This window comes from Armigeres subalbatus, chromosome 2 (genome assembly GCF_024139115.2).
Source record: "Armigeres subalbatus isolate Guangzhou_Male chromosome 2, GZ_Asu_2, whole genome shotgun sequence".
Lineage (NCBI taxonomy): Eukaryota > Metazoa > Arthropoda > Insecta > Diptera > Culicidae > Armigeres > Armigeres subalbatus.
In genome coordinates this window covers 356,319,264-356,463,442 of record NC_085140.1, presented here as the reverse complement: position 1 = coordinate 356,463,442, position 144,179 = coordinate 356,319,264, and positions in this window count along the sequence as shown.

Sequence of the window (144,179 nt, the reverse complement as noted above, 5' to 3'; positions counted from 1 at the left end):
ACTCATGTATGAAGGGGGAGGGAAGAATATCAGTGTGGAAGCTTATATATCTCCACTGGCTGGCTGGAAGTAATAGATTGCAAGCTTTTGAGAACTTCGAAATCACATATACTGCCCATGATCGCATATTTGTAACACTCGCGTTTTCCTTAATTCTGTAAAAAGCCTGTGAATCGTTCAGAAAGCTCAATTTGCTGCATCTAATCCCACAACAGTGAAATAGGCTTTATTATCTTGCTTTTCTGTGGTAAGCTGGAAATGATTGAATTTGTGATGAGGGTTAACAAACGATTTACAAAATCAACCAGAATGCAAATGTTTCAAATATGCGATCATGGGCAGTATAGCTAACTGCTCGACTTTATTACACGATGACAACTATACAGCCGTTCGGAGCTCAAGAATATTTGTAACGGACAAAATCACGTGCCATACCTTCATATCGTATACCTAATGCTGTGGGCTGAATGAAATGGAAAAATCAGATCACGATCCATCAAAAACTGGTACGTATGGTCTACATAAGCTCTCAACAGTTGCTTTTCGGGGCTCTTTTTTTTCTGGAAAACACAGTTGGAAACAATTAAAAGTTCGGTCCCCGGCCCGTGAAGAGTGAAGCGCTCCATAGTTATCTGGATCAAGATCGCCGTTGGCATCCAGAGGCAACGCGTGACGACGAAGACATCACCTGCAGATAGTCGAGCCGTGTAAATATTTTTTTTAAAGTAAATTGTGAAAAGTCTCAACAAAAATCAATTTTCTTAATATATATTTTTCTGTTTTAACTATAAATTTTGCTATCAGTTCTTTGCGTGCACCGAAAGAAAGTTTTTCAGGTTGTGAAAAGAGCTGGCTCGGGACGTAAGGACGTCCATGCCACAGACGCATGGGCGTCATTGGCATCTACACTGGAAGCTCCTCCGATACCGACGACCCGCATCCGTGGAAGGCTGTTTTACCTGATCGTCTTTACCACTTTCTTACTTCATCAGATGGCTCAAAGACACAGGACATCGGTACCGAAATACCGCTGCCGGGGAACTTTTCATGTGACAGATCCACCGCCGGAGACTAGGCTGCGTAGATCGCGACGCGTCAAGTGCCAAAGTGGGTCCAGAGATTCCGGGTGGAGTTTAGCGTCCGGTTCAATGGCGCCTCGACAACTTGAAACCGGTACATTAACGCGTCACGATTTTCTCGGGCTTGTTCCCGGCGGTGGATTTATCAGATGAATAGTTCCCCAGCAGCGATATTCCGGAACCGACCTCCTGTGCCATTCAGCTCTCTACATTTTACTGGCTTAGTCAGAGCCTTTTAACCCCATTATCATGCTTTTACGTTGGGTCATTTAACTTGCAGTTCGGTCGCGAGCTACTCAGATAATCCCCGGCGACGGATCTATCCTACTCCGATAGGGAGTTCCCCGGCGAAGGAAAAACGCAAATCCTCAACCCCATACGAGTGATCGGTCGAGTGCCGGAGTCGGCCCAGAGATTCCGGGTGGAGCATCATGTCCGGTTCAATGGCCCTCCGTCGACTCGAAGCCGATACTCTTAGGGCCGATGCTAACCTAGTACCGAGGGGCATCAAAATCCGTACAATTAAGCACTTCGGTATATGTGGAAGACTCTATAAAATATTAATAAAATACACATGAAACGTTCTTCATGGATACAGGTACAGGAAGGCCTCTACTTTGAAGTGTTTCAATTTTTATGCATTTTAAGCTACATAAAACATGATGAAATAATAAATAAAATTAATACCTCCTGAATCGAAATCCGTCCACCGTGGACGGATTTTGAATCAAAGAATCAAAATCTGAATTGAACAAAATATTTGAATTAATTGAGATCGATTGACTAATCTACCACTGTGAATAATTCAATTAGGAATGAATCGATACAAGTAAATACGAGTAAATACTCGATACTTTTGATTCGATACCAAGTACTTTTGGAATCGATACTTTGATACCGATACCAAGTAAGTATCGAATTGAAGTAGTTGAATCAATTGAGTACTCAATTCAAAATCTATTAAATTAAATATTAACCTAAATAGAAACACTCGTATTTTTTTCGTAAGAATCTTTTAACTTTTAGTATTTAAATCGAATAAATACGTTCAAGTATTTATTTTTTGCTACGAACATTATTTTGAGCTGTATGTATTTACTTCTCCTAAGACGAGTTTGTACTATTCCATTTGATTCTACTACTTTATTGTACCTTTGACAGATACGTATTTCGATCTCAACAGTAAGACAGTCGTCAGTATCTCGTACTAAGTCGAGTCAAGTATGAGACACTGAAGACTGCCTTACTGTTGAGATCGAAATCTGTCAAAGGTACAATAATAAATAATAAATTACGCAAATATCTAGAGTAATATTGGATTTGCACAAATATTTGCAGCTGTTTTCTAATAATTCAGAAATTTACGTTGTCTATCTTCTTCTTATTGGCATTACATCCCCATACTGGAACAGAGCCGCCTCGCAGCTTAGTGTTCATCAAGCACTTCCACATTTATTAACTGCGAGGTATCTAAGCCAAGTTATCATTTTTGCATTCGTATATCATGAAGCTAACACGATGATACTTTTATGCCCAGGGAAGTCGAGACAATTTCCAATCCGAAAATTGCCTAGACCGACACCGAGAATCGAACCCAGCCACCCTCAGCATGGTCTTGCTTTGTAGCCGCGCGTCTTACCGCACGGCTAAGGAGGGCCCCGTACGTTGTCTATAAATATAATGATTTAAAGTAACAGTTGGTTTACATTTAAAATGTATTCGCTTTTCAAACACTATCGAGATAAGTTATAAATTATAAAATTATAAAATAGATAGACAAATAAAAATTTAAAGTGCTTAAACTTTCCACTATTCAGTGTTTCGTCCAACATGAATTATGAATGACTAAATAAATTCACTTCGAATTGATGAGTACTTATATGATACAAGTAGGTATCGATACTTTTAACTCGATACTTTAGTGGTATCGATACTTTTAACTCGATACTTTAGTGGTATCGATACTTTTATTCGATACTACTTGAAAGTAAAAGTATCGATACCTTAGTAGTATCGTTTCATCCCTAAATTCAATACGCACCTTGCGAAGTGATCCCTTTGATTTATATCTCGTTGATCATATTTATTCCACTGCTATTTGTAATTTAAATATAGTCATGTTTCGAACAGTTATGTTGACGCGAATGAAAGACACCTGAAAATCCGCACTTGCTGTTTTATTTTTATTATTTCTTATTTTGATTTTAAAGCCTACTTTCCCTTTCAATTATCGAAAGGCTTAGAGTCGAGTATATGAACAGAATGAGATAAATTATTCATGCGTCTGTGGCATGGACGTCCTTACGTCCCGAGCCAGCTCTTTTCACAACCTGAAAAACTTTCTTTCGGTGCACGCAAAGAACTGACAGCAAAATTTATAGTTCCAACACCCAATCAGGAAAATATATATTGAGAAAATTGATTTTTGTTGAGATTTTTCACAATTTATTTAAAAAAAATTACTGACACGGCTCGACTATCTGCTGGTGATGTCTTCATCGTCACGTGTTGCCTCTGGGTGCCAACGGCGATCTTGATCCGGATAACTGGAGCGCTTCACTCTTCACGGGCTAACGTATAGCTAACGACGCTTTATTGGGTCGTATGGTTACGGACGACCAAATGGGAGTGGAAACCCGAGCAAAGGCAGATAACTGAAATGATTTCAAACTGATAACACGCTAAGTTATCCCTATTATCGTTTTGATATTTAGTTATCAATCATGTGAATAATTGATAACTGAATAATCATAAATTTTATTAACAATACAAATTTGCCATTTTCTATAAAATTTCGCGTCGTTCAGATATCGTGCTAAGCATACTATTCTTTCAAACAAACTAACTTATTGGAACAACTTCCCGAAGGACATATTTTATGGTGGTCAACTCAATATGTTCAACACAAGGTATAACTCTACCAAATAAAAACTGCGAATCTTTCTTTAATCAGATTCATAATACAGATTAGTATAAAGGTTAATCCAGCTTTTCATTCTCACCATAATGGCGGATGCTTTAAAGAGTGTGACAAGAACTGGTTCCAAACACTGAACTGAAATTTTCATCTAAGCAGACGATGATTTTCCCCGTTTGCCACCGATCTGTTGATTTGTTTATTTCTCTGTTAACAAAGAATTTGCGCAATAGTTCATGTTTTCTTATTTGTTTTATACTATGCTTATTACCTTTACTTTCATTTCAGGTGTCGTTGAATAATAAAATATGAAAACCGTACGTTGTAGTTGAATTAGACACCCTGTAAATTATCCGTACAACAAAACAGGTTTTTAAATATTTTTTGGAATAAATTAAAGAACCAGCATGCATTGCATGTTATTATAATAGGACCACATAAAACAAGCTGAATTTGTTCACATTAAAATGACCCCTGTATCCTGAGTTGTACGCCTTCGATCGTGTTGGGAAAAAAATCACGATGGCCGCACGTTTCTATACAGATACTTTTCACACATTTTTGACGATTGTGACATGATTTCAAATGTCCCGATAATATGTTCGGTGTTTTGATGGCTGTTTATTTCACGATGTACCATACCGAATGATAAATTCAATCCAAATCGGGTGAGTAGGAAGGCAATTCCTTTTTATTCGGAAAACCGGAAAAAAACATTCACAAAGACTCAATTTTTTTTATACATGAAATGACGCTCAGTGTTCTCAGAATATACATCTGTTACAGCCTGCTGAGTTGTTATGTCTATATAGCTACCGATTCAGACCATTATTTTCTGTTTTTCCTTTGTTGAAGCAAACTATCAACATAGACTCCTGAAGGTTCGACTATTTATACAGAATGAGTTGAGGTTTCTGTTGTCTCGATTTAACTAGCGAAGAAATCTCCAAACAGCAAAATTTTTTCATGGAATTATTCTTTCTGGGATCAGCAGTGTTGCACTGCGAAATACAAGGTTGTGGTTTTGTTTGAATAAATCCTAGCACCGAAATCGATCTACAGTGTGACGCTGCTAGCAACCTAATGATTGACAATTAGTGAGAAAAACTAACCTGAGCAAGGTCGGGAACGATTGCCTAGTATTTATATATTTATTCAATTGGTCACAATTAAAAAAAACGATGAAATGTATTTATCCTAATTGATTGTCGATTTGCTATTTTGAATTAAATTCGGTTATTATTTTTTTATGTTGACTGGTAATTTAACCAAAATGATTACAATTCTAGTATAAATATAACTGGATAATAAAGTTTGTTATCAATAAGTTATTCTGCATTGCACTCTGTCCAGCCTGGATGATGCGAATAGAGTAGCTTTCCTGCTCTCAAGCGAGTGAAGGGATATTTTGAAATCTATCCCATAAGCAACATTATTTTGTAGTTACTTGGCTGTCAAACATTTCCGGTTCTACGAATTTCTCTTTCCATGCTGCATGAGGGCGCACAAATGCACGAGATTCTACATGACTTTCGATGGTTTACATGCATTCCTATGAGTGTTTTTCACAGCAACGAGCGTTTTTCGATCTAGCACCCATTTCAATTTTCGTTTGATTCCTCGATCTTTCCTCATCTCGATGGTCCCTTCAATATCAACTATATTATACTTTACCGCTCATAAAAAGTTCTACTCCTCCGCCTATTTTAAATCGCATCAAAAAATGAGCGCCAGATAGTCCCCTAAGAAAAACATACCGCCAGAAAAAAGTTGCTATTTTTGAAAAATTCAGCCGCCACGTGGAGGATTGTGACAATGAATACTTTGATAACACATTTCTAAACCAACATTTGAAAAGGGCGTAACAGCCAAAATTTATTCCTTTTGATTCTTTGTCTACAAATATAGCTCTATATGGTCGGGGTTCAGCTAAACCGCACCAAGCGGCTTTTCGACTGACTTGTGATATTTTATTCGTACAAGGACAACGGAAATAGTTTCATATCAATTTAAGCATACATTTGCAGTAGGACATCCTCAGTTATGGGGTTGATGGATATTCGATGCGATTTGAGATCAATTAAATCTGCTAAACGAAAGTTTGAGCAGAAAAATTCTTAATTTTTCGATGGCGCTTGGTGTGATTTGGCTGAACCCCGACCATATGTGGATGAAGAATCAGAAGGAATAAATTTTGGTTGTTACGCCCTTTTCAAATTTTGGTCTAGATTTGCGCTGAGGATAAATGAGTGCGTGTTGGCTCTTGTTTCGGACAGCAGAACGATCACGCGATTTGCCGAAAGTTTGTGTTTTGCATTGCGCGGCCTGTAAATAATAAAGTTAATTAGTTCAGTGCGTGTTGGCTCTTGTTTCGGATGGCAATACGATCGCGCGATGTGCCGAAATTTTGTATTTTGCATTGCGCGACCGGTACCTAATGTAGGTAATAAACTCATCGACGCAGAATAACCGGGCGGACAAAAGACGTTCGGATCGTATACATCTGACTTCGACCGATATACATTATCAACTAACTGAAGAGGGTTTTATTACTGGTATATATACAAAGTCATTTGAGTAGCAATATGTGATAAATAGCGTATTAGTATGAGCATCGCTCTGTTCTTGCCTGGTAGCACCAGCTATTTTCTCCGGATTTACATTCGGACACCCTATCTAACCTGATTTCGTATTAGGTTTCCAACAATTTCTAACACATTAAATTTAATCCCAATTCAATTCTCTTTACTTCGTGTTACAAAAAATATTTGTACAATTAGTTCAACTGTTCAATCTTCTTCACTAGTTTCCCCAGACTCCTCCAAATCTTGCAGCTGGCACCAACGCTTCATTCTGTCCACGGAATAGACAGTTGTTGTCATCCGATTCGCTCTAGTAGTCCCCGGAATGGTTTCCAATTCATACCGATCACTCTCGAGCACTTTCTTCACTAGAAACGGTCCTTTATATTTGCATTCCAACTTACGGCTGTGGCCCATTGCCGTAAGATCGCGCTCCACCAACACCATGTCACCCACTTTATATTTTGTCGGTTCTCTTCGTTTCTCGTCGAAATACATCTTTTGCCATCGTTGCTTGAGTGTAATCCTCTCCATCGCCTTTTGCTTCAGCTCTTCCGTGTTTCCAATAGCGTTGTCCGCCTCATCGTGTAGCGCCATCACTATCGCATTCTGATGTATGTCTCGTGGCTGGAACGTGAATACCAACGAAGCTGGTGATAGCTGAGTCGTCGAATTTGGCATAGTATTGATCGACCACTGTATGCCAGCGAGCTGTTCATCCCAATGATTGCTGTTTTCCCCCACCGCACACCGCAAAGCACTGAGCACTGTTCGATTCGAACGTTCTACCTGCCCATTAGCTCGCGGACTTCCTACTGCTGTTTTGATGTGTTGTACGTAGTTCAAACGACAATATTCTTCAAATTGCTTCGACGTAAACGCCGTGCCTCTGTCCGTTAAGATTCGATTTGGCATTCCGAACACTCCGGTAACGTCAGTGAGAAAGGCAATCACTGGACTCGTCTTTGTAGAACGAACCGCACGAGCTACGACAAACTTTGAAAATCCACACGTCATCAGTAGTATGTATGAATTCCCTCGCACAGACCTAATGAAAGGCCCCATGTGGTCAACATGCACTGTGTCAAACGGCACTGGGTTCTTTGGCACTGGATGTAGAAATCCTTCCGGCTTACTTCCCTTACTTTTATTATAGGCACATTGTGGACAGGCTTGTACATATTTTCTCATTTTCGGGAACCAAAACTTACTTCGTAGTAACTGCAGCACTTTTTCCTCACCAAAATGTCCCCTTTCGTCGTGGTAGGCATGCACCATTCTCCAACGCACACGATTTGGTACCACCCACACTTTTTCTCCTTGGACGATTCTCATTAAACGATTTTGCACCAACTGGTAATTTTGTTGCACTTGCCTATCTTCATCAGTATATGGACTCCGCTCCAGGACATTGATGATTTGCACTAATCTCGGATCTTGCCTCTGAAGCGTTACCAGAAAATCGCCATTGCTTACCTCGATTGTCAGCATTTCACTCCAATACTGGGTTAGCTTCACTTGCAGTTTCCACAGGATTCCTGCTTAAAGCGTCGACATGCCCCATAGCCGTACCCGGTCGATGCTCCATTTTGAAATCATATTCCTGAAGTTTGAGGAACCATCTAGCTATTCGAGCATTCATTTCCCGTTTATCATACGTATCGCGCACCGCACTACAGTCCGTACGAATCGTGAAAAACTTTCCAATAAGGTAGTGTCTAAACCTTTCCACACTCGACACTACGGCCAACACTTCTAACTCGTAACTGTGAAACTGACGTTCCCTGTCCGTAGTTTTTTTACTGAAGTAACTTACGGGCTGCAAGCCTTCGGCCATTTGCATTAGAAGAATTCCTGCTAAACCATCTTTCGATGCATCGGTGTGTAGCTCCAAATCTTTATTTTGATCGAAAAGCACTAGCAGGGGTCGTGTGCTCAACACCCCTTTCAACTCCACGAACGCTTCTTCTTGTTGTCGATCCCACACAAATTTGGCATCTTTTTTCAGGAGAGAAAAGAGTGGTGATGCAATGAGGCTGAATTTTGGAACAAATCGTCTGAAAAAACCTGCTAGTCCCAGAAACTGTTGCACTTGCTGGACCGTTTCGGGCACTGGAAATTCTTCAACCGCTCTTGTTTTCGATGCTCCTGGACGCACACCATTCTTCGAAACTTCAAATCCGAGAAACTCGACGGTTGATTTGAAAAAATGGGATTTCTTCAAGTTAATTGTGAAGCCACTTTCCTTCAATTCTTCTAACAACCGTTTGAACTTCCGCAGTAGATCAGCATCACTTATTCCCCCGATCACTAGATCATCTATATAGGCCACTATTCCTTCTTTCCTCAGCTTCATCGTTAATCGGTTCATTGCCCGTTGAAACACCGAACAACCATTTACCAATCCAAAAGGCATTCGGAGAAAATGATAATGACCGTCTCTCGTCGAGAAGGCCGTGCAAGCTTGACTTTCTTCCGCCACTGGAATTTGGTAGTAACCCGAATACAGATCAACTGTAATAAACTTCTCCGCACCGCTTAACTTATTCAGGCACCATTCTATATCCGGCATTGGCTACCGATCCTTTATCGTCTTCTTATTCAGCAACCGATAATCAATCCCCATCCGAAAGGATCCATCTTTTTTCGGCACCATCACTGCTCTGCTGCTATACGGCGATACTGATTCTGCTATTATATTCGCGTCTTTCAACTCCTCTATTGTTTCCTGCAAGGCCGTTTCTCGCGCATATTCCGTCCGATAAGGCTTCACATACACCGGATCCTGGTCGCACAATTCGATTTTATTATCTGCCCCTTTAGCTGTGCCCAACTCCTTCATATTTTTAGCAAAACATGGGCGAAAACTATTCACAAGTGCTAAAATCTCTTCTTTTGGTCCCTCTGCATTTAGGTCACTTTCCGTTATGTTTTCAAACCCGGTACCCTCGTCGATAGTGAACATTTCCTCATATCTTCGTTTATGCACTTCGACCACCATGTGATTGGCGGATTCTCTACTTGCAGCGCGCCTTCTGCTTTCGTACTGGAATTTCACTTCACCATTTTGGTTCACCATCATCAATCCCTCCTGATTCATCATATCACGCCCCAATATAATCGCCGTGCCTTGGGCCCAATTGGGAACCACGTTCAAAACTACCGGTACTTCAATTTCGTCCAATTTCACTGTTACTTCAATCTTTTTGTCCACTTTCACCTTCCGTCCACCAAACCCCACCAATGTAGTGTTGGCTTCTACTAGTTTTCCCACAGTACTTGCGAAGCGCCCTTGTATCGTCGAAACTTTACATCCTGAATCAATCAGCGCATTGAGCTTCATTCCACCTACGCCAACCATCTTGATGAAATTATTTTCTTCATCGACCACCTGCACCCGCGAGGCACTTATCTTCGACGGTTTAGGACAACTCTTCGCCATATGGCCACTTTCACCACAATTGAAGCAGCTTCGGTCGACCGCCATCTTGCACGATACCGCCTTATGGCCGGGTTGATGACATCGAAAACACGTATTTGCTTTGTCCTTTCTTCTTTCCGTTTTCGCAGTAGTATAGTTCTCTGCAGCTTCGCTGATGAATCCCTCCATCCACTTCAATTGGTCCATTAGTTCTTCAATCGTATTAATCTTTCCACTAATGTTCACCTTAGACCTTGACATGAAATCACCTAACCCGTTGATTACGTATTTAACAATCACTCTTTCTTCAAAGCCAGCTCGTTTGCCCATCGCTACCTGGGTGTAGACATATTCTTCCAACGTCCCATCCTTTCGTTTGCCACGTTGAGCCATCTGGTTATGGCAGAAGATCGGGTCACGGGCTGATGGATATGCATTCAGCAGTCTTGTGAAAATATCGTCCACGTAGTCGCTATATCCTGTACTCCAGCCCACCACAGTTTAGCAGACCCTTCCAAATTCAGCCGAGCACAATGGAGTTTGGTGTCGTCGGCCCATCCATAATGCACCACCGTTGTATTTATCTCATTGATCCACTCATGTGCCGATAAACACGTGGGGTCTTTTGGGTTAAATTTGCTCACTAATTCCTTCAATTCCCGAAAATCCGGCCGGCGTTGGCCAATAGCACTATATCCGGCCTCTGGAACTGGCTGCACTTTCAATAACCGCAACTTCAACTTTTCAATTTCTTCGTTTTTTGCTGCTAATTCAGCCTTCAATTGCGTTTCCGTCTCCATTCGGAGCAAAACCTTCTTTTTCGTTTTCCGAACAGTCACAAATTCACCTAGAGTTCCAAATTCACTTTTCCGCGTTTCTGCCGTCTGCTCTTCGTTACTGTCTTCGTTATCCGTCTTCATCCACGGCTTTTCTTACGAAGGAACAATTCTACTCCAGCTTGCACTAAAAGCACCAAAATCGCGAAATAGATTCAACATACAACAGGTGCACCTCGTACAATCGTCTATTGTATCCCACAAAGTTGAATCCTGTCTACAGCTTGTAGGTAATAAACTCATCGACGCAGAATAACCGGGCGGACAAAAGACGTTCGGATCGTATACATCTGACTTCGACCGATATACATTATCAACTAACTGAAGAGGGTTTTATTACTGGTATATATACAAAGTCATTTGAGTAGCAATATGTGATAAATAGCGTATTAGTATGAGCATCGCTCTGTTCTTGCCTGGTAGCACCAGCTATTTTCTCCGGATTTACACTAAATAATAAAGTTAATTAGTTCAGTGCGTGTTGGCTCTTGTTTCAGACGGCAGAACGATCGCGCGAAGCATTTGTAAAATCCAGGTTATTTTGTCCTCCTTTGGACGGTTCGTAAGTAAATTGATGAATATATTTTATTATTTTTTCAGCATATACTGTTATTGACAAACGCTCTATATTGTCGAATAGAGCTCCCAATTATTCACCTTACCCACTAACACAAATTTTCCTTCCCAAGACATCTATGAAGGTAGTATGGGTTCCCTGCATCTTCACTAGTAGATGTTGAACTAACATTCCTTCCCTTCCTTCCGTGATTGTAAGGACGTGGCCAGGTATACAACTGCTACTGTATAGGAAAAGGTACTAATCCCAAGTACCAATTTGCGACAATATACAGTAGATTGCACAATTGAGCATTGTATAGCCACCCACGATTTGTACAATCACATATGCTATGCTATGCTAGATTTAAGCTGAGGATAAATTTTCCACATCTACGAGAGCCTTGGAAAATGATCACGAAGGTTGTCATTTTGTCACAAAGCACAATACAACTTTATAATGTATGAGAAAGGCAAAATAGTGGTTATAGTTTTTTTTAAACAAACATCACATTTTCGTTATTCCCTTGCTAAAGATAAGCCATTTATGTGACATAATTAAAATTGGCAAAAATGGTTTATGAAGCAATATATCTGGCAACGTTTCAAATAGAAATTTGAAATCAATTTCCAAAATAAACAGATCGTGCATTCTCACTGCTCTAGAACTACGTTGTCGCTGCGATACATTTGGGTTCGTCCTACAAGACCCTAAACAAAAAGTACGCAGGAAAGAGGGCGACAAACTACGGCAAGACTTTTGTGTGGTTTTAATCGCTCTAGTCGCTTTACGATGTAATCTCGGTTCTTACCTAGATAGATGCTTGTTTGCATGCTTTGCCATGTGCAGTGTGGATATGTAGATCCATGTCTTGTAAGATGCCACAAGATCGTAGCTGCGTTTCCCTGGAAAACACAAAGTGCACAAAACAGCCAGTAAGCGGTCGACCCTAACTGAGAGCTTTTATCTCCTGGAAAACTTTGCCGTGTGTTGGCACAATTCAGGCATAACCATCGCTCAGACTAAACTCACAAAGACATTAAATCCGAACCCGAACCTCTCGACCTGGCAGGGAAATACATGCGAAAAGTTGCCTCTCGTTTCCGGTGCACCGATGGTATGGTAGTTTGAGAAGTGGGAAGCCCTTTGGGAATTTACCTGGTACTGTCATTAGGAAAACTTGTGTCATTATTTCGCATTCGACAGCCGGAGAAAACATATAATACCTTCGGAGTGCTTGAAAAAATATGAATACTGGAGTAGAGAAGATGGGGTACAACATTGTCAGGTGCTTTTATAAAACGCCAGAAAAAAATCAACAATTGAACATACTCAACTATTTTATTGTAAAGGGTAACCTTTTGGTTCTTCACCTCTTAGCTCCCATGTTTATCCTAACAAACACAAAGTGTTTTGTTTCTATATTTCGAGATGGGATGAATTTGTTACAGTTAGATGAAAATATGAACAGTAGTCCTATTTTAAATCATGTTTCACCATCGTCGAAGTGAGAATGGAGCAAGTTCTCGTGGATAATTTGACAAGCGATATAAAAATCGTAAAAATTGATATCTTTTTTTAAAAAATGATGTAACTTGAGCTGGGGTTTCCTCTTGTCCGTATTGTCCTCATCCCCCTAATATTCATGGAATTGTGAATTATATGTGTTCCACGTTGCTTAATGCACAAGATTTGGGACGGCATGGTGGAGCTACAGGATTCCAAGAGGGAAGTTTTGTTCAGGCATATCAGGTTGTACGTAGAATACTTTTGAGATAATGTACATCTGTCTCTGACTTGTATGCCTTCGATAATTCAAATATTTCCTAATTGCTTTGCTAATTACAGTTAGGGCAAAGAGGGGCAATATATTCTAGCTGAGTAAAAACAGATTTAATGTCGATTTTCAGAATGCTCGGAACGGTGGGAGTAGAGTCCTATGGGAAGAGTAACGTCATGTGCCACGTTTGACTGGTCTCCTGCTCGTTTGGAATGCGCATTTGTATGAAACTGACAGACGATTCTGTTCCAATTCTGACACTTGACGACACTGTTATTATAGTCACTGTAGGTGAGAGCAGTTGGCCTCCACAAACGTAAAATCAGAGATTAACCCACAGGCAAGCTGGCAGTCATTACCGCTCCCGGATACGGATTTTGCAAGGTTTTATACAGTACTGTATTAAACCTACCATCCGTTGATTGGGCGTACTCAAAAACCAAACTTAAACTACCAAATCCCTATCACCTATCAGTTTAATTGAAAAATAAAATAAAATATTATAAAATATAATGTTAAAATATACAAATTCGGAAGATTTTAATACAATCTATGTACTAAAATCTCACAGTTTTGTATTTGTTTAATACAGTATCTGCATAACAATCTTACATCTACTGCATTAAAACCTTGCGGAATTGTATATGACAAAAGATATTACAAAAAAAATGTGGGATTTGTTTTTTGGGTGTAGGCATTCACGTAAGTACTTATTCATCTATTCGTCAACGGCTGTTTGGCGTTTCAAATCAGGGTCTCAATACATCGTTTTTCTGTAATATTAATATCATGCACTAAATCATCATGTTATCACAGTTGATGGGAAACATTCGTGACTCCTTCACAGAATTCACTCTCCTGTTTCGCATTGATGATGACTGTCACGCTGTTGTCACTTCCATGCGGTGTGATTCAGCGGAATCGATCACCGGGAGATAATTAAATTTAGCGAGAACAAAGCATCATTGCCGGTGGGTGTATCGTGAAGTGGGGTGAAAATCCTCTACTCTATGGCTCAGGTGAAATTTCCTCCTATTCCGTTCCCCATGAAACGCAGTACGTATGAAGCCGTACAGGGTAAATAGGGTAATGCTGCTTTTACTGGTTGGATGAATGTTTTTGATTTTTGTTGTGGAAATTCTGATAAATCCAGGATTAGAGAAACTTATTACTCATTCTTATTGTTCAAGGAGAACTTTTCATCAAAATTCATGGAAAATAACTATAAAAGGTTATGACCTGGGTTATGACGATGTTAATCTGCGCATGTCGAAAATGAACTGGAGAGACAAACAATAGAAACTATACCCCATGTACTGCAATGAATTGAAGCAGATAGAATTTTCATACACCGATGCTTTCGAGAGGGTAAAAATTCATTAAAAGGTAATTTTCCACCTCAACACTCTTGATGGCTCGTGGGTGGTATGTTTGAGTAGAGTTGTCTTCCTTTTCATTTAATAATGCTTCTCCGCTTCGTATTCGCCCTGTATGGGAATATGAGAATTTTCGTCTTGTTTCTTCGTATATGTGATTATGCAAAGATATGATTTATATTAATAATCGCTCCTCGGATACATTATCTGTAAGGGTGGAATGATTATTTCATTGAAAATCAAAACATAACATGAATTAATAATTCTATAACAGAAACATGTTTACGTTTTATTTAGCGAAAGTTGTTCGATAAGTGCAATAAATATGCATCTGGTGGTGCAGCGCAATGCAGCTTTCATTGTCATCTTTGACATCTTTTTGAATTTTGGCGCTGCTAGTGTTACCAAACGTACTCTTTTTAGAGTACATGTACTCTTTTTGAGTACATGTACTCTTTTTGTACACTGACGAAAATCCTTTTTTTTTGTGTGGCAGGCATAAATTTTAACTATAGCATTTCCCACATAATGGCTATGTGAATTCGTATAGCATATATCGGGACCGCTTTGCGATTTGGGCGTAACTTATTTTGTAATCAAACATTGGAAGGCGAATTCCTGCTAAAACAAGCATTTCATGAGGAAACCACCTCCTCTACCAGATAAGGGAATTAGTTTAGGATGAAAACGCTTGCATTCTCCGGAATTCATGAAGCAATGTTTGTTTACAAAATAAGTTACGCCCAAATCGCAAATCAGTCATATTATGTGGGAACACACATAACCCTTATAAACTAATAGCCTCTATGTGAATTTTCCTATAGCGTGTGGTTATTAACGCACACATAAAATTTATTTGTAAATTTCTTTAGATTTTTGTGTGGATTTTTATTAGTGTACTCTTTTAGCACTTCATCATCAAAAAATATTATTGGAAAAATGTTGTCACTGTTTTTTTCAATCCGATTACAAAATTATGAGTTGTTCCTTTCATGCCCAAATATTTCTAAACGGTATAATTAATATTAATTTTGATAGATATCATTTGTTTTCGTGATTAATAATGCATTTCTCCATGCACAAAACAAGCTAGATCATCCAAACTATCCTTGAGTCCACAACTTGCAATCTACAGTTACCATGCTAGTTTTTTTTTTTCTTCACTCTGAGTTTGGATATGTATTCAACCATATCCATAACATATTCTTGAAGATCAAGAGACATGGTCAGATGGTTGTGGGTTATCCTGGGTCATCAAAACCGTCCTTGAGTTTAGAACTTGCGATCTACAGCTACGACACTAGCTTTTTTTTCGCTCCAAGCTTGGATATGTATTCAACCATGTCCATAACATATTTCTGAAGATCAAGAGACATGGTCAGATGATTTTGGGATATATTGGGTCATCCGAACCGTCCTTGAGTTCAGAGCTTAAGATGTATAGCTAGAACATTAGCTGTTTTCGACGCCCCAAGCTTGTATATGTATTAAACTATATCCATAACATATTCCTGAAGATCAAGAAACATGGTCAGATGGCTTTGGGATAATCTGAGTCATCCAAATTCTCGTTGAGTCCAGAATTTGCGATCTACAACCACAGCAGTAGATTTCCCAGGCAACCTCCGGATACGCGGGCCGCTATACCCGATCACCTGCACTTCAGTTGCACCGGAAAACTCGAGGCTAGTTTAGCCACAATAGTTCCAAAACATTCCGGTTGGAAATTTGGGAAAAATAAAACTCACTACAGCCCAACTCAATCGTTCGGTGACGATTGCTTTTCTATTTTGATGCTTCTCGATTGGCAGGTTCACATCAACTGCCTTAAAAACTTTCACTAACACCTTCCCGCCCAACAATTGCATCCTTGAATTGGATCAACAGATCTCGTCATTCACTAGGCAACCAAATAATGTAATCGAACAGGGTGCGCCTCGTGCATATATTAACTGAACCATGCGCATCAACATAAAATGACTGTTCATGAATCAACTTCACAATATGATACCTGTTGGGAATAGTCACGGACCTTTCCGACATATTCTTTACTTCACCCTTTCAAAGCTGCCAGTTCTTAACAATACTCTATTTTTCCGTAATTATAAATTATTTGTTACTCGCCGGTAACAGGCTAGTATTGCCAAGTTGTCCAAGGATCAAGGTAGATAAGCCTGGGAAATACTGGGAAATACAAGAGGTGTCTGTCATGCAGAACAGTGATCATAATGCTCGAAAGTTCCCTTGAAGTATTGCTTGATTTAGTAAGTAGAGCGTAGTAAATCCATTCTGATACTTCCTGACCATCGCCTCACCGAGGTGTCTGGTTGCAGATTTCCTTTCTCTTAAAAAGCACTGATATTATCATTAAGCCCTCTGTACACCTCCCGTGAACATGAACATGAACAAGAGGTGAGAAAGAGCGATAATTTCACAGTGAACATCGTCGTGGACAATCGAGTCTAGTTGGAAGTGTTGAATTATTGCCCATGAATGCAGGCAGCAAGTAAGTGTGCAGTAGTAAACGAAGAAAATAAAAATGAAACATATTGTCGCATATATGTATATGAATTATTTGAGTGGGTAATCTAAGGAACGATGTTGATCAAGTTATTTAATTTTAATCGTAATTTTCGTTGAAATATTCGGGAATTTTGTTATGAAAAGTCAGTAGTTACATATACTTAATGATTTTTGAATGGCAAATTTTCAACTGTGCTATCAAATGTATACATTTTGCACCATTTAAAGTTGAATTAACAAGTTCCGGTGGTCAATTAACCTGAATCCAAATATTATCTTTCGACTGGTATGCATCAAAAGAGAGAACAACACATTTTGTTAAATTATCTATATAATTCTTTACAGGATCATTACAAAATGTATAAACAAATTGGGCCATACAGAATTGCTAGATTTTTCTATGTACAAGAATGTTGGCCTATATTTTTAATGATTTTCTTCGAAATGTATAAATATTAATTTATCAAATATTCGTTGAATGAAATAAGGCCGTTACAAATATTTAATTTAAATTATGTCCTACTGGTCTTCGAAAGGTTAAGGGGGAGATAATAAAAAATAACATTAAAATGAAGAAAAAAATCAATAAAACTCCTCGGATTTGTTAAAGAATCTTTTGAAAATCCTCAAAATTGCCCGAATATTTTTTGTTGCCCCCTCAAAATATTATTTTTGGGCAAAAAAAAATCCGAGGGGGGGAGACATAATTGGTTTTAAATATTTGTATCGGCCTAATATTAGATAAATAAATTAATAATGCAATTGAAATATGAAGCAATTTGTAATGTTGCAAGAAGCAAATCTACTGAACAGAGAGATACGAAAATAAAAATAAATGAGATGGAAAGTAATCACTCACGAACTCGTAAGGATGCGAACGCAGCGTTTTGTCGATGATGGTTTTATTTAACTCTAGCGAGTTTGAGTAGTTCTGGTAAACCTACCCACGAAGCATGTAATTCACATGATCACAAGAAAATACGAATGTACGAAAAGAGAAGTAATTTCTTCAAATTCTAGTGACTCATTCTAGTGCTCAATATCTAGTGACTTCTATCCCATTTGAACGATTGATTTTGACATGTAGTAAGTAGTTTAATTTGATGAGGATTTTTTTTTTTTACTTTTGCTAGATATAATTGTTGGCTTTCTCCTTTGGCTTACATTTGTTAAATACTTTTCTTTATCACATTTTTTTTTAAATTTATTATTCATTTGTTCGAATAGTGTTAATTAATGTTTGAATATTTGACCAGAGTTCGCCAATAAAAAATCCTAATTTTTGCTCAAGTTTTGGTGTATAAAATTCAATTGATCACATATCGTATCGTATATAATTGTTGTGCTTACTATTGAAAGTCTTAATATGCATTTAATAACTTTTGCTGTGCTAAGATTTTGTTGATAGTCATTATCTAAGTATGTAAATAAGTCACTTTCTTGAGTTTTCATGGAACTCATGTTTTCTGATTTTCAAATAAACACCTTTATTGAATAAATTCATATAGGGCAACTGCTCCTTGAATTCATACCATGTACCCAAATCAATACCATTCGAAAACAGAGAATCCGTGCGCAAATTGTTTAATTTTTCATTTTTGTGATTTTTTCAGCAGCAGGATTACAACAAAACACGACACTAATTGAGCCTAAATTGCCTGTTTCGCGAATGTTATTGATATAGGAGCATGTTATTATTAATGGAACAGATACCCTATACCTAATCACAAACATTTTGAATAATAATAATTATTAATATTTGTACCTCGTGGACGGTCATAACGCAAAGAGCATACGAGCATACGAGCATGTGTGTACAAAAAAAAACAAGGGCGGACTGACAGGCAGGATGAAAACGTCAGAGAGGCAATCTTGTTAGATTCTTCATTCTCCCTGTATCGCTGTGGTGTATATGGCGTATATGGTGTAAATATCAGAGAGAAGAGAAGCTTTCTCTGGTGAATTCAGGTAAAAAAATTCCACGGAGCTCGTTCACGTTCGAATGGCAAAAGCATTCTGAAAATCTGTTCACCGTGAACGACAGAGACGATGCGCAAGCATTTCAGAAGCATATCAAATGATTCAGCAGTAGCCTAATAGGCAAAGTAGAAAAAGTATGCCCAAGCATTTATAACTAATATAGCTAAGACTTTGAATAAACAAATGAATCAATAAATAAATAAATAACTTGAAATTAATGGGTTGATAAATTAAAAAATGAACAATGGATTAAATTACAAAACTATTTATTTGAAAAACTAATAAATGGATAAATTTTTAGATTAATAAATTCAGAAATAAATAAATTAATAAATTATTGAATCAATAAAAAATAATAAATAATAAATATAATAGAATAATAAAAAATTAAATAGTAGAATTATAAATATATATTTTATAATAAATAAGTTTATAAACTTATATTAATAAATTATTAAATTAGCAAATTGATAAATAAACAAATTGATAAATTCATAAATCAATGAAATAATAAATTAATAAATGGATGAATAAAAAAAAAGATAAATTAATCAATTAATAATTAAAAAATTACTAAACTTCCGCTGCAAGCATAACTGTGCAATATTTACAAGATTTGCTATCTATATGGGAAAGTTATGCTTTTATGAGCAGTGAATTAATAAATTTAAAAAAAACTAATAAATCAAAAATCTAATATATCAACAACAAAAAATAATAAATCAATAAATTAATTTTAAAAACCTAGTAAATCAGCGACTCAATAAATAAGCAAATGTACAAATAATAATTAATGAACAATAATAATGGTGTTGTAAAAACACACGAAAAAAAATGATATTTTTCCTTCATTGCACACAAGGTTTCAAAAGAGGGAAATATAATAACTTTTTTACGGACAACTTACAGAAGAGATGAAGATGAAGCTTATTCAAAAGGGAATTTTCCAAAGAATTTAAGAATCAAGGACGTGGAATACTTCTGTATGTAGTTATGAGGCTCGCTTTGCCCCAATATCCCATACATCACGAGTTTACATATTTTTGTCATTTTGTCTTTAGGACATTGCTCTTAATTGTGTTTATCGCTTCACTGTGGATCGACAGAAGGGTACTAGGGTAAAACGTCCTATCGTTGTGGTATATCCTAATGTTGCGGTAGTGTTAAAATAGTCCATTCTGGATATAATAGCATTAAAAACAATTGTGGATACTCATCGAATTAACGACTAGAACAGCTTTTATTCGACAAAATTCCGTTCAAAATTATGAAAAGTCAACATTTTTCATTAAAAAATCGAATCATTTGAGCCTATTATTGCGATAGTGCTAAGGTCCTATTGTTGTGGTATCGATTTCCATAAGAATTACATGCAATACCGCAACAATAGGAATGACCTTGGAAAAATGTCGCAACGAAAGGCAACTGCGTCCTATTATTGCGGTAGTTTGTTTTTCTTGTGATAAAAACAAAACAACATATGTTAAGCACAATTGACGTAATATTTACGAAACTATAGTTAATGAGCAACCTATTCGACTACTGCAATGTGGAAAAAGACCAACAGGTAATTTTTAAAGAATTTTTGAAATCAGTTTTGTTTTGATACGGTGCTTGACCCCTCGCAAAGAAAATTGTCGCCGAAATCGTCGCCAGCAAACATGGCCATAAGATCTGTTAGATCAACTGTGAACAAAATTGTTTGATTTCAATAATCAGATTATTTCCAGAAATTTAGTACTTTTTTTTGCATGTTTTAATGATTTGGCTTTGCATTAACACACATTTAAATTAAAGATATTGGCGACGATTTTAAAGGTGCAAAAAAGTGATCGATGCGTTTTGTTACCAGCGAATCTGACAATACTATTAATTCAAATGATATTTGCCAATGATATAATGAAAATAACGAATAAACATATATTTCATTGAATGTATTGAATTATAGGGGACTTTGGGGTCATACAAGTCTCAAAGATCATTAAATATATTTTTTTACAAAATAGAATAACTTTTTTCACGGACGACTCACAGAGGAGAATAAGGGCTTATTCAAAAGGAAATTTTCAAAGAAATTCGCTAAGTGATTTTTCATAGACGCGGGATACTACTGTATGTAGTTATTGAGCTCGTTTTACTTCAATGTCCCATAAATCAAAATTTTTCATTTTTTCGTCCTTTTATCTATAAAATATTGTACTAAAATTGTATTTTCCTCTTCATCGTGGATCCTCAAAAAGTATTATGCATATTTTATTGGTGAAAGTTGGAAATTAAAGTGATTTTGGGGTAAAATAATCATCAAAGCGCATTTTTGAGAATTTATTTTTAATATAAAATAAGCTTTTGAGCTTGTTTGACCTCAAAAACCCCCTGGAATCAATTTTTTCAATGAATATACGAACATTTGTTATTTTCATAGCATAATTGACAAATTATCATTGAATTAATATTACTCCATATTTTTTTAACTCACAATTACTGAGCTTTATAATTTCATAGAGGAATTTGGGCGAAAAGGCATAAGAAAAGAATATTTCCGATCTCATCCTATCTATTGTCACATCGACCCTCAAATAATATGATAACTCTTGTCTAGTTGTGCAATCGGGTATGGTTTGGAAATGTTCGGCATCGGCTCTATTCAAAAGTATTTAAAAATCGTGTTTTATCCAATAAATCACAAAACAAAACATTTGCGAAATGGACAATTATATCAACAATTATTTGTGAATATGATTCATTTTTACAGAATACATGAATGTTCGCATAAAATGCACTTTGATGCCTATTTGACCCCTAAATTCCATAAATTTCTAACTTTTACCATATTTAGTGCCCCTCTATGGATCCATAGTGAAGAGATGAACACAATTTTAGAGCAATTTCCTAAAAATAAAATGACAAAAAAATATGAAAACTCGTGATATATGGAACATTGGGGCAAAACATGCACAATATATACATACAGAAGTGTTCCACGTTCAATGAAACAGCACTCATTGAATTTTCTTGGAAAATTCCCTTTCGAATAAGCCCTTGATTTCTTCTATAAATTGCTCGTAAAGAAAGTTAAAAAAAAGTTCGAAATCGGGTTTTCGCAGTGTGCATTGGCTCTACATTCCACTGAAACTTGGCTTACCTTTAACTTAGTGTTCTATTGGCATTTCTGTCAATCGCATAAGTATGTATCTTGTGTGGCAAGTAAAATGGATACACTATACACTGGAAGGGAGCCGATAATGTTTCCAACCCGCAAACATTCTAGGTCGGACCGAGAATCGAACTCGCCATTTGGGTTGGGAATCCTACGCCTTTGCTCGCAAGGCTAACTGGAGACCCGTATAAATTAATATAATTTTATAAAATATGAATTAACTATTACATTTAATATAAATCATGAAATAAAAAAAATAATAAATACAATGGTTTCAAGTTAGCCTTGTCAGCAAAGGCGGAGTATTCTCGATTTTCGTTGCGGTCTTAAGGATTTTTTTTTGATCTTCGGGCATTCTTAACTCATTGTACATAGCGTATCTTTGTACTTGCCACATAAGACACATATCCATGCAATTGACGGGCACAGAAATAGAAACATCAAATAATAACTGTGGAAATGTTTATGGAACATTGAGTAAAGGAACTAGAAAAAGAAAAATAATGAATTTATGTTTTTTATGAATGATGTAAACTATCTATGAAAATATAAATTCTTCGATTGAATATACGAATGATTGAAGTATTAAAATAAAAAATATTTAAAAAGAAAAAATAATATTACCAAATAATAAAAAAGAAACACAATCCATTTATGAGAAACTACTGAGTTAGTTTCCTTCCGACCAAACCGATACGAGGGCGACAGCGACACACAAAGCAGGAACCCACCCGAAACCGATTCAACGAGAACAGTAAACACTCTCGGTCGATGTGAACTCCCAATCAAAATCAATCTCTTCTCCTTGTATTTTTGAATTCACCACAGCTCCACGTTCATGTTCACCGTCGCGTTTACACTTGCGGTGAGTTCACCGCAGATACGATTTCACGATGATTTCACAGGCATGACCGTGGAATGCTCATAAATCTGATATTATTGATACTTTTAATGTTTTTATGCATCTCACTACTAAATGTAGCATCTGTCTTTCATTTAAACATGATTCCCTCACGATTTGAGTATGTATCAAGAAGTTATTATCGAAAAACAGTTTGTTCACGTTCACGTTCACGGGAGGTGTAAAATGCGCTTTATACATTATATGTCGATATTCTGTGGCTTCTATTATTCCTAGAAAATACAATAAAATCATTACAAAAAAGCATCTTTCATCATACCAAACCCATGAATAACGTAGAGGAAATATTTGACATTTTGTTTGTTTGTTGATACAGAGTGAGTGCCAATGTTTTTCAATGAGTCAAAGCCTGCATTGATTGAAATATGTGAATATTTTCTACCTCATGAATGTCAAAAAGGCACTCACGCGGCCGCCATTAACGAGCGCAAAATACTGGATAGTTGAGTACGTATCAAAAGTTTGAGTAGTGAAAAACCACTGCTACAACTGTTGATTGCACCTCAAGGATAGTTTGGATGACCCAGAACATCTAAACTATCTGGCGATGTATGTTATACTTCCAGGAGATGTAATGGGTGTGGAAGATCACGTATCAAAATGATGTGTAACGCAAAACAGCTACTGTCAACTGTTGATCGCAATCGCATCGTCTGATGACCTTCCAGAAGATGTAATACTCATGGTTATATTAAATGAAATTGAAGCATCTGTTGGATGCCATTGAAGAAAGCTATAAAATGGAATGAAGTTGAGGTATTTCTCCAAGGGAAAGGAATTGAGATCGATGAATCAGCTCTTTTCGATCAAGGATCAGATGAGAAGTTCATCGAGCAACATTCGGTACACAAATGGAAGGATTATTTCGAAACAGTTTTAGCGTATGTCAGGTGTGAACTGCAAAATTTTTTTCAGAAATTTTACGCTATACCGTGTCATAATGTTAGTGTAGAGCAGCTTTTTAGTTTTGTGAATTTATTTTGGTCAGACACTTGGAACCGTTTGCTACCACAATCGGTACAAGCGTTAATAATGGTTAATTTTGATTACAAATTAAACTGCCAGGAATTTCTTGACTCAGTCCAGTTTGATAAAGCGCTACTGCTGGAAGCCAAGAGCAACAATAAATATATTTAATTTGTTCAAATTATTTGTGCGCCAATAATTGACATTAACAATAGCACAACAGTTGTGCTACAGGAATCCAATGTTCTTACAACTCGTGTTTTCGAGGGCACCACTTTAAATATTGAAGCAACGAGCAAGCAAGCAAGCAAGCAAAACAAAGCTTAAATAAAAAGATGACAGTAATCGTTGCTTTTTCGTTGAGATTGGTGCCTCTGAAAACGCGAGGTGAAAATTATTAGGGTCTGTTCACAAATTACGAAACGCGTTTGGGAGGAGTGGGGAAGAGGCTTTCAAGAGGCTCGGAAGCCTCCTTTCAAGAGGCTCGGAAGCCTCCTTTCAAGAGGCTCGGAAGCCTCCTTTCAAGAGGCTCGGAAGCCTCCTTTCAAGAGGCTCGGAAGCCTCCTTTCAAGAGGCTCGGAAGCCTCCTTTCAAGAGGCTCAGAGCCTCCTTTCAAGAGGCTCAGAAGCCTCCTTTCAAGAGGCCTCGGAAGCCTCCTTTCAAGAGGCCTCAGAAGCCTCCTTTCAAGAGGCTCAAGCCTCCTTTCAAGAGGCTCAGAAGCCTCCTTTCAAGAGGCCTCAGCCTCCTTTCAAGAGGCTCAGGAAGCCTCCTTTCAAGAGGCTCAGAGCCTCCTTTCAAGAGACTCAGGAAGCCTCCTTTCAAGAGGCTCAGAAGCCTCCCTTTCAAGAGGCTCAGGCCTCCTTTCAAGAGGCTCAGGCCTCCCTTTCAAGAGGCTCAGGCCTCCTTTCAAAGGCTCAGGAAGCCTCCTTTCAAGAGGCTCAGGAAGCCTCCTTTCAAGAGGCTCAGAAGCCTCCTTTCAAGAGGCTCAGGCCTCCTTTCAAGAGGCTCAGGAAGCCTCCTTTCAAGAGGCTCAGAAGCCTCCTTTCAGGAGGCTCAGAGCCTCCTTTCAGGAGGCTCAGAGCCTCCTTTCAAGAGGCTCAAGCCTCCTTTCAAGAGGCTCAGGAAGCCTCCTTTCAGAGGCTCAGAAGCCTCCTTTCAAGAGGGCTCAGAAGCCTCCTTTCAAGAGGCTCGGAAGCCTCCTTTCCAGAGGCTCGGAAGCCTCCTTTCAAGAGGCTTGGAAGCCTCCTTTCAAGAGGCTCGGAAGCCTTCTTTCAAGAGGCTCGGAAGCCTCTTTTCAAGAGGCTCGGAAGCCTACTATCTCGAAGAGGTTTAGAATACTTCTTTCAAGAGGCTTGGAACCCTCTCTTCAAGGCTTGGAAGCATACTTTCAAGCAGCTCAAAGGCGTCCTTTCAAGAGGCTCGAAAGCTTCTTTTCAAGTGGCTCGAAAACCACCTTTTAAGAGACTCGGAAGCCTTTCTTCAAGAGGCTTGGAAGGTTCTCTCTACAATTAATTGCATATTATTCGGCAACTCGGCCGTACGAAAACCATTTTTTTGTTAAATATCTTGGCTGTGCATATGCACAGCATATGTTTCGAAATGGACAAATTGATATGAAATTTGCGAAAAAGAATCCACGTGTCTTGGAGGACTCAGACCCTCAACCTCTACTCTCTGAATGGGCGTGATAACCCTACACAACAAGCCCACCTAAGGTCACGTGTGCGGAAAAGCCATCAGAATCCGGTACCAGCCTCCACCGCAGTTAGCTCTCTTTTTTGCAAATTGAATATCTTTTCGGATGCTTGGTTGTCAATCTCCACATGTGCTTTACTGGCCATTGTATACCCACAGCCAAGCAGTGCATTGTTTTTATTAAACGAGAGGATCGCACTCCATGCCCCAGGAACTGTCTGGGCAGGACGGTATAGAATGCAAATTCAATCGCACTCTGCTGTGCCAAAAGCTTGCTTGGCTAAAGCATTTGATAGAGTTGATTGCCTTAACGTAAGCGGTCGCGTGTACTCAGACGACTAATGACGGTGAAGACCGACACTTGATTACAATTAATTGCATATTATTCAGCAACTCAGCCGTACGAAAACCATTTTTTGTTAAATATCTTGGCTGTGCATATGCACAGCATATGTTCCAGAAATGGACAAATTGATATGAAATTTGCGAAAAAGAATCCACGTGTCTTGGAGGACTCAGACCCTCAACTCCTACTCTCTAGATGAGGCGTGATAACCCCTACAACAAGCCCATAAAGGTCACGTTTGCGGAAAAATATCAGAATCAGTAGTACCAACCTCCACCGCGGTTAGCTCTCTTTTTACCAATTGAATATCTTTCAGATCTTGATTTGTCCAATCTCCACATGTGCTTTACTATTGTATACCCACAATAAGCTTAGTGCACATTGTTTATTAAACAGGAGGATCGCACTCCATACCCCCCAAGGAACTGTCTGGGCAGGACGGTATAGAATGCAATTCAATCGCACTCTGCTGTGCCAAAACTTGGCTAAAGCATTTGATGAGTTTTGATTGCCTTAACGTAAAGCGGTCGCGTGTACTCAGACGACTAATGACGGTGAAAGACCGACACTTGATTACAATTAATTGCATATTATTCGGCAACTCGGCCATTACGAAACCATTTTTTGTTAAATATCTTGGCTGTGCATGCACAGCATATATGTTCGAAATGGACAATTGATATGAAATTTGCGAAAAAAGTCACGTGTCTTGGAGGACTCGAACCTCAACCTCCTACTCTCTAGATAGGCGTAGTAACCCCTACACAACAAGCCCACTTAAAAGGTCATTTAACAAAAATGAGTTGCCGAATAATATTACATTGTTCAAGGCATACGGTCTTTCAGTCTTGGAATAATCTGGTGTGGTACGCACCGCTCACGTGCATGAATAATAATTAGTACCTAAAGGCATTAAACTCATCAAACTTTAGCCAAGCAAGTAGTGCGATTAACAGCACGTAGGCATGGAGAATGTGCCTCGTCATGTTAAATTGGACAAATCAAATCGAAATTCAATTTGCAAAAAGAAATAACCGCGGCCAGAGTGTTGCCAGAATCACGCCTATGCAGTGGTCACGTGGATTCTTTTTCGCAAATTTCATATCAATTTGTCCATTTCGAAACATATGCTGTGCATATGCACAGCCAAGATATTTAACAGGTTCTCTCTAGTTTCAAAAGGCTCGGAAGCCTGCAATAGTTAAAAAAAGCTCTGCAAGATGCTCGATGTATGAACTTAAATTGAAATGGGAAGTTTCAAACAAAATTAAAATTTCAGAAAAGTTTATGGAGAGCCATAATTCCGTTAGTTTTCAGGTCTATTTTTCATATATCTTATCGATTATTTTTATTTACAGCAAAAAAAACATAGGACGTACCTCAAATAATGCAAAAGTTCAAAGGGGTACCTCTCAAGAAAAAGGTTGAGAACCGCTGTTATAAAGGAAGATTCAATGATTAAGTCACACAAATTTTGGCCATTTTTACCTTGGACGTCTATTTATTAACCTTACTTTTTGTGTGAAGCATTTTACGTCATGGTTCTCAAAAGTCATTTTCCCTTCATACACAATATATGTATATGACGTTCAATTTGCATGAGCAATATATCAATGCCGTCTTATTCTCGGTCTTATTGCGGATGATAAATTTAATAGTTTGGTTTTCGGAAACAAAAATACAACAGAACTGTATTTGAAATCCATGGCCTAACTTCAATAAATGTCAAATACTGAGATGCAATGTCACGGAATGTTCTATTATTTGACAGATGACGAATGTCAGCATGTTGCTGTGCCCATGACGACAAGAGAGCATGGCAATCTAGAAGTAAGGGAGTGGTTTTAATGGAATGCAAATGTCGAAAACATGAAAAGGGATGTTCTGTAGTGATGGAATGCAAACCGATGCTTAGAATACAGACAAATAAGCTTTGGTCGTTGTACGCTTGCAGGGAATATTTTTTCTTACAAAAGTAATACACATCGTTCGCCAAAATATTTTGTTTGTTTAATATTCAATATTCAATTGAGCCTTGTCTATCTCGTAAAACAAAGTTTGTTGAAACCCTATGCGCTTACTCCAGAAAAGTTCTTTTGATAAAAGGCATGATATCATGACAATTCGAATACCACTGTGGTCTAAATACGAGGAAGGTTGGAACATATTTGATTTGATCAATATTAGTTTAAATATTTTTGTCTTTTTGTCTGACGAAATATGCAATATACCTAAATGCATTCGAACTTCATTTTCAATTTTATACACAGACAGGAAAAACGATTGACTTATGTGCTTCTTACATTTCGCCAACATGAAGCTTTAGTTTTCGCTGGTTCCCGTAAGTGAGTGTGAAAATTTGCTCCCATTCAATCCGGCGCTGATAACGAACATTAGAGATGGCGGGGACTACGAAGACGATGACGACGTTGCACAGCCTGTGAAGTGATGATGCTTATCGAAAATTAAATTTCCATATTGTTACCATAAATTATGTTTTCGGAGAAGAATTTGCTCCGTGTGTTTCACGGCGACATGGCAAGGCGTCTTATGCTGTCTTTCTATCTTGAAGCGAAACACACAGCGTGTTGGTATTCCATGTGCAAACTTGCATATAGTAGCAAAAAATAAAGTGAAATGAAAAGAACGAACGCTTTTTGTACGATTTACATCTAAAGCTAAAAGCAGGGATCAAGATTCATTCACTCATCAGTACATGCTTAATGCTTCCTGTCTTCTTGACTTCTTGTCTTCTTGCCTTCTTGTCGTCTTGTATTCTTGTCTTCTTGTCTTCTTGTCTTTTTGTCTTCTGGTCTTGGTGAGCTAGACCAGAAGACAAAAAGACAAGAAGACAAGAATACAAGAAGACAAGAAGGCAAGAAGACAAGAAGACAGGAAGACAAGAAGACAAGAAGACAAGAAGACAAGAAGACAAGAAGACAAGAAGACAAGAAGACAAGAAGACAAGAAGACAAGAAGACAAGAAGACAAGAAGACAAGAAGACAAGAAGACAAAATGACAAGAAGAAAACAAACCAGATTTTTACAGTTTTAGACTTTTCCAAGGTTTATAGTCTTTCCTGTACCTCTGATAAAAACGTAATAAAGTAGCCCTCAAAAAGTAAAAAAGCAAAGCGCTGGCACATCATAAAATAAGCTATTTAACAACATAAAGTGGATTTTATGCACGTTTTGGGGGCACTTTGCTAGGAGACTGTGAATGTACGGACACATCCACACATCCACACCTATCGCGCTCGAAGCAGACGTGGAGCCCAGGTCAGAACCGTATTGCCTGGAAAAATTTATGCACGTTTCACACATATACTGGGGCAAGAGGTAACTTTTTTTTGCTCACGATGGGACCTTTTTTTAACTCACAATTTTCCCCATTTTTTGTTTTGTTTCAGTGACATGAACGATGCGCTGTACGCTGTCGCGCTCCAAATGGGCGATAATGCAATTAGAGCAGCTCCTGCACACGGTGAAATCAGACTGAGATAAACCGAAATTGGCTCGGTAGATGGGATTTTGACGTAGATCAACATCGTGCTAGACAGACTGTATGAAAAATGGCTTGTCTGCTCGGGGATGAGCTTTTGCACAAGCTGATCGGAAAACGTTGGTAAACATTTCGTCTACATATGACGAAAAGATGGTTTAAACTTACAAGCAAGAAGCAACAGAACCAACTAACTTGTAAAGTGGGGTTTTATGAATTAGTTAAAATTGAAGTGCATATTATTTGACAACTCGGCCGTACGAAAATCCATGTCTAAGATATTTAAAAAAAGAATTTGGTAAGACAGGTAAGGTAAGCAACGATGATTGCATTTATAAAATACATTTTCTATAGCTCATACAATGGAGGGCATAGAAAAGCTATCAATAAATAACTGAGGAAATGCCAATAGAATACTAAGTTGAAAAGCAGGCCAGATTCCAAATGAAATGTAGAGCCTTAGAAGAAAAAGATAACTCGTGATTCATGTGGGATATTTGACAAGTGTTTAGTTTCTCAAACGATTTATACCAGGCAGATACCAGGCTGATGCTGTTTGAGCGACACCTTCTAGTAAACAGACGAACGAGTCGCATATTCTCACTGTAGTTCATATTAGAAGAAATACAATTTCCAGGCTGCACTACTTGCTGAGTACGCAACCCTTAGTGAAAAAAAATAGTGCCTCACGAATCGTGCAGTTATAGAACGCACAGATTCTTTACAAGCCACTAGAGTGTTTTTTTTACGAGGAGTAATGCCTATGTACTGACCCAGCACACGCGTAGTAGTTGCCAAGCTAACACATGGCTGTTTACTGGGGTGTCGGACCTCACCCACTAAACCCTCCTTGGGCTCCAACCCTAATTCCCCCCCGGGACAGCTTTCCAGCATTACTTCTGGAGGATAGGCTGTACTTAATGTACTCATTCACGCAGGCACTCACACCATTTGAGACTTACTTGAATGCTCATCCTAACACTCCACTACCATGCCTCAAGGAGTCAATAGCGATAACTGACTGGGCCAACAGATACTACGCTAAGACACTCCTACCTCAGCATGTGTAGTCAATACACAAACTTCAGCCATGCCACGGGGTGACCATAGCGGTTACCCGCTACGACATTCCTTCCTCAGCACAGGACGATCGCTCACTCTTCTGCTGAAGCAGACCACGCGCTACCCTACCGAAGTAGGGGCACTCCCCGTGCACCATATGTGCCTCACTTTGGGTGTGTGGATTCAACCCACTACCACCCTGCCGCCGAAGCAGCTTCTCCAAATGTCACTCGCCCCATGTGAGTCTTATTTGGGTGCTCACCCTAACATTCCACTCACATGCCTCGAGGTGTCAATAGCGGTATATAGGGACCAATCAACGATACTACGCTACGACACTCCTGGCTCAGTATGCACAGTCCACACTTCTGCCTTGCTTCTAGGTGACAATAGTGGTGACGCACTATGACACTCCTGCCTCAACACAAGCAGATCACTCACTCTCTGCTGAAGCAGCACACGCACTACCCTGCCGAAGTAGGGACACTCCCCATGCCAATTGGCACTCACTGGGCTCCTGTGCGCTTTGACCGGCACACGGTTGCTTTGATGGGGCCTGCTTGCGGACACATGTAGCTTTTTGTAGAGGTTTAACAGAGCCCACTGCCAAACCTTACCACGTCCTAGGCAGACCCCCTAGCTCGCAGAGGCCCTGAGGAGGAGTCGTTAAGCCCTTGGACATGGTCCCTGCTGCCCGCGGAGCCTCTGGAGTGTGTGGAGTACTTGATGGAATGTGCTATAGCTTATCAAGTAAAACACATTGAGTGAGTTATTGTTTTTAATGCAATTTAATCTTTTGAGGACGACTTTTTCTGCATAGATTTAAGGTCACTCCTGACAGAATCCAAGTTTCAAAGTGCTCGTGTTTTCGGGGGCACACCACTCGATTTGGAAGCAACGCACAACTGTCATTTTTATTTTTTCACGCATGCTGCGACGCAGCAAAGCTGAATCAACAAAAATGACAGTTGTCCGCCGCCTCCGTATCGAGTGGTGTGCCCCCGAAAACGCGAGCACTTTGAAACTTGGATTCTGTCAGGAGTGACCTTAACGTACAGACTTGGGGTTTTCCTCTAGATTTTGCTAAAACTAGTACAGAAAGAATTTAAAATTTCTTGAAATATTTTTTCGGATGTCCTAGGCCGTCCAAATTGTTCTGGAGTACATAATCCTCGAATGCATCAGAAAATATCTCTAGAAACAAAATATCCAAAGCTGAGAATATGTCCAAAAATATCTATGTAATCATATTTATTTATTTATTTATTTATGGTGTACATCAACAGATTGTTCGTAATCCTAATGATGATTTCAAACTAGTATGGTCACTACAATAACAACTAATTAATAAAACAGTAAATTCACAACGAAAAATAAAATTTTCATTGGACTTAAATACACTTATCTAGCATATGCGCGTCAGCTACTTACACGAAAAACATTTACAAAACTACGGCGAAGCGCATCTCTTGCCAAGTGGTAGTCAAATACTGATTCCACCCTATTAAAAACTCTCTGTAGTCCGTTCAGTGCGTTGCCCAAACCATAATTGGTGCGGCGAAGGGGAAGTTTCAACATTATGCTATTCCGCAATGGCCGATGTTGCACGTTAATGTTATTTTGTTGCAGAATGTCTGGACAATCGATCCTTCCTTGTATGATATCAGTGACGGTCAGTGCTCTGCTTAAGTCCCTACGGATACGCAACGGAAGAAGATCGATCAGCTGGCAGCGGTCCTCGTAACTTGGGAGGCGAAATGGATCTCTCCATGGTAGTTTGCGCAATGCAAAACGAACGAAGCGGCATTGTATTGATTCGATGCGCTCCGATCCGTTGTTGTAGTAAAGACACCAGATCGCCGAGCAGTATTCCAACGTCGACCGGACGAGAGAGCAGTAAAGTACCTTCAAGCAATGTACGTCGGTGAAATTTTTCGCCACCCTGAACACAAAGCCAAGCGTTCTGGCCGCTTTATCGACGACAAAGGATATGTGCGGGGTAAATGTAAGTTGCGAATCCAGAAGAACTCCCAAATCTTTCACGCAATGCACTCGGTTGATGGTCGTGTCGAGAAGAGAGTAACTAAACCGGATCGGCTCCTTCTTTCGTGAATAAGTAATGACCGAACATTTCGCCGGATTGACCACACGTCGGTTCAGAATACACCAGTTGGCAAACACAGTGATCTGGTTTTGGAGGGATTGGCAATCGGCTATTGAGCAGATGCGAAGAAATATCTTTAGATCGTCCGCAAATAATAGCCGTGGTCCATCGATTACATGGTGAACATCGTTGAAGTAAAGCAGGAAAATGTATGGTCCCAAGTGGCTGCCCTGGGGTATACCAGACGAAGCGCGGAAGCTATCTGAGCGACAATCGCCTAAAGCAACCACAAGCTGGCGTCCAGTCAGATATGATCGAAACCAATCGAGAAGATTTGCACCGATTTCAAGTCTGTCAAGCTTGGCGATTGCAATTTTATGGTTCAGCTTATCGAATGCTGCAGAAAGATCCATGTAAATCACGTCCGTTTGAGCGCGTGCAATCATGCTATCCGTGACCTAGGATAGGATGTGACAACTCAATTGAGACTGCCTTGTTGAAAAACGCGTCGCCACCAATCGAAGTAATCGATTGTCATTTTCAACCAATCAGCAACTGGTACGATTGTGACAGCAAATCGGTACGCTTTTTACTGAATACTTGGCACATCCTATCCTAGTCCGTGACGTACGACGTTAGGCATAACAAGTTAGTACAAGTAATATTCTTTTTGAGAATCCTCGATGGAACACCGTCAGGACCAGGCTTAGATAATGTCTCAAGCTTAGACATTGCTCTTGAGATGGCTTCGACATTCACCTCGATATCACCGAGCGATTGATTCGCTAATGGGACGTTGCTGGCAGCGGTGATCACGACATCAACAGGTAGTTGTTCGTCTTCAAACACATGTGTTCCCAATCCATATTTGATAGCACTTCAGTAATACTGCGATGGTCCGCCTTATAAAAATCGTACGACACCACGGCTGGGGGGTTGAAGAAATCACGCATAACATTATCTTCGACAGCAATCACTAGAGGGCGGTGATGAGCAACATCCTTAACTAGCAGATGGAAGGTGCCGTGGTACGACCACTCCCGAAGCAGAGGTCCAGAGAGCGATTATTCTCGTTAGCCTCGCCATTGATTTTAGATATCGTTGCGATACTGTAGTTATCCAGAAGTTTACCGGCACCTGCGTGGAACGTAGAGCTTTCAAGATCCGGACGGAAGAAGCCGCTGTGAATAGGAGTCCATGTAATGCTCGTAAAGTTGAAGTCGCCCAAAATCACAACCTCATCACAAGGCGCGGCCATATCTGAAGCACAAGATACAGATCGGCAGTGTGTATCAATGAGATCAAAGTCGCGAGTCCGATCTGGAGGGATAAGATAAGACATGGAATTTTCGAGTTTTGAATTAACGTAACCGATTTTAGGGTCTCCAAAACGACATGGAGTTGAGAACATACAATATACCAGATCAACCAAGCCCAAGACCATGTTTTCGTGCAGTGCTAAATATCCCAGCAGGTCGATAGAGCCGATAAGATTTCACTTATTACTTTAACAAACTTCTACAGGCCTTTTTGTTTCTCCAAAAACGTAATGGAGTTCAAAACATGCGATCTACCAGATCATCCTATTCCTGAACGATGTATCCGTGCGTCGCTAAACATCCCAGAAGGCCCATTGAGCCGATAGGTTTTCATTATTACTTTTACAAAACATTACGGGCCTTTCTGGTTCTTCAAACGATCTATCCGATCAACCAAGTCCTGAACGATACATCTGTGCATTGCTAATAATCCCAGCAGGCCCATTGAGCCGATAGAATTTCAGTCATTATATTTTACTAGCTACTACAAACCATTAAAGTTCTCCAAAACGATCCACCCGATCAACCTAAACTCAACGATCCTTAACGATGTATTCGTTTAGCGCTAAACACTACAGCAGTTTCATTGAGCCAATACGATTTCATTCATTATTTTCACAAGCTACACTATGGCCTCCATGATTCGATGTTCTACGACTCGATATTGACTCATAGAAGCAAATGATGCCATACTAAACATATTTTCTCGGTTACTCTGATGATTCTTTCGAACAATTTTGTAAGGAACTTCTATTCCATGTCTCGATGTATCCTTGAGTCAATGGTCCTTTCTTTTCATAGAGAATAAGTTGTATAGACCCTTTTTGCAGCTCGGATCATGTGATCGATCCAATGAACCAACTTATGAATGGTGTATGATATGATATCCCAGTAAGTCCATTGAGTTGATATGACTGCAATCATTATTCATACAAGCTACTACAGACCTTTTAGGTTCACCAAAACGTATACACACCATCTGGTTCAATGGCAAATACGCATCATGCAAACCCCATTTTTCTTCCGTATCAAGAAAATAAGATTGGGTGTATACCGACGATGAGGACATTGCCAAAGCCTCGATTGATCTGGTAGATACCGTGGGCTGAGCTCCAGAATATTTTGGACTACTTTGAGCATCCCGTATTCAAGAAAATTGGATTTGCATGATGCGGATAAGCTTTTTGAACCGGATTGGCGATGAGGACATTGCCAAAGCTTCGATTTATCTGGTAGATACCGTGGACTGAACTCCAGAACGTTTTGGAGCATCTCGTATTCCTGAAAATTGATCGAAGGCATAACGTTCAGGATGGCTCAACTTGTCTGAGTATTCAGAACTGTCAAACAATGTGATTTATCCAAACATGTCAGATTCATTTGCATGCTCTCATAAGCTAAATCTTCACAAGGTTTCGGATATCTGGGTCTTCAGGGTATAGTCAAACTTGACCCCCGATACTTTTCATGCTCAGTCAACATACAGGTGAACAGTTTTGCTAAAGAAAGCGGGGCCCTATCTCTCTTCTGTGATTTTACACAGCCAATCTAAAACGCTGGGCATATATGACCCATCCATCCTGAAAGGGTTAAGAGCACGTTTGAGTGAAACACGGTTTTCGTATTTATGTTTTGAAGCAGCGTCGAAAAATGAAATATTTAGTCACTTGGTAAAGCGGCTTCCTATACACTATCAAACGTTACAACCATTGTAGCAATAATTCTCGGGTGCTTATTCAAAAGCACATTTGTAATTTTGTAAACAAAGATTCAAACGTCAATTTGTCGAATCTGATAGTACTCCCACGCAAACCATCACCACAGACAGGTAGAGGAAGCCTTCGGCTACCTGTTGGTGTTGTTAATTTGCGTGGGATTGCCATCAGATTGGACAAATCGACGTTTGATGCTTTGTTTACATAATCACAAACGTCCTTTCCCGAGAATTGTCGAAATGATTTTCCTCTCCTTATCCTATATTGCCTATGATCACCATCATTTTAACTAAAAGAGCAGCAAGCAAATGCACAATCTTGTAAACAATTAAAGAAAAAAAAACTAAAATAATTAAAAATTATTTTCAAATTGGGTGAGGTTTCTGTCCGGAAGTCCAGATTTTTGATTCTTATAATTGATTATATATAAAGGTGAATCGATTACTCAACACCAGAACTGTTTCCCAAATTGGCATTTTCCCTATTTGCCCTACCCACAACTTGGAACGTGGATGCGCCTCTGTCCTCAGTTATGAAGTTGAGGGATATTCGATACAATTTATGATCAATTAAGGTCACTCCTGACGGAATCCAAGTTTAAAAGTGCTCGCGTTTTCGGGGGCACACCACTCGGTACGGAAACATCGCACAACTGTCATTTTTATTATTTCACGCATGCTGCGACGTAGCAAAGCTAAATCAACAAAAATGACAGTTGTGCGCCGCCTCTGAATCGAGTGGTGCAAGGTAGAAATACTAGAAAAGGTTATAGGGTTGCTAGTGCAAGGAGCTAGTGGTGTGCCCCCGAAAACGCGAGCCTTTTTAAACTTGGATTCCGTCAGGAGTGACCTTAAATCTGTTAAATGAAATCTTGGTTAGAAAAATTTAAACTTACTTTCATCGTTGCGATTTGGCAGAACCCCGGTCAGATTTAAAATAAACAAATGAAAGCTATCACGGTTTTTTGTCCTTTGTTGGGAAAACTCGTTTAAAACGTAAACGATTTTGTATAATTCAGTGTCATTCAAGTATAATGTAACTATCCGAAAGACTTGCAAACGTTTTATTGTTTTGTACGTTAACATTAATCTGTTCATCATCATAACATAACATTAAACATTCTTTTCAGCAACATGCCTTGCACTGAGTTCAACTATAATACGATGCCATCAACGAACCACAAACACATGTATTGGTTTTCTTGTAACCTATTGCATAAATAATTGGTACATATCCATACTCGGTTAGTTTATCGATCAGTTACATATACAAATTGTTTTGATGGTTTTCTCTTCGACAATGTCCTACCCACCTACCCTTTACTTGGCTACACCGTGGTATGGTCGGTAATTGAAGTCTCATCAAATCTATAGATTTTCATCCCCGCACCCTAATCCGTGTTCAACTCTATGCTGGGCATTCGGGATACATTAACACGTTAAACGACCATAAAATGCACGCGTTGTCCCACCGCAATCTGGATAGAGCAGTGAATTTTTTTTCTTCTAACTATGCATCTCGTTTTGCCATTTGGTTTCATGGAGAAAAATCTCTATTTTCGACATGTGTGCAACAAATGTAAGTTATTTGACCGCACCCATTTGTTGTTAGATGGCCAACACCATAAATAAATACTGAATACATGCACTCAAACCTATTCGACTAACCCGACCAACCCATGCAGAGTGAACGTAGCCATTTGACAGAGTTGGCGGCATGGATAAAGAATCAAATTTGAAGCAGTTATGTTGGGAAAACGGTTGATAAGTTTGGCTCGTCAAAGTCATTCGAACGTATGTACCCTACTTGGAAGTAAGAGCGGGCAACCGTTAAGAGTGAAATCAGAAAAAAAAAACTATCTGGAACCCTGCTATAAAAACCTTCATGGAGAACGGGTGCAAAAATAGTCGTTACGGCTCGATGGAACCAAAGAGTCAATCTTGACGTTAAATTATGCATAACCGACCTAGTGTGCGTAAGATTCTTCGGAAGGACACAGAGCGGACCTAACGTTCGGATGGTTCAGCGGTGTGTTGGCCGACATTTTGGGGTATTCGGTGCTTTATGGAGCGAACATGCGATGGCCCGTTCAACCGACAGCCAGCGCTATCAAATAACGTGAGCAAAATGGGAAATTACCAACTATCAAATGTTGACGGTCGGTGCCAGCCATCAACCGTCGAACGTTTTGTGGTGTGACGGAAACGTGTCGGATATTAAATATAATGACCACATCAGGGCGCATCGGTTAGCTCTCCGTGGCGATGGAACTTTGCCAAAGAAGGGAGATCTTTGTTATCTTTCATGTACTATCGGTGGCGCGTTTCCATGCTTTTAAAAATACTCCTCATAGGTATAAGATGAACGGGAATTAGTGGAATGATTAGTATGGCATAATCGTTAACTCTGCTATCTAGTTCTGCGCATTTTATTTTCGGGTTTCTGTTTTATATTGTGTAAAGTCAATTAAGTTGTAAGCCAGACTAGTGCACTGGTAGAGCGAATATCAGTTTTCATTTTTATTTTGTCTTTAAGTAATTTAGATTTTCAGAAGAAATAATTGTGACATAAATGTATATTTGCATAGCCAAGCGCTATATAGTTTCTTCAATAAAAATAGTGCACCACTTCCACACATATGCGTTTTAACCGTTTAGTTAACCGTAAACCGAGAAATGTTGCGAAATATCATTTGAAGGGACCATGGAATTCACTTATATTACACAGTTATAAGCGGTGTATAGTAAATGTCCACAGTCCATATAAATTATTGAAAATTTCTATTAGCGAATGTCCACGCTGGGGAAGGGGGATATAAAAAACTGGCCAAAACCTGTCTGCTGGGTACTATACTGTAAAACCAACATTAGAATAGTAGTTTGTTCAACTAGTTGCAAAAATATGATTTTTTTTGCACGAGTTGTACGTTTATCCAACGATGCTTGCTATTAGACGTGCTTTTTTCAATTATTTGGAATGAATTGATCCATACCTACTTTTCCTGATGTTTACTTCAAAAACCTGTAGTCCTCTATTTTCCACAAAGCAAACCAACAGCGCCAAGCCTCTGTTTCCTTCATTTAATTTTCATTAACTGTTCGTCCCACTTCCCAGCAGATTCCAGCTCACAGAATCGTCTTCCCCGTCATCGTTTCATCAGTGCCACTACTTATTCCGCTACATTTATATCCATCTTCCACGCTCTGTGACCATTGCTAAAAGTACGCCGCATATAGAGATGGAACAAGTGGAACGGGCTTCAGCGGATCCCGGAATGCCCTATCGTGTCCCTTTTGTGACACTAAGGCCCCGGTGCAAGAGGTAATTTGTAGAAGAAACGTGATTTTAATGACATTTTTCCATTCACGCTTCCACTTCATCATCATCACGGTCGTCGTCCTCACCACCGGTCCCACGTTAGTTCGCTGACGCATTCAGAAGCGTTCACAGTCTGCTGGTTCGAGCCCTCCACAGAATCGGAAACACAGAAACAAGAGGTCGGTCGCTTCAAGTTGGTCCATTGTTGCTGGAGTGGTGCGTGTCATTCTTTTCCAGCTGATGAGGAATGGCTTTTTCCCAGGCGGTAAATTTCGAGAATACTCGCAGAAGGACCAAACTTACTGGCTCGAAACGGAGAACTACTCCGTTGCTTGCCTGAAGGACTTCTAGGCTTGACTTGCCTGGGAAATGGATGGGAGGCGGGATAGCGAAGGCACTTTTTGTAAAGCGACGATGAAATAGTATGCAAATCGAATATCGATCTTCAAAGGTATAATAATAAATTTCATCGAAGGCACGTTCCGAACATTTTGTGAAATTAATACTATGTAAATATATTTTCAGAGAACGATACCAAATGCTATTTATATTTTATAAGTCAACTGGGTTCCTTTCCAAAAATAAGTAAAAGAAAAACTAAATGATTCCCTTACGCTATTCCTTTTAAAAAAAATTAAAAGGCCGACATTAAAGAATTAAATTTAATAGTAATTAACCAGGCTTTACTTGTTACAAGGTTAAATATTATTATGAGTAAAGTTTAGTCAATGTTTTTTCAAGGTGTTCTTAAGCCTAGCAGTAAGATACCTGGCTATAAAGCAAGACCATGCTGATGGTGGCTGGGTTCGATTCCCGCAGGCAGTTTGGGAAATTTTCAGGTGGGAAATTTCCTCGACTTCTGTGAACATAAAAGAATCATCGTGTTAGACTTAATACGAATGGAGAAATGGTAACGTGACTTAGAGACCTTGTAGTTAATGACTGTGGTTGTGCGTAATACCAGCCTAGAAAAGTAGAAAAAACTGTTGTTTATCATTCACACAGATCTTTATGCATTCCATATAATTAAGCCGCAAGAGTGGACTAAACACCCGAAAACACAAATCGTTCCGGGTAATTTCAAATTAACCGAATAGATCAATACCGCAAATCCCAAGAAATGCTAGATGTAGTGAGAAAAGTTGGCCAATTGATTATTCCGTTCGTGATATATATGTATGACTACAACGGAAACTCATTTTTACGCTTAAGAAGAATAAAAAGAGAAGAAAATTTATTCTAAATCCGTATTTGTCTGGAGCCAGGCTCTATAGCAGTGATCTACAGCTTTTCGAGCGATTTTGTCCCTAATTTGGACTGTATTTTGGTTACTTGACAGAGATCCTTGAGGCTGAAGTGAACACAAATCGGGTGGACTTGGCTTTTATTCCAGATGGGTTTTGGGTTTTGCTCACAACTCAGCACATCTTTACGCATTTATTTAATAGTTGCGCATTACACATGCTTTGAATTTGCCAGCCTCTCCCATGTTTCGGCACCCATGTTCACACTACAATTTTGCCAAAGACACAATATTTGAAAATCGCTTATTAAAGAAGTTACATTTTGCAGCGCTACCTATGACAAAAACTGTAACTACAACTGTTCGTCATTTGATGCGCCATATTTTTGTAAAAAATATTCCCGAAGACACCGATGCAAAAAAAACAACACCCTAAAGTGGTAAAAAAAAGTTCATGATTTTCGCCAAACTGTGCGCGCTCTCTGCCAAATCGCGATTGAAATCGCTCGTGGGCGCCAGAAAGCAGTTTTTTTGTATGCTGTATTTAATGAAGTAAACCATCTCCGCTCTTTCGTTTTTTTTAAACAATTTATTTATTTTATTTCATTTTTATTTTTTAACAATTAGGGAACAAAACTCTAAATTAAACGCTGGAATCGATGATTTCCTGCAAACTTCCGTCGAATGAAGTGGCTTCATATATCAGGACAGCGGTTCTATACAATTGTTATGGACTGGGAAACAGGAATTTTGTTATATTAACTAATTTGTAACTGTAAATATGCCAAAGTGTCCATTAATAGCACACGAGAAGGGGGTCCATAATAGGCACAAGGAGCATGTGAGAATGGAACATGTAATTCAAATGAGGGACAATAATACGTATATAAACAAACTCGACGTTGCGTATTATGAAGTATGAACCCGGGGGTGGCCATAATAAGCGCACTAGCTAATTTTGAAATGATTATTTTAGTAGTAAAAATGAATGTTTAAGCGTGTTTTATGTACGAAACATGTTGCTGATACCCGTTACTTGTCATCTGACGCTACACCCAACCGGCGGATGTTAGATTCTGTATAAGAACCTACCAAAACCTATATAAGATCTGGGCATATGCGAAATTGTTAGATTCTTATACAAGAATCTAACAGTTTTGTAAGCTTTTCTAACAATATTTGTTTGAGAGCTTACATTTGTTTGAGAGCTTAGATTTTTTGTATAAGAATCTAACACTTTCGCATATGCACAGTTCTTATACAGGTTTTGGTAGATTCTTATACATAATTGTTAGAAAATCTAACAACCGCCGGTTGGGTGTACAGAACCACAATTTGTCACGAGACTCACTCTTGAAGTAATTTTAGTCGTGAAGAGGTCCATTACTAGTATTCACCCTATTTTTTTCATAAAAGAATATAGCGAAAGAAACCCAGTTTTGCCCGGGTGTTGCAAATGTCACAATAAACTATTTGCAGCACCACACTCTAGATCAATTTCCGTGCGTTTGTTTTCCTCAACAGCTGACCCAAAATTGTATTCTAATGATTTTTTACATTTCCCCGTTAAATTCGCCACGAAATGGCTACGAAATGGTGAGTTGACATCCGGGAAGGAGCACCTAACATAGCTCTGGTCCTCATAAGTTCCAATACTCACGCTTCCACGGGTCTTCCGATATTGACAATTGACCGCCAGCTGACATCAGCTAGAGTGAGAGGGTGCGTCATGTGGGGTCTGCCTAGGATGTGGTGGGGTTCGACAGTGGGCTCTGTTGAACTTCTATAAAAAGCTGCATGTGTCCGCAAGCGACCGTGCGCCGCTCAAAGCGCACTAGCCTAGTCCTGATGTTGGGTGGGACTTTAAACAAATTTTACCCAACTGATCGAGCGCCTATTCACCAAGGAGATGCAGCTCAAACAGCGTCTGTTCTGAAATGTTATACCTAAGATGGCCGCCCCATCCCGGGAACCTTAGGCGAATATCCTACTGTTCCCGACACATCAATTTGTTCGAGAATACGATAATAAAAGAATACGGGCTGATTTTACGGCGACGACTCTTATGTGCCAAACACAATTGATACTTTTGCGTGCGTTTTGACAGTTTTCCCATGGAAAAACTGTCAAAACACACGCAAACGTACCAATTGTGTTTGGCCAATTGGCGCCAAACAACGGACACGAATAGGAACATGGAACGTTTTAACCCTAGCCCAGCAGGGTAAATTGGCACAACTTGCCAATGAGGCACGCCACGGAGAAATGAGCGAAAACGGAGAGCTGTTCGCAGAATTTTGTGTTAATAACGACATGATGATCGGGGATCGCTCTTCCCTTATCGACCGGTTCACAAGGTCACGTGGGTCTCCCGTGATGGCTTTACAGAAAATCAAATCATCCACATCTGCATCTGCCGAAAATGGAAACGTAGCCTTCTTGATGTACGGAATAAACGAAGTGTCGACCTGCGCATTGCGCTGATTCGTCGACAGGAGGAGAGAGTTGGACGACGGTTCAACACACGCCGACTGGAAGATGCCACGGTGAAACGGTCCTGCGTTGAAGAACTGGAGACGCGTGCTGCAGATATTCCGGAAGGTGGAAGACCAATGGACCGCCATCAAGATTGCCTTCATCGTCACCAGCGAGAATAATCTGGGCGAATAATTTGGCTTCCTCTACGATATCTCCTGACGCCTAAGCGGGGCGAAAATGAATGCAACGATGTCTGTGAAAGACGCGAATGGTCAGGTTTTGACCGACCCAACTGATCAGCTGAAACGCTGGTTCGAGCACTTTGAACAACTTTTTCAAGTGCCAGCCAGGCTACCACAACCTCGGCATGATCTGCCTAGGATCCGACGTATAACACGCATCAATACCGAAGCTCCATCACTGCTAGAGATTCAAACAGTTATACAAAGCATGAAATCGAAAAAAGCCCCAGCTCAAAGCTGGCCCATGACATCCGCTCAACTACTGCATCGTTTATTTCGTAATATCTGGGATGTATTCTATCACCGTTTCTGTTCCTCATCGTAATCGACGAGATTCTGGTAGGTGCGATTCACCGTGAACCAAACTGTGGCAGCCTATAACCATGGAGCACCTAAACGATTTTGAATTGACTGTTGACGTTGCACTCCTCGCTCAACGGGGCTCTGATATGCAGAGTAAGCTCAACGATCTTGCCGAGCGCTCCTAATCGGCAGGTTTAGTCAACAATAGCCGGGCAATCAGTGGAGAAAATTGAAAGCTTTGAATATCTTGGTAGCCAAATGGCGTCAGACGGCGGTACCAAGATCGACATAGGCGCAGGGATCAAGGAGGCAAGGGCTGCCTTTGCGAGTTTAAGGAATACCTGAAAAAAAAAACAGACAGATAAGTGAACACACCAAAATACGAATTTTCAAATCTAACGTGAAATCTGTGCTGTTATGCGATAGCGAAACATTGTGTGTATCAGTGGAGACTACTCAACGGCTGCAGGTGTTCATCAATAGATGCCTGCGGTATATAATTTGGGCCTGGTGGCCTTTCAACTGGATCTCAAACAACGAGCTCCATCGTGGTTGTCACAAGAAGCCGATATCAACAGAAATTCGAGATCAGAAGTGGTGTTGGGACGGCCACACTCTACGTAAAGGCGGAAACGAAGTCTGTAAACAAGCATTAGACTGGAACCTAGTGGGATTCAACCGAATATTGACAGTCCAGAGCCGACTATGAATGTGTCTGGAAGTGAGCTGAAAAGTGAAGAAAGGTGCACTTCACCAAAAACGTTCAATTATTTTACACTCTGTAGGAAGGAAATCTCAACTCATTTTCATTATATAGATTTTAAGTTTTTAGCCTTTTGGATCTCTAGCATTTTTTTTTATAATTGGTATACAGAAATTTCTGACAGAATTTTAAATTTTTGCCTTTCAGAGGCAACGATTAATAAGCAACTTTTATAACCTAACTACTAGAGTTTCCATCCCGGGACAAAAATTCCCGGGATTTCAGAAAATTCGGGTTTTCCCGATTCCCGGGATATTATTTTTGAAATCCCGAAAATCCCGGGATACCCGGGACATAAAATACTGTTTCATTTCCGGTTCGCAAACAGTGTAATTTTTCTTCTTACAAAAGTTATTTGTTTTGAACGCGAAACCCAACTTAGGTGATAAACTCAAATCATAAAAACCTCCCATCAGACATGATTTTTTTCCCAAGTTCGTTTATTTGGTAGGAGCCAAGGTTCTTTGTGATGCACAGTCGATATCATCTTATTATTAAATTAGTAAGAGAGGAACAGACATGGAAATATCGGAGAGAGTTAATAGAACACCTTCACAAAAAATATTAGATTCCCTATACTACTCAATGGAGGGCTACTGACTGATACTTTTCCAGCAGCTACAGCTCTCTATTAATTAAACGACAAGTATCTACAGTACAAGATCAGCTACCACGATTTGGCGCCTGCTTCCTACCCATCTCCCGTCTACAAAAAAGTTGTGTAATTGTGTACACTAGCTGATATTCGCCTTGCTAATCTCCTCGCGCCGCCCAACATTGAGTCAGTCTTCCTCTAAAACAATTCTTGATCCAATTTATGTCCTTCCAATCAACGTTCGTACAACAAACTTTCCATCACATGCGCAAGTACAAGTGGTCCGATCCCGATGCTCTGCCTATTTTTTTGGTGTATTGCTTCGATCAAAATCAACTCTGGTCAACAGGCTGCAATCAATTTGTCCAATTCTCGGCTTCTGTCAAAATTATATACCAACTTTAATCGCGTAATCTATTAACTCCATTATCGTTAAATTATCGAGTTAACTTACGTTCAATTATCGAACTCCGATAATAATTTCACACAAAATTTCTTTGTGAGGGGGTTCCCATATCTCCAATAAGTTATGGGCCCAGTACGATTCTACTGCACATCTTCCATCTTTCGTCACAAGCGTATTGAATGCAATCCCAGAAACTGTCTAAACCCAATGCATATTCAAAACAATGCAAACAGTCAAGCCGACTTCAACCGCCTGCGAACCCTTCTTCTCGGACTCGGCGATCATATATTCCAAAAGGGTACTCTACCTTCCTAGAAAAACGTGAATATTATTTGCTTTTTGAAGTCGTTTTGTTGAAAGAATCGACAGAATTGAATTGAGTTCCAATTTGAAATCTGTATTATCTAGCCTTTCTAAAATATGAACTTTACCCCTGAACATTGCATAAAATCGTTTTTAAACCAAAAAATAAGTTTTTTAAGGAAATATCAAAAAATCCCGGGATTTCTCGGGATATACGAACAAGTTCATCCCGAATCCCGGGACAATGAAAATGGCCGGGAAATGGAAACTCTACTAACTACTATGCACACTAAATATTAACAATAAGAATTTAATTGCATATTATTCGGCAACTCGGCCGTACGAACACCATTTTTTTGTTAAATATCTTGGCTGTGCATATGCACAGCATATGTTTCGAAATGGACAAATTGATATGAATAATATGCAATTAATTGCAATCAAGTGTCGGTCTTTCACCGTCATTAGTCGTCTGAGTACACGCGACCGCTCACGTAAAGGCAATCAAACTCATCAAATGCTTTAGCCAAGCAAGCCTTTGGCACAGCAGAGTGTGATTGAATTCGCATTCTATACCGTCCCGCCCAGTCCGTTACTGGGGGGCATGGAGTGCGATCCTCTCGTTTAATAAACAATGTGCACTCGCTTGGCTGTGGATATACAACAGTAAAGCACATGTGGAGATTGGGCAAATCAAGCATCCGAAAGATATTCAATTTGCAAAAAAGAGAACTAACCGCGGTGGAGGTTGGTACTCGGATTCTGATGGCTTTTCCGCAAACGTGACCTTTAAGTGGTCTTGTTGTGTAGGGGTTATCACGCCTATCTAGAGAGTAGGAGGTTGAGGGTTCGAGTCCCTCCAAGACACGTGGATTCTTTTTCGCAAATTTCATATCAATTTATCCATTTCGGAACATATGCTGTGCATATGCACAGCCAAGATATTTAACAAAAAAAAAAATAAGAATTTGATGACCTAATTGCGTACAAGCGCCCTAATAACCTCCTGGTCAGAAAGCAAGCAACGGACCCTAAACTTCTCTTTACAATCACCAAAGCGTTCATGTAATGTTTATATCCCGGCCAGACGATGGACCTCAGATGTTCATTTCCTAGTAGGGATGTTAAGGATCATCCTCAGGAATTTGTTTTGGACCAGTTGAAGTTTGAGGTGGTGGGTTTTAGCGCAACTCTCTGGGGTTTAGCGCAAGCCTATTTTTCAGCGACAATGACGTCCGACGGTTGATGGAAAGGTAGAGTAGTTTCAACAAAACGTTACACTTCGTCACCGTCTTGTCAACTTGTTGCCGGAAAATAAGCTCGCTGTCGAGGGTCAAGCCAAGGTAGCTGGCCTCATTGGTTCATTCCACAGTCGTGCTATTCAGAATGATTTTACAGTCCCCAGGCGGAACATGTTTAGGGGATTTGGAGTGGGGGAAAATGATGACCTGGGTCTTCTTCGCGTTGATACAGATCTTTCAGCTGGTGAGGTGGGTGAGGTCTGTCAGGGTATCAAGGCTTTGTTGGAGGTTTGCTTCTAGCGCTCTGATCACTCTACCATTGTATCATCTGTGAACAGTGATAGAATACCGCTTTCGGAAGGTTCCGGCGTGTAGGATGGGAACAGGTTAAACAAACCTGGGGAACGCCTGCGATGATGTCATGCGCACCGGAACTCGGTCCGCCTCGGTCCGCCGTCCGACCCGGAATTATCTTGCCGACAGGTAATTGTTGATGATTTTCTCCAGGTATCTGGCCATACATTGTCGAATGCATTCTCAACATCGAGTAAGGCTATGGCGGATGTTTTCGAGACAAACTTGTTTCGCCTGAGGACGTTGGTAACTCAGGTTCGTTGGTGTGCGGTTGATCGACCGCGTCGAAAACCAAACTGTTTCTCGAGCAAGATGTTGTGAGGTGCGGCAGACTCGGATAATCGCCTTTTAAACAGCTTGGATAACCCTGAGAGAAGGCTAATGGGGCGATAACTTTTCGGAGAGGAAGAATCCTTCACAGGCTTCCGGATGAAGGTGACTTTGGCTGACTCCTTAGAGTCATTGCTGTCTAATGGGAATGGTTCAAGGCTTCGATTTTAGAAATTATTCTCCAGAACGGCTTAGCACAGTCTGGAAGAACGCGAATCTTATTGGAGAAATCACTATTCCTGAGGTCCACTATTCTGGCCTGGATAGTTTTTGTTAAGCGATTGCAACGTGTTTTAATGACAGGCAGTCTGGTACGCTGGTACTGCCTTCGCGTGACATTTCGTAAACGTATCAAATCTTTAGTGAGTGTATCAATGGTTAGGTTGTTGCTTACCAGTCGAGCAGTTGGCACATGTTGTTCACGGACCTGGGACAACACCTATTGGATGGTGTGCAGCTGGTCATGTAGTCACAGCTTCGTGGATATTTTCCCACAATTGTCGCAATCTGGTGGCATCTCCTATTCGTCCAGCTTCTGGTGGTACTGTTCAGCAACTCCTTCAACTGACAAACGTTGGATATTGAAACGCATCGTTCTGTTGTTTCATGAATTCGTGACGCTGGAAAGTCGCGCCCGAATTTTTGCAACTACAAAGTAGTGATCCGAGTTAATGTTCGGACCTCTGAAGGACCGTACATCTATAACATCCGAGAAATGTCGTTCGTCGATCAGCACGTGGTCTATCTGTGAGCAAGTGTCTCTACTCGGATGTTACATGGTGTGTTTGAGGATATTCTTACGTGCGAAGTAGGTACTGCTAATTGCCATCCCTCTAGCAGCAGCAAAGGTCACAAGTCGTAGCCCATTATCGTTGGTAGCGGAATGAAGGCTTTCCGTACCAATGACAGGGCGGAAGAAACTTTCTTTTCCGATCTGCGCATTTGCATTCCCGATGACATTGTGTGTTGGGCACTCTTCGTAGGCCTTATCAAGGCTCTCAAAGAACTCATCTTTCTCGTTATCAGGCTTATCGTTTGTTGGGGCATAGACGCTGATTATGCTATAGTTGAAGAATTTGCCCTTCATTCTCAACACGCAAATGTGGTCGCTTATCGGCTTCCGCCGGATAACACGCCTCATCTGCTTCCCGATCAGCGTTCTGCTCTGTCACCGCCGCTATAGTAGATGTGGTACTTGAATGAAGTGTTCGCTATGGGATCCACCGCCCGGAATTCACGTTCTCCAGTTCTGGGCCACCGTATTTCCTGGATTGCTGCCACACTCACGCCGAGCTTCTGCAGCTCACGAGCCAGGAGCCCAACACGTGCGGGTTCATTCAAAGTTCTCACGTTCCAAGATCCGACTTTCCAATCGTTGTCCTTTATTCGTTGTCGAGTCTGTTGCCGTTGAATCCGTTCGCTCTACTTCCCCCTTCCTTGGTAACTGTAGAATCTTCGGTGGGCTGGCTTAACAGGGTTGCGCTACTTACATCGCGTTGAAGGGACTGCCTTCTCGATGCTGACACGATGCAACACGATGCACCTCCGGAGAGGAGAAAATCCCCCCTTCCCTGTCAGCATACGACCATAGTTCCCACCGGGGTTGGTGACCCGATCTTCCCTAAAGTTGCTCGTATCCCGGCCAGCGTCACGAGGAGGTAGGGATAGGAGTTGCTGGGTAAGAGGCTAAGGACCGCCGCAAAATGGGGTCTATTTATTCCTTCAGGTACGCGAAGTACCAACGGTACGCTTTACCCAGCATTTGCCGGAGGGTGGGAAGAATATGAATGTGTGGAATGAATGAAATGAATGAAATGAAATTGCAAATAGTGTTAAAATCTGTTACGGAATCAAAATTAAAATGTGCATACCTCCAGATTAAGTTGTAAACAATCATTTTTTATATATTCTTTATTATAGTGATTTTTTCAAAAATAAGAAATTCATCACTTACATGTCAAAAATCTCTTTTTCTTGTTTCCCTTACTAGATCTATGTAAATAGAAGCCTTTGACAACGGTTTTGTTCTTTCATATGCGTGCTTAAAGCTGAAAAAATACAAAAATAAGAACTATTTGATTCTCATTTATATATTTTATTGAGCTGCTTTTAATTTCTCTGTTTTGAATAGCATAAATATACGAGCTAAGAGATAAATAACCGGAGTAGTAACGACTGCGATTTTTCCAGTGAACTCTCATTTACTCGATGTTCTCTAGAATTAGCTACATCAGTCAAATTGTTCATACTTATTGCAAAATTTCACCCTTTTCACACGATTGCAAGATGGTCCTTTCAATATCGAATGAAAGAGAGTTCACTGTAAAATGTATTTCAACGTTGTGACTCGTCCTTTTGTGTCACAAAAGCTAACGGCTGCAGAAATTGTGAAATGTATTTAGCACTGTAAAAGGAAAATCTCTCAAGACAAAAAATTAAACTTTCTTAAGTTATTCGATTGCACTAAAGGCACTAGATGCTGACATCAACAGCACCATCAGCACTCGGACTATTAATGGTGGGTGTCAAACACATGCCTCGATTTGGACGTGAACAAAATTAACAACCATCGAAACCCCGGTGACGGCGGTATGGCTTAGTGCGTTTCCTATTAATCAATGTCATCTAGCGAAAGCGATGGCTCAACAATAATAGCAGAGATTTCCCCCAAGCAGCTGTACTGCATTGATACAGGGGTTCCAGAATTTTACTGGTTAATATCTGTTTTAGGATATATTAGCTTTATTAGAACCAAATTCAAATTTAAATTCGATTTTGGAAAGCTCACTATGAACAAACTATGAAACATTTTAATGGAACGATCTTACAACTTTAGAACACAATTTTATATAAATGATATTCGCAAACAAAAATATTGAAAACCGTAGTGCGGGATTTCATTCTACCATTTTAGAGCTACTTTGAATATTTTAGAATATAAACTATGACGTAAATAACTGTAAAATTTCCATTTTCACCATTTAGGTGTCTTGTTGAGTTGATAGTTGGATGCAAACTTTCCGATCTGAAATCTGATCTGAATCTGAAAGTCAGCCAATAAACGAAACAATAGGAGATCGTCAGTTGCATTCTAGCAAAAAATCCGCTTGAGGCCCTTCCTAAATATTTCAACAACAGCCACTAAACCTGATGGTACAATTGCAATATTTCCATTATCAGGCGACAGGTGGTGTTGCTGTGTGTTTGTATCAATGTGAAATTGCATATACACTAGTGACATCTGCTGTTCGATATCGTAAGCTTTCAATGTTCCTTCCACACACACGAGGTGGAGAACAGTCTTGAAGAAATTGAAAGTATACAGCTAGAATTTAGTATGGAGATACAATGAAATCTCTTTTATTGTTTAGAACTGTGAAACAAGTCGTGGGAACAAAAAATCTAAAAATTATTTGTTGCTTTTTGACCTAGGTTTCATATTGATGCGATGGGTAGTTAATGAGAACGGATGATTTGCCCATACAAGGAAATTCATTTTACTTCAAATGTTGTGGCGCCATCTCGTTCAAACAGCACCTTTGTCTTTGCCTTATTGATCAATGAATTTAAAATCTATACTGAAATATATGCGCAATAACAATAATAAAACAACAACCGCAAAGTTTTAGTTTACTGTGCCCTAGTGCTGTGGTTGATAACCAACAGTTTGGGAAACGGTGCTCTGAAGAAAATACTCAATCCCAAGGGAGGTGACCATGTTCCTTCTTACGCTTGGGAAATACTTAATGGTTAAGCCTGGGTATTTCCGCTTTTCCTGTAGCGGAAATAAATTATGAATTCGACTCATTTCAATCTTTGGTGAATCTCATGGAAAAAAGCTTCAAAATTGCAAAACAAAAATAAAAATACCCCATCCTCATTTTCTTGGTTGAATCTGATGATTATTATCTTGTCTTTCATCAGAGAAGGATTGACATTTCTCCGGTAATTGCCTCGTCAAATTTGGTCTCTGCTCATTTTGGGACGGCGTGGCTTAAACCGAGCGACACTGATGGCCACGTGATGGCCCCCTGATTCATGAGGCAGAATAACACGAAAACAGCCTTCATCATCGTCCTGTCAACACCGACCGAAGCCGTGATCGTGATGGTGGTCGTTACGCTGAGGTATCATGAAGGAAAACATCTCCGTCTGCGTTTCCCCGGTGGAACACGACACAACATCAACTGATTTAATTAAGATTCCGACATCAAAGGCTTCATGTTTCCGCTTCGGCATAGAATTTATGTTTGACGTATTCGGATTGATAGTGGCGCTTGAAACTTGCAGGTGAGCCGAGCGACTTCCGCGAACGTTGCAATATAGAAATTTTCTATAGCTACTCCTTTAGAATGGGAATCGGTAATTGCTGAAGCAAGAGGGATAGGAATGTTACCATGACCACTGAAGTTTAATTACAAGTCTTGAAACAATATGGGAGATTCGATTGGAAACTGTGAGCTTGTAATACATACCATGAACAAATTAATTATTCATACAAGGATCGTTTATTACAGTCATATTCATGATGAAATACTGTCGCATAGTATTGCGTTTCAAATTTAACTAGCTGACCCTGTGAACTTTGTCTCTCATAAAAAAGATCATTTTTCTGATACAATTTGTTGCGTACATAATTTATCTAAAAAACAAATTGGTTCTTCAGAATGATTTTTATTTTTTTACTGTTTTATAATAACACGTTTCCTATTAGTTAAGTACACAAACAAAAATTTACACATATCGATCATTCCATTATTGATTAATGATTCCAACTTCGTGTTATATATACAAATGATCAAGAATTGAAATTTCCATATAAAATGTACGAAAAACTATTTCATTAAGAGATTGGATTGAAAATTTGAAATTGAAATTTGAATTTTTCCAGTTTCATAGTAATTGGGGCCCTCCTTAGCCGTGCGGGAAGATGCGCGGCTACAAAGCAAGACCATGCTGAGGGTGGCTGGGTTCGATTCCCGGTGCCCGTCTAGGCAATTTTCGGATTGGAAATTGTCTCGACTTCCCTGGGCATAAAAGTATCATCGTGCTAGCCTCATGATATACGAATGCAAAAATGGTAACCTGGCTTCGAAACCTTGCAGTTAATAACTGTGGAAGTAGACTGGCCCAAAATGCATGAAATCCTGAATTTCAAACCTCCCACCCTTAAATGACAGTTTGGGGGTCCCAGAAGCTCCCCTGAAAATTTCAGCTCATTCGGTCCAGTGGTTGGCGTGCGCAAATGGCTCAAAGTTTGTATGGGAAAAGTGATCCAAATGTATGAGGAAACGCAACCGTTTCAGTTTTTTGCTTCTAGGTGGCGCTGTAGTCGACGGATTCCTGTTGTGGACAAAATGTAGAACCTTTTTGCCTTTCTCGTATACTAAGTATACGGTAAAGGCTATATGATCGCTCCAAAAACAAACTTTTTATAGAAGGCCCGGAGACCCATAGTGTTATATACCAATCGACTCAGTTCGACGAATTGAGGTGATGTCTGAGTGTATGTGTATGTGACCAATTAGGTTGCAGCAACTCAAATATGACTAAATTCAGTGTCAAATGAGTCACAGAAAGCCATATATGACAAGTGTGTTACTCGGGACTATGGGATCGAAAATTATACCATTTTTTTATGGAAAAATCGGAAAAAAAAACTCACTCATTTTTCAGGCACTTTTCCTCAACCGATTTGCTCGCAACAAATTGCATTCGACGCAGAATGTCTCATATTTTCTTATTGAAAATTGGCCAGAACGGACTATGGGCTTAGATATTATCCCAAGTAACACCGAAAACATGATTATTAACGAAGATCTAATAATGATGTTGAATAAAGGTTGGGAAAATGAAATACAAAACATGTTATGTTCAATGAAAGCTATGATAAGGTTTTTGCAAAACATACAGCAATTTGATCAGAGAAGAAGTTTCATACTACATTCTCACAACGTGCTGATAACATGTCAGTTTTTGACATTTGTTTGGTTTTTTAGATGTTTCGTTCTACATTCTCACAACATAAAACATGTCTACAGGAAGATTTTACGAACAATGTCATAACATGTTCATTTTTTGACATTTGTTTCGTCAGAATATATACCACAATGATAGAAGTTTAACGTAATTTCAACATCTTTTAAGATCAATGTTATGAACGTTCTTCATCGAACCTGTTGTTTATCGACAACTTGCCATATTGTTTTTCTTTTGCAGATTCGAGAATTTGTTTACATTTCAATTTCAAAATTATGCTTTGGCATAGTTATATTTCTCTTGAATCAATGGCGCATGAATTTAGGAGAAGTAAAATGAAAAGTTAGCCAATGAAACATGAGCCGCATAAATAATGTTTCGACCGAGACTTCGAGACAAATTTGATTTATTAATTCAGTTTGTATATGTTAATTAATATTATTAAAATGGTGTTCATCATTTCATGCATGCTTGTTTTCATTCGTTTTTTGTATAAAATTTATTTCTTTGAACGTGTTGGTCAGCATTTTTGTTTTGGTATTCAATTGGACAGAATCATGTTGAAAGTCGGTTACTGAAAACATCCTTAGTACTTAAGTTTAGTCTTGTGAATGTGCAATCAAAAACAAGGTTGCAACTGAAAGATGTTGAAAATATCGATAATTTTTGCGCTGTTTGGGTCGTGTGAAAGTAATCACAGCAGTTTTCCATACCAAAACGTAACATACTACATGTTCGAAAGATGTATTTTTTATACTCATACAACAAACCTTGTTACTTGGGATGGTTAAATTACTATTTATTGTGAAAAAGAGTTCAAAAAAGTTTAGCTAGTGAGCTAGCACTAGCTAGTGAGTCTAGCACTTAGACTTCATCTATTCCCCAAGCAACACAAGTTCAACAAATCTGGTTGCAGTAACCATATTGTGACTGAATCCGGTCATATATAAGTTACTGTGATTGATGTGCAATATGTGTGCTTCTCAGGTCGCTCGCAACAGATTGCATTCGACGCAGAATCTTGTCCCATTGTTTCCTATGGAAAGTTGGCCGGATCGTACAATTGGGTCAAAAGTAATGGCGAAAATACTAATTTTAAAACTACAAAATAAAATGCCATTTTTTGCTCTTATGCTCATCCGATTTGTTTGCAACAAATTTCGTTTGGCGAGAATTTTTTTATGCAACAAATATGAAAAATAAGACCAATCCACATATTGGTGTTATTTGAGATTTTTCCAAACCTTTTGAACGAACGAGAAAGGCACCATCACCGCTAGGTGGATTAATCTGGGTTTTATATAAGGAAGCGACTGGTGAAGACCGGATGTAAATCCCTTTGAAATTGGCCAAGTTATAAGCATCCAAAGTCGAGGGTGTCGAGCGTGTCCCCCAGGGGTGTTTAAAATGAGAGCAACGTACCACCGACCATTGCGGCGGCGATGCAGGCGTATTCGGTGCCGTGCGAAATTAAATGCATGATTATCACGCAATCTCGCGAATTTTTATCCGATTGGTAAATACTTTTCGTGCTCTGTACAGTAGTGTAGCTAGAGAGGGATGGGGTGAATAAGGGGGGGGGGCAAGAGGAGGGATTTTTTTTTTGTAGAAAAACACATCCGGGATATTGTTCGATGTTTAATCTCGCAATTTTCTGGCATCGTTTTATCTTCGGGCTAACACGCTAAGAAATTTTACTCAAAATTGACATAAATTCTCGGGTACTTATTCAAAAGGACGTATGTGATTTTGTAAACAAAGATTCAAACGTCGATTTGTCCGATCTGATGGCACTCCCACGCAAACCAACACCACCAACAGGCGGCCGAAAGCTTCCCCTACCTGTTTGTGGTAATGGTTTGCGTGGGAGTGCTATCATATTGGACTAATCGGCGTTTGAATCTTTGTTTACAAAATCACATACGTCCTTTTGAATAAGTACCCGAGAATTGATGAACTCAAAATTTGGTCAAGTTTGGTTTATGCTATAGTTTAGAGTTCAATTTTCGAAGCGTGAATGTAAATACACGAGATAAATTAAATACTTCTTCCATTTATATATTCAAATAAAAATATACAGCCATCCAGTTCCAACATTATTGATATGATCCCTCAAAATTACCTTATATGTGGTAGGATCGTTCCTTATAGAATAATATTGGACCCATTTTATTATTTCCCCTTTATGGTGACCAATTTCAATATAGGGTATTCAGAAAAATCGATCATTTCAGGAATTTTAATTTTCCCAAATCATTAGGCCTATTTGTTGTATTAACAAATCAAATAAAAGCTCTTTATTTCTACAGGTATACCTCGATATAACGTAACTAATTTTTCACTCTTCAAATCGTTGTATCTCCAAAACCCCTGGTCCTGCAAGAAAAATGTGCTTCTTGCTTTTGTAAAGTGATATTTGATCGTGCAAGTGGAATACATAAAATGGATTCAAAATCTAAGGAAGAATTAAGTATGGAACTTGTTGTCCCAATTGAAAGTTTTAAAGGTGTAAAGTTGCCTTCAAACGGTGATGTGCTTGGTCGGATGCGTTTTATAATGAAAAATCAACACTTGAGTATAAAACCAGCTGCTGAAACTGTAGTAACTGAACTTCATTTTTTTTGGGAGAAATATAGAATTCCTCTAATGCAACACTACAATGCTGTTGTTAAGCTCCTAAAATTATTTAACAAAATGCGAGCAATTATCAAAAAATCTTCTCACGCGTGAGATAAACAGAAAGAGCAAGAGTCTATTTTCATTAATAATTTGGATCGATTGTTTGACATTGCTCGACGAAATGCATTAAATTTGATTAAAAACGATAAGGGTTAACAGTTCCTTATTCTGCAAAGGGTAGTTGGAAGACCTGGATCTGCCTTTGCGAGAGTTAAAAAAGGCAAAATCGAAGAAGAATCAACAACGGAACCAGAGCCTACCTTGGAATCTCAATCAGCTACCAGCGTTTTTACTATTGATGGAGGAGGTTAGAATATAATCAAATGAGATGGTAACTTCTACTATATGTCAATATTTTCATGTCTTGCTTCCAGATGAGAAACCCTCCACTAGTAGAGCGTTTTCCGAGCGAAGTAAATCAAAAATAATTACGCTTTCGGATTTTGTTACTCAAAATACGATGATTTTTTTTGAAATTTCTGGAATATCTGCAAATTTTCTCAAAGAAGATCCTAGTATATGGGATGAATTGGAAGAATTTGTTGAAAGTAGAAATAAAATTAATTCATTTTTGGTAGTGAATGGCTGTGCTGAAAGAGGAGTTAAACTAGTTCAAGATTTTTGTGGAAAACTGACAAAAAATGAAGAAAAGCTTCAATATCTTCTCAAAGTTGTTCAACAGCATAGGCAAAATTTTCCAAATTGCACTCGCTCTGTTATAAAGGAAGGCCTAGCAGTTGAAATAAATAATTAACATAGGTATAAGTGTTGTTTGTTGATAACTTTGTAGTTTCATACAGTTAATAAATTATGCTAAAAACTTCAGCTCGCTTCAGTGGTAAGTCACCCCTTCCCTCTGATGCGCGGTCGTACAAATGCCTACTTTGTTTTATATAAATAAAAGAAAGATTAAAGGCATGTAAACCTAATTTTGGGTTCCCAATTAGCCTTGCGAGCAAAGAAGATGGCGAGCTTGTTTCTCAGTCCTGGCCTAGGATGCTTTCGAGTGGAAAACATTCTCGGCTTCGTAGGCATATGGAAGTCGAAGTCGTAACGTATGGCTCCGAAAAATGTAGGCACGTTCATATTCTAGGGCTGTTTCCGAGGCTTCCCAAATCCGGAATAGCATGAATAGCATGAACGTGATGATCGGAGACCGTTTTAAGGCCAGGCTGTTGTTGAGGAGAAAATGATATGCGATTTACCGACACTTTTTCCATAGCAGTCATTCGGTTTTGGTTTCAGGAGAGACGTCTAGAATCATTGCAACAGGATCGATATAGTCAGTGCGGTGAAATCTCAATGCCAATTGAACTTTTTAACCCGAATGTGAACTTAGCCCGTAGATCTCAATTGATTACATATGTGTCAATTGAGTGGCACCGATTCATTTCAAGATGAATACATCACTAGGTGTTGCAATATGCCAAATTTATGTAAGAGAAGTAGGTGGGGGAGGGAAATTCATGTTCAATGCAAAACGTAAACAAACTCGCTAACTCTCCCATACTAAAATCCAAGATGGCTGAATCGTGAATTTGGCAGATTGGAACACCTAGTGATGTACAATTGTACAGTCGTGATTCGCTGGTTGGGCCACGACCTCAACCCATCTAACGAATTCGGTTTTTTAGTTGGGCCAACTGACAGCCATTTGAACACGTGTATTTCGACTCGAATATCACAAATGTCTAGTGACACCCAGTCCCGTTTTCCGTGTTTACATTGAATTTTGACGTACGATTGCTTTTTAGTTGGGCCATGACCCAGCGGAGGCCCAACTAAAAAGTTCTCCCCTTGAAAAAAAAAAATCAAAATCGAAAAAAAAAGTTTTCTGTCTAACGGGACATATGGCTCTCCATAAAGTGGGCTGAAATTTTAATTATTTCGTGCAACTGTGTAAGTGCAATTCACATTAAATTTAACCATCACGCTTCCTACAGGACTTTTATCACTATTGGAGACTTCTCAGTCCCGAATCACTTTAAAGGAGGCTTCTGCGCCTCTTGATGTGAGGTTTCTGAGCTTCTTGAATGGAGTCTTTCGAGTCTCTTTGAAGAACGCTTCTGAGTCTTTTTGAAGTACGCTACCAAGCCTCTTGAAATGAGGCTTCCCAACCACTTGGAAGGAACTTTCCGAGCTTCTGGAAAGGAGGCTTTCGGGCCTCTTGAAAGGAGGCTTTCGGGCCTCTTGAAAGGAGGCTTCCGGGCCTCTTGAAAGGAGGCTTCCGGGCCTCTTGAAAGGCGGCTTCCGGGCCTCTTGAAAGGAGGCTTCCGGGCCTCTTGAAAGGCGGCTTCCGGGCCTCTTGAAAGGAGGCTTCCGGGCCTCTTGAAAGGAGGCTTCCGGGCCTCTTGAAAGGAGGCTTCCGGGCCTCTTGAAAGGAGGCTTCCGGGCCTCTTGAAAGGAGGCTTCCGGGCCTCTTGAAAGGAGGCTTCCGGGCCTCTTGAAAGGAGGCTTCCGGGCCTCTTGAAAGGAGGCTTCCGGGCCTCTTGAAAGGAGGCTTCCGGGCCTGTTGAAACTGAAAGGAGGCTTCCGGGCCTCTTGAAAGGAGGCTTCCGGGCCTCTTGAAAGGAGGCTTCCGGGCCTCTGGAAAGGAGGCTTCCGGGCCTCTGGAAAGGAGGCTTCCGGGCCTCTGGAAAGGAGGCTTCCGGGCCTCTGGAAAGGAGGCTTCCGGGCCTCTGGAAAGGAGGCTTCCGGGCCTCTGGAAAGGAGGCTTCCGGGCCTCTGGAAAGGAGGCTTCCGGGCCTCTTGAAAGGAGGCTTCCGGGCCTCTTGAAAGGAGGCTTCCGGGCCTCTTGAAAGGAGGCTTCCGGGCCTCTTGAAAGGAGGCTTCCAGGCCTCTTGAATAGAGGCTTCCAGGCCTCTTGAAAGGAGGCTTCCAGGCCTCTTGAAAGGAGGCTTCCAGGCCTCTTGAAAGGAGGCTTCCGGGCCTCTTGAAAGTAAGCTTCCGGGTCTCTTGAAAGGAGGCTTCCGGGCCTCTTGAAAAGAGGCTTCCAGGCCTCTTGAAAGGAGGCTTCCGGGCCTCTTGAAAGGAGGCTTCCGGGCCTCTTGAAAGGAGACTTCCGGGCCTGTTCCGGTTACTGTTTTCGCAGATCGAGATCCGTTGGTTTAAGCACCCTTCGGCTGCACGTCTTAGTCGATGCCAACAATGTTGTCTGCGTATAGCTTTCGGGACCGGCTAGCTTCTGAGTCTTACCAAAACAGCGAATGGCATTGAATGTCCACGACAAGCAACATCACGGACAATTTGAAGTACCGGAAGTAGGAAAGCAGTCTCAAATTGACCAGTTCGTGATTGCATGCTTTAGAGATGGCTTTTTGGCTTTTCAGACTTGACAAAATCAACGAAGTTTTGGTTCGTTTGCGACCTTCCACAGGGACTCTAAAAGTATTTATTCAATCTTTGTTAAAATATTTTCATTTAAGCCTTTTTGTATTACCAATTATTACCAATTCTTACAGGTTTATGCTCAACTGTGGTTCTGCTGAACCATTGATTGTCACTAGGTCAGGATTTCTGTTTTATAACAACATTTTACAATTAAAATTAATTTTACCCAGACAACTTACTCCCACATAAACGAGAATGGTTCGAGCACCGCGTTTATGATAAAACCCTTTCCGCTTATCCTTGCTTTATTATGTGGCACAAGATCGACCGTGGTTCCAAGGACTGATTATCGACTGTCACGACACTCGTTCCAGCTGCATCTGGAGAACATAGTGGTACAAAGTAACTTATACTTCGCATTAGTTTTGCATCATCCCGGCATCGTACATCTAGCAACTCACTTGTTAGCTTGGCTTAGCAATGGTTGCTACTTCGTGATTGATCTAAACTGGTTCAAATTGAACTTCGATCCATGTGAATAGTGGTTGGGAATAACCAAAAATTCTCGAAGTACATGTTTCAACAGCTGGATATTCTAGATAGTAAGATTAATGAAACTAAAACCATATGTCTGTTATTTTGGTCTTGCGACGCGTATCCTCCTCCTCTCAACACATTATCAGTCAAGATTATTTAAATTTTCCTGAAAATCTTTATGACACACATGACCGGCGGAAAGTCACCCGAATATTAGAACAAATAAATCACCGAGCAAACCAACGTCACCCGACAAAATGCGACCAGAGCTTAAAATATTCATCTTCATGAAGCAACTTCGGTCCGAATTTTGACAAACATCGCATGAATATTCAAAACATAGAATGACATAGTCAGACGACTACTCCACGAACTCATTCATTCGACTGTCACTGAATGTGTTTACTATGTGCAGAAAAAAACATAATTTGCATTGTTTAAGTTGATGTTTACCGCTGAAAGTGCCTCGCGGATGAAAATCGGATTTAGTCCTGTGTGATAAATCACTTTAGTCATTTGAAACGTGTTCAGATTTCAGATAATTTATCAATTTGTAAAATGTGCATAAATATTCAATGACTAATATTCAACTAAATATTGACTGTCCAGAGCCGACTATGAATGTGTCGGAAGTGAACTGACAAATGAAGAAAAATGGACTTTACCAAAAAAATTCGATTATTTTACACTCTGAATGCGACCCGACGCGACGCATCTCTTACTGCGATTTAGTTTTCAATTTCCACGTTTTGCCGTATCCGTACATCTAGGCAATGCTGAGGGTGGCTTGGTTCGATTCCCGGTGCCGGTCTAGACAATTTTCGGATTGGAAATTGTCTCAACTTCCCTGGGCATAAAAGTAGCATCGTGTTAGCCTCATGATATACGAATGCAAAAATGGTAACTTGGCTTAGAAACCTCGCGATTAATAACTGTGGAAGTGCTTAATGAATACTAAGCTGTGAGGCGGCTCTGTCCCAGTGTGGGGATGTAATGCCATTAGGAAGAAGAAGAAGAAGAACGTAGTGATCTTCAGTGGGCTGTAGAGATGGGCAAAACGGGTCACTTCGTTGAACGGATCAGATCAGATCAGTTTAATGATCCGGATCTTTCATACGGATCGGATCTTTGGATCAAAATGTAGGGGGAATGCAAAATGGTGAAACGGTTGTCATTCTGAACCACACTTTTGACCCGTACATGCAATAATTTCACCCCTCTCTCGCTCACAAACATATATAATATCTATATAGAACAAGCAATAAACTTTTTATATTGTTATTTCCTTACAAATGGTTAGATAATTTGCAGATCTGGTGATCCGGATCTTTCAAAAAGTGAGCTTCGAATCATTCACTCACTTCAAAGATCCGGATCATTTTAACGGTTCCGGATCTGAATGCCCATCTCTAGTGGGCTGGTCATTTGGTGCGAATGTCAGAAGAAAGAATAGCGAAAACAATATTCAACGGATAACCAGATAGAGGCCGGCGACTTCGTGGAAGGCGACGAACACGCTAGATCCCTAAACGTTCGGGTCAACTAAACGTTCGAGGAAACTGGAAGAACATCGTCCACGACCGACGGAGCACTACACTACGTCAGGCATAGATGTATCGACGTTGTAGCCAACCAGGTATTTAGGTAGGTAATAACGTAGTGAAACAACGATTCTCTTAGTAAACCATATCAACAGCATTCAACAGCGAACAAGACAGCGAATGTCCTTTGCTGAGGAATGTGGCGACACCGAAAATGCAGCTCACTATATGGTACGACGTGGCTTGGTGATTAGCGTTCATGCCGTGTTAAGCCTAGTACGCAGTTCTCAAGGAAATCGCTCAAGGAAAATATGATCTAATTACCAAAGTAATTTTCACATATGGTGAATGCAACCGAAAAAGTAGGCGAAGAACATATCTCGCTTAACTTTTCAAAAGGTCCTAAGTAACATTTTTTTCATGAATTAATTTGAGTACTGCAATCAAAAGCTTTCATGTTGTTCTGTTGATTGCGCTATTCAAATTAATTCACGAAAAAAATGTTACTTAGGTCCTTTTGAAAAGTTAAGCGAGATATGTTGTGCTCATTCGTAATTCATTTTGCAAAATGTCAGAGCGCAGGTAAGTTATTGACCTGGAACTTTTTTTTATAAATCCTCTGTTGTTGCTTTAATTCTAGATGGAGTTTTACCGGCAATGTTGCAGATGGTTTCTGGGAAGTCGAACGTGAATGTTCGTTCGGGATGCGCTATACTTGCATTTATGCCGTACTAGTACCACAAGGAGCCAAAATAGGCGCAACTGACCATCCTCGGGGGCCTAGTACTACGAGTACTTTTTATTCAGATCCGAATCTTTTTGACATCTGGAGCAGAGTGTGTCGGATGTAATCTAAAAGAAACTTATACATGCTTTGCTGTATAAACAAATCGAGCTGAGCTATGCGCCGATTGAAATATAATTAGCGGCGGTGTGTCAGACAATTTTCAGTTGGCGGCGGCGTCACACCATTCAAAATTGGCAGCGGCGGTGCAGCGCCGTAGATCGGTGAAATCTAGTAGAACAAATTTTAAATATTGTCGACTGCTCTTCGCGAAGGGGCTGTTTCCAAATGAATGTTTTGTTAACAGAAGTCTCCAACCGTTTTGGGTGATTTTGAGTGAAGTTATTGATAAAACCATAAAAGACAATGATTGAAAAAGTCCCCATAAATTCTTTTACAAATTCCACCATGGATTCTCTTAGACTTTACTCATAAAAATTCTTCTAGAAAATTCCGAACAAATTTCTCCAGCAATTGACAGAATATTCTGCCAATGGCTCCCAGAAATTCTATTGAGAATTTTCCTCGAAGTTTGAAAATTGCTGCAGAAATTCCTCCAGAAAAACAATTGAAAAATCTTTTGGAAGTCATCAAGAAAATTTTAATATATTAAATCCCTCTTGTAGGAATTGTTTCGGAATTTTATCAAATAATTCCTCCGAAATAACTTAATGAAATTCCAGGAAACAATTCGAAAGTTCTCCCATGATCGCCCTGAGAGTTCCTTAGAGAGTTTCCTCAATAGCTCTCTAAATTTACCCAAAAAATTCCCTGACGAATCGCTTTGCAGCTTTAGTAGTTCCCAAGGAAATTTCTACAAAACTTCTTTCAAAAGTTCCACAAGAATCTCCTTTGGGAATTACTCCAGGAACACCTCCTGAAGTTCCACCAAGAGCTACCCTGGAAAACTCCAATGAATTCCTTTACATATTCTGCAAGGGGCTCCTCCGACAAATCACCCCAGGGAGGGCCTCCGAAAATTAAACTTTAACAAACTCCAAAACCATAATTCCTCAGGAGATACTTAGAATTGTACCAGAAATTTCCTATGGAATACCGCCGGATGTCCACCGGGTTGCTTCAGGAATTCCTCTGGAAGTTCCATCAGTAATTCCTGCAGAAGTTCCTTCAGGAATTCCAATGGAAGTTGCTTCAGGAATTCCCCCGGCTTTTCTTTCATGAATTCCTCAAGAAGTTCCTTCAGGAATTCCACCAATAGTTCCTCCTTGAGTTTCTCCATAAGTCCCTTCAGTCATTTCTCTGGAAGTTCCTTCAACAATAGGTACGGTAATTCTTACAGAAATTCCTCCGGAAATTCTTTCAGAAGCTTCTAGGATAATTTCTTCGGAAGTTCTTCAAGGAATTCCTCCGGAAGTGGCTTCAGGAATTCTTTCAGGAATACCATGGAAGTTGCTTCAGGAATTCCCCCGGCAGTTCCTTCATGAATTCCTCTAGAAGTTCCTTCAGGAATTCATTCGAAAATTCCTCCAGTAATTTTTCTAGAAGTTCATTCGAGAACTCCTCCAGAAGTTCATCCAAGGGTTTATCCATGAATTCCTCAATGAAGTTCCTTCTGGAATTGTTCCAGGAAAGTCTTGTAAAGCTCCTCCAGGAATTCCTCCGAAAAGTAGTTTGTTCGGGTGTTCCTTTAGGAATGCTTCCGTCAGTTCACTGAGAAATTCCCTAGAAGTTCCTGCAGGAGTTCCTCCCGTAGATAGACCAGACAGTTCTTACAGGAATTGCCGAGGAAGTTCCTTCAAGTGATCTTTTGGAAGTTTTTTCAGGAGTGTCTATGGAAGTTCTTTCCGGAATCCTCCCATGAGTTCCTTTAGGAATTCCTCCGAAGTTCCATCAGGAATTTCTTCGAGCGGTGTAAAGGAATTCTTCGGTAAGCTCTCTAGAGTACCTCGGGAAATAATTCCGTAAGAATCAGCAGGAATTCTACCAGAAGTTCTTCCTGGAATTCTCGAATTTTCTCCAAGAGTTCCTCGAGAAGTTCCTCCAGGAATTCCTCCAGATGTTACTATAAGGGTTCCTCCGGAAGAATTTACAGCAGTTCCGCCAGGAATTCTTTGTGGTTTTCCTCCAAAAATTAATCGGGATATACTTCAAGTACTTCCCAAGCAATTCCTGGAGTAGTTTTCCGAGGAGGAACTTCCCGAGCAATTCTTGGAGAAACATTTCGAAGAACTCCTAGAAGAATTTGTGTAGACTCTCCCGGGGGTTCGTGGAGCAACTTCCGGAGGAACTTCTGGAGGAACTACTCGAGGAATTTTTGAAGGAACTTCCCACACATCTCCTGGACGAGTTTCAAGAAAAAATCCTCGGAAAGTTGCACCAAGAAATGCTTGGGAAGTTCAATTTTCACAGGAATTCTTCTAAAATTTTTTTCAAAAATTGCTCTGAAAATTCCTCCAGGAACTCCTCGGAAAACTGTTCCAGAAAATGCTTGTGAAATTCTTGAAGGATATAATCGATCAATTATTGGAGGAATTGCTGCAGGTTATTCCGGAGACATTTTTGGAGCGATTTCTAGATGAATTCCTGAAGCATCTTCACCAGAAATTCTTGGAGAATTATAGTACAAAAGTATCATCATGTTAGCCTCATGACAGACGAATGCAAAAATGGTAACTAGGCTTAGAAATCTGGCAGTTAATAGCTGTGGAAGTGCTTAATGAACACTAAGCTGTGAGACGTCAATGTCCCAGAGGGGGATGTAATGCCAATAAAAAGAGGAAGGAGGCTAAACGGTTCACGATAGATTTGCTTAGTATTTTGTCGGATAGAACTGGCACACATGTTTTATTTTTCAGTAACCTTTCTTCAGTAGTTTTCCGACTGATTTAAATTCAATTTCTTGAAGGGATTCTTGAAGGAACTTCTGGAGGAATTTCGGAAGAGACTCCAGGAGGAATTTCTGAAGCTCTGAGGAATCCCTGATGAAACTTCCGGAGGAATTCCTGAATGAACATCCGGACCCAAATAATCAGAATTTCCTTTGAAAGGACGTTTTTCGCTCAGTCAAGCTGGTTAAGGCTACCTTACACCTCGGGAAAATTTTCGGCCGGATTTTGGTCCCCGTGCATTTTAAACGGGACCGGAATTTTGATTTTCCGTGGTAGCCTTTAAGCGAAAAATGTACTAGAAACTTTTAGTTACTTGGATAACAATTTCTGAATGGAGTTCCTCCAGGAATTCCTCAACTCCTGGAATTTCTATGAAAGTTCCCTTAAGAATTCCTCTAAAAGCTCCTCCAGGAACTCCTCCAGAAGTTTCTCCAGGAATTCCTTTTGGAAGTTCTTCCGGAAATTCCTCCGGAAGCTCCTCCAAGAATTCCTACAGAAGCTCCTCCAGGATTTCCTACGAAATATCCTTCAGGAATTTCTCCGAAAGTTCCTTCAGGAATTTCTCCGAAAGTTCCTTCAGGAATTCTTCCAGGAATTCCTCCAGAAGCTCCTCCAGGAATTCCTCCAGAAGTTCCTCCAGGAATTCCTCCTGAAAGTTCTTCCAGAAATTCCTCCGGAAGATCCTCCAAGAATTTCTCCAGAAGTTCCTCCAATAATTCCTCCGAAAGTTCCTTCAGGAATTCCTCCGGAAGTTCCTTCCAGAATTCCTCTGGAAGTTCCTTCAAGAATTCCTCCGGAAGTTCCTTAAGGAATTCCTCCAGAAGTTCTTCCAAGAATTCTTTCTGAAAGTTCTTCCATAAATTCCTTCGGAAGATCCTCCAAGAATTTCTTCAGAAGTTCTCCAAGAATTCCTCCAAAAGTTCCTTCAGGAATTCCTCCGGAAGTTCCGTCAGGTATTCCCATGGAAGTTCCTTCCAGAATTCCTCTGGAAATTCCTTCATGAGTTCCCCCAGAAGTTCCTCCAGGAATTCCTCCTGAAAGTTCTTCATGAAATTCCTACGGAAGATCCTCCAAGAATTTCTACGGGAGTTCATCAAGGGATTCTTCTGAAAGTTCCTCCAGGAATTCTATCGAAAGTTCCTCCAGGAATTCCATCGAAAGTTCCTCCAAGAATTTCTACGGAAGTTCCTCAAGGAATTCCTCCTGGAAGTTCATTCAGAAATTCCTCTGGAAGATCCTCCAACAATTTCTATGGGAGTTCCTCCAGGGATTTCTCCGAGAGTTTCTTCAGAAATTTCTCCTAAAAATTCTTCAAGAAATTCCTCCGGAAGATCCTTAAAGTATTTCTACGGGAATTCCTGCAGGGATTCCTCCGAAAGTCCCTTCAGGAATTTCTCCGGAAGTTCCTCCAGGAATTCTTCCAGAAGTTCCTTCGGGAATTCCTCCTGGAAGTTCTTCCGGATGATCCTTCAAGAATTTCGACGGAAGTTCCTCCAAAAGTTCCTTCAAGAATTCCTCCGGAAGATCCTTCAGGAATTCCTCCAGGAATTCCTCCAGAAGCTCCTTCAGGAATGCCTCCGGAAGCTCCTTCAGGAATTCCTCCAGAAGTTCCTCCAAGAATTTCTACGGAAGTTCCTCCAAGAATTTCTACGTTCCTCTAGGAATTCCTCCAGAAGTCCCTCCAGGAAATTCTCCTGGAAGTCCTTCCAGAAATTCCACTTCTTCCACAAGTTCCTCCAGGAATTCCTCCGAAAGTTCCTTCAGGAATTCCTCCGGAAGTTCCTTCACGAATTCCTCCAGAAGCTCCTGCGGAAGTTCCTCCAGGAATTCTTCCTGAAAGTTCTTTCAGAAATTCCTCCGGAAGAACCTCCAAAAATGTCTACACAAAATCATCTGAAAGTTCTTTCAGGAATTCCTCCGGAAGTTCCTTCCAGAATTCCTCCGGAAGTTCCTTCCAAAATTCCTCTGAAAGTTCCTTCCAGAATTTCTCCGGAAGTTCCTTCCAAAATTCCTCTGACAGTTCCTTCCAGAATTCCTCCTGGAACTTCTTCAAGAAATTCCTTCGGAAGATCCTCCAAGAATTTCTATGGGAGTTCCTCCAGGGATTCGTCTGAAAGTTCCTTCAGGAATTCCTCCGGAAGTTCCTCTAGGAATTCCACCGGAAGTTCCTCCTGGAATTCCTCCAGGAGTTCCTCCAGAAGTTCCTCCAGGAATTCCTCCAGAAGTTCCTCCAGGAATTCCTCTATAAGTTCCTCCAGGAATTCCTCCAGAAGTTCCTACAGGAATTCCTCCAGAAGTTCCTCCAGGAATTCCTCCGGAAGTTCCTTCTGGAATTCCTCCATAAGTTCCTCCAGGAATTCCTCCAGAAGTTCCTCCAGAATTCCTCCAGAAGTTCCTACAGGGATTCCTCCAGAAGTTCCTCCAGGAATTCTTTCGGGAGTTCCTCCTGGAATTCCTCCAGAAGTTCCTCTAGGAATTCCTTTAGAAGTTCCTCCAGGAATTTCACCAAAAGTTGCTTCAGGAATTCCTTCAGAAGTAACAGGAATTGTTTCAAGAATGTCTTTTGGAATAGTTAGACCAGGAATTCTTTTGAGATTTCTCACAGGAATTCTTCATGAAATTTATCCTGTAGTTCTTCTGGAAGTTGTTCCAGGAGTTGCTCGGGAAGTTACTTCAAGTTGCCATGTGGAAGTATTTTCAGGAATTCCTCCGGAAGTTCCTACAAGAATTATTTCATAAGTTCCTTTAGAAATTCCTACGATGTTCCATGAGAAATTTCTTTGAGAGATCTATTAATTATTGGAGCAATTGCTGCAGGTTATTCCGGAGGTATTTTTGGAGCGAATTCTTGAGAGATCTTCTTAAAGAATTTTCATACATCTATCAAAGAAATTCCTCATGGAACATCGTTCTAAAGGAACTTATGGAATAACTCTTGAAGGAAGTTCCGGAGGAATTCCTGAAAATACTTCTACATGACAACTTGATGTAACTTCCCGAGCAACTCCTGAAACAACTTCCAGAAGAATTCCAGGATAAATTTCATGAAGAATTCCTGTAAGCAATCTCAAAGGAATTCCTGGTCTAACTTATCCAAAAGACATTCTTGGAACAAGTCCTGGTACTTCTGGAGGAATTCCTGAAGCAACTTTCTGTGGAATTCCTGGAGGAACTTCCGGAGGAATTCCTGAAGAAGCTTTCGGAGGAATCCCTGGAGGAACTTCCGTTGAAAATCTTGGAGAATTTTCCGGAGGAATTTCTTGAAGAACTTTCAGGAGGAATTTCTGAAGGAACTTTCAGACGAATCCCTGGAGGAACTCCCATAGAAATTCTTGGAGGATCTTCCGAAGGAATTTCTGGAAGAACTTCCAGGCGGAATTGAAAGAACTTTCGGAGGAATTCCTGGTGGAATTTCTGAAGACATTTTTGGGGGATCTTCCGGAGGAATTTCTGGAAGAACTTTCAGGAGGAATTCCTGAAGGAACTTTCGGAAGAATTCCTGGAGGAACTTCCGTAGAAATTCTTGGAGGATCTTCCGGAGGAATTTCTAGAAGAACTTCCAGGAGGAATTCCTGAAGGAACTTTCGGAGGAATTCCTGGAAGAACTTTCAGGAGGAATTCCTGGAGGAATTTCTGGAGGAATTCCTGAAGGAACATCCCGAAGAATTCTGGACGGAACTTTCAGAGGAATTCTTGGAGGATCGTCTGGGGAAATTCTTGGAGGATCTTCCGGAGGAATTTCTGGAAAAACTTTCAGGAGGAATTCCTGGAGGAACTTCTGGAGGAATTCCTGGAAGAGCTTCTGAAGGAATTCCTGAAGGAACTTTCCGAGGAATTCCTAAAGGAACTTTCCGAGGAATTCCTGAAGGATATTTCGGAGGAAATCCTGGAGGAACTTCCGTAGGAATTCTTGGAGGAACTTCCGGAGGAATTTCTGGAAGAACTTCCAGGAGGAATTCCTGGAGAAACTTCTGGAGGAGTTCCTGGAGGAGCTTTTAGAGGAATTCGTGGGGGAACTTCCATAGGAATTCCTGGAGGAACTCCTTTCAGGAATTGCTTCCTAAGTAACTAAAAGTTTCTAGAACATTTTTCGCTTAAAGGCTACCTCACACCTTGGGAATTCGGTCCGTGGATTTTTTCACCATGCATTTCTACATATGCGATGTTTTCGGGATTTGGGCACGGAAAATCAAAATCCCGGTCCCATTTAAAATGCACGGAGACCAAAGTCCGCCGGAAAATTTTCCCGGAGTGTAAGGTAGCCTTAACCAGCTTGACTGAGCGAAAAACGTCCTTTCAAAGGAACTTTTGGTTATTTGGGTCCGGAGGTTCATTCAGGAATTCCTCCGGAAGTTCCTTCAGCAATCCCTCCGGAAGTTCCTTCAGGAATCCCTCTGGAAGTTTTTTCAGGAATTTCTCCGGGAGTGCGTTCTGGAATTTCTCCGGAAGATACTTCAGGAATTCTTGTGCTAGTTCCTTCAGGAATTTCTCCATAAGTTTGTTAATAAATTACTTAAGCAATTCCTCCGGAAGTTTCTTCAGGGATTCCTCAGAGAGTTCCTTCAGAAATTTCTGCTGGAGTCTTTTCCAAAATTCCTTCAAAAGTTCCTTCAAGAATCGCTCCAGAAATTGAATTCAAATCAGTCGGAAAACTATTGAAGAAAGGTTTCTGAAAAAACAAAACATGTGCGCGAGTTCAATCCGATTAAGCACTAAGCAAATCTATCGTGAACCCTTTTTCCTCCTTCTTCTTTTTATTGGCATTACATCCCCCTCTGGGACATTGACGTCTCACAGCTTAGTGTTCATTAAGCACTTCCACAGTTATTAACTGCCAGATTTCTAAGCCTAGTTACCATTTTTGCATTCGTATGTCATGAGGCTAACATGATCATACTTTTATGCCTAAGTAAATCGAGGCAATTTCCAATTCGAAAATTGCCAAGACCGGCGCCGGGAATCAAACCCAGTCACATGGTCAGCATGGTCTTGCTTTGTAGCCGCGCGTCTTCCTTCAGAAACTCCTCAGGAAGATCCTTAAGGAATTCCTAAAGAAGGTCCTCCAGGAGTTCATACGGATGTTCCTCCAGGAATTTATTCAGAAGTTTCTTTAGGTATTTATCTGGAAGTTTCATTTTTTATTTTGTAACAACCTCCTATGACGGCGTCCGTACGCCTGTGGAGGGGACGTCCTTACGTCCTCCTAACTAGCTCTCTTTGATTTTGGGGTTCTCAGGGTCGGCTAGATACCTGCTCAGGAGAACACACGAACCTTATCTCAAACGAAGTGGACGTAACAAGGACGAGTCAACGAACATGCGTGAAATTGAGGGAAAAAAGTAAAGGAATATGGTACATTTTATAGCATTTTATATTTAATTTTTTCTGAATCCATTTAGGGTTAGTGATTAAGGTTAGTATTGGTGCGGCCGATCGGAAACGTTGGGGCCCTTAGATGACATGCGAGAAATGTTCACATACCTTGCCTGCATACTTTTGGTTTCTTAGCTCACGGTCTTGGCAGCAGGATCGGGTTCGGTTTGACGTGTCCGGAAGGCGGTGCTGGAATTCTCCGCCAGATGACGACCAGGTATGGCATTGAGTCGGTAACGGATGACATCTGGACGATGGTAGTTGTTTTGCCGCCGGAGGGCAACTCGGCTCCAACCGATGCAAGACGAGTAGGCCGAGGGACGCTGGTACCACGACCGAAAGACGGCGGTACTGATGGAGGTAATTGTTGGCCTCGTTGGCGATTTAGTCCCCTTGCGGACGCTCTTCTCCGCTCTTCCGTGGGAAGATAACGGTGGTGTGTCTGGTAACGACCGGGCCCAGCCGAAGGCTGGCCGATTGTGACGATCGGCCGCAGTTGAATTTATTGTTGCGAAGTGGATCCAGGTCACGTTCGGGCGCTAGCTTGTTCCAGCCGAGAGGGTGGCAAAGGCCTTGCGAGATTTCCAGCTGCGTGGAAAACAGAAACGGCCGGTTGTCGGCCGCGGACAACGAGTAGCCTCTACAGAATGTTGGATTTCTGCCGCCCGCCCAGTCCGGCATAGGCCGCAGGAGAGGTTATGGTTACTCAATTTAGGGCACTGAGACCACCACGTGGAATGACGGCTGGCTGAGTTCCAGAAGGACAAGGGTTGGACGCGTTGAATTCCGGTGATTGGGAATGGCCGACAAAATGTCTGCAGTTCTTTGTTTGGCACCCGCAAACTCCCGTTTCCGATTAGCGAAGTGTCCACCGTTGAGCGCTGATTCTCGAAACCTGCTTCTCTTTGGCACACGCGGGATGGTTGTCAAAACGATTTTTTTGGGAGTCTTCTTTTCCGATCTGACTCCTAGGTCGGTACCAGCTCGACTGCCCTGATTTCGGATCCTGCTCGTTCTTCCTCGGTTTTGCCTTCTCTTCCTTCGCCCCAGATTTGGTATTGTCGCGAGAAATTCGCCGTGGTAGATTTGTGCCATCAAACAGGGGTGTGGGAGGCGTTAGTGGTACATACACTCTCAAGCCAGAATACTCACATAAATTTAAGATTTATGTGGGTATTCTGGGTCTTAAAAATACTACGTGCGAAGTCTTACAATTTTTGTTTATTATTTATATATGGTACCACATTTCGTGTTTGTTCGTTGACTTATTGTTACCTTATACGGTAACAATTTTTTCTTGTCTTTATTCGAAAGGTTTTTAGCCCTAGGCTGGATCACCTCTATCTCTGGAAGTTCTTTCAAAAACTCCTTTGGAAATTACTCTAGAATTTCTTCCGGCTGTTCCTGCAGTTTTTCCTCTAGAAGTTCTTTCTGGAATTCCTCAAGAATTTCCTCCAGCAATTGTTCGGTTAGTTAAGAGTTCCTTGGATAGTAGTTTCAAGAGTCATTTGGATAGAATTCCTCCGGTAGTTCCTCCAGAAAATCCTCAAAGAATTCCTCAATACACCTTTGCCCCACCTACCGAAATTCTTATGGAAATTCCAGGATTTTTCCAGAAATGCAATTGCGAAATCAATCATGAAATCCAACCAAAATCTAACGCATTTTCATTTAAGTATTTCTACATAACTCTTCAAGAATATCCGCTAGGCATGGTTCTGAAATTCTTTGGAAGTTCCTTTTCGAATTCTCTTAGATATTCCTTAAGAAATCTATTCATTTATTCCGGTTATTCCAACAAAAATTTTCCCGGAAATGCGATTTATATCTGGGAAATATCTTCAAGATTTCTCGGAATGTTGTATAGAAATTTCTCCGGGAATTCTTCCTGAAATTCATTCAAACATTAGTTCACAAATTCCTCGGATTTTTCTTCTGAAACTGCTCCGGACAATTGCTCTTTCAGAAGGATGCACGATGGATTTTTTGATGGAATATCCGAATGAGTTTCTTAAAGATTGCATGAATCAATTCTGTGAAGATATCTTGAAGAAATTTCTGTAAAAAATGGATTTCCGATGTAATTTTGGGTGAATTTTGTACAAACCTTCTTGGAAAAAAATCGAAAAAAAATCCACGAAGAGTAGTTAAAGAAATATCAGGAGAAACTGTGAACTGTGAAACTGTGAACTATAGTTCTTCGGAAATTCAGCGAGTTGTGTAATGCCTTGCTAGCCAGCATTTAAAAGCCAATCAACGAATAATCAACGAGAGAATAAGGACAATCACAAAAAAAACCACAGCGACGATTAGAGACTAGTGATTCGAAGCTCAGTACGTGCAACTGCTAATAGCTCAACTTCATGAAGTGGAGAGCACATTTGATGGAATGCGGATTCGACGTCGTACGGCTGCAGGAAGTGTGTTGGAAGAAATCAATGCAATGGAGCGAATGTTTGAAGGTAATCCTATCATTCACCAGCACTGCGATAACACACTGGGCTGGAAACAACTTCCATTATTGATAGACGATTTGCTGAGATGCATGTACTGCACACTGCGGAAGCACTGATCATGATAATTTATTAATCACGCAACTCAAACTTGAATACGGCAGCTGCTAAAGCTACACCATCAAAATTTGCATAGAATCTTCGAAAAAAGATTGTCCAGGAGCAGTTTGAACCGACACGACGACTGGAGAGTTCAGCGCTCTTTGCTTGACGAACGAGAACGGCCCAATTAACTTCATTGTTTCCAATAACACTGCCATTCACAGCACCTATTTCCCTCATGACATTCCGTAACGCTATACTTGAAGACTACCACAGTTGGAGAAATATAAGACCTGAAAAGAATCACTATCAAAATAAAACAGAATGTGTATTTAAAACTTATCAAAATATGAAATGTTGCGAACGTTTAGGGGTAGCCATTCCATCTACCAGAGCTGCAACTTCAAACGCGATCTGGGAACAGCTTTCATAGTGCTGAAAAAATGCAAAGGTGCTCATGCACTCTGGAAACATATTGAAGTGTATTATAAGTACGACAGACGTTCAAGTTACCTCATCAAAATCAATGAAAGATATTTGAAGGCTCAGGTTCACTAGGAGGAAAAGTTGGGTCCAAGCATTGAGAAGTTCAGCGTCCACCTGCGACCAACGTCCACCTGCGCGAATGCAAACGATCTGCTACTGATTTATTTAGCCGCTTCCAAGACCATGGCCTTTCGCAGCACTACTTTCCGTATCGGTACAATTGGAGATCTCCACAACCTCAACACAATAGATCTATAATTAATTTCGAAATCTCAGATTTCGAATAATAAAAACAATGTGCAGAAAACAAAACGTCACTTTACTTGCGGAATAATGCACCAGTGCATTATTTCGCGAGCAAAGATATCGGTTTGTGTTTTCTTCACTGCAATACGCCTGCTATTCCCAAATTATTCATTTTACTTGCCAGCTCCGTACTGTTCAAGGAAAGTCAGCAGAAGAATCATTCCTTGACTACTACTTGTCCTATCTATTTGCACAGTACTTTAGAAGTCCATACCACCCTTTACGGTAGAAAGTTTCAATAAAATTTCACCTAGACGACTGTCAACTGACATTCGTGACATTTCGCACATCTGGCTGTAAAATTCATTCCGAACAAAATGAAATCATTCCCATATAACTTTTTTCAGAATCAATTTTCAGAATAGATTGAATGATGAACTAGAAGCACTTTTTTCGTTGTATAATTTTGGTTAAAATTGAACTTCTCTAAATATTGTATCTTAGATGTTCGAGTAGCATAATTAATGGGATAAACGAAAGAAATAAATAAATTAAACAAAAACAAATTGTTATAAAAATGCGTTTTGGGTAGACGATTCGTGAGGTATTTATAATTAATTATTTTAAGTGAATCGAAGGTCCTAAGCATACCCATCAAACAGAAGATTAACTATAAAGAATTGAGCTGGGTAAATCACCATAACCATTGCCATTCGAAAAACAAGCGAATGATGTGGGCGCTGATGATGCTGTTCAACATACATCTCGTGTCATGTAGCTTGTCAGGATATATGAATAATTTATGACTTTTTTTTAGCTGTTCCGGTGTTTTTGTTAGTTCATGTATGCCACGAGGTACGAAGAAAAAATATTGTTTTTAATACAATACTGTGTGCCTCATTTCGATATGCGAAGTGGATAAAAATATGCTATACCGTGTTGTTTTCATGAATTCCTCCAGTTCATACCTACATAACTTATTATTCCAAGTAAATCTATTCTACGAATTGAAATAATCTTTGTAGTTTGTTGTAGGGTATATGACTCAAATCTCAGCCTAATATGTTGTGGTTGAGTACATTTATCGTTGTAAATCTTCATATATTGAAGCCTAACAAAAATAATGCCACCAGATGGCTCGCTTACTTTTGGTCATACTTTATTAGGCAAAAGAAAAAAACTCTTGCAAGCCTGCCTTCTTAAGTGGTTGCTACACAACCGAGTCAAAGTGATTGTTCATGCAAGTTTGATGCGTTACGTACATAAGAAGAAGTAGGTATATCATTTTCAGTACATGCTTTATACTCTTTTTCAAATAAGCAGTGATACATATCTCTATTATCGCTGAATTATTGATTATTTTGCGTGATGACTGATGAGCCAACGTTACATCCAAGGCTAACATTATCTCATCATATCATAAATTGTTTTTTCGATAGGGAGTACGGCTCCCATTATCACTGTTTGCGCCGGGATTTTTAACCGAATCATTGATGTGGGCAAAAAAGAGCATTTGACGAACTAACTGCATCACCACTAGGTCCATGTTTTGTTGCTATGCAAAGTGTGGCTTTTCAAACAAGTAGCATATTTCCTTTAACAGGTTTAGAAAAAATGAATCTAGCACTGCCATTGTTACATCACTAGCTTGGGTTCATAATGTGGGATAAGATTTTTCATTTGTATGCAAAACTTTCTAACTGTGTGGTCTACCACCACGCTCTGGAACTTCTCTTGTCAATGCAACCCCCAAGCAAGCTCCGTACTTACACGCAGACCAATATGCTCGTTCGTCATCGCTCCCATCCCGCAACCATGCTGAAGTTTATCCATTTTCGCGTTCGCGCAATTCCCTTGCAATCTCACATTGTTTGCATAAATTTATTTTCTATTACCAGCAACTCTTCGCTATTGTTGTGCGTCGTTTCTCGTCGCGACTATCTCCGGACAGCTCGTTTTCTATCAGCCGTTATCCCACGAAACAGCTGTGGATGGGGGGGTTGCATTGTTTGCTCGCTGGAAGGACCACATTATTCTCGTTTACTACAACAACACACAATAATTTGATTTGATTTAGGAAAATTGTTTCCCTCATTCTTCCATGCCTGATAAAATGCTTTATTGCGATTACTATACTGGCTTTGATCGCATAGTTATCAGTCACATCTTTTGTGAGCCTTAGTGTTATTACAGTCAGTGTAGATCAAATACGGCAACGAAAAATGGCTAAAAGTGGTGTGCAATGTGTGGTAGCAATAACCTGAAATTAATCTCACCTAATAGTTATACAGGTTACGTTACCAGCCAGTTCCGTGATCTGCGAATATAGATGAAATTCGCGCTGTATACTAATCTGATATTGTTAATCTTATTCAACACGGTAGACTACGGTAGCCTAGACACGTTAATCGTATGCCAGAAGAGCATCAAGCGAGGATAATATTCAGCAGACAACCCAGAAGAGGCCGCAGGCTTCATGGTAGACTGCGTACACAATGGCTTTTTGCAGCTAAAGAGAACCTGAGGGCGCTGAACGTTCAGGTCGATTGGAAGCGATTGGCCCAGGATCGAGTCCAGTGGAGAAGGAAGCTCCATTCGGCGTAGGCTCATCGAGGAAGAGCTGTAGCCCATCAAATGGTTAGGAAGCAATAGTGATACAGTCAATACACCAACCTTCAAGGACCGAATCGCAATTTTCAAATTCAGTAATGTTCAACCGGGCCTTGTCCTCTGTTGGATGGAACTTAAGGTAAGAAAATCGGTTTTGGAATAATATACGAAAAGATGGTTAATGTTTTTTTGTTAATTAATGTTAATGTCAATAAACAAAAATACATGGACCATCCTATAATTTGAGGAAAGTATCAGTTAGTTATAATAAGATGGTAGCTCGAATTAAAGCTTTATGTTGAGCCATAATCCAGCGTAATAGATTTTTATTTTCAGATAAAATTCCTATTGTTTCGGAATATACCACTGAAATCCTTATATAGGTGCTAGGTGCCAACACATCTTAGCCAGTCATCGCTCCAAACATGATTGCCCAAAACCGGAGCATTGGGCCAGAACAGCCTGTAGGCGAGTATACCGTGTAATGCACGTAAAGTTTGCTCCATTATTTGCGGGAAATGGTCTTGTGCCTACATATAGACATATAGACTGATCCATAATTTAAAGCCATAATCGACTAATAATAATATGTATCTATATTGAAACACTTATTTTCGATCAATGTTGCAAAAATCTCAAAACATGATTTAAATGCGTTTGAAATGGTTATAAGTTGTAAATCACCGTTCTTGGCACATTACAAGTGATATTATCCCATGGATAAACAATAAATCACGTCTTTTGAAGGGAAATTATTGTCGCCGAAACGATGAAGGTTGGCGTGAAAAACTCATGCGCAATGTTTTCCTGCAGAACCGCAAGCAAATTTTGGTTTGAGTATGATGTTTTGAAAGTGTGAAGAAGAAAATGTAAAATCAAATAAAACGGCAATGAATCGATCAAATTATCTAACGTTGTTAAACGGTTTTAGTTTTGAATGTGTATGGAAATCTCATATGAAATGGGTTTATCATGAAATGGATGCTTTATTTATTGAATGGTCAGCCATATAGGAGAACTGTTCCGGTGCTTCATCTCTTAGCACTCTTTTTCATCCAATGATAACCAAATCGAAATGCAAAGCATTTGTTTTTTTTTTATTTTTCTTATTTTTTGTCGGTCTATTTCCAACCGAAGATAACCACCGATGAATTTGTTCCAGTGAAATGGAGATAGGATCACTTCACCTACATAGGCAAATTGGATGATAAAGTAAGTTATGAAATGAAATTCAGTTTCTCACATATTCTAGAACAGTGGTTCAAATGGGCTCGGTAGTCATATGGCTACTGCTTCTGCCTCATACGCAGGAAGTCGTGGGTTCAATCCCAGATCCGTTCCATTCTCCTACTTTGTATCTTTCTCTATATTTCTCATGCTCTAGCAATCGCTAGAACTGGAAATGAGCTTCCATACAGTTTCCATTTCTATCCTATACCTTCAACTTCTATTCTAGTAGTAGCTGCTAGAATTGGAAATGAACAAAAAAACTCGTTTCCCCTACATCCAATTAGAAATTCCATCAGTTGCTTTCTTCTATCTATAACATTGGCAGCTCGTTAACCAAGACGAACCTCTGCCTCTCGAACCTAACCCAAAATTCCAATAAATTCCGCATGAACTCGTGGCAAGTGCAGAGGTATATTCGGCTTGCAGTGGGCGAGTGATTACATCATCACTTCCTCCCCTTCCCTAGATTGACTTGCATTCTGACGTGGCAGGCGCAAGTATGACCTAACAAATGAGATCACCAGTACTTGTACATTGAAGATGTGTGCTAGTCCCAAGCAAATATCTGTTGGTTCTCTGTGCAAGAACAGCTGATCTGGTCATAATTGAGTAGCAACTACGGGCAGTCAATCAAGCTCAAGCTCTAGAACAGCGGTTCTCAACCTTTTTCTTGATAGGTACCCCTTGGAGCTTTTGAATTAATTGAGTTATCCCTTTTTTTGTGAATGAAAATAAGCGTAACTTATAAGAGACATGAAAAATAGACCTTGAAACTAACGGGATTTATGGCTCTCCATAAAGTTTGCTCAAATTTTCATCATTACGTGAAGCTGAACCTTAAACCAATAGGAATTTAGTTTATACATCAAGCTTCCTGGTTCCGAACAAGGAATGTATCGAACCACTTGAAAGGAGGCCTCTTAAAAAAAGCTTTCAAGTTGCTTGGAAAAAGGCTTCCGAGAAGCGTAGAAGAAGGCTAACAGCTTCCTACAGGACTGTTATGACTTTTGAAGGCTTCCGAGCCTCTTGAAACTAGACTTCCAGATCTCTTGAAAGGAGGCTTCCTGGCCTCTTGAAAGGAGGCTTCCGGGCCTCTTGAAAGGAGGCTTCCGGGCCTCTTGAAAGGAGGCTTCCGGGCCTCTTGAAAAGAGGCTTCAGGCCTCTTGAAAGGAGGCTTCCGGGCCTCTTGAAAGGAGGCTTCCGGGCCTCTTGAAAGGAGGCTTCCTGGCCTCTTGAAAGGAGGCTTCCGGGCCTCTTGAAAGGAGGCTTCCGGGCCTCTTGAAAGGAGGCTTCCGGGCCTCTTGAAAGGAGGCTTCCGGGCCTCTTGAAAGGAGGCTTCCGGGCCTCTTGAAAGGAGGCTTCCGGGCCTCTTGAAAGGAGGCTTCCGGGCCTCTTGAGAGGAGGCTTCCGGGCCCCTTGAAAGGAGGCTTCCGGGCCTCTTGAAAGGAGGCTTCCGGGCCTCTTGAAAGGAGGCTTCCGGGCCTCTTGAAAGGAGGCTTCCGGGTCTCTTGAAAGGAGGCTTCCGGGCCTCTTGAAAGGAGCCCAAGCAACACCTCTTGTTTCTCAGTGAGTAACATCAACTGTGGAGTGACTTACTAAAGGTCTGACTTATGCACAACGCGTCGTATTTGGAACTTCTTTGTGACACAAAAAGCGCAAGAGGTGGAGCCTATTTGCAACATCTTGCGGCTACAATGAAAATAAAAACACAAAAACCAATCGAGAATCAAACCATGGACCTTGAGATTTGCAACCTTCTACTATAACCATCACACCAACAATTCTATTTGGAGACTCTGCTACAAGTGCACTACATAAACAACAAAGTCATTTGTAACTTCATTGTACCTTATACGGAACATGCAAGGGACTGTCAAAAATAAAACACTGCTCAGCTGAGCTCAAAGTGCTTTGCAACATATCAGAAACATTGTTGTAACAGCAATGAACCGAAGTGTTATTAATTCTGCAACTAATCTGTTTTGTTTCTGATATGAAACACATCGAATTTTAAGCCACCCAAGAAGTCAGATGGGTAAAATATTGCGACGCCACTTAAACGGAAATGAAACATTGTGTTTTTCTGAAACTGGGAAGTGGCTTTAATGTGACTCGATGTATTCCCAGTGTCTTCTATGCAATTTATTAGGAACAAACACCTATTTGAAAGATGTTGCGCGTGCTGCTTGGGAGGCTTCCGGGCCTCTTGAAAGGAGGCTTCCGGGCCTCTTGAAAGGAGGCTTCCGGGCCTCTTGAAAGGAGGCTTCCGGGCCTCTTGAAAGGAGGCTTCCGGGCCTCTTGAAAGGAGGCTTCCGGGCTTCTTGAAGGGAGGCTTCCGAGCCTCTTGAAAGGAGGCTTCCGGGCCTCTTGAAAGGAGGCTTCCGGGCCTCTTGAAAGGAGGCTTCCGAGCCTCTTGAAAGGAGGCTTCCGAGCCTCTTGAAAGGAGGCTTCCGAGCCTCTTGAAAGGAGGCTTCCGGGCCTCGTGAAAGGAGGCTTCTGAGCCTCTTGAAAGGAGGCTTCCGAGCCTCTTGAAAGGAGGCTTCCGGGCCTCTTGAAAGGAGGCTTCCGGGCCTCTTGAAAGGAGGCTTCCGGGCCTCTTGAAAGGAGGCTTCTGGCCTCTTGAAAGGAGGCTTCCGGGCCTCTTGAAAGGAGGCTTCGGGCCTCTTGAAAGGAGGCTTCCGGGCCTCTTGAAAGGAGGCTTCCTGGCCTCTTGAAAGGAGACTTCCAAGCCTCTTGAAAGGAGGCTTCCGGGCCTCTTGAAAGGAGGCTTCCAGGCCTCTTGAAAGGAGGCTTCCGGGCCTCTTGAAAGGAGGCTTCAGAGCTTCTTGAAAGGAGGCTTTCGAGCCTCTTGAAACTGCGACTTCCGGGCCTCTTGAAAGGAGGCTTCCTGGCCTCTTGAAAGGAGGCTTCCTGGCCTCTTGAAAGGAGGCTTCCAGGCCTCTTGAAAGGAGGCTTCCGGGCCTCTTGAAAGGAGGCTTCCTGGCCTTTTGAAAGGAGGCTTCCGGGCCTCTTGAAAGGAGGCTTCCGGGCCTCGTGAGAGGAGGCTTCCAGGGCCTCTTGAAAGGAGGCTTCCGGACCTCGCGAGAGGAGGCTTCCGGACCTCTTGAAAGGAGGCTTCGGGTCTCTTGAAAGGAGGCTTCCTGGCCTCTTGAAAGGAGGCTTCCTGGCCTCTTGAAAGGAGGCTTCTGGCCTCTTGAAAGGAGGCGTCCGGGCCTCTTGAAAAAAGGCTTCCTGGCCTCTTGAAAGGAGGCTTCCGGGCCTCTTGAAAGGAGGCTTCCGGGCCTCTTGAGAGGAGGCTTCCGGGTCTCTTGAAAGGAGGCTTCCGGGCCTCTTGAAAGGAGGCTTCCAAGCCCCTTGAAAGGAGGCTTCCATGCCTCTTGAAAGGAGGCTTCCGGGCCTCTTGAAAGGAGGCTTCCGGGCCTCTTGAAAGGAGGCTTCCGGGCCTCTTGAAAGGAGGCTTCCGGGCCTCTTGAAAGGAGGCTTCCGGGCCTCTTGAAAGGAGGCTTCCGGGCCTCTTGAAAGGAGGCTTCCGGGCATCTTGAAAGGAGGCTTCCGGGCCTCTTGAAAGAAGGCTTCCGGGCCTCTTGAAAGAAGGCTTCCAGGCCTCTTGAAAGGAGACTTCCGGGCCTCTTGAAAGGGGGCTTCCGGGCCTGTCTTGAAAGGAGGCTTCCGAGCCTCTCTTGAAAGGAGGATTCCGAGCCTCTTGAAAGGAGGCTTCCGGGCCTCTTGAAAGGAGGCTTCCGGGCCTCTTGAAAGGAGGCTTCCGGGCCTCTTGAAAGGAGGCTTCCGGGCCTCTTGAAAGGAGGCTTCCGGGCCTCTTGAAAGGAGGCTTCCGGGCCTCTTGAAAGGAGGCTTCCGGGCCTCTTGAAAGGAGGCTTCCGGGCCTCTTGAAAGGAGGCTTCCGGGCCTCTTGAAAGGAGGTTTCCTGGCCTCTTTGTAGGAGGCTTCCTGGCCTCTTGAAAGAAAACTTCCGGGCCTCTTAAAGGAGACTTCCTGGCCTCTGGAAAAGAGGCTTCCGGGACTCTTGAAAGAAGGCTTCCGGGCCTCTTGAAAGGAGGCTTCCGGGCCTCTTGAAAGGAGGCTTCCGGGCCTCTTAAAATGAGGCCACTTGAAAAGAGGCTTCCGGGCCTCTTGAAAGGAGGCTTCCGGGCCTCTTGAAAGGAGGCTTCCGGGCCTCTTGAAAGGAGGCTTCCGGGCCTCTTGAAAGGAGGCTTCCGGGCCTCTTGAAAGGAGGCTTCCGGGCCTCTTGAAAGGAAGCTCCCGGGCCTCTTGAAAGGAGGCTTCCGGGCCTCTTGAAAGGGGGCTTCCGGGACTCTTGAAAGGAGGCTGTTGAGACTGTGGTTCATCATCAACAATCCAATGATCTTGTGGATCATCAGTTGCAACTGTATCCGATTACACGATCGATTCTTCAATCTTATCATTCCTCTTCATATAGGATAACTTGCTCCAGGCCTTTTGGATATGGAGGATATGAGCTTAGGCAATTTCAATTTTTCGGCTTCTGTGAAAATTGTCAAATATTCTTATTTATTGCACTGATGATTCGATTATCGGGATCTATCGTTTTTACGTTCCTTCATGGAATATCAAACTTATTACTGAATTCGACTATTACAACGTCATCCGAAAAATCTGCTAGTAGTACAAGTCTGTTTATCGAGTACCAGGGGTCATAGAAAGACATAATTAATGGAGGATATCTGAATGTTTTGTATCAGAGTGTGTGTCAGAAAATCAAAATCACAATATTCAGAGAAGTCACTCGTCTTTGTCATACGAAAAGCTGAGCTGAGATTTCTACTGTTAAAGACTTCTGTTCGCAGATATGGTTCACAGGTAAATACAGATAAATTGTATACTGCGATCAAATTTGGAAGTGTGGGGAATCGGATCCTTTTACAGATTGTTTATATAGTATCGTCTTAAACAAGTAGAGCAACATTAATCATCGATTATTATTATATTGCCAAAAATCTCGTATGGGATGATCCATAAAGTACGTAACGCAAAAAATGATAATTTAAACCAACCTTCCCGTTTTTTGCTTTTATTCTAAAAAAATATGGATAGTTGCGCTTCTCGCAACTCCCCCTCTCCTCTAAAAGCGTGACGTACTTTGTAAATGGCCCCAATGAAGACTAAATGGTACTCATTATTGTTAATCGTTTCAATGGTAGATTTTTTATGTATATGCATATAGCCGCTTAAACATTTTTTTTCATTTCTCTGTAAAATTAATTCACAAGGCATTTGAAACCTAACTCTATAAGGTACCCCGGGGCAAGTGGGACCTGAAAAAAAGCTAGTTCAGCAAAATTGTTAACGCATACTTAGAAAACAGGTTATTTCCGAACATTAACCACTGATACATCATTATATACTTCCATTGTTGAAGTGTAGAGGTGTTGGAAGCCATTTATTCAATTACAAAAATATTGGCAGTGCTAAAAATAAATTTACCCTCAGTACCCACTTACCCCTTCAAACGGGGCAAGTGGGACCTATTCTGTTTTCTACTGTCGAACGAAACTAATTTGAGGAATGTAGATATACTGTTCATATTATTTCTGCGTATTAGTATTTGCAGATCTTGGATGGAGATTGGTTGCATGTCGGTTGGTTGCATTGGTTGCATTGCATTTTGCAACAAGAAAGGAAAACAAGACAACAGCAGATTTATCGTTTATTTGGCTGTTGTCTTGTTTTCCATTAGCTTACTTTTGTACCAAATGTTTTAGGTGCAAGGATAAGCAAATCTTTATTCAGTTTTCGCATGAATAAATGTTTCTCTTTTTAGAACACATTATTACATAAATCAGTACTTCAGAAGAAAAGTTTTCATTCAGGCGATGCCCAGTGTTTTTAATTTGTAATAGAACAAAATAGCCAATTTATATGTTAAACACTTTATATATCTGAAAATCTGATGCGAAGTTTGAAAATAACAAAACACAAGACAAATCCTGTTGACCTGTTGTAGAATAAATAGATTATTTGCACTGTAGACGGAAGAATTTTGCATAGTTATAGCCATTGCTTGTGGGGCCCTCCTTAGCCGTGCGGTAAGACGCGCGGCTACAAAGCAAGACCATGCTGAGGGTGGCTGGGTTCGATTTCGGATTGGAAATTGTCTCGACTTCCTTGGGCATAAAAGTATCATCATGTTAGCCTCATGATATACGAATGCAAAAATGGTAACTTGGCTTAGAAACCTCGCAGTTAATAACTGTGGAAGTGCTTAATGAACACTAAGCTGCGAGGCGGCTCTGTCCCAGTGTGGGGATGTAATGCCAATAAGAAGAAGAAGATAGCCGTTGCTCTTCTTCACGCGGGTGATAATTTTTCAGAATGTAAAATACACATTTGGTAATTAACTGTACAATACTTTTTAAAAAAGAAATCAAACTGCATCTGATTCAGATCCATATGATATATGAATGACGAAGTTTCTTTTTGCTAGACAACCATCTACAACAATTAAAATAGCTCTATCAAAAATGTTGTTCAAATATGTCCCACTTGCCCCATGTATGTTAAAAGTCAAGGGAAAATGAATATTGCAGATTTTGGCTTCAATTAAAAATTTTGAATCGTTTCGATGTCTCACAATCATTTAATTGCTCAAAATATTCACTGCCCACATCAATGATAAATTTAGAAACGACTATTTAGTTGGAAATCCATTGAATTAAAATAAAAGTAATAGATTTTCCCGGTAGTTTAAAGCCATGATAAAGTCATGAAATAGGATTAGTATGGTACCTTAAATGGTTTTCATTCCAAATATTTTTGTGTCGGGTGAATTCGTTTATAGTTCTGCTTCATCTTCCTAGAACATTGTTACCATTGAAAACGTTCATCGAATCATCTGCAGTCATAGTACCAACTTACCCCGTATTTTCACTTGCCCCGGGGTACCTTACCTATTTGTCTGCTTTATCCAAAAATGCCTGTAAAAAAGTTACTTAAAAACTAAGTCAGAAGACGAATCGAAAACTACGAAAAGCATTATTCATTCATTTATTTAGTTTACATCTAAACAGATAACACTGAATCAACAATTTGACGCCACAATACACGGTTCGAGGCCGCATCTCTCCATCCTCGGATACGCCCCACGCTCGCCAAGTCGTTTTGCACCTGGTCTGCCCATCTCGCTCGCTGCGCTCCACGCCTCCTCGTACCTGCCGGATCGGAAGCGAATACCATCTTTGCAGGGTTGCTGTCCGGCATTCTTGCAACATATCCTGCCCATCGTACCCTTCCGGCTTTAGCTACCTTCTGGATACTGGGTTCGCCGTAGAGCTGGGCGAGCTCATGGTTCATTCTTCGCCGCCACACACCGTTTTCTTGCACACCGCCAAAGATGATCCTAAGCACCCGTCTCTAGAATACTCCGAGTGCTTGCAAGTCCACCTCGAGCATTGTCCATGTTTCATGTCCGTAGAGGACAACCGGTCTTATAAGCGTCTTGTACATGACACATTTGGTGCGGTGGCGAATCTTTTTCGACCGCAGTTTCTTCTGGAGCCCGTGGTAGGCCCGACTTCCACAGATGATGCGCCTTCGTATTTCACGACTAACGTTGTTGTCAGCCGTTAGCAAGGATCCGAGGTAGACGAATTCCTCGACCACCTTGAAGGTATTCCCGTCTATCGTAACACTGCTTCCCAGGCGGGCCCTGTCGCGCTCTGCTCCGCCCATAAGCATGTACTTTGTCTTTGACGCATTCACCACCAGTTCAACTTTTGTTGCTTCACGTTTCAGGCGGGTGTACAGTTCTGCCACCTTTGCAAATGTTCGGCCGACAATGTCCATGGCATCCGCGAAGCAAATAAATTGGCTGGATCTGTTGAAAATCGTACCCCGGCTGTTACACCCGGCTCTCCGCATGACACCTTCTAGCGCAATGTTGAACAACAGGCACGAAAGTCCATCACCTTGTCTTAGTCCCCGGCGCGACGAACTGGAGTGTTCGCCCGAAATCTTCACACAGTTTTGCACACCATCCACCGTTGCTTTGATCAGTCTGGTAAGCTTCCCAGGGAAGCTGTTCTCGTTTATAATTTTCCATAGCTTTACGCGGTCTATACTGTCGTATGCCGCCTTGAAATCAACGAACAGATGGTGCGTTGGGACCTGGTATTCACGGCATTTTTGAAGGATTTGCCGTACAGTAAAGATCTGATCCGTTGTCGAGCGGCCGTCAACGAAGCCGGCTTGATAACTTCCCACGAACTCGTTCACTAACGGTGACAGACGACGGAAGATGATCTGGGATATCACTTTGTAGGCGGCATTAAGGATGGTGATCGCTCGAAAGTTCTCACACTCCAGTTTGTTGCATTTCTTGTAGATGGGGCGTATAACCCCTTCCTTCCACTCCTCCGGTAGCTGTTCGGTTTCCCAGATTCTGACTATCAGTTTGTGTAGGCAAGTGGCCAGCTTTTCCGGAGCCATCTTGATGAGCTCAGCTCCGATACCATCCTTACCAGCTGATTTATTGGTCTTTAGCTGTTGAATGGCATCCTTAACTTCCCTCAAGGTGGGGCTGGTTGGCTTCCATCGTCCGCTGAACTGACGTAGCCATCTCCTCCGCTGCCTTGACTTTCACTGCCTGTACTCTCAGAGCCATTCAGATGTTCCTCGTAGTGTTGCTTCCACCTTTCGATCACCACACGTTCGTCCGTCAAGATGCTCCCATCCTTATCCCGGCATTTCGGCTCGCTGCACGAAGCTTTTGCGGGATGCGTTGAGATTCTGATAGCTGCTTTGACTGTATTCCAGCAGTCCTCAAGAGGGGCCCCATCGAGCTCACCCTCTTTCGGCAACGCTGCCTCGAGATGTTGCGCGTATACAGTGGCGACATCAGGTGTTGCTTCAGTCGCTCTAGGTCGTACTGCGGCGGTCGTCGGTACCGAACATTGTTGGTGACGGATAGTTTTGGGTGCAGTTTAACCATCACCAGATAGTGGTCAGAGTCGATGTTAGCGCCACGATATGTCCTGACGTTGATAATGTCGGAGAAGTGCCGTCCATCAATCAGAACGTGGTCGATTTGTGATTCTGTCTGCAGTGGTGATCTCCAGGTGTACCGATACCTGAGGCTGTGTTGGAAGTAGGTGCTGCGAATGGCCATATTCTTGGAGACGGCGAAATCAATTAGTCGTAGGCCGTTTTCGTTCGTCAGCCGGTGAGCGCTGAACTTTCCAATAGTCGGTCTAAACTCCTCCTCTTGGCCAACCTGAGCGTTCAAATCTCCTATGATGATTTTGACGTCGTGGCTTGGGCAGCTATCGTACTCACGTTCCAGCTGCGCGTAGAATGCGTCCTTATCATCATCATCATCAGTGCTTCCGGAGTGTGGGCTATGGACGTTGATTATGCTGAAGTTGAAGAACCGGCCTTTGATCCTCAACCTGCACATTCTTTCATAGATCGGCCACCACCCGATCACGCGCCTTTGCATATCGCCCATCACTATGAAAGCTGTTCCCAGCTCGTGTGTGTTGCCGCAGCTCTGGTAGATGGTATGATTACCTCTAAACGTTCGCACCATTGATCCCTTCCAACAAATCTCCTGCAGCGCTACGATGCCGAATCCACGGTCCTTGAGCACATCGGCGAGTATGCGTGTGCTCCCGATGAAGTTGAGAGATTTGCAGTTCCACGAACCGAGTTTCCAGTCGCTAGTCCCTTTTCGTCGCAGTGGTCTTCGCCGATGGTTCCGGTCCGTACTCTCTTATTGATTGTTCGTTGCGTGAGTTTTTTTTTTGCTGGCTTGCAGGGCCTGACACCGTACCCCCTAAATTTCCGGAGGACCATTCCTCCTTATTTCCGGTGGACCATGGTGCACAGTTTTACTTAGAGTCCCTCGATGGCACTCGGACGATGCTCAGCCGCCTCTAACATGGAGAACAGACGCTGTTGTGAGCCGATCCTGACATGGAGAACAGACGCTCAATAAGATTTGCACCTCCGGAGAGGAGCAAACCCCCCTTCCCTGTCAGCATACGACCATCGTTCCCACCGGGATTGGTTACCCGATCTTCCCTAAGGTTGCTCGTATCCCGGCCAGCACCGCGGGGAGGTAGGGATAGGAGTTGCTGGGTAAGAGGCTAAGGACCGCGAGATGGGGTCTATTTTATTCCTTCAGGTACGCGAAGTACCAATGGTACGCTTTACCCAGCATTTGCCGTGCCAATTGCGAAAAGCATTATAAAATAATGAATTTAGCAACATTTTCTGAACTAAAACCATCTCCACATGGACGGATTTTGAATCAAAGGATTAAAATCTGTACAGCTATTTTTTGTCTTAATATAAAAGGTTAAGTAGATCGTTCCACTAAACTACTACTGCAAATAGTTCAATACGCACCTTGAGAAGCGATCCCTTTGGTTTTTATTCCACTGATCTTACTTTTTTCATTGCGTTTTGCAATTTGTACAAAGATACTTTTGGTGCAATTAAGGGCAACACGCGTTTCCTGAGGAGCGTTTCGTTTTTGGTTTTTGTTAAGGGATCGTTCAAAAAATACGTCCAACGTTTCTCGGCATTTACAACCCCCTCCCCCCCTCTTGTCACAAACTGTCACAAATAATTGACCCCCCATCCTCCCCCTGTACGTACATGTGTCATTTTAATTTTGATGATAATTTTGGTTTTTCATTTTCGTACACTATTTTTACAATAAACATAGTTAGTTATGTTCCTTACTAACAGTTTGAATGTGTTTTTAAAATGCAAATTGTACTTAAAATGCTTTCAGATTTTTTTCTTGTGGATGGACGTCGCATAAGACAAATTCCCCTCCCCCACCCCCTCCTGTCACAAACTGTCACAAAACTCAGACCCCCTCCCCTCTCAAACCTTGGACGTAATTTTTGAACGACTCCTGATTTAATTTCAAAGTCTACTTTCCATTCCAATGACCAAAAAGTTTACTGTACCTACGAACAGTATAAGTAAATTATTCATAAATTAATTATCTTGGACATATTTTAATTTATTGATGTCTCATGAGGTGAGCGGATTTCGGTCCCCCACGGTTTTACTTCTTGCATGACTGTCCTTGTTGTTGAAGGATAAGCAACTCGATGGAAGTCATTGGTGACGTAGAAAATCAAAGTTAGCTTGGACGAGATTTTCAGTTCAGTTTCTGCAAACAGGTTTTGTCAAAGATTTTATAGCATCCACCATTATAGCGAACGTGGAAACCTGGAATAATTCATAATCACAGTATCTACATTTTTAAGTAATTTTATGTTATTCAGAAAATAATTTTCGAGATTCAATATCATTGCTTCAATCGTCACTAAAAATCATATTCTAACAAAATTCTATACGCTAAACGTTCGGTACCGTCGTGCGGGGCTTCTTTTGACAAATCAGGGGCTACTTTGGACATTTTAAAACAAGAATTTCAACCAAAATTATTATAAAATTGTCATTATCATCAATCGGGTGTCTTGTTGATAGTTGGATGGCAACTTTTTGTTTCAAATTTAGTATTTTTTTCGTTAAATTTTTTCAAAAAATTAAAAATCCAATGTAGCCCTCGGAGTCAAAAGAAGCCCCTCACGACGGTAGCTCAAAGTAATTTAACTACAATGCTTTTTAATTGCACACAGTTGCAACAGTTTTGCAGTTATCGGAAAGGGAACCGCTAAATTTCAGAACAATATGAAACTCAATGACAGCTACATTGCGCTGCACATTCAACCTTAGAGAAAAGCTTTGACTTCTAAAATGAATTGCCTTGGTAACCAACAAAAAACTGAAAGACCTGTATTAATCGTTTTTCTAAAACATTTTAAACTATGAACTTTTTTTTGTCCCGCGTTTTTATCTTAAAATTTATCTGGTCACTTTACGTTTAGTTTAATGGGCCGGTCTAATAGACACCTATTTCGTTTATGGCTGTTCAGTGTTCATTCAAGGAGGGATAAGTACTTCACCAGAACCATCATCATCGTCAATTCCATCAGATTTAGCCAGCTCTTCGTTGGAACCGAAGGAAAACGGCGAAGATACTTCAGACAGGTATGGTATAAATGACTGGAAGCTGCCCGGCAAAATAAGAGGAGGATGAACGAAAATGAAAATACATCTCTTCCGAATTTTCTCCTAGAAAAATGATCTTTCTATACTTGTATTAAATAATGAAATAATATTAGTCCGATAACTGCTTCATAACAACAAATCAATTATCAATAAAAATTGTGAATAATGTTAGTTCGCGGACTAATCTCGAAAGAAACAGTATTAAGGTGGTTATACAATAAAGCCACAAATCGGCCATCTTGGAAACCACGTGCTTTTTCTACTGATTTTTCAAGAGCACGAATTGAGAGAAGCACAACGCCTATGGGGATAAAACATTCGTAGATCGTTTGCTTACTCATGCTAAACAATCGACTTTATTTTCAGCATTGTACGAAAATGATTACGCTAGATTTGAACTTTTGATATAGGCGAGGATATAGGAGTAGAAAACCGTGTGGTGAATTTGGAATTCACCACATGGCTTGATTGTATAATCACCTTAAAGGTTCGGCAAATCAGTACAAACGTCAAACATGGACTAAACATATACGACAATGTTTAATTCTTATACAAAGACCTTACGATATTGCATGAGTAAAATAATCTTTTTTGGTGGATCTACTATGCCCAGGATGTCCTACGTCTTAGTTCGCAAGGCTAACTGAAGACCACTTGAAGATACTACTTCAATAAAATAATGATTACTCACGAATTTGATCTGTTTGTAGTGAACAAAATTTGAAACGATAGGTAAACTTGTTCCCCAGTTGTATTAAAAGCGATGGAGTATAGTTCCTTTGTTTTATAAAATAAATAATCAATTTATAAAAGTAACATCTCAGTTTTTTAATTGTTTCATTATCTAGAAAAATACTTCGAATTCGCTGAAATTATGAGGGTTAAAATGAACGGATGCTGTTTGTGCTATTCTGCCCCACACCATACCATGTGTGTTTGTGATGTATCCAAGAAGAGGAACTGACATGGAGGCTTTACCGCTTGGTTAGGAGTCGCGTTGTCGTGCGTGCGTGTTCTGGCCGTTTCCAATCATTCCCAGATTGGAAATAAAAGCCGATTCCTCCAACGACGTGAACGCTGCATGATCACATTGGAGTGGGATATGCTGGGCAGGTAAAAATCGGGGTGGGCGGAATGGACAACCGGCCGTTCACGTCCCCCGTTTTCATTCAGAGCGGATTACACTTGATGTGTAGGAGCTGCCTTTTGTCCGCAGAAACGGTAGCTCCGATTGTTGATTTTTGGTCCCGGTGCTGTGTGCATAAACATTTTCCAGTTACCATTAGGGAAACGATTGGAATTAACGCCGTGTAGCGAACAGTGTTGGAAGTTGTAAGGATGAATTTTTATCTATATGGTATCCATTCTACTGTTAATTCACTGTTCCGGGTGTTCATATCTAAACTTCATGTTCCTTTTACCGTAAATATGGAGATGATACACAAATGGGCTTCTTGGTGGTGAGATGGTTTCTCATTTTTATTTTATTTATATACCTATTTTCATTTTAGTTATATACCTAGTAGAAATTTACACAGGTAACAACGATTCAAAAATTTGACGCCACAACACTCCATCCTCGGCTACGCCACATGATCACCAAGTTATTTTGCACCGTATCTGCCCACCTAACTCGCTGCTCTATCACCCTCTTTTACCAGCCTGATCTGAAGCGAAGACCATCTTTGCAGGGCTGCTGCCCGGCATTCTTGCAACATACTCTGGCCGTCATATCCTTACAGCTTCCGCCACCTTTTTAATATTGAGTGCACCGTATAGTTGAGCGGGTGGTCTATCCTTAGCCGGTACACATCGTTCTTTCGCGCACCGCCCTAAGCACGCGTTGCTTGTAAAGTTCAAGAGATCACAAGTCCTCCTAGAGCTGGTCCATTTTTCATGTCCGTAGAGGATCACCAGTCCTATGAGTTTTTTACACATGATATATTTGGTGCGGGTGTGAGTCTTTTTTGACCGACTAGCACAAATGATACAGCTTTCGTATTTTACGTCGTACTTACAACAGTCATGATTTATTTTTTCTGGCTGCAAAATGAAAAAAAAAAACTTAGTGGCCAAACATTTTGTGCTGGATTAGCTTCTTCTTCTTCTTCTTATTGGCATTACATCCCCACACTGGGACAGAGCCGCCTCGCAGCTTAGTGTTCATTAAGCACTTCCACAGTTATTAACGGCGAGGTTTCTAAGCCAGGTTACCATTTTTGCATTCGCATATCATGAGGCTGACACGATGATACTTTTATGCCCAGGGAAGTCGAGACAATTTCCAATCCGAAAATTGCCTAGACCGGTACCGGGAATCGAACCCAGCCACCCTCAGCATGATCTTGCTTTGTAGCCACGCGTCTTACCGCACGGCTAAGGAGGGCTGGATTAGCATTTCGTTTATTTATCGAATGTAGAAGGTCTTCTTCGGGAGTGAAGGTTATTTGTGGGTTTTATGCAGTATTCTACAAAGCTTGACAGCAGTCTTGACCAAAACCAACATATAGCTTACTCGCTGCCTCGCTGGTTTTACATAAGTTCCATTTTATAGTTCCGAAGAGGAATACAAGAGTATTGTAGAACCTAGAAACCGAGGTTATATATTGGAAGTCAAAACACGGTTTTTTAGTAGTCTTGTGGATCTAATTCAATGACAACTTTAAAAAGTCAAAATAAAACCTTAAGCTTTCGAGCATGCTATTAAAAAAACTCTTCAATTAGCACAAGTCTTCGAAGCATTGCATTTGATACTTGGGTTCCTTCGGGTTTTCCAGGGTTTTGGCAACAGTACCAGCACGTTTACTACGCTGAATCTCGTATGATATAAAAACAATAGAATTTTATGCTCATCAATAAAATGTATTGTATTTTTATAATATTTTATTGAAACTCTATTGTCTTTTTTATCCGGGCTGCTCGCTGTTTTTAAGATCTACCATCGTGTTTCTGTCCGCATCGGTTCTAGCATGTTACATTTTTCTTTTACCTGAAAAACTGTTCCAAGCTCTGCGATCGCGTTGTACATCAGTTAACTATTGCCACTTGCCTCGGCTCTCCACGGCGTGGACGCGTCACATGGAAGGCTCAAATTAATAGTATTGATAGTTCACTACCTAGGACGCGACTTGCAAAGAAAAAAAATCAGAAGGGTTGTGTGCAAGACACGACTGTCCGACGTAAACTACGAAAAACCTTTTGGTGCAATGATAATAACCAATTATTTTCAATAGTCCAATTTGTTCTCAATAATACGCATTTCCAATTAGTAATACAGTCGCCTCTCCACATCTCGATATTGAAGGGACCATCGAGATAAGGAGAGATCGAGGAATGGAAGGAAAATTGAAATGGATACTAGATCCAAAAAAGCTCGTTGCTATGAAAAACGACAACAAAACAAATGTCATTTCCTGTTGTTGATGTGTTTGTTATTGTCCAAAAATGGTGTAGTAGCCTAAAAATTTGAACATATCGACATAATGAGAGTGAATCTTGAACAAAATATGATCAGAACCCTTCGAGATAAAGAGATAACGAGATAGGGAGGTTATCGAGATGTAGGAAGCCCAAATGTATGTAGATTGAAGGGACTGAGGAAATCATCGACATATGGAGAGATGTCGATATATAGAACATCGAGATGTAGAGAGTCGACTGTAACAACAAATCCAAAGTCAGAATGTTGCGAACTTTACTTTTCGACGCAATCATATTCAATTCTGCACAGTTTGTCGGAGAGAGACGTTGCAATAAATTTATTCGCAGACGATGGCTGAAAATTTCTTCTCTATGGTGGGGTCTTCATTGGTTTGGCTGGTGTCGGTGAAAAGTGAAATTTTTCTCAAGATTCTGAGATGAATTGACGAGTGCGGTTAATAAATTCTGTGAGAAATCATGCGCGCAACAGTCAGAGCTGGCATTTCCTCACACACTGTGCACAATGAGGAGATTTTAATACACACCACAGAGAGTGACGCTGATCCTCATCGTGTAAAAAAGCCAACACGATGAGTGAAGACGAAAACGAAGAGTGAGAGAATTATTCTGGTGAGAGTTGGGCCAACACAAAGTTGTGCCACTTGGTGCAATATTCTTTAAAATGATATTGTTTTCCATGATGCTCGCCGAAATACTTTGGAACACAAACATATTTCAGGCAGGGTTTCAATGAAGTTTGGCGCTCCATGCTAAAAAAGTAAAACATTGGCAAATAAGGTTGCACAAAAAGAAAAAGCCAAAATATGACATTCGAAAGGAATGGCACGGGAAAGCAAACGGTAAAATTTTGAAAACGCTTCTCAATAATTGTAGAAGCAATTTAGATAAAAGCTATTAGGGGTCGTTCACCTAAGGTGACGTTCAAATAATAAGGGTGTGAATCAATATTTCGACGGCAAACACACAAAAACCCGTTATCAGAGCAGTAGTATTTTGGGCATAATGCATCAAGAAAAAATATAGCACTGAAATGAAATAATGGGACTTTATATAAGTTCCATGTTTTCTGTTTTCGTTTCGATTTCATTACCTGACGGAAATTGTATTTAGAAATTGTCAGTAACACATTTTAATGCGGCGTAATAATGTTGGCAATACAAAAAAGGCTTCTGAATAGTTTTGCCCACAGACATCCCAAAAGTAAGCAAAAACAAAAACATCTTATTACGCATGAAAAGTATTAACAGCTTCTTTAAACTTTAGCAATGTTTACTTTCATTCTGTTCGATTCACCGTTATATCAAAACTCATTGAGGAACACGGTGTGTTTATTTCATCATTTATCCTCAACACTTCATGTCTGACAAATGCATTCGCTGCAGAGTAAAAACACAAAGAGGCCTCACTGCGTTGAGGAAGAGAAAAAATGAGCGATAATCGAAACACACTCTCTCCGATCTTTTTGAGGAGTGCAAAAGACATGCACATTTCGACTACTCTGAGGAGTATGCCAGCCCTGGCAACAGTTTGAATTCATGGTTTTACACAGATTTTGTGAACTCCACTCAAACAACATAAAATGGGATATCAGATAATCAAGTACATATCACAACACAATCTTTCTTCTACCAAAATATTTGGTGGCTCTGAAAAAGGGCCGTTTGTTTCTGTTGGCATGAAGCCAATTGAAGTGATGTGCATCGCGTGCCGGTGAATGTAATCACCTAGATGATATCTCTGATAATGGTGGTCCTTCAAAGTGACGTCTGTCGGGTTGGTCCGTTGAAAGTGATGTTGAGCACTGCTCTGACGGTGTGCTACTGACCAGTAAACATACACCAACGGCAGGAAAATAGTTGAACTGCTGAATGTCCAGGCAAGAAAAGACATCCTTCGGAGGGCGTCACATGGAGCACCAAGGCGCACAGTACATTAATTGATTACAACACTCTAACTTTCACTTACTCAGTGACTGAGTAAAATTGTATTGCCCTCTCTTTTCTTCTCACGAAAATTTTCAGTTTCCGTCAAAAGCGGGACTACTCATAGCTATGAGTAGTCCCGCTTTTGGCGGAAACTGAGTAAAATTTTCGTGAGAAGAAAAGAGAGGGCAATACAATTTTACTCAGTCACTGAGTAAGTGAAAGTTAGCGTGAAGAAAGCAGCTCTTCCGCGCGCGCGAGCCATTTCGTTCGAGATGTCGCGGAGAGCAGACCGTGGTACCACCTTCGGCATCGGCGGAGCTCCTACCGAAAATTTTATTCCCGGCGATGGTGTGGGTCGCGCGGTCGTCGTCATTAACATTAGCAGCGCTCAGATTAAATTTTCTTGTATGAAGTAGGGGGAATGACGGCTTTGGCAGGTGTTGTTCTATCATTGTCGGGGGGTTTTTGTTGGCCATATTTTATGAAATTTGGCCACATTATTCTTCGATATGCAAAGAATGTTTAGGCCAAATTTGAGCATAATTAGTTACAGAAAACCCCCCTGACAATAATAGAACAAAACCTGCCAAAGCCGTAATTTCCCCTACTAACGATTGGCTACCACCAATGAAAGTAGCTCTTAAGTCATAACTTGAGGCGAGATGAATTTTGATCAAAGTAAAACTTAATTGCTTGGTGATTAGAGGTTGTTTTCCGTCGGTAGTAGAATCACGAGAGCACGATTCAGAGAAAGACTTATAGTTTTAGTAGATAGTCATCCATGGGAAAATATTTTTGCAGCTTCTCCGTTTGACGCGCGCTCGTGATTCTACATACATACAGAAAACATACGATGATTCAACTCATCCATGGTTTTTAGGTGCTGAAATGCCACGCGCGCAGTAGTAGTAGTAAAATTCGTCTTTATTTGATCATTTTCTGTTCTACAATTATTATTTTTCTACATGTACAGTGCTCGGCCGGCTTGGCCCTCCAACTTCAATTTTAAATTAATGTTTACATTGTTATTTAAGTGTTAATATGATATATCATGACGGCCTTTAGGAGGCGCTGGTGTGTTTTTTTAAATTTGATAACCTAACTACTATGTACACTAATATTTACAATAAGAAATTTGATAACCTAGATTGGAACTAGCGCCCTAATTGGAGCCTGATCCGAATGCAAGCAACGGACCCTAAACTTTTCTTTACACTCACCAAAGCGTTCATGTAAGGTTTTTATTCCGGCCAGACGGTGGACCTCGGATGTTCTTGTCCTGGGAGGGGTGTTGAGGATCATCCTCAGGAATTTGTTTTGGACCCGTTGAAGTTTGAGGTGGTGGGTTTTAGCGCAGCTCTCCCAGACCGGCATGCCATATTCGATCACAGGGAGGATGATTTGCTTGTAGACAGCAAGATTATTTTTCAGACACAATGACGACCGGCGGTTGATCAAAGGGTACAGTAGTTTCAACAAGACGTTACACTTTGTCACCGTTTTGTCAACCTGTTGCCTGAAAATAAGCTTGCTGTCGAGGGTCAAGCCAAGGTAGCCGGCCTCATTGGCCCATTCCACGGTCGTGCCATTGAGGATGATTTTACAGTCCCCAGGCGGAACAAGTTTAGGGGATTTGGAGTGGGGGAAAATGATGACCTGGGTCTTCGCCGCGTTGATACAGATCTTCCAGCTGGTGAGGTACTCTGTCAGGGCATCCAGGCCTCGTTGGAGTTTTGCCACTAGCGCTCTGATCACTCTACCGTTGTAGACGATGGATGTGTCATCTGCGAACAGAGACAGAATGCCGCCTTCTGGAGGTTCTGGCATGTCGGAGGTGAACAGATTGAAAAGCAGGGGCCAGAGGATACTGCCCTGGGGAACGCCTGCGACGATGTTGTGCGCATTGGAACTCGCTCCGCTGATTGAGACCCGGAATGTCCTTGCCGACAGGTAATTGTTGATGATTTTCACCAGGTAGCTGGGAAGATTGTAGCGTTGTAGTTTGTACACCAGGCCATCATGCCATACATTGTCAAATGCCTTCTCGACATCGAGTAAGGCCATGGCGGATGTTTTCGAGACAAACTTGTTCCGTCTGAGGACGTTGGTAACTCGGGTCAGTTGGTGTACAGTTGACCGACCGCGTCGGAAACCAAACTGTTCCTCGAGCAAGATGTTGAGATTTTCGGCAGACTCAAGTAACCGATGATGAATAGCTTTTTCGAATAGCTTGGATAACCCTGAGAGAAGGCTGATGGGTCGATAACTTTTGGGGAGGAAGGATCCTTCCCAGGCTTCCGGATGGGGATGACTTTCGCTGACTTCCAGGACGATGGGAAGTAGCTAAGCCGGAGACACTGATTAAAGATCAGCGAGAGGTGCTCAAAGAACGGAGCACTCATGTGTTTGAGCTCGAGATTCAGGATGCTGTCGAAGCCTGGGGCCTTCATGTTCTTCGACGATTTGATATAGGCCGTCAATTCGTCAGCTGAGATCTCCAACTCCTCCGAGAAGTCGTTGGGAATCAAATGGATGTTGTTAGCATGCTCGTTGACGGCTGCTTCGTGTGGACTGACGATGTTCTGCCCAAGATTGTGTGAGCTGACGAAGTGACGACCTATTTCAGCGACCTTCTCTGCAGGAGTTATCAAGCGATCCTTAGAGCCATTATTGTCTAGTGGGATCAAAGGTGGAATGGGCCGAGGCTTGGATTTTAGAATTTTGGTCATTTTCCAGAACGGCTTAGCATAATCTGGGAGAGTGCGGATCTTATTCGAGAAGTCGTTATTTTTGAGGTCCACCATTCTGGCCTTGATAATTTTTGTGATTCGATTGCAGCGTGCCTTAAGCTCAGGCAGTCCAGTACGCTGAAACTGCCTGCGAGTGACATTCCGCAATCGAATCAAATCTTTGGTGAGTGTTTCGATGTTTAAGGAGTTGCTTACCTGCCGAGCCGTCGGTACGTGTTGCTCTCGGGCCGCCGTGATCGCCTCCTCGATAGCGCACAGCTGGCGGTCGATACTTTCCGGCGTCTCCGGACGCACCTCGTAGTCGACGGTGTTATCGACGCACTGCTGGAAACGCTGCCAGTTCACTCGGTGGTAGTTCCGCCGTAACTGCTGGTGCCGATTGACCGAGGAGCCCAGTTCCGCCACCACCGGATAGTGATCCGAACTGAGCTCCTGGTATACAACCGGCTGCGAGACGTGGTCACTCAGGTTTGTTACGTAGAGGTCGAGCGTTGCGTGGGCACCGGACCGACTCAGCCGAGTGGGGAATCCGGGCTCAGGATCGTGTAGTGGCCTTCCTCCATGTCGTTGCTCCAGATGGTGCCGTTTCGATTGCCGCGACTGTTGCCCCAGGCTTGATGTTTGGCATTCAAGTCGCCGGCAATGATATACTGGCCTTGCCTCCGCGTCAGCTTGACGATGTCCTCCGAAGGGCAGCCGATGATCCATCGCCGGCTTTGGCTTGCGTTGGACAGTACGCCGCGATGAGCGCGATTGTGCCGACCGAAGTGGTGATTTCGACACCGATGGCCTCAATGACACTGAGCTGGAAACTTGGAAGCAGACGACAGTTGATGTTGTAGCGAAGAGCGATGGCCACACCACCTCCCCTGGTCGGCCGGTCGAGTCGCACGATGCGGAAGTCCGGGATGTTGATGTTCACCTCCGGTTTTAGGTGCGTTTCGGTGATGAACGCCACGTCTATTTCCTTCTCCTCAAGGAAATCCTTCAGCTCGATTGTTTTGCTCTTTAGCGAGCAAGCGTTCCAGTTGACCAGGCCCACCCTAGCAGCCATTTTCAATGATGAACATGCCAAGTGTGAAGACCTGGTCGAATCGGGTTTTGCAGCCGCGCAGTCGAGTGGCGAGCTGCGCGAAGATCGGCATCAGTTGCTCTGGGGTGTACAGCGGGGCAGATTCTTCCGGTGGGACGGCTTCGTTTTCCGACTGCCGACGGAACCCAGGAGGAGGAAGCGGGGCCATTCGCTGGTGGATGGTGCCGACGATGCTGGAGCTTGAACCGATGCAGCTGCCGCTGCCAGTCGCTTGTGCGGCTGTAGCGGTGGGAGTATTGGAATCACACGACGGGGAGCCGGGATAACTGGAAAGTTCACCTCGTTGATTACAGGAACACGGTTCTTCTTCGGAATGGTCCTGGTGGAAGCCTTCTTCCGGATTTCCAGGAACTCGGCTCGCTTTGGGCAGCCCTTTGTGGTGGCCCGATGTTTGTCGCCACAGTTGGCGCATTTGGGATCTGCCACCTCCATTTTGTCGCACTCGTCAGTCGGATGGGGTTCGCCACACTTGTTGCAGCGCGGCTTCATGCGGCAGTTCCTGGTGCCGTGCCCGAAATTGAAGCAGTTGGTGCATTGCGTGACATCGCGGTGCACTGGCCGATATCGCTCCCAGTCAACGACGGTGTAATTTATAACGCCAACCAGCTTCAGGTCCTTCCAGGTAGTGGAACCGTGCTCCAGATGGATCAGGTAAAGCTGGTCGCGATATTTCCTCGCCTTGTCGTGACGAGCGATCTTGTGGACGGCTACTGGCTTCAGTCCGCAACTTTCAAGCTCTGCTTGGAGCTCTTCCTCCTTCATGTCGTGAAGTCCTCGCAGCAAAGCCTTGAGCGGCTTCGTGCCGGGGTGGTCATGAGTGTAGTACTCATACTTGTGGACCTCGAGGAACTCCACGACGGATTGATGATGGTCCCTGTTGGCCGGCATCACTTTCACGCCCTCGCTGCAGAGCCGAAAAGTACATTTCAGCCCCTTAGCGATCAGCTGGCGAATTTTTGGGCGTAAATCCGGCGGATCGCCCTTCACAAACACGGGCGGGCACTTCTCCTTCCGCTCCGGTTGCACCTGCGGCAGCTGCGATTGCTGCTTCTTCCTCTTTTTCGGCGGATTGCCGGCGTCATCAAGCGGCAACGGCGAGAACACGTTGCTCTGCAAAAGCTGCTTGGAGGGGTTACCCGCGCCTCCAAGAGCAGTGCGCTTAGGCACTTTTCCAGCGACCGAATCGGCCACCGAGTCTCCCATGACGGGTCCGGGAGAAAATAACGCCAACGCGACAAACGAAAACGTAAACAGCGAAAGAACGAGAAAAAAATACTTCGAAAAAATGCGCGAGCAAAAAACACGTCCGTACGTGTTGCTGTCTCGAATTGATGTGAGCGATGCCTGCCACGCGCGCGCGGGAGAACAGTTTTCTTATAATCAATAAAGATGGCTCATTAGTCCCGCCTCTTTGTTGTCCGGTATGGCTGCAAATATTGTGTAACCGTCACACACTCACCAAAGGGGCGTGGCTAAAGGTTCAACTTTATTGATTACAAGAAAGCAGCTCTTCCGCGCGCGCGAGCCATTTCGTTCGAGATGTCGCGGAGAGCAGACCGTGGTACCACCTTCGGCATCGGCGGAGCTCCTACCGGAAATTTTATTCCCGGCGATGGTGTGGGTCGCACGGTCGTCTTGTATGAAATAGGGGGAATGACGGCTTTGGCAGGTTTTGTTCTATTATTGTTAGGGGATTTTTGTTGGCAAAATTTTATGAAATTTGGCCACAATATTTTTTGATATGCAAAACATGTTTAGGCCAAATTTAAGCATAATTAGTTACAGTTACTCCCCTGACAATAATAGAACCTGCCAAAGCCGTAATTTCCCCTACTAACGATTGGATATCATCAATGAAAGTAACTTTTAAGTCACAACTTGAGGCGAGATGAATTTTGATCAAAGTAAAACTTAATTGCTTGGTGCTGGCAGATTGTTTTCTGTCGGTAGTAGAATCACGAGAGCACGATTCAGAAAAAGACTAATAGTTTTAGTAGATAGTCATCCATGCGAATACATTTTTGCAGCTGCTCCGTTTGTCGCGCGCTCGTGATTCTACTACCGACGGCAACATTCTGCTGTCGCCAAGCGATTATAATTTGCATTTTTTTTTTAATTCGTCTCGGCTTAACCTTCGCTTCCACAAAATTGTAATCTTTCGATTGATTGTTAATAATCCGCCTTCCCAATCACAAGCTGCAACAAAACCAAATAAGAATCTTGAGAAAATTTCACCTGGCTGCCACTGATGCCATCCATACGAATTCATATTTGTAGCATCTCCTCCCGGGGCGCACTCGTGATTCTGCTACGGACGGCAACATTATAGCGTCGCCAAGTGGTAAATTTGCTTTTTGAATAATATTCGCCTCACCTCTTCCTTTGTATAGGATGGTGGCCCTGAGAAGAGCCGATTAATTTGTTCAGCAACTTCGCCGATGCTGGGACCGCTTTCCGCGATATTTCAAATGAAATGCCACGCGCGCGCGGGAGAGCAGTTTTCTTATAATCAATAAAGATGGCTCATTAGTCCCGCCTCTTTGTTGTTCAGTATGGCTGCAAATATTTTGTAACCGTCACACACTCACCAAAGGGGCGTGGCTACAGTTTAAACTTTATTGATTACAGAAAGCAGCTCTTCCGCGCGCGCGAGCCATTTCGTTCGGGATGTCGCGGAGAGCAGACCGTAGTACCACCTTCGGCATCGGCGGCGCTCCTACTGGAAATTTTATTCCCGGCGATGGTGTGGGTCGCGCGGTCGTCGTCATTCACATTAGCAGCTCTCAGTTTAAATGTTCTTGTATGAAGTAGGGGGAATGACGGCTTTGGCAGGTGTTCTATTATTGTCGGGGGGTCACAGGGAAAACGAAGCAGTAGATCAGCAGGCCCGTAGAGTAGAGTGGGGCAAGAGTGCGCGTGGGGTAAGAGTACGTTTTCGATTTCATGAAGTTGTGAAAAAAGATAAACTAGCAGCACTGTATCAGTTTGACAGGTATCCTGGCCAACTATTATCATGTGTAATTGTGAACGATTTGAGTAAACAACTAGGGAGATATGGAATTAGATATTTTTTTGGTAATTTTGCTAAAAATAATTGTGTTTCCGCAACTAGTATTTCATTACCATATATACGTTTAATCAGGTGAACATTATACCATTTCGATAACCTATTGTATAGAGTACTTTATGGTGCAGAACACCAATCCGGTTGGTTTCCCATAGAGTCAAAACCATTACTTGAATAAATTTTGAGACTGTAGGGTAAAAGTACGCATGTGAATCTTCAAGCTCTGATGTCGAACCCGTATATCTGGCCGAAATAAGACTACTTCCAAAACGTGTAGATCCAGAACTAAGAAAAAGGGATAGAAATCGAAAATTATCACAAGTTTTAAGGATAAGTAGAATTAATTTGCTGTTAGAAAGGTCTTAGCGAACAAAGCTTCAGTGCTTAATGAAATAATGAAATTGTATTAGACTTGTTGTACACCTAAACATAGTACGAAATACAATTTCATCTGAATGATAATTTCATTTAAGCAAAAGTAATATTCATTAATTACGCAACGCTAAGCAGGGAGGGGTGCGAGACGTATGACAATCCATATATTTTCTAGAGGATTCATACAAAAAGTGTAAGATAGGAAGGAGGGGTGATGAAATAGCCAAATTTTACGTTTCGTGATTGGTGAACTTTCTTTAAGGAAAATTCCATTGTTTACGCTACGCGAAACCTGATATATTTTTATCTCTGTATTTTTGTATAAAAAACAATGGTTTTTTGTATGAAAGTGCACATTTCTAGGACCCCTCCCCCTTCTAGAGTTACGTAATATTTAAACATGCCCTAATAATTGTTCATTATACATCAATTAAACTTTATTAACTCTTATTTGTGTTAATATATACTTAAAGCACTTGATTGGATGAATGCGTACTCTTACCCCACCCGAAGCGCACTCTTACCCCACCGGTGGGGTAAGAGTGCGTTTTTCACTTGCAATAATGGTTCTACTAAAACGAATCTCAATATTTTCAATATTTTTTCCGCTGGGTAACATATAGGAAGAGTGTATGAATCATCGGCATTGATTTGATATCCAGAAGCTTGCTTCAAAAGGACCACATGATGGATTGCTGCTGTCTCGAACTGAAAAATGAGACACGCGCGCGGGGGAGAGCAGTTTTCTTATAATCAATAAAGATGGCTCATTAGTCCTGCCTCTTTGTTGTCCGGTATGACTGCAAATATTGTGTAACCGTCAAACAGTCACCAAAGGGGCATGGCTACAGGTTCAACTTTATTGATTACAAGAAAGCTGCTATTCTGCGCACGCGAGCCATTTCGTTCGAGATGTCGTGGAGACCAGACCATGGTACCACCTTCGGCATCGGCGGAGCTCCTACCGCAAATTTTATTCCCGGCGATGGTGTAGGTCGCGCGGTCATCGTCGTCAGCATCAACAGCACTCAGATGGAATTTTCTTGCGTGTTTCTCTACGATGGCGGCTATGGTGGTGTATATTTCTGCAACGGTGGCGTCTGAAGTACCATCGATTAGCTGTCATCAGTGAAAGCAGCTCTTAAGCCATAAGTTGAGGCGAGACGAATTTTGATCAAAGTTCATATTAATCTGATATTTTCCTGATAGTTTTCGTCGGTGGCGGAATCACGACCGTGCGTCAGGGACGCTACAAAAATTTATTCGCATGGATAGCATCAATACCAGTGAAATTTCCCGTCAAGATTATAATTTTAGTAGATAGACTGTTACTTGTTTCAGGTTTAATTTCCATCCATGCGAATACATTTTTGCAGCTTCTCCTTCTGACGCACGCTCTTCGTTCCCACTGATGTCGTAGGTAGCGCTCGTAACAGGATCGTCGCGACAGAGAATCCAACGATGCCAATATGTTGCAGTGTAGCGGTAAAATCATAGAGCCAGCATCTGCATTTAAGTGAAATACTCTTGTGATATTCTGACTATCGAATGGTTGCTGTTGCGTTGGTGATTAGAAATCCGCATGATCTGAAATCTGTCCTTTTCAGGGCATTAAATTTTTCATTGGAGGAATTTGGTTTGATTTAGAGTAAATTCATGAGATGGTTGCGTTAAATCGGCAGCAGTTACGCAAAAATTCATTAGATTCAATCCATCATTTTACTTCTGCAGAGTTAGTGATTAAAAATCCATCGAAAGATAAAGACGCTAATAGTTTGGAATCTATCCTAATTTCGTGATGGTCTCGAATTTGGAAATTTCCGTTTTACACCCCGTATCTGAGTCTTGCCCTTAGACGTAGTTTACGTCAAAAAAATATTTCAACTTGACCTTCCTCCCAAACATAATGGTGGTCCTGAAAAGAACCGATTCATTTCCACTTATGTGCCTCAACAGCACGTCGTTGATTGCCAGATTCAAAGATGCTGTTGGGAACACGGAAGTAAAGATGTACTGCGACCGCCACCACCACCCAACGAAAAATTTCATCCGCATCATCACTCATAAATTTTAATCAACGAGCCCTCCCGTGCGAATGAAATCATCTGTGGAATGCATCATCAGGAATGCATCACGCTTGAATTTGTAATGCTAAAACGCATCATTCCATTTGCCAAAACATCATTTTGGTTTAAAACGCATTCGAAATTAATTTGGGGGCAATTTATTGCTTATACATGAAAGAGTGTCTAATTTTTAATGCGAGAAACGTCAATTCACTGTTTTTAACAAAGGAGAACAAAAGAAAACATACGATGATTCAACTCATCCAGGAGTTTTAAGGTGCTGAGTTGGGTGCGTTTCAACTCACGCTTGATTAGAATCGTCCATGAGTTTTGAGTTTTTACCACCACAGACAAAATCACAGGCGTTATCGCTTGAATCGCCCTGGTCCGTTCTCCGTGACATCCAGAATGAAAATGACGCGCGCACGCGAAACACGGGGCTTTATATACACAGGGAAAATGAAGCAGTGGATCAAAAGGCCCGTACCTCACTGCAATCTGATGTCCGTGTTGGGGATTTATGAACGAAAATGAATTTTTCACCCGATTTGGAAAGAAATAACATTTTCAAATAGAATTGACAAATTGCTGGAGAGTTTCCGAATCTATTGATAACAAATCTCGAAAATCCATCGAAAGATAAAGACGCTATTAGCGTTTGAAATCTATCCTAATTTCGTGACGGTCTCGAATTTGGAAATTTCGGTTCTACACCCTGTATCTGAGTCTTCCCCTTAGACGTAGTTTACGTCAAAAAATGTAACCGGTTGCGAACCATGGACGTCGTGATTAGGAGGCGTGTGTTTACACCACACGTCCACCGACGCTTCAAGGAAGTGTCTTGTTGGATATACAATAAAAAGATAGATTTGACCAAAACAAGATCTTACGATTTTCATAGTTCAATTCTAATGAAATATATTCATAAGTTATGTCGTATGGAAATCTTACGACCAGTATCCTCAGTGTATGAGACGTGAGTCCATCTGCTCCGGCATAGCTTACTACGATCGGTTCCTTCACAATCATATGACTTACATATGACCATAAACGAAGTACCTATTAATAGGCTTGAGGTTGTTGGTTCTGTGCTTTCTTTGCCAGGGTTACTTAAACTTAGGTAACTTGTGTTCCGGCATTGACTTTCCGCAAACAAATCGCAGTATCCGCGATTCCGACATCACACTGAACACCCGGCCACTAGGCGTATAGGAATCTCACCTAGACCACATCACCCAGGTCAATTTTTTATACGCGGAGCTCTTTCGCGCAGCATCACGTTTCAGGACGAGAATTATCTTCTTATTCTGTGGTTGTCTTGTTCTATGGTTGCAGTTGGCATCCTCGCCCAGGACAGAGAGCTTTTTATGGCTTTCAGGACTTCAGCGTAGCTCATACCAGCTGTTTTGACAATAATTGTCTCGTCACTGTCCCTTACTTTACCACGGCCATCGCATTGGATGGTGGATTTTTGCCTGCCACCCATGGCAGACCTTCCTTTAGCGAACTTCAGCTATACTCCTCTTAGGAGGAACAGTTCTCCGCTCTTCTTTAGGGTTGGTATCCTTCTTGACCTTCTATCTGCGATTTTCTGCGTGAACTTAGTGGCAATATTCAGTTGCTTATGCCGCTCTAGATACCAGGATGGTCGTTGATAACAAACCGATACTGGGGTGGCATTGCGCATCTCGACTCGAAACGAGCAAACCATATATAAGCTTCCGTAGGAAAGAGTTGTCGAATAGAGATGCGCAATTAGGCCCTTGAATATTGTTGATGACGGATAGTTGTAGCCACTGTTTAAACATTACCAGATAATAGTCACAGTGAACGTTAGCACCACGATAGGTTATGTCTGCCGTCGATAATGTCAGAATAGTTTAATTATTTATCATCAGACTAAGGCCGGAGTGGCTTCTGCTGCACATAAAAGACTTCTCCATTCAGCTCGGTCCATGGCTGCACTTCGCCAACCACGCAGTCTGCGGAGGGTCCGCAAGTCGTCCTCCACCTGATCGATCCACTTTGCCCGCTGTGCACCTCGCCTTCTCGTTCCCGTCGGATCGTTGTCGAGAACCATTTTCACCGGATTACTTTCCGACATTCTGGCTACGTGCCCGGCCCACCGCAGTCTTCTGATTTTCGCGGTGTGAACGATGGATGGTTCTCCCAACAGCTGATGCAACTCGTGGTTCATTCGCCTCCTCCACGTACCGTCCGCCATCTGCACCCCACCATAGATGGTACGCAACACTTTCCTTTCGAAAACTCCCAGTGCGCGTTGGTCCTCCACGAGCATCGTCCAGGTCTCGTGTCCGTAGAGAACTACCGGTCTTATAAGCGTTTTGTAGATAGTCAGTTTGGTACGGCGGCGAACTCTATTCGATCGAGTCCAAAGTACGTACGATTTCCAGCCACTATGCGTCTCCGAATTTCTCTGCTGGTATCGTTATCGGCGGTCACCAGTGAGCCCAAGTACACGAATTCTTCAACCACCTCGATTTCGTCACCACCGATAGAAACTCGTGGTGGGTGGCTGACATTTTCCTCTCTTGAGCCTCTTCCTAGCATGTACTTCGCTTCGACCTGTTGATGACTAGTCCAATCCGTTTAGCTTCACTTTCCAGTCTGCTGTAGGCTTCCTCCGTATTCTCAAAGTTACGCGCTATAATATTAATGTCATCGGCGAAACCATATAGTTGGACGGACTTCGTGAAAATCGTACCAATTGTGTCAATCCCTGTCCTTTGTATTACTGCCTGCAAAGCGATGCTGAGTAGCAGACTCGAAAGACCATCACCTTGGCGTAACCCTCTACGCGTTTCGAAGGGACTCGAGAATGCCCCTGAAACTCGAACTACGCACATCACCCGATCCATCGTCGCCTTGATCAACCGTATCAGTTTATCCGGAAATCCGTTTTCGTGCATTAGCTGCCATAGCTGGTCCCGATCGATTGTATCATATGCGGCTTTGAAGTCGATTAATAGATGATGTGTGGGCACGTTGTATTCGCGGCATTTCTGCAATACCTGACGTATGGCGAACACCTGGTCTGTGGTAGAGCGTTTACCCATAAATCCCGCCTGGTACTGCCCCACGAACTCTCTTGCAATTGGTGTTAGTCGACGGCTTAAAATTTGGGAGAGTACCTTGTAGGCGGCGTTCAGCAATGTGATTGCGCGGTAGTTGCTACAATCCAGCTTATCGCCCTTTTTGTAGATGGGACACACGACACCTTCCATCTACTCCTGTGGCAGAACCTCATCCTCCCAAACCTTGGAAATCACCCAGTGCAGCGCTCTAGCCAGTGCTTCACCACCGTGTTTAAACAACTTTCCTGGTAGTTGGTCAACTCCAGGGGCTTTGTTGTTTTTCAGCCGGCCGATCTCCTCCTAGATTTCCTGGAGATTCGGAGCCGGAAGTCGCATGTCCTGCGCGCGTGCTCCTAGGTTCATTACCATACCGCCACCTTCGTCTACCATATCGCCATTCAGGTGCTCTTCATAGTGCTGCCGCCACCTTTGGAACACCTCACGCTCGTTCGTAAGAAGGTTCCCGTTTATGGCCTTACACATATCGGGCTGTGGCACGTGGCCCTTACGTGAACGGTTCAACTTCTCATAGAACTTTCGTGCGTTATTAGCGCGGTACAGTTCCTCCGTCTCTTCACGGTCTCGATCTTAATGCTGGCGCTTTTTCCTCCGGAAAATCGAGTTTTGTCTGTTCCGCGCCCGTTTGTATCGTGCCTCGTTCGCCCTCGTGCGGTGTTGCAGCAATCTCGCCCATGCTGCATTCTTCTCCTCAACTAACTGCTCACATTCGCCGTCATACCAGTCGTTTCTCTGATCCGGAGCCACCGTGCCTAGTGCAGCGGTTGCGGTGCTTCCAATGGCGGATCGAATATCTCTCCAGCCATCTTCAAGAGATGCTGCGCCTAGCTGCTCTTCCGTTGCGAGTGCCACTTCCAGCTGCTGCGCGTAGTCTTGGGCTAGTCTACCGTCTTGTAGCCGCCCAATGTTAAGCCGCGGCGGACTACTCCGACGCGTGTTGATCACCGTCGAGAGTTTTGAGTGCAGACATACTGCGACGAGGTAGTGGTCGGATTCAATATTCGCACTGCGGTAAGTGCGTACGTTCGTGATGTCGGAGAAGAATTTATTGTCGATTAGAACGTGGTCGATTTGGTTTTCCGTTACTTGATTAGGTGATTTCCATGTGGCCTTGTGGATATTCTTGCGGGGGAAGAAAGTGCTTCGGACTACCATTCCGCGGGAGGCTGAAAAGTTTATGCATTGTTGGCCGTTGTCGTTCGATACGGTATGCAGACTATCCGGTCCGATGACCGGTCTATACATTTCCTCCCTTCCTACCTGAGCGTTCATGTCACCGATGACGATTTTGACGTCCCCCAGTGGGCATCCATCGTATCTCTGCTCCAGTTGCGCATAGAACGCTTCTTTCTCGTCGTCGGATCTCCCTTCGTGTGGGTAGTGCACGTTGATTATGCTGAAGTTGAAGAAACGGCCTTTTATCCTCAGCTTGCACATCCTTGCGTTGATTGGCTGCCACCCAATCACGCGTTGGCGCATCTTTCCCAGCACTATGAAGCTGGTTCCCAGCTCGTTGGTGGTGCCACAGCTTTGGTAGAAGGTAGCCGCTCGATGCCCGCTTTTCCACACTTTCTGTCCTGTCCAGCAGATTTTTCTGCAGCGCTACGACATCGAAGTTGCGGGATGTAATTCATCGTAGATTATCCTGTCGCAACCTGCGAAGCCTAGCGACTTGCAGTTCCATGTACCAACCTAACCTAACCTAACACCAGGACTTGGGCTTGTGCGCTTTGAGCGGCACACGGTCACTTTGGCGGAGCCTACTTGCGGATACATGCAGCTTTTTATAGAGGTTTAACAAGGTCCACTGTCAAACCCCACCACATCCTAGGCAGGCGCCATAACTCGCAGATGGCCTGAGGAGGGATCGTCAAGCCCTTGGACATAGTCCCTGCTGTCAGAATAGTGCCGCCTATCAATCAGAAATAGGTCGATTTATGATTTTGTCTGATGTGGTGATCTCCTAGTTGTTTTTATTAGAAGTATTTTGATCAAGTCCTTTAGTATATGGGCTAATTTTATTCCAACGATATCACTACTCGTCATTGAATTCATTTTTGTGAGGGGTAGTAGAAAATCATCCAGATGACCACAGAAACACCTTGGGTGGTCTTTGTGCCTACGTTAGAAGCAACCTTGGCTCAAGACTAAAAGCTTGGGACTCAAGACTAAAAGCTCAGGAAGCATTTTCTCCCCATTTTCTCCGGAAGTAACCAGAGTATCAAGTTGAACTGAATACGAACATAATGTAAAACGATATTCCGTTGGTGTCCGTTGTTGGGATGGAATCACAAGCAGGGATCATTTGAATTAGAAGAACTAAAAGAATGCAGTTAAAATTCCAACCACTCCCAATAAGATTTGTTTCACATCTAAAATAATAACATTATCGATGTTTGGATCCCACAATAATCTACTATGAATTATGGGTGCAATCCCGAGGATTGTGCAAACCGTGCCATTGATAAAATAAAGCTCAAATCTGCCACCACTGACAAATTCCCCTTTGCTATCGACACACGCACAGCAGCCTGTTGGATAGAAGTGGTCCTCGTAAAGGTAGGCCTCTTTTCCGTACGGTGCGGCAATGGGAGGGCAAGATACGTACCCACCAACGGAACGGAAGGAAAAATCGATCCGCATCGCTGCTGTTGAGATGATAGCCAGCCAACCCAGCATTCCCAGCGTTCACATGCTGCTAGTGCTGCTGCTGCACGTCCGAAACCAACCAAGCTTGTCGACAGGTGGGTGGTGGTCGTGATGTTGGGTGCGGTCCATTCTCCCGGCTGACGATGATGCTGGGGTGAGACGAATCCCTTCTGCGGTGATGTGTGCTGGGTAACGTGACGTGGGGCTCTGTGAGGGATGCTCTACGTCCACTACTCTGTTCCTTCACGGTGATGCTGCTTTTTTCCCCGGGAATGCGTGATTGCTCGCTTTGTTTCGTTATTCATTTTTCATTCTTCTTGTTCTATTTTGGGAGGTTTTGTTGGTCCACAAGCGAAATAAGAACAAAACCAGAAAAAGGAAGAATGAAATCGGTTTTGCCATATATGAGTCTATCTTTCCTCAGTCCACAGCTCTCAGCAAGTTGTGGGTGAAAGTGGGGAAGGGTTGCAGCCTGCTTTCCCCAATATTATTTTAACTCAGAAGGCCTGGTTTTTTTTGGGGTTGCTTTCGGGTTCGAGCAGTGTTTGTTGTAGAATAAATAGTATGTTAGTTGCACAAAAGGGATTCTGGTTGGTATCACTCCACCGGGAAGGCTGGCGGTCGTGCTTGGTCAGAACTAACTGAAATCATCTACGAAAGTTGGCACAGTTGTTGTGTTTATCTAAAAGGGCACGCGAGGGAGTAAAATTCCGGGCTAAAATAGCTATTGAATCATTCACTTTGTAGGGTATGATTGGTCTTACAAAATTTGATCTGATAGCATATGTTTGTCAATATGAACCTCCAAAGATACTAATTGGATAATTGGAAGGAATCTTTAAGAATAAGAAAATTCTGTTTAATAATTCGTATATGAGCCATGTATTCATACTTGGAATAGAAAATCACAAGTTGATTTTTGAATTTCAATAAGCTCATCTGTGCTTCTTTTCATGTTGTCTTCTTGTCTACTTGTCTTCTTGCCTTCTTGCTTTCTTGCTTTCTTGTCTTCTTGTCTTCTTGTCTTCTTGTCTTCTTGTCTTCTTGTCTTCTTGTCTTCTTGTCTTCTTGTCTTCTTGTCTTCTTGTCTTCTTGTCTTCTTGTCTTCTTGTCTTCTTGTCTTCTTGTCTTCTTGTCTTCTTGTCTTCTTGTCTTCTTGTCTTCTTGTCTTCTTGTCTTCTTGTCTTCTTGTCTTCTTGTCTTCTTGTCTTCTTGTCTTCTTGTCTTCTTGTCTTCTTGTCTTCTTGTCTTCTTGTCTTCTTGTCTTCTTGTCTTCTTGTCTTCTTGTCTTCTTGTCTTCTTGTCTTCTTGTCTTCTGTCTTCTTGTCTTCTTGTCTTCTTGTCTTCTTGTCTTCTTGTCTTCTTGTCTTCTTGTCTTCTTGTCTTCTTGTCTTCTTGTCTTCTTGTCTTCTTGTCTTCTTGTCTTCTTGTCTTCTTGTCTTCTTGTCTTTGTGTCTTCTTGTCTTCCTGTCTTCTTATCTTCTTGTTTTCTTGTCTTCTTGTCTTCTTGTTTTCTTGTCTTCTTGTCTTCTTGTCTTCTTGTCTTCTTTTCTTCTTGTCTCTTCAGGCTTAAATAGGATTTCACCGCTTTCTGTTGCCAATCTAAAAATCGTTACCCCAAAACCTCGAACTTCTTCCCTTTTGCAGGCATGATTTCACTCCCGGGTGGGCTCACCTCCGCTCCGTCAAGCTCCATAGGGAGGATGAAAAGCCGACTATCTGCCCTGTGCAGAACCGGGCGGGGGTGAACAATCCTACCTAACATCATACATTCAGTCAGTGCCAGTCAGTGGGGCGAGGTTCATCATGATTTCGCCTTCTGTATGTTTGAGTGAGAGTTGTTCGTTCGCACGAGACAAAGGAATCAAGGAAGCGAAACGAGCAAAGCCCAAAGTCCAGCATCCTTGCCCGTTCGAGAGTAATCTGATGACGATGATGCTAATGACGGAGGCGATGATCGACGGATTTTGGTCCTTGGTGCAAACGTTGTGCGCATCTCACCACTACCCACATCCGGTGGGCTCCCGAAAACCGGGTAAACTAACACAGCAGCGATGGATTACAGGGCACGAACAGTCAGTCAGTGTGTCTAATGATGTTCCGTACATTGCACCTCAAACTCCCTTGCTGAAAGTCTCATCTGGAGAGTTGGCAGGGCGCACGCTGGACCAAAAATTCCTCACAACTACTAGCGGCCACACCGAGAGATGTGTTATGTTACCCCTTGAATTATGTATGAAGGACTCGGGATTTTTTTGTCGATTTGTAGGAACAAGGAACTCTAATACGGACGACAACGACGACGAAAATGTGAGGGGTGAACCATCACACAAAGGCAAACAAGGGTCGCGTTCAATTGTGTACGCGTGCAGTAGCTACATATTAAATCTAGGTACTTGCCGTAGCATCTGCTGATGCTGTGCCGCTCGAAACTTGTGGACTCGCTTTGGGACGTTTTGGAGGGGTGAAATCCTTGACGGGGTCGGGGACAGTAGTTGTCAACTAACTCTAACGTTCCTCTGTGAGCCAGCCCTTCGTGAATTATTTGATGCATACTCCTAGAGTAAGATGAAACTTATTTTAATATAAGATCAAAAATGTTGTTGCTGTCCACACGACCTATATTTAGATTGTCACGATTTGGCAGCCAAAGTATCGATATTGCTTGGTAAACCGTCAAGCTTTGCTAGATTTAGCATTTTGATACATATTCATCGGAAAAACTTTTTCATGACCACAAGCATACTTGATTATAATGAGTAGGTTTCGACATCGTACAAGTGAGTTGAACGATGGTGTTTAGACATCCAATTCATAACCAAGTCAAGCGACTTCCTCAACTCACTTGCCTAATCTAAATTTAGGATAAAGGCCATCCTGTAAACAACTTATAGCAAAAATTGCTGTCGTCAGGTCAGTTAAAATATTTAAACTTTGAATGGAGTGATAATAAAGTACACACCACAAATAACATCCAAATCGTAAATTGAACGACTAATGAATGCAAAATACAATCGTTGAAGCATATTACATTCAAAAACCAATGCAAACTACTTAAAACTCATTATAACTAATTGTGTGTTTAATTTCTTCTTTTTCTTCTTCTTCTTCTTCTTCTTCTTCTTCTTCTTCTTCTTCTCCTTCTTCTATGGCACTACATTTTAACTTGAACTTAACCTGCTTTTCAATTTGTTTCATGAATTATTTCAAGTGTATCATCATATAAAAATACTGAATTCCAAAACAATATTTATTATTGTTTAAAATTTCGTCATGTCCCTGATTTCTTTCGGAAACATATTTTGCTGATATTCTCGAGTTTGTGTCTGCATGCTAATGCGTTAGATGAATTCAAACGAAATATATGACCTAGCTACAGTATAGTAAAACAGTAAATGAATATATTTTCATGAGCTATTTTTATATTTAGCCCGTTTCTTCAAAGGAATATTTGAAATCTGCAAGGGTTTTTTACGTAGACAGACTTTGTTTGTGTTATTGTTAATTCAATATTTTACACTTAAGTATTTCGAAGATTAATGTCTTACATATGTGAAATAACTCATTTTAGAAGCTGAATTTCAAAAAGTGTTGTATGGTGGACTTCTAGTGCGAAGGTTTTTCTACAACTCTATCTAATAGTTAATTGTTAGAATGCAACTAATAACGGAGGTATAGTAACTCAAACTAAATGATTGGAAATTTGTTATCATTTAGTCTAAGTTATTAAAATTATAGCTATAACTCCGTTACTAGTGAAATTCAAACAACAAACCATTAGGCAGAGTTGTAGAAAAACCTGTGCACTAGAAATCCACCATACAACACTTTTTGAAATTCAGCTTCTAAAAAGATTTATTGACAAACTACTAAATGATCGAACGCAAATTACTAAACGATCGATAACATCCTTGCTTCTAAGGTCTCCAAACTCTGAAATATAGCTCTTTGATCCCAGATGGATTTTTATCCCTTTTATCTATGAATGTAGTATGTACACAACTTTCAGTCCCTAATTAACTTTGAACATCTGATTAAATTTATTTCAAAGTCGGCTACGTTGAGTGAGGGTATCAAAAGATCCGACGAGTTCATAGCACGAATGAAAACATCATGAATATTTTCTTCTCTTGATGCTTTCCTGACATGATAAGTCTGTCTCTTTTTTTTAAGTTGCTTGTGTTACTTCTTCAGTCTAACATTCCAACTGGTGCTGGTGAATGAATTATTATATCCCTAGCAAGGGCAAATACTTTATATGTCGTAGCAGGAATTTTATTACAATCATTAAGCTGCAAATATAACCGGTAGATTGCTTTGCAATAACTGTCTTCAGGCTTGTTTGGTTCTTGTTAATTTATCGCAATCAGTATATTCCAGAACCGGTGCATTCGTTCTTTGTTGACATCTAATGCTTTACTTAACAGACGTCTCACTTCTCTCTACTTATTTCCCATTTCTCACTGTAAAAAGTGAGTAGTGCGAAGTGAGAAGTGAGACGCTGTAAAAATTAATTCGGAGGGATGGCATCAGTAGAAGATAATTGAAGTTTTCTCTCTAGATTCTGATTTGGTTTTGTCACTGTTTGTAATTGGGAAAACACATAATTGAAAATAAAGTTTTCAAGGCCATCATTCAAAAAAAGCTGATTTCAGAAGAAATTTCTTCAAAGAACAAAACACAATCGCTTAGTGACGACTGAAACATCAATCGCAACGATTGTCTAACGGCTACCTTGCGGTCGTGTCTTGTACACAACCTTTCTGATTTTATTTCTGCAGCTCGGCAAAAATCCGCACAGCCGTGTGCTCAGAAAAAAAATCTGATATCCAGGCAAAAATTATGTTTGTTAGCTGATTTTGACAAACTTCTTCTTCTTATTGACATTACATCCCCACACTTGGACAGAGCCGCCTCGCAGCTTAGTGTTCATTAAGCACTTCCACAGTTATTAACTGCGAGGTTACCATTTTTGCATTCGTATATTATGAGGCTAACACGATGATACTTTTATGCCCAGGGAAGTCGAGACAATTTCCAATCCGAAAATTTCCTAGACTGGCACCGGGAATCGAACCCAGCCACCCTCAGCATGGTCTTGCTTTGTAGCCGCGCGTCTTACCGCATGGCTAAGGAGGGCCCCTTTTGACAAACTAGTTGCTGATTTTCAGCAACTTCGAAAAAAATTATTAACATATTTGCTTAGGCTCGGCTGTGCAAATCTCGGTTAACTTACTTACTTACTTATGGATCCTGTACACATTTAACTCATTTCACAGTATTCGGTAAATTTTACCGAAATCTCAACAGCAGATCTGTTCGGTAATTATATTACAGATTTTTTGTAATTTTTTTGCATTGTCCAACTGTCAAAATCACCGAAAATCAGTAAAATTATTTACCGAACAGTTCTGCTGTTGAGATTTCGGTAAAATTTTACCGAATTCGGCGATTTATTTTAGGTGTGTACACCTCCGGTGGTGCAAAGGGCCGACTTGAAAGATCTCCATCCTGAGCGTTGCCCGGCTATCGCTTTAACCTGTTAGGTTAGATTTCGGTCGACTTCTTTTATTTCTTTATTGAGGCTTCGTCGCCATGAGCCTCTGGGTTTGCCTCTGCTGCGATGTCCCGCTGGGTTCCAGTCTAATGCTTGTTTACAGATTTCGTTTCCGCCCCTATGTAGAGTTTGGCCGACCCAGCCCCATTTCCGATCCCGAATTTCTGTTGCTATCGGCCTCTGGTGACAACGACGATGGAGCTCGTTGTTTGAGATCCAGTTGTGAGGCCACCAGGTCCGAATTATATACCGCAGGCATCTGTTGATGAACACCTGCAGCCGTTGAGTGTTCTCCACTGATACACACCATGTTTCGCTAGCGTATAACAGCACAGATTTCACGTCAAAAGTTGAAAATTCGTATTTTGGTGCTTTTACTCATCTGCCTGTTTTTCCAGATATTTCTTAAACTCGCAAAGACAGTCTTTGCTTTCTTGATCCGTGCGCCTATGTCGATCTTGGTACCGCCGTCTGACGCCATTTGGCTACCAAGATATTGGAAGCTTTCAACATTCTCCACTGGTTGCCCGGCTACTGTGAAACTGGAAGGAGTCACCGTGTTTACATCCAACGATTTGGTTTTGTTGACGTTGATGACTAATCCTGCCGAAGAGGAGCGCTCGGCAAGGTCGTTGAGCTTACTCTGCATATCAGAGCGCCGTTGCGCGAGGAGTGCAACGTCATCAGCCAATTCGAAGTCGTTTAGGTGCTCCATGGTTATAGACTGCCATAACAGCCCGCGGTTTGGTTCACGGTCAATCGCATCTACCAGAATCTCGTCGATTACGATGAGGAACAGTAACGGTGATAGAATACATCCTTGCTTCACACCAGCTACGACCCGGATAGGGTCGGACAGGACCCCATTGTGTAGAACTCTACATGAGAAGGCCTCGTACTGTGCCTCGATGAGGCCGATGATTTTCTCAGGAACTCCCTTGCGTCTCAGGGCGCCCCACATATTAAAGTTTCGGTAAAAGTTTTACAAATTGCTGAGTTCCCGGTAAAAATAAAAAAAGTGTGTATAATTGGAAACTTGGTATCTGAAATGTCAGGACCATGGACGAGTATGCCTTCTAGCTCGTGAACTGCAGTGAACGTGGCAGCTATCCAAGAACTACGATGGTCTAGATCCGGAAAACGTAAATTCAGAATTGGACTCTCGACCAACACTACGTTCAAATAAAACATTTTTTGCATGTCATTGTTCGTATTCCGGAAGATGATATTCAGTAGAGAACCTGAAAGAGGCCAAATGCTTTGTGGAAGGCTCTGTACATGATGGCTTTTTACAGTTGAAGAGAAACACTTCTTACTTTGTACCATTAAATATGCAAAAACGATCCATAAAAAACGGAAAATGATCCGTAAATAACACCTGATTGTTCCATAAAACATTACTATAAAGCTTTAAAATATTTCAGGAGTATTTATAAAGAAAAGTTTCAAGAACCATAACCAAGCTAAAATTAAACAATCAGCAGATAAATATGTTTCGTTAGGCATGACTAAGAAAAACAACAAGATTTCTGCTTTTTTCATATGAATGCCTATAACAAAAAATCCATGAATATTTGAAAAATGATCCATAAAAACTGTATTTTGATCCTTTTTTTGGCTTAATTATTGTAAGTTTTAAAAAGTTATAAGTTTATCACCTAGTATTTTCATCCTTTAAAATTCAAATTTGCCCGTCCATAATTTTGGTCTTATGACCCATAATAGTGGCGATATGACCCATAATTTTGATTGTATGATCCACAATGCTTGAAAAGAAGGCCAATGAAACTTTGTAAATAAAATCAAATTTTTTTTAGAATCTATGGATCATACGGCCAAATTTATGGATCATATCACCAAAATTATGGATATTACTGAAATTATGGACCATCATCCCGTTGAAAATTGCTCAAATTCAATTTTTAAGGATCAACATATAGTTGCGTTCATGAATCATTTATTGAAAATTTATGTATCATATGGGCAATTAGCAGGAATGTTTTTGTTTTTCTTGGTCATGTCAAACGGAATTTAGCGTATCTTAAAAATTTTCTTTATGGGGGTTCCCGAACTATTATATGGATTTCTTCTTCTTCTTCTTGGTATTACACCCCCCCACTGGGACATTCCACAGTTATTAACTTCTAAGCCTTTTTGAATTCGTATATCATGAGGCTACTTTCATGCCCAGGAAAGTCGTGAAAATTTCCAGCCCGAAGTTTCTTAGAATGGATCGGGAATGAAGCCCAGGCACCTTCAACATGGGCATGCTTTAAAGACGTGTATCTTACCGCTCGGCTAAAGAAGGCCCCATTCTATGTATTTATGGTAGCGTTTTACGGAAAAATCAAAAGCTATTTACGAATCATTTTTCATTTCTGTTTATATGCAAAAGTATATTTTTTCCGTCACAAGTTCGCCCAAGACATTGGACATACGGGTCGTCGTATTCTTTGTCGCTGCGGAATATTTGTTCGGTCTTGCGAATGTGTTGCACGTTGTTTCGGTGGACATAAGCGTGATTAGTTTGCCCAAGCCATTGGTATGCGTAGCGTAGAAAAAGTAAAACCTCAGTGTGTGCTTGCTTATTTTATGTATTGGGCGCAGAAATATCGCGCGATTGAAGAAATGTTTGGTTTTTGTTTGTGCGGATGAGTAAATTAATTAAACATAATTTCGTACAAAGTAATTATTTAGTCTCTTATGATTTAGTTATATGAGACTAAGAGAAAAAGAAAATTCCTTAAATTTAAGTCCAGTGCACAGGTAGATTGAGGTTAGGGAAACGCCACTGGATGTTAGTCATGGTCACTTTTTCGAGGTGGCGATGTAAATTTGTTACACATGTCCGCAAACGATGAGCTAATGCGTTGATTATAAAATGGCATTATTGGCTTTGTGCACACACACTCGCTATATTTTTGTTAGCAGCACGAGACAACGGATACACATAAAAATCACGATGAAGCACTTATGGATGACAATGCAATGATTTTGTTTTACACGGATATGATGGCACGCAACACTAAACATTCGATAAGCAATTTAATGGTGGGTTAGCTGATCTGATTTCTTCACTTATTTCTCCCCTGAGTTAATTGTCGGCTGTTTGAGGCAAAGTTTTTCTTGGTCAAGTTTGAAACCAGGTAACTGATCTGGGTTAGGGCGTATGAGCAGGGCTCTTGGTTCATGCTTCCATCCAAAGGGGCTCACGAGCGCTTCCGTGACGTCAAAATCGTCATCGGTGACAACGGCCAACGATGCATACACTTTGCTGCCTCTCGCGCACTGGTAACCCAAATCTTCCTCTGCAAAAATATCCAACTAAACGGAAACGAAAAACCAAATCGATCACGTTTTAAACGACGGTAAATTATTCTCTGAAGTCCTAAACGCCCACACTTACCGCATTGCGAATAGAAAATCTTACTACTACCTCATTGCATTATGTCTCAAAGCTATCGACAGTATACGCAACGCGTCAAAGGCGGACGGCACGGATAAACAGACTAGCGCAAGACTACTACCACTAGGAGCAACTTTTCTTGAAGATGGCTGAATAGATATTCGATCCGCCATTGGTATTCCCGCAATCACTGCACTAGGCATGGTGCCTCCGGATCAAATAAACGACTAGTATGATGGCTAATGTGAGCAGTTAGTAGAAGAAAAGAAGGCAGCATGGGCGAGACTGCTGCAACACGGCACGAGGTTGAACGAGGTACGATACAAACGGGCGCAAAACTTTTTTTTTTTTTGTCTTTATTTAGGAGACTTGCAACCCGAGGCTGGCTCGTCTCCGGGGGCGCAAAACTTGATTTTCCAAAAAGAAAAAGTACCAGAAAGAAGATCAAGACTGCGAAGAAACGGAGCACGGAACTTAAATCGTTCACGTAGAGGCTACGTGCTACAGCCTGAGATATGTGTGAAATCTGCCGATACCAGCAGGATCCGAAATCTTCTGGAACCGTCGCTGTTTACGACCGTCGCGTGCCACCGTCAGTTTTAGGAAGAGGAAGAGTCATGGCTTGCTATGCGCTGATCGACAACCGTTGATGAATCGTGCATAATGCAATCATTGAACGGATAAATGGATCCATGTTAATTCATCTGCTTACATACTAAGGGGTATGCCTTCAAATACACGCCGAATGTTATTTACTCGTACCCCACAATGTGTAAGGACATAAACAGGAACCTTCTTAGGAACGAGTGTTAGGAGATCCAGAGATGGCTGCAGCACTGTGAAAAGCAACCGAAAGTCGATGTGGTAGACAACATACGTTTTCCAGATCTACAGGAAATTGAAGAGGAGATTAGCCGATGAATGGATAAAACAACTAATACTCAATCACATTGCTGAACTTCTAAGCCGCATATGATACAATCGATCGATACGAGTTATATTTCAACATCGCCACGTTGGGTACTACGAAGGGCAGGGATCGACACGAGTGGACAATGTTTGTTTTTTCTTCTTCCATGGCTCTACATTCCAGCTGGAACTTGGCCTGCGTTTCAACTTAGTCTTCTATTAGCATTCCCTCCGTTGTTAATAAAAAGCTTTTCTATGCCCGTCATTGCATTAGTATGTATCTTGTGTGGCATGGCAAGTACAATGGATACACTTTGCCCAGTGATTTGAGAATGTTTCCCACCCGAAAACATCCTAGAACAGACCGAGAATCGAAGTCGCCATCCCCGGATTGGTAATCTTACGCTTTTGCTCGCAAGGCCAACTAGAGACCCCGTCTACCATCTTGACGTTCGACTTCGACGCGTGCTCTACACCGTCAAGAGTTTTGAGGCGTACTGCAGCGAGGTAGTCGGAGACGAATTTACTGTCGATTGAAACGGGGTCGATTTGGTTTTCCGTTTCTTGATTAGGTGATCCCCATGTGGCCTTGTAGATATTCTTGCGCGGGAAGAAAGTGATGCGGGTTACCATTCCGCGGGATGCAAAGTTTATGCATCATTATGCCAGATCCGATAACCGGTTTTTACATTTCTTCCTTCTTTACATGAGCGTTCATGTCACTGATGTCACTGACTTTGACGTCCCGCAGTGCGTATAAACCATATGTCTGCTCTAGAGAGCCCATCCCAGGACGTCCCGGGACAAAGTCCCTGGATATCTTGGACAAGAAAAAACAAATAACTTCAAGAAACCAAATACCTTTTTTCATGTTTGCTTAAAAAATCTGCAAATTGTCACCAAGCAGTTGTCCTTTTCCGCGCGTTCTGCTCCAGCTGTGTTTAGAACACATTTTTCCTTCTTCCTTCATGCTTCATGCTTCACTCATCTCTCTTCTCAATTCTCACTTCTGATATCTCACCTCCCACTTCTTGTATCTCACTTCTCACTTCTCATTTTACACTTTTCACTTCTCACTTCGCACTTTTTACTTCCCACTTCTCGCTTATCAGTCCTCACAAATCACTTCCCGCCTCTTATTTCTCACTTCTCACTTCTCACTGATCACTTTTCACTTCTTACTTCTCATTTCTATCTTCTCACTTCTCACTTCTTTTTTCTCTCATCTCACTGTTCACGTCTCACTGCTCCCTTCTCACTGCTGACTTAAATCTCACTTCCTAATTCTCGTTTCTCGCTTCTCACTTCTCGCTAGTAGCTACTAACTTTTCACTGCTCACATCTAATTCTCACATCCCACTTCTCACTTTTTACTTCTCTTTTCTCACTTCTCACTTCGCACTTCACACTTCTTACTTTTCATTCTTCCTAGCAACCATTTGATCTAATGGTTTTTGTCATACACGCACAAAATTAACTATTGAAAATTCAGTTGAATCGACTCATTTTCATTAAAACGGGACTTAAGTAAAATATTCTACTTCATTAAAATGATGATTGTGCTTAAACGTAGAATCTTTTTGTTGTAAAATGCAGTCAACTGGGTAGATGAATGTGTTTTCCATCTGTCGTATCAAAAAACTATGGATGGCCATGTTTAACTTTCACGAAATCATCATTTTATTGAAGTAATATCTTTTACTCGAATTTTGAGTACCATCATCTGGGGGGAAGACATGCAATAACAATGTGTGTTTACATTTTAAATCGAAACAAATATTCTACGAAGTTAATATTTGAATCGAAAATAGCGTCATTTAGGACTATCTCTCTGTTTCTTCCACGAAATACACTTTCATAATAATAATCGAAAAACTCGGATTTTCTAAATAGCTGTAACATTACTTGAACTTACTTAATATGGTTGACCTACTAGACTACCGTTTCATCTAAAAATTAGGCACTTTTGACTGACACATCAAATGATCATCTTCGCCTCAATGATCATCTTTTAACGAAAATGAGTAGAGTTCGGCACAATTTTTGCCGCAATTGCCGCATAATATGCAGATAATTGCATTCGTTTATCGTTAAGTTCCAGGGCTATTTCAAATCTTGTTGGGGTGAATTGCTCTCGGAAAATTGGCAACATTCAAAACTGAGTTCAAACGTGTGACGGCTGAAACATCATAATTGGCATAAGCATTGAGCAATTCGCACAAATTCGTAGGTGGTACAAGCCAAGACTATTATATGTTATGTTACTCTCTAATAGTCCAAATCTGTCCTGGCCACGTCCTTGCGAATGTTGAGGGAGGGGAAGGATGGTTAGTTGGACACCTTCTTAAGAAAGGTGTCACGGGAGGTTTTGGAATTTTTAGTGTGGGAGGTTAGAACAGGAGGAATCGTTTTGGTGGAACGCAAAACACGACTCGAAATGAGCAAACCATGCAAGCTCTCATACGAAAGAGCTATCGAAAGAAGATGCGCAGTGAGGCCGCAGGCTTCGGGGAACCAATGGGGTGAACATTTCCTAAGTTATGTATTAACGAGTTGTATGACGGTTCATGACTTTGCACAAAAAATATAAGTGAACACGTCATGAATAAGGTCTTAACAAATTGTGTGAGGTCTCCAGTAGTCTTCCGAGCAAAAGCGTAAGATTACCAATCCGGAGATGGCGAGTTCGATTCTCGGTCCGGTCTAGGATGTTTTCGGGTTGACACCCTGGGTATAGTGTACCCATTGTGCTTGCCATACAAGATACATACTCATGCAATGGCGGGCATAGAAATGCCTTCAATTAACACTTGAGGAAATGCTAATAGAATACGGCTGTTCGGCCACATTGAGAGTTGACGTAAAGTCAATGTCAACTTCTCTCCACGAACAGCCTAGATAGCCGTGTGGTGTCGGCAGCTGGTTATCTGGCTAAGAATAACATTACGGATTGCCTGTTCCAGTGGTAAAAGTCCACCATACAGGTGACCCCTAATTTTCGGTGTGATGCGGCTTTATGCTTACCGTGCCTGCAAATGAATGGTTAGAGGGGTCTAATAAGAACCTAACCGCAAACGGAGCCTGTGAAGCACCAGGGCCCCCTTCACAGTATTTTAGCCCTCGCTGCGCTAACCGGAGCTATGGCGTAGTTGACTTCTTACTTCTCCGAGATAATCGGCTACTATTATTCAACCTCATCGTGAGGTTAAATAAGAGTAGGGTTATGAATATGTGTTTTAATTAGTTTTCAACAAATTGCCACCTATATGGATTCGCATTATGCGTTTTTTACAATGTGCTTTGTGTATGTTACCTATATGGATTCGCATTATGCGTTTTTTCACAGTGTACTCTGTGTCTCGTCCTTGACGTTTGGCTTCGGCTATTCTTGTTCGATCTCAACGTGAGGTTAAATAAGAGTGGGGTTATGAATATGTGTTTTACTTAGTTTTCAACAAATTGTCACCTATGTGGATTCGCATTATGCGTTTTTCACAGTGTACTCTGTGTCTCGTCTTTGACGTTCGGCTTTGGCTACTCTGTTCAATCTCAACGTGAGTGTGGGATTATGAATATGTTTTTTTACTTAGTTTTTCAACAAATTTTCACCTATATGGATTTGCATTATGCGTTTTTTTTACAATGTACTTTGGGTTTTTGTCACCTATATGGATTCGTATTATGTGCTTTGCAGCGTGTAATTTGTGTTTCGTCTTTGATGTTTGGCTTCAGCTACTCTTGTTTAATCTCAACTTGGGGTTGAATAAGGGTGGGGTTATGAAAATGTTTTTTTTTACTTAGTTTTTTTCAACAAATTGTCACCTATATGGATTCGCATTATGCGTTTTTTACAATGTACTTTGTGTATGTTACCTATATGGATTCGCATTATGCGTTTTTCACAGTGTACTCTGTGTTTCGTTCTTGACGTTCGGGTTCGGCTACTCTTGTTCATTCTCAACGTGAGGTTCAATAAGAATGGGGTTATGAATATGTGTTTTACTTAGTTTTCAACAAATTGCCACCTATGTGGATTCGCATTATGTGATTTTTACAATGTACTTTGTGATTGTCACCTATATGGATTCGCATTATGCGTTTTTCACAGTGCACTCTGTGTTTCGTCTCTGACGTTCATCCATTGCTACGTCCTCTGTGTTTTTGTGACACCACTCTTTAGTCCCTAGCTGAATGCGTGTGAGTCTACATAATTGGCTTTCCTATAAATGGTTCCATTCTCCTTTCCAACTTCACTTCCTCTTCCTTTCCTCTTTTCACTTCCTTTTCCGTCAGGTAAATGATGAGAAAGGCCAGTGAAGGCGATGGCACAAATCTCCCAAATTGAGGGGAACGTGCCTCCTGAGCCGACGTTCTGATACCTGATAATAGTGTATCCATTGTGCTTGCCATACAAGATACATACTCATGCAATGGCGGGCATAGAAATGCCTTCAATTAACACTTGAGGAAATGCTAATAGAATACCAAGTTGAAAAGCAGGCCAAGTTCCAGTTGGAATGTAGAGCCATTGAAGAAGAAGAAGGAGAATGACGGGAATGGGATGTTTACGGAGTGCCTATAGGATGAACAATCCATAAGTTAGGTGATTATGGTCGCATTTGTATTGAAAAATGCCAAATTTTACCTTTATATAGTCCGGTAGCACTGGTACAAAACGGTTTTTTTGCATATGGTCCGAACAACCGTTATTTAAACTGTAACATTTTTAGGAGCGTACTAGCATCGTAGCTTCTTCGGCATTCTTCAGATTCTTATACGTGAACGCAACAACTCACATAGTTAACGATAAATATGTAAAACCTTGAGGTGTACAATTGTTTTTTTTTTTTTTGTTTATTACTCTGATGCTCGAAAATTTATGGATTTTTTTAAAATTTTTATTAGAACCAATATTTATGCGTATGTCAAGTTCTTCACAAGGAAATTATATTTGGCGCAATGACCATCCCCTGCCGTAAATCCTTCATGCAACGCTCACATTCCATGGGAAAAATTTGACATCGATTATTAGATTATTCTTCATTATAAGAAGCATAAAGGCGGTTCCCCACTTGTAAGCGTTGGGCACCACTGCTCAGCGATACACTTTCACGATTACGGCATACTCGAGTTTGAATGGAAGGGGATGGCTTCTGTTGCGCAGCATCCGCGTTCGCATCTGTATAGGTTACGTTGTATGGATTTTCCATTGTCGGAGGGTTGTTGGCGGGAGGGTGCTGGCAGTTGAGAGGGGGATCAAGGCTCCAAAAATGGCAGCTAACAGAAGCTTGGGTCGTTGTTTGGGGGTGCAAACGAGACGGCAAGCCTAGATGGCGAAAGCGCGCGGGCATCCCAGGACCAGGAACGCACACATGCACCGGGGCAGACGCAGCATCCATCCAGACAGTGGCGCTCTCTCTCGCTTAGGAGGACAGGGGTTCGCCGTGCCGACGTCGATTCATAGTAGACTTTTAGGCGTCAACTAGAAAGCTTGATGCTTTTGCAGTGCTAAACTATAAGGCGGCAATATAGTCCACAGCAGTGGCAGAGCCTGGGAGAGAATCCAGAGTAGTAAGGCAGTGGCAAAATAGTAGACCCTGGCACCCCATTAAAACGACGTTCCTCGCTCTTCAGGAATCAACGATCATCGGCACCCCGAGTCTTGGGTAAGTTGCTCAACAGCTTTTTATTGCCCATCCTTCGGCTGCATCGGGACCAAAGTCCTTGTCGTCGTTGTCGTCCCAGGTCTTGTCCAGGGAATCCTGTGTGACGTCGACGTCGGGTCGAGACTGGTGCCGGAATGACGAGCGGTACAGGGCAAGCAAAAAGCAAGTTGGCCAGGCTGGCACTAGTGCTGCTCTGACTGTTGCACGAGCTTGACTCACGCCTGGTCCGAGCCGGGGTGCTAATCGACGTCTTCCTGTTGAACGGTTTGGATTCGGTCCCATAAAATCGTGCCTGCCATAAAGCACATTCACCCAGAGAAATAAATTACCGTCGTCCAGATAAGTGCACCTTCCCGAAAGCCTGAAAAGTGATCAGAAAGCTTCCAGATTAAATGTGACCCCTAGTGCGTGCCAATCATCAGAGTGACCGTGCTAGTGTTGTAGATCCCAGTGAGTTTTCAATAGCCCAACCTAGAATTCGTCGATATCGCGCCATCAGTAGCTAAATATAAAATCCATCTGCGAGGGAATCGCCCGCCGCGAGAAGACACAAAATGGCGGCCAATTATCGATCCGTCCCGGGGTGGGCGTCGCCGTCGACGGCGTTTTCACCATTGTCGGCCGATGAGATTTTCCGGCGCTAGTGCGAGGTTTTTCGATAAGTGGTGAGAGTTTTCCGTCCGAGAAAAAAATGCGGCGCGACAACGGCTACGAAGATCGACGGCCCGCCACCACCGCCAGAGAGGTAAATTTATTATGTATAGCAGCTGAAGCTTTCCATTCCATTCCGTTCTCGTTTCGATTTTCCTCATTTCCAAAAGGAGAAGATTTTCTTTTCGTTCCATCGAGTTAACGTCTTATGCAATCAGCTATGGATTTTAGTTTCTTGATGTTATAATGCATATTTTTTTCGAACAATTTTATTTCGTTTCGCTATCGGTGTTACTCTACAAGCTAAACTTTAGTATTAGATGTTGGTAAAAGTAAATTGAATGAAACTAGAATAGAAGAACTAGCTGTGCAAACGGTGTCTTGGAGGGCGAAACGGCGCTCGATGAAGTGTACCAGATTGTGTAATCGAAAGAACTCCTCTCGAAGGATGTCGCGCCCTAATAGGGTGGGGTCCGGCTGCTAACAGCAGGGTTGGCGTATGGGTAAGTACCATTTGCGTTCATCTCAGCCTAGCTGACCGAATTCAGGGTCGATATCGCCCGAATAATGGAGGGAAAAGGATGCTGCCGAATGGTGCACGGTCAATTACGGAGGGAATTTAATTTCGATCGATTTGTATCGCTTGCAAGGGTTTCGATGCTTTTGGATTCGTTGGAGGGAGAGAATATGATAGGAATGATGTTCGAATGAAATATGAAATTATTTTTTATGGATAAACGAACGTTTGATAGAATCAAAATTTCTTTGAAATATTTCAGTTGTTTATTCCTGTTTCTCATCCTCCAGTAAAGAATTTTTCACTCCTGTTCCTGTCTTTTTTTTGAGCACTAAGGTACTTGCAAAGATGGCCTCGATAATTTAGTAATTTGGATTGTTCGTTTAGTAGTTTGTCAATACCTCATTTCAGAGACTGAACTTCAAAATATGTTGTATTATGAAATTCGAGCGCGATATGTTTTCTGTTCTTTGCGATCAGTTCTTTTTATGATTCCTACTAATTACGGGGTTGAAGCGCCAGTCTCAGTGATTTATCTTCTTCTTATTATTATTGGCATTACATCCCCACACTGGCCGCCTCGCAGCTTAGTGTTCATTAAGCACTTCCACAGTTATTAACTGCGAGGTTTCTAAGCCAGGTTACCATTTTTGCATTCGTATATCATGAGGCTAACACGATGATACTTTTATGCTCAGAGAAGTCGAGACAATTTCCAATCCGAAAATTACCTAGACCGGCATCGGGAATCGAACCCAGCCACCCTCAACATGGTATTGTTTTGTAGCCGCGCATCTTACCGCACGGCTAAGGAGGGCCCAGTGATTTATACTAAATGAATAACATTTGGTTATAATTTAGTTTAAGTAACTGAAACTAGCGTGTAAGCTCCGTAGCTAATGGAACTCAAACAACGAGCTATTCTCTAGAATTGTAGACAAAACATCGAGCTAGGATCCCACAATTCAACACATTTTGAAATACGGCCTTTGCAATGAATTATTCGAAAACTATTCAATGATCAAAACCAAATTACTAAATGATCGAAACAATCATTGGGTACTTGCACGGAACTTAAATTTGTATCCGAATTCTTTTGACAAACTGATTTAAAGTTCAATTAACATGACAAATTTCTTTTTTCATGCTAATAGTTCTTTTCCCAGTCAACATTTTGGTACCTATATCTCTAGATATAGGTTATTATATAAGAACCAACTTAATCGTATATAATGCACAGATTGGCTATATACGTACCAAAGTGGAGGCGATATAGGTACATACGAGTTTTATTATACGATTTTTCCGACATCATGAGAACAGTATTACGATTATACATAAAAATATGAAAAATAAAAAAATCTTACCAATACCAAGTCTCGAACATGCGATCTTAGGATTTGCAGGCGGATACTCTACCACTGCACCATACTGCACATCTTGAAGTAATTCGGATTTTTCTCCTACATTAACAACACAATTTATATCTTTACAACTGCTAGAAACTTCAACAAGCCGTTCCCAGTCAACATTTTGGTTCCTATAACTCTTGATATAGGTTATTATATAAGAACCAACTTAATCGTATATAATGCACAGATTGGCTATATACGTACCAAAGTGGAGGCGATATAGGTACATACGAGTTTTATTTTACGATTTTTCCCGACATCAAAATAACATTATTACGATTAAACATTAAAAATATAGAAAAAAAAAATCTTATCTACACCAAGTCTCGAACACGCGATCTTTAGATTTGCAGACGGATACTCTACCACTGCACCATACTGCACATCTTAAAGTGAGATGGATTTTTGTTCAACATAAACTACACAATTTATATCTTTAAAACTGCTTGAAACGTCTACAAGCCATTTGGACTGAAATGGTTTCGATTGTATTACGATTCACGTAGACATTCATTCGCACTGATATAGGATATTGCAAGAAATATAAGTCATTATGAGTTTTTATTCACACAATTACGATTGATTTTCACTTTGTTAAAAATTAGCGTATACGATGCATTCAGTACAACATTAGTCGATAATTATCTGACAAAGTTTGATGTGCAGTGTGATTTAGATTTTTATTAGACGCAAATGCGACTTTATTTGCTGTTTGTTATACGATATGTGGTTTACTGGGTTATCTACCACCTATCTAACTTATTACATTATGATTTTATCAACCTACGTAGATAAACTGGGTCACAGCAACTCCAATATAACCGATTTGGTTGCATATAACTAAGAAACGTCACTATAGCAAATGTGTGAAAACCTAATTTCATTCTATCAAATCAAACCTAAGATAAACTCAAGATTTCAATATTTTTGTGAAATAAAAGTTAAGCTGCTGCACTAGTAATCGGGACCTCACCTCGCAAACTTGTGCATTTCTACAAGGGTTATTTTAGTCAAGTCACTCAAAAACCCGAAAGTCTCTTAAACTGAATATTTTTTTTTGCAATCGCGCTTCTGATCGTATAGCCTTGGATGGCCTCTACTATCACCTTTTCTAGAACGAAGTTATATTCAATTATGATATAATTTCCATTCTGTTACATATATGTAAAATAAGTAATCATGATGCAAACTGTTTCCATTTTCGACTCATATGAAGAACGCCAATTTTATACTGTTTTGAAGAATAATAATAACCTTCTGGTACAACTTGGATTTTATTTTATTGCTAAAGATATTTTTCGACATTCCCTAAAAATTCTACTTTTAATAATTTTTATACTTACTCTATAATTCATTTATGTAAATTGCTGAAAATTTTCTTTTTCTTTTTTTTTATATTAAAAGTGATCAGTTATTTTGCAATTTTGCTTTATGGAGAAAGTATTTTCTTTATTTTTCAATTTGAAACTTTATATGACAAGTTTAAAGTACTATTAATTATTCATTTGAATTCCTATAGAGTCCCACATTAAAATAATGATCGAATCACTCGATCATGCCTTTCGTTGAACTTTCTTGAAATCACGCATACTTAATGTTTATGTCCGGTTTTGAGTGAGAACAATCCTTATTTCATTCCTATTGGAGATTATTATGTCTAATCGAAATGAATCAAATAATGTAGAAAATACAAAAACTTAAGGGAGGCATAAAAAAATCAATTTTAATAGCATTGCCCGCATATATTGAATGACTACCCCCTTGGGAAATAATTATAACACAATCACTGTTTTTCATATAAAATGGTTATGTTCGAGAGTCAATTTCTCGATTTCTACGAATCGATAAGGTACATAATTTGCCTCCCTGCCTAAAATGACCCAAATATTCATTTAATGATTGTTATTTGTATGCATGCTTACTGAAAAATCACGTTTTAGTCGGAAATAATTATAAAGCAACAATTTTATATAGAGCTCCACACAACTGGAGTGACTTTATAATTATTTCCAGCTGAAACGTGCCTTTTAAGTCAATATGCATACAAATAACAATCAATAATTGAAAATGTGGGGCATTTTAGGCTGGCAGGCAAAATATGTCCTAAATCGAATCACTAGAAATCGAGATATTGACCCTCAAACACGACCATTTTGCATGAAAAACAGCGATGGTATTATAATTATTTCCGGGGATTAGAGGCTACAAGCCTCTTTAATAAAGAAATAAAAAATAAAAAATATTTCCGGGGTATAGCACGTAATAGGATGGAATATCATATCGAAGTCCCTAAATGTTTCCAATATTTATAATTCTATGCATCATACGCGAGATCAGGCAATTCAGCAACAAACTCGTCCGATTTTAAAACTTTTTCCCATCAATCATCCACCGAGAAATCACTGTCACGAGCCACTGCCAACCCATAATTTATCACTTTTTACGGAGCCTAGCCCATATTTACAGTATGCAAAACTGGACTAAAGTGGAAAGAATTCAATAGGCACCATTCCATTCAACGTGACACGTGAAACAGATTTTCTCATAATAGAAACTGCCATCATTCATTCCTGCTCGGACTCGCAGCTCTCCAGCAGAAATACTATGGGTCGGACGACATAAACTGAAACCAGGACGACAAAAGCCGCTTACAATCAGAGATGCTATCTGCAGAAATAGACTTTCGATAAAGGCGATATTCATAATAGAACACCGTGTCAGCAGAAAAAAACGCCCATTAATCAAAACTCTTGCGCCCCACCATGACGCAGTAAAATTCATCACCGTTCTAGCGAAGCCATCCAGCTTCCGTCAGTGATAATCCTCCCAGTGATTTTCGCAGCAAAATTAATTCCGGTGCGATGCTGAAGCGGTGACCACCGTTCACAAGTGATCTGACACGCGCAGCCCCGGCACGTGTCCATTGTTGGAGTTTCCGTTCTGTCGCGGACGATAGCAGGGCCCATCCACGATTGTTGGAACCGTCCCTATTAGAATTGAATTAAAAATCGTCCACCGATGGAAAACGAATGGAAGATCAATCTGATGATCACGTGAGCAATGGGAGAAAAAAAAATCATCAAAATGCATCGATGTTCTTATGATAAGCAGCATTATATAGAATTAAGTAGCAGAAGAGATAAAAAGGAGCTAATGAATGTGTCTGATTAAAGTTTTTCCTGGGAATTCTCATTATTTATATTTCATAGTTGATCTCATAAGAAAATCTGATTGACTTTGGTTGGCAAACATGAAGATCTTTGGATTGTATCAGCAGAAAAGAATGAAGAGATTTTTTTTTTCAATTTGAGTATTAAGGTGTAAACCGTTCCAATTCCAATTTCAATATTATCTCATGATTTCAGATGTACGTATCTTAAAAATCAAGATGCAGGAACTAGTGAAAATCAATTTTTTTAACTTTGCTGATTCACAGCATGCAAACAAAAATAGGTTTTCAGATTTACTGATCACCTATTATTAGAGATGTATGCCCCTTTTCTGACTCTGTCGCGTTTGTCCTTAAGTACAGGAAGTCTGTATTTAAATGTATGCTCATTGTAATGAAAGCGCGTATAGGAAACCGATAACAATAACAAATGATCAGGCATCTACCTACAAGTCTTCTTGATCGCGGTTTCGGGTATCTAGATGATTAACTCGAAATTAAATCTTTTAATCACGTAACGCAAAAAATAGGCATTTTCAACCCCCCTTTTGTCACATTTTTTGTATGATGCATCTGAAAATTTTGTTGGGATCATTACATTTCACTCAACCTCTCATCCCTCCCCCTTTAAGCGTTACGTTATTATTTGTGACGTTCCCAAAATCAAAATAGTCACAGGCTTTGCACTTAATTATGCATCTGTCGGGAAACTGTCATGTACGGGAAAAAAATCTAATTTGAAGCTCGGATTCATATTAGTTTTCCAGATTTTTATATGCATGGAATTAAAAAAATCATTAAGCTACGATAATTCTGCAAAGTGGTTAGTTTCTCGCTTAACTTTTCAAAAGGACCTAAGTAACATTTTTTCATGATTTAATTTGAATAGCGCAATCAACAGAATAACATGAAAGCTATTGATTGCAATAATCAAATTAATTCATGGAAAAAATGTTACTTAGGTCCTTTTGAAAAGTTAAGCGAGAGTTGTTCTCTGAATGTTCAGCGATCAGAAACTGATCATTCATGATACTCTGTGGCGTAGCATCTATATAACGCACGCATTAAAAAATGAATTAATTTCGGATGGCGATGGTCCAGCGATCTTCCCATTCCCGTGGACGTAGTGGCCAACTGATTCTTCGTTTTGACCATGAAATTATTGGAGTGGATCTGTCAGGAAAGCTTTAGAGGATTTGCGGTCTCTGGAACGAAATTAAAATCAAGCCATTTTATCAGTTGCTTTTTTATCAGCATCTTCTGCGATTTCTACTGGAGGATTCCCTGCTTTTCATACCGTTTTGACTCAAATCCAGATCGACTCATATTCCGAACATACGCATAAAAAGGCCATTGCAACCTTATTCGCGTGGTATTTTTTTAAAAGAATATTGAATTCGTTTGTAATCTGGGCTTCCATACGGAAAACCGATGACAATTTTAGTTCTAGGGCGCTAAAACGATAATGTTCGGAATATAAGTCATATGTTCGGGATTTGAGTCAAAACGGATCTCGGGCGGTTTCCACTGACATTTCCGCAGCAAAATGTGCATCTAGTATTGGCACTTTTAAGCCGTTTAACCAGTTGCTCCGCTACTTCTTGGCGCGGGACTAAACGGGACTTTCCCCCAGTCTCCTCTTCAGATAACATTGCATTTTACGGTAACGCAGCACCGAAACCGAACTTCCATTTGGGTGGCCGAAACCGAACTTAACAAATTTTTAAAAGTTATTCACAATTCTGAATTTTTGATGAACCTGTAATGCTACCTACAACTTTATCCAACAGATCATTTCTCTAAATGCAAAATGTGGGCCATGAGATATTATGTGAAAATTAAGCGAAATAACAAAAATGTCACGAAATGTCTTAGCTTCAATGTCCTTTGATACTAATTTGACTCTCCTGAATTTACAAAACAATAATCTGTTATGCAACGTTATAAAATCCTTTAAGTTAAACATAAGCCCAGAACTGTAAATATTTTGAAAAAGTTATCAGCAAATTAGTCCCATAGCATCGCTCAACACTGTTCACGATGTCCAACTTCTGCGCTCTGGGATTCAGCTAGCGTAGGGTAGCATTTTTATGGTGTACTTTGTAGATTGTACCTACACTAGTGATAATCATATTTCTTTTGAAATTCCTGTCAAGACTTTTCAGAAATCAAAGTGGATGTATATTGTAGTAACGATACCAATTTTATCGGTAAAAAGGCTTGTTATAGAATGGTTTATTGATAGCTTGACATAACTATTGGCCAACTGAGCTACATTCCAAGGCCTACTCAATTGATATCGGTGATGAATGGTTCTCGCTTAACTTTTCAAAAGGACCTAAGTAACATTTTTTTCATGAATTAATTTGAATAGCCCAATCAACAGAACAACATGAAAGCTATTGATTGCAGTATTCAAATTAATTCATGAAAAAAATGTTACTTAATGTTTATCAATAGATCAATATTATACCTACTACAGTATAATCCAAGACAAAAATGGCAAAAGCATGAGGATTTTTGCTCCTAAACATCCCCTTTCTCAACCATAATACCGCATTTAAATTATTTTGCCGACCTCAGCAAAATTTTTGCTTAGAAACTCCCGGGTTAAAATACTATCTTAATTCGGTACCTATTTCTGATGGACTCTCGGCGGTCGTGGCTTCCGTCTTACCACCGTCATAATTACCACGGATTTGGCACCATCTTTCAGCATTACTTCCGATACCGGTACATGCAACTAGGGTAACGATGGTATTTTGGACATCTGAATATATTTTGGACTTTTGGCTATATTTTGTTTATTTTCTTACATAAATGCGGTTAGAAATGTGACTATTAAAGAGGCCAAAGAGGCACATGATTCTTATTTATTTGAAGAAAGCTATGTCGAAAAACACGCAAAATATAACCAAAAGTCCAAAATATATTCAAATGTCCAAAATACATCATTTACCCTACGCGATCCGTAGTGTACTATCCTGAGAACTGTTCCAAACGCATCGAAGGGTGCTTGCTTTCCAGTTTCTGTAGGCTACGGTAACTCAAAGGGTCCTTACATAATCCCCAAGCTGGCACTGTAGCACACGTTCTTGTCGGCGCAATCCATATGGCTATTGTCGTCGCTCATTACCCTCAAGAGCTTCAGATTTCGCTTTGAAGTGATTTCGCAGGCACCCACATGAATCAGCTCACGTACACCGAAGCAACACACCTGTCATAGACAAATTACCATAACTTATATAATAGAATGGAAAAACGCAAACTTCATCCAATCAAGCGAGATCAAGATTTTTTCTGAATCATTTTAGGACCCCAATCAACTGTGTAAAATATGGGTTCGATTGGTTGCTCTTAACGGCTTCAGTTTATCATCAATCACGTAACTCAATACGTTAGTAAATATTCTGAAAGATGCCGAAATGCTTTGCCGAAGAAGGTGCGTAGCTGTAAGGTCTACAAAAAATTCAATTACGTTTCGAAAATGGATTGTTCAAACCATATGCATGAAATCAATGTTTCGGCCAGCACTACCGGACAACCTATGGTTATCGGATGGCAAATTTCATCTTCCTTCTTGTCGGAATTTTTACTATGTAAAATCATTCGGAATAACTCCTATTAGTTCTAAAGCCCTATAAGATCAATAATTTCGAAATAACACTCAGGTTAATTATTGGTCCATGTAGTTCGGCAGTGCTGGCAGAATAAACGATTTTTTGTATATGGTTTGAACACTCAATCTTCGAAGTGTTTTAACATTTCGTAGACGTAGACGTTCCTGCAACATGCCTTCTTCGGCAAAGTTTTTCGGCATCCTATGAGTTAAACTTTGACGTAATGTACCATACTGCCGCTAACCGCAAGTCGAGCACATCTGTATATGGGCCTCCATATACAGATGTGCTCGACTTGCGGTTAGCGGCAGCATACGCGTTTACGGTCCGACCTTGACGATAGACCCTCTGTAAGGCTCCAGGGTGTCATCTGCTAAGTCGACAATCTTAACAAATTGAGCCCCAGAAAATCGTCAAATGTGTCATCGGGCCCATAATAGACCTTACGGAGCTCTTGCGGTAATAGTAACACTACTCTGACCGACAGCTGTCTCATATAGTAGTACGCGATTCCACATAGTGCTCGCGATAAAAGAATGAATATTTATAGGTACAACCAATGCTTAATCTAGGTAACCAAACTTTGAAGAAAATCCTTAAACTTCTCAGAGGACATCACTGTACATTGCTACATCATTAATAGGTATTATTCATTCAGACTAAGCTTGGAATGGGTCCAGAAATCACCTTCCACTTGATCGATTCACTTTGCTTGTTACGCATCTCGCTTTTTGTGCCCGTCGAATCGCTACTGAGAATCATATTCACTGGTTTATTGTGTGACATTTTTGTTACGCACCCAGCCCACCGCAGTCGTCCGATTGTCGCGCCAATTTTCTCAAAAAACTAATATTTTTCCGAAAGAATCGCAAATATTACAAAAAGAACCGTGTTGAAGACTTTCCTGATGTTGGTTGAAAAACGGCGGCTCCCAGGGAAAAATTGAATTCCAGCTTCGGTGAGGCTTACCAGAAGGTATCCTTCGGGATGACATGTAACCCTTTTCCATACTATGTCCTCTCTTCCCAAGATTAATCTTGTTACTCAGAGTGTTGATAAGAATATTCCACGACAGCAAGATATCTAAAAATTTGAAATGTTTTTCTGTCCAAATCGAAATTTTCGAAATTCCGCGGAATTTAGCACACCCGGAATCTGAGTTGGTTATTTCACTTCGTATTGGTGAGTTCCAAACATTTCGTTAACAAAAATTGCTTTGAACGGAACGATGTAAAGTTGCCAATTTTCAAAAAAGTTTTAAACTGCACTCTGAAAGGATTGAAAAATCTTCAAATTCGTCTCAAAGAGCTGCGACTTTATCGATATAGTTAGTTCAGCAATCAGTAAAGCAAATTAATCACAGGTGCGTTCCACTGCCCATGGGTGGTCGAAAAGTGCCCAAACAAAGCATCTGAAGAACCCGTCTGTTTAAAGATTTCATAGAGCTGCGGTTTCGTTTAGTGATCACGGAAAATTATTATCACCTGGGAAGCAAAAGATTAATTTTGAAGGCGTTCTTTTGACCCTAGGAGGTATCGCATCCCCAATAAAGATTTTTACACAAATGTTTTAGAAGAAAAGTAGTTCTCTGGACTGAATTTTCAGAAGTAACCTCTTCCCTAAGTGTTAATCCCCATTTACTTTACAGCACCAATCCTGCAATTACCATAACAATTAAGTCAAAGTTCAAACACGAATTCGAAGAGCTCGCTATTTTTCTAGACGTCCAACAGATTCCAAAGAATGGCCCTTGTGGAAATATGGAATAAGGAACTTTTAAACAAATCCTCTCACTGAAAATCATACTTTTCTATATGTCCTCCTTTTTACCAATCCGTAGAACCAAATGTCCACCTTTCAAACAATTTGATCTGATAAGCTTATCGATGACGAAGTTTTATTTTTTCTTCGACTGACCTTTATGGTCCTCCTTGCCCGAGCAGATACCTAAAATGATATAAAACTGATAGTACGCTAAGTTATCCTTATGTTATCGTTCGTTCGTTCTCGGTCATGTGTAACTGAATTATTTGTTTGAGAAACTGCATATATCCATTTTAAACAATTTCGAGAAAACAAAACTGTTTTTAAACAAATAAGCACCGAATCTTTCGATTTTTTCGATACAGATCGATAGCTTTTGGCAAAACTCAACACCCTGGGACACCTTCAGTAGCAGTACTCCATAATTCATGAACAAAAAATTTCTTTCGTATTTTTTGACAGAATACGTATTTTTGGACGAGGATTCAGAATATAGAAAAATCTCATTTCGGCCGAAAATGTTGCATATGCAGTTACTCAAACAAACGGTTCAATTGTACACTGAATAGGGGAAGGGGGCAATATGCCTAGCTAAGCAAACACTGCTTTATTGTCTTATTTGTAACGCTATTCATAAGTATTTTTACATTATGCATCAGTTAAACAAGATAGCTAGTTGATGCCATTAAAAAATTGTCAAAAATCTCAATCATATTGATAATATTCACATTTCACATTGATAATATTCACTTGAGGCAAAACGCCTATTAGCTGGCAGCTCCTAGGGAACAAAGCACCACGCGTCGGCAAATCAGCATTCTGGTATGGATAGCGCGTGGAGACGCAAGTACATTGTAGGTTAGTGCCACTAGGGCGTTTTGCCTCGCCAAAATGTTAGATGTTTCTTCATAATGTGAAAATTTTCGTTTTTTCCGACCTTCCCATACACTATTTTTGGGGGCGTTTGGGGCCTCTTCCCTTAAGAACAAACTTTTATTAACAATACAAATTTGCTTGATTGTGAAATTTCGCATCCTTTAAATATCGAAACATTCTATTCTTTCAAACTTATGAATTTCTTGTTGAAAGTAGCTTCAAAAAGGTGGGGCTCTTGTCTTTAAGTCTAAACAAAACCCACACAAGCAGCGCTAAGCAGCATATGATAAAACTTTGGCCACTTTCCTTTCAAACGTGCTTGTAATTGTTTTACCACGATCTTGGTAGCAAGTGCCTATGTCTCGGTAAAGTTTCACGAAATCTCGGCTAATTTTTTTCCGAGAATCGTCGAAAGCGTTACTGAAATTTCGGCATTAATCCCGATATAGGTCCCTGCAATTACGTGATCCGTAGCTCCAGCGCACTATGGGGATTTAGGCGGACTTTAATCGGAAATCCACTTTTACCAATAATTTTTTCAAAAAAAATTTCCCGATGGTAGATACACAAGATAGGAAAAACCCAAAATTTCAGGTCCCTACGAGGTATAGTTTTTGAGATTCGTTATCAAAGTTGAGAAAAAGGTAAAAAACGCGGTTTTCCGTTTCAAAATCTGCACTTCATACCAGTTTTTGAAAGTTTTTTTTTCTGATACCATACCGAGGTTTATATATAGCATTGTAAAGATAATTAAAAGAGCTTTCATATCGTACTAACGAAAGCTGTGGTATCTTGAAAAAAAATTAAAAATCAAAATACGGAGAAAACACTGAACATTAGATGTATTTTCAACTTTAAAGGTCAGCCACTTTTTTATCCGCATTTCCCCGCGGAGATATTTAGTTGGGGATCATATTTGGGATGTGTAATTTCAGATTCCCACGGAAAATCTTGCGCAAACTTGCGCCGTTTTGAGAAAACGTGATTTGAAAAAAACGCTTGTATTCCAAAACTTGTCTGTTTTTCCTTAGTGTGCATCATTGCAACACGAATTTCAATATTCTATTATAATAAACGTTCTTCCCTATTTGTGCTTGATATTTTGTGAATAAAAATTCGATGTCGTTTGGAAATTTATATACCATTTTAATGGACCTGAGTTGCCACCGGAAACTATCTGGAAGATCTGGAACATCCGAAAAAGTGGTCAATTTATGGAATTCATCAAATAAAAGCACGATGTTTTTTAAAGCTTCTGATTATCGTACTCTGAGTAACGAATTGTTGTCGTGACCCATTTTAAAAGTCACCCGAAAGATCCGAATTATCCGTAAAAATGGTTAATTCATGCCATGTTTCAGATAAATCTTCATGTAATGAGTGTTCAAAATATGAGTCTGTTCAGGATTTGAGTCAAAACGGTATTTGGAATTAGAATCTATTAGGTGTGTTACCCTAAGTGCGTTGCGCTAGAAACGAGCTCGGAATTGAGCTCAATGCATTTTAATAATTAGTATTAGTATTAGTATTAGTATTAGTAGTATATTCACAACATATTTAGCATAATTTCAGCAAGTATTTTCCCGATGGGCTACAGCTTCTTCTCGATAAGCCTACGTCTCAGGGCAAATATTTGATCCGTCGTTGATCGGCCCTCACGAAACCCTGCCTGGTATTCTGGACTCTTCAAGCTGGTTCAATCTGTTAAACTTGTTCGCCAAATTAAAAAGAATTATTCCTCGGTCATTGGCGCACTCCTGTTTTTGCCCTTTCTCATAGAGTGTACAAACGAGGCCATCCAACCAGCTTGTAGGCAGTTGATCGTCTTTTCATACTATCGACATAATATGGTGCAGAATTCCATAAAGCTGCTCACTTCCACCGGGAGCTGGTGTTTCCCCGCAGTCTTATTGTTCTTCAGCTTTTTAATAGCCTTATAATCTCATCTAGTGTAAGCGGCTCCACAGCTTGTCCATCGTCGCTAGTATTTATTCTGTTCACCGATGCTCCGTCATTTCCACTGTTTAACAAAGTCAAGAAGTGTGTCCACCGGGCAGCCACTTCGGCTTTATTTGTCTGCAAATTCCCTTCTTGATCGTGTTACTGGGCGGGTAATGGCGCTGTCTTTCTCCGCACGCCTTTGCCATCTTTTACAACCATAGTATATCATGCTTCTCCATTCTTTCGTGCGCCTCAATAATCACTAAGTCGTGTTCTTCATACTATTTTATCTTCCTGCGGTGTGTTCGTTTTTCTGCTGCTCTTGCTTCCTTGTACCGATCTCTATTCAACTGGTTACCTGACACCGACATCCGATTTTTGGCAACGTTCTTCTCGTCTGTCAATCTCTGACACTCCACCTCGAACCAACTCATACTGGGTCGCCTCTGTACAATGCCTATCCCTTCTCATGCTGTTGTGCTCACCTCTCCATGGATCAACTCCTACAATAAGTAGCTGGTGCTCCAAAAGATGGAAGTGTTGTATGCTCATATGGATGACAACATTCTATATAACAACAGAAATTTCATCAACACTTCTGCAATAATAATGTGAAGCTTTCAGATTTCTACACGCAGAGTAATTGCAATAATACAAAAAAGTGTATCATTTTGATTTGTTATTCAAAATTATGGAGTTATGTATAATGAATTACTAATTATACCTAACCAGGTACCTATAGGAAATGAATAGAAATTCAGTATGGACTTATCCTGCTGGCTCGATATGTCGCCGTTTCCTGCACATATAGTAAAATGACCTCGACCATAACGTCCTCCTCTCTTTGTTCCGACAATCAGATGACACTCCTGCCAAGCGCTATCACTTCGATCGAATGCTAAATATGCACACTGGCTAATGTCGTCGCCATATCTAAGCGAATAAATTTGATACAGAGGCGGTGTATAAACTTTACGAGGGTCGTTTGTCGAATATCTTACGTCACTGCCAGAAGCAGCATCAATGCCTTCGGCAAAGCGGCAGCAGCTGTAAAGATTTACGATCCAGGTTCGGAAAACTTGTCGGAAAAGCGGAATCTCCTCTTTATCATCCCACTTATCAGGCCGGCATAGGAGTACTTCGTCACACGATACGACCCTTTGTCCATTGTCGTCCGATATGTACGACATGGGATGGATTGAATTTGGGGTGGGCGATTTAAGTGAGTCTACAAATAGGTGATAGAAGACAACATGGAGACAGCATACTTCTGAAAGAATATTAAGAGCTTTTACTTCTTTTGATAAAAAAAAATCGATCTTTAATTCCACCAAAAAAGCTTACCTCTTGAATGTTCTCTACAAATTAGATATTGTATAGCTTAAAATTCGAGAGATATGGCATGTAAAGTTTGAAAAAATGTCCTTTGGCTCCCGACATTTCTGGCCGAATATTCTTCTGTAAAAACGATAGATAAGATAAATGGTATTGAGTTCGTCTTCAGTTGTAGCGATTTATATAACTAGAATATACAAAAGAAAGAGGCGGGGAAGGCCATTTTCCATTTGTGGGATAATGGTTGCAACTATTAGGCCACCAAAAACAATTTAAATTTGACTCAGAAGCCTACAGCACCACTAAGTAAATGCTGCCTCATGGTTGACCACGGTCCCCTATTGCTTAGAACCAAAAAAGTTGCCAATAAAATGCCATTTTGGCATGGTTGTCAATCATCAACCGGGTGATGGAAATATATTGGACAGGGGGTAAAAATGTAAACCGGTTTCGTATTGAAAGTGCATGTAATTTTAAACAAGAATATGATGCCAAATGCCAAAAGCGTAGCAGTGCATGATAAACCGGATTCCCGTGCCAAATTCCTTAAATAAATACTAATGGATTTTGGCTGCTTGCTGCTGCGGTAGATACGGTGGATGCGGACCCTTTCAAACGCATTTATTTCGCCCTATAAAAGCATAAAGTAAATCCAAGCTCCGGAAATGGAGCCCGACCTGGTGATGAGTCAGGTCTTTAGCAGGAATATTTTAATTTCAATAAAAACTGCGCTCGGTGGCTATGGTTTGGCAGCATCATCCGGCTGGGGATGGTTGCCATTTGGATTGGACCATTGTTACGTAGATTGGTTACGCCTTGCAATGGTCTAGACTGGAGCTGGTGACGCCAGCCAGCCAGTCAGCGTCTGGGCCTATTGAGTCGCGACGCCACCGAGCCGGCCGCTGTCACCGTAGATGACAGTGTTGCCGAGGAACGTGACTTGACTATGTGTAGTACGTTTCGTCTTATGCCGTGGCTCCAATCAGGGTTTGCGTTTTGCATTGGTGGCTCGTCGAGATGGAATGTGCCAATAAAACAGACGGAAGGATATGACCGCATAGGCGCCAGAGGGTTGCTGCAGACATGGGAATCGATTGGCGCTGTTGGCCATTGCTGAGATGGGAAACGGAGCGAAATGAATCGAACTGAAGTGGGACAGTGGCTGTCATTGAGTTTTTGCTGTCAAGCAACTTTGCCCAAAACGGATGCCTCGGGGTGTTAAGCATTTCTATAGTTTACATATCTAGTTTGAGATAGTTTCGAGGTTTAGAAAACAAATGTTGTAAACATCAAATTGCTGTTGAAAATATTTGTAGTTGAATGTCCTATAGTGCTGAACATCTACTGTACTGTACAACCCATATCCTTATTTACTTTCGAATGCCCTTTTGAATGACAGTTGATGCGCATTCTCGTTTACGCTAGAAAAATCAAATGGGGAAACGGTTTGAATTAATCGTTCGAAAGTTCCAAGGTTTAAACAAGAATAGGTGTGAATAGCTTTTAGACAGTTTACTTCCATGATTGAACCCTATTGACACTCCTATTTTCTATTCGAATGGCAATCAAAAATTTAGATACGAGTAATTCCAGGGGAAAGTCTTGAAAATAGTAAAAAAAAAACTTGATGGTTACTACAAAAAATCACGCCCATATTGATCATTGCGAGAAAACCATGACATTGCGAAAACCATCATAAGTACCACAGAGTTAAATTTTGAGGATATTTAATATGGCTGTTATGCTAACGGAGTGGGCGAATTGATAATATGTTTTGCATCGTCTATTAAAAACCAATTATTGAAGTAAAAGACTTTAGTCATTGTTTCGCCGAATCATCAATTTGGTATTCCATGTTTCCGTACCATTCTTATTAGAACAAACAGTATTCGAACATGTTCATATACCGAAGAGGCAGCTTTAAATCTTTGATCCAATCAGACCCCGTACACCATGTGTACAAACAAACCCCTTCAGTCGGTAATGTTTGCTTTCTCACTTTCGTTTTCAATACAATCTTCCTTCCTTGAAACCGGTTTCGAAAAGGCACCCATGCTCTTTGTAAAGCCAGCCACCCTTCGAGTAAACAAATGCTTTTCTATGCGTATGCTCACATAGAAGTAACCCTCCATGATTGAGAAAGTTTTTACCATAAAAACTCGGTTGCAGTAATATCACCAACAACAGCAGGGAAGACAAGAGCAGAAACATTAATTCAGAACATTCGAGCATTCGCTATGACTGAATTTAAAATGAAACATTCCCATGTTCTGCTCACCCTAATGGGATTCTTCGCCCTTAATCTTTTTCAATGTAGACCAGAAGATTTTGATCCCCCGTCATTTGTCTTCTACCCAACTTTAGCGAATATGGTAAAAAATATAAAAAGAGCCGATTAAAATTGTACAAATACATTTACAATATTGTAAGCAACCTGGGACATTTTCAATATTTAGTTAATTGGTTGACATATTGAAAATTAGGATAGAAATCGATGTCCCGTGAACACCGTTTATAGGCATCGTGACATTCCCATAGAACAGTATTGTAGAGGAATCGGTTAGTAATATACAGTATCTTTTTTTGTATTTGCATATCATGTTCACCATTACCACCGCCGAGTTTGGGTATATAAAGATCATACATCTGTAGCTACTGAATTGTGTATTTTACTGCCATAATCCGAAAATGTGACGTATGCGCCAAAGTTCAACATACAAGTTTTCCATTTTTGTGTTAAAGAACTCAATAAATACAACTAAAATAACAACCCCAAAAAATTAGAACCAACCTGGGTGGTTTGCTGGTCTCTGAGGGTCAGGGTTTCGACTTTTTGTTTCGATGAGACCAAAACAAGCGTTTTTAGGGCCAAAGGAGAATCTATTTTCGTTGTTTATGTTGAGGATAATTTTTCATCTTCCTCTGGAGCTAGCTTTGGAAGCAAAAATCTAAAGCCGTGCCTATTAGATGAAATTCCTTTTTCGTTTCTTCACTCGTACCTCTCTTTTCGCGAGAACTATCACAGAACAATTATAAAAATGCAATGGCCGTCGCGGGGCTAGAACCCAGAATATTAACAATAATAGTCGTAGGGATATGCCCACTCCAGCCACGTCTGCATGTAGGTTATTTGCTCCACATAAAGCTGCATAGCCAAAAGTACTGGAAATTCCACGACGTGTAAAATCACAGTCA